Source organism: Bombyx mori, chromosome 14, assembly GCF_030269925.1.
Source record: "Bombyx mori chromosome 14, ASM3026992v2".
In the NCBI taxonomy this organism is placed as follows: domain Eukaryota; kingdom Metazoa; phylum Arthropoda; class Insecta; order Lepidoptera; family Bombycidae; genus Bombyx; species Bombyx mori.
This window is the reverse complement of record NC_085120.1, coordinates 1,984,622-2,106,517: the sequence shown is the minus strand read 5'-3', so window position 1 is coordinate 2,106,517 and position 121,896 is coordinate 1,984,622. Positions and strand designations below refer to the sequence as shown.

General features: G+C 39.8%; 2 protein-coding genes and 1 long non-coding RNA gene across 3 annotated transcripts; 1 reads left to right on the top strand and 2 right to left on the bottom strand.

Moving 5' to 3' along the window:
* Window positions 1-2,615: 2,615 nt before the first annotated feature.
* Window positions 2,616-84,013, bottom strand: NGR-A27 (neuropeptide receptor A27). The gene is given in 7 exon segments (NM_001134253.1): window positions 2,616-3,120; window positions 3,967-4,150; window positions 9,478-9,590; window positions 19,591-19,738; window positions 28,024-28,223; window positions 53,907-53,997; window positions 83,265-84,013. Coding segments are annotated over 7 exon segments (1,353 nt in total). The 5' UTR covers window positions 83,560-84,013; the 3' UTR covers window positions 2,616-2,798.
* Window positions 84,014-85,453: 1,440 nt separating this feature from the next.
* LOC119629482 (uncharacterized) lies at window positions 85,454-86,673 on the bottom strand. The gene is made up of 2 exons (XR_005245460.2): window positions 86,510-86,673; window positions 85,454-86,199 (listed from the first exon to the last, which is right to left on the bottom strand). It is a non-coding gene; the product is annotated as an uncharacterized LOC119629482 (long non-coding RNA).
* Window positions 86,674-92,806: 6,133 nt separating this feature from the next.
* Window positions 92,807-99,173, top strand: LOC105842437 (uncharacterized). Its single transcript, XM_062671997.1, has one exon. The coding sequence runs from the start codon at window positions 94,454-94,456 to the stop codon at window positions 98,978-98,980; it is 4,527 nt and encodes a 1,508-aa protein (XP_062527981.1). The 5' UTR covers window positions 92,807-94,453; the 3' UTR covers window positions 98,981-99,173.
* The last annotated feature ends 22,723 nt before the right edge of the window (window positions 99,174-121,896 follow it).

Here is a 121,896-nt window from a genome sequence, read left to right as displayed (position 1 = left end):
GATATAATATATCTTACAAGCTACGAATTATTAAGAGCCTACAATTTCAACTTTGTACATAAAATAATTTATTTATACATTTTCAACTATTGTTCATTGCCAACGAGTGGTTCTGTTATTAGTTCACTTTTCTACTTCGTGGTAGAAATAGGCGACAGTAATAGAAATAGGCGCCTATTTCTACCGCGTAATAGAAATCGGGTTCTGATTCAAAATATAGGAGGCTATTACGGGCAAGCCGGCTGTGATTTCGTCTGGCTATATAAACAAATCCAATAATCATGTGTTCGACTTGTGGTTACAGCATAGAATCATCATCATCATCATTCTTTCCTATTATCCTCTGCTGGGGTGTAGGGCTCGAATCAAATTTTCCATTTATATCGGTCTTGGGCAGTCTGTTCTAGCTCCTCCCACGTCATGCCCAAGACCCCTAGCTCCTGCTCCACCGAGCGACGCCAAGTTGTTCTGGGGCGGCCTCTATTCCTTTTGCCAGACACTTCCAAACTCGAATCAAAACAAACCGGACTGATAAAACAGCATAGAATAGAAAAAAAAAAGTTGTTTACGTAGCTTATTGATCTGCAATAGGCACACGCCTATGGAGCAACACACAGTAAAATTTAAAGTTTAAAATAAATAAAAAACTTTAATTTTCGCTTAACTCCAGACTAGCGTTAAATCGAAAATTGTTTTTACACAACTTTACACACTCGACTTATTTTTGTTCTATTCAACAGAACTATCGCCATAATTTTTCATAACTTACTTATTTTAATGTAGACGTAATTATGTTTAGAAGTTTATTAATATAGAAATACCATTGAGTAGCCGGTTTCTACTGTGGCGGGTAGTCAACAACACAAGATAAGTTGGCAGATGCCTGAATCTCGCTTACGACATTTTCAAGATAACCTTACATATACACAAGTTCCGAACAACATTCGCGATGCAGTTACTCTTGAGTTGTTAGGTCTCCTTCGGGGGCGCTCGGGCAGCTGTTAGCAAACCCCACCCTTCCTGGCTGAGCCTTTGCTCGCCCACCTGTCCTGGTGAAACTGGAAAGGCCTCCGGGCCACCAGTAACCCTTCAACCATAAAAAAAACATTCGGACTGTCGGTCTACCGAGCAATATCACCGGGAACATCTTCCCTTTGTCGTATACCTCCAAACTACATTGTAACAAACGCGCCAATTCGATTTATTGACATGTACATTCAGTTGTAAGAATTCATTACTGGTGGTAGAACCTCTTGTGAGTCCGCACGGGTAGGTACCACCGCCCCGCCTATTTCTGTCGTGAAGCAGTAATGCGTTTCGGTTTGAAGGGTGGGGCAGCCGTTGGGACTATACTGAGACCTTATAACTATATCTCAAGGTGTGTGGCGCATTTACGTTGTAGATGTCTATGGGCTCCAGTAACCACTTAACACCAGGTGGGCTGTGAGCTCGTCCATACATCTAAGCAATAAAAAAAAAGTCATTCGGTTCAAAACATGTATAAGTACGGTGTCTATAAACTTATGTTCCTGAATTCAGACCAGACCCTCTAGTATACAAGTGCCACTCAGGAAACTTTGTATATATTATATACAAAGTTTCCAGATACTATATTAGATAGATACTAGTTAAAATACTATGTAATAAATTATATTTGCCATAAACCCGTTTGATTAAAGCATTCATATGAGAGATCTTGTGAGTCCGCACGGTTAAGTACCATCACAGTGCCTATTTCTGCCGTGAAGTAGTAATGCGTTTCGGTTTGAAGGGTGGGGTAGCCGTTCTTACTTTTTTTTTTTTTTATTGCCCTTGTAGACATACGAGCATACGGCCCACCTGATGGTGAGTGGTTACCGTCGCCCATGGACTTCAGCAATGCCAGGGGCAGAGCCAAGCCGCTGCCTACCGCTTAATACTCTCCACAAGCCTCGTTTGAAGAAGGACATGTCATAGCGCTCGGAAAACACCGTCGAGGGGAGCTCATTCCAAAGCCGGATGGTACGTGGCAAAAAATATCTCTGGAAACGCACTGTGGATGACCGCAGTGGCAGGTAGTATGGATGAACTCTACTCCGGTGGCGGGCGGTGCGATGGTAAAAACGAAATGCCGGTATCATCTCGAACAATTCCTCAGAGCACTCCCCATGGAACATACGGTACAAAATACAGAGGGATCCGAAGTCCCTCCGCAGACCCAGAGGTTCCAAACGCATTTACGTCATAGATGTCTATGGTCTCCAGTAACCACTTAACACCAGGTGGGCTCTGAGCTCGTCCACTCATCTAAGCAATAAAAAAAAATATCTCCTTTAGATCTACGGCTACACATAGTCATTTTGTATTTAGAAGTTTATGATCTCTTCATACGACCGTTGAGAAAACTCCGATCTGAATGCATTGTAGTAAAACAATCATGAATTAAGAACTCAAATAGTGTTAAAATTTATTATTTTTCGACGAACTCAACTCAGCATCTTCTGACCTAAAATAATATTTAAATAAATAAATATTAACTAACAATCACGCCACGTTAGCTGGTCCCGTGAGAAGTTCGTAAAGAACTTGTGTTACAGGTACCAGATAACGGAAATAAATGTAAGATTTTTATTATGCACATACATAATATATTTAATATACATCGATAACCCTGGGAAAGACATTTTATATTTATCATACAAATATCTTCCCTTGGCGGGATTCGAACCCGCGACCCCCTTGTGTAGTAACCAATATTTTTTTAAGATCGCAACCCTACACTGGTGACATTAATCTTACTTCCCTCCCCAAAATAATACTTAAGTGTCATCGTTCTCCTCTCCAGGCATATATCCAAACATGAGTTGACTAGCTTCATTTTCACTGCACAATTCCGAGCCGGACCTTTCCTTGTACAAAACATGCATCTTCTTCTGCTGGTAGAAGTCTTTCTTCCACTCGCTGCAAAGGCTGGTTTCGGTGACGTAATAACTGCAGTTTTTCCGCTCGTTCCGGCATTTCGATCTGGTCCTCCTACCGTTGTGCACCACTGTCTCCCTGGTACTGGACTGTTCGATGTATTTGCTCCTTATCCGAGTTGCTTTCTTGCAGAAGAGAGTCTCTTTGAAGGCTATTCGGTATCTGAAACAGAGGGGTGATGTTCAGTTATGGGCTTTTTGATTTTACTGTGCATTACTGGTGGTAGGACCTCTTATGAGTCCGCACGGGTAAGTACGGCCTATTTCTGCAGTGAAACAGCAATGCGTTTCGGTTAGAAGGGTGGGGCAGCCGTTGTAACTATACTTGAGACCTTAGAACTTATATCTCAAGATGAATGGCACATTTACGTTGTAGTTGTCTGTGGGCTCCAGTAACCACTTAACACCAGGTGGGCTGTGAGCTCGTCCACTCATCTAAGCAATAAAAAAAATATGTAGATTATGTGCCAATGGAAAAGACGTGGAAAACTGTAAAAAAAAACACATTGAAACTCACATGTGAAATACAGATACGAAATGATTTAAACAAATTCACATAGCAAAACTAATAGAATATTCAACGATACCTACATAAATAAACAATTCCTTGAAAATGTGCGGATTGTGAAGCAGTAACTATATCAAATATTTATTTCAGTTGGGCTTTTCTTTGGAATCACAGTGATTTATTGACACGACTCTAAAAAAGTTAATGTGTCTGTGGCGCAGGCATAATATAATAGCGTATAGTATATAGTATATAGCTCATAGCACAACAATATCGCGCACCATACATTATTATGGGCCCGTTATGCGTATGGTTTGAAGGGTAGGGCAGCCGTTGTAACTATACTGAGATCTTAAAACTTATATCTCAAAGTGGGTGGCGCATTTACATTGTAGATGTCTATGGGCTCCAGTAACCACTTAACACCAGGTGGGCTGTGAGCTCGTCCAACAATCTAAGCAATAAAAAAAAAACTTAGCAAACAATTTCCCGTAAACTCACCTATGGCTCATCACGTTGTATAGAATAGGATTGACGGTAGCAGAGACGTAATAAAAAGCACCGGCCACGTAAAACAGGTATTCGTTGATGATGTGGTAATGAGAAGCGCCGGTGCCGTAGATGTAGAACAGCCTCTGGAAATGGAACGGAGCCCAGCAGACGAAGAACGCGATCACCACTGCCGCTAGGGAAATGAAGAGGACTTAAATAGTGATGATTTTTATCTTATCTTATACCTTTAAACGAGCAATTCTTGTATATATATAATCTGAATCGCGGAAACGGCTCCAACGATTTTCATAAAATTTAGTATACAGGGGATTTCAGGAGCGATAAATCGATTTAGCTACGATGTATTTTCAGAAAATGTTGTTTTATTCGTGTTTTCAATAATCAACCCTTCCCGACATCTATTGACGAATAATAATACTATTTTTCTTAATTGAGGACAACTAACCGCTTTAAAGACACAACAAGATGGCTTATCAAAAAAAAACCGAGCAAAGCTCAATCATCATCTAGTAAGTCTTAAACAGCTGTTTCTATTGGGCCGGCTCGGAATCCGGTTATTCGACACTCGAGGTTGGATGGCGATCCTTACTAATTGTTGGGCATGTAGTGAGCTAGCACAGGCGAATACCATTACCTTGCCTATTTTAAAAGTTTTATGTATTCATTTTGGGCATTTTTTTTTTTTCGTTTATTACAGATTTTGCATCCATATTACAATTATTAACATTTCATATTATAGTATAACAGAATTAAATAAAAACAATAACTACAATCTCGGAATAAAACAAAAACTTAATATTAACATCAAAACTACCTTAACCTAAAAGGTTTCAGGATCCAGAGTGCTCAACATGCACACGTTTTTTTTAATTTTTTTTTATTCCATAGATGAGTGGACGAGCTCACAGCCCACCTGGTGTTAAGTGGTTACTGGAGCCCATAGACATCTACAACGTAAATGCACCACACACCTTGAGATATAAGTTCTAAGATCTCAGTATAGTTACAACGGCTGCCCCGCCCTTAAAACCGAAACGCATTACTGCTTCACGGCAGAAATAGGCGGAACGATGGTACCTACCCGTGCGCACTCACGAGGGGTCCTACCACCAGTAAACACGTATCCAGTTCATATCCATCCATTATTGGGCAGTCCAGATCTATCCGCGAGGTAAACAGCCGCCGGTAACTATTGCGACTGACCCGCACGCGGCGAACCAGGGAAGCAATTCGTTAACGAATGATTGCTGCGAAGCTATCTATTCGCGCATTCGCAAACATCCCCGACACACGAATTTGTCGAGACTTGAGTTGACAAAGCTAGTGGCCTTTCATAAGTTTGCTGAGTAGAGTGGTTTAAATTTGTTGACATCATAGCGATATCTATGGAAATTGACGGTATGGAAATTTATATCACCAAGCTTAGAACACAGAAATCACAATATGATATCGCCAGTCACCTAGAGATATGGGTTGTAGTCTAATTATATAATATAGCGGTTGTCTCATTCTCTAAGCCGGAAAGCGTGACTTTTTCGTGACAGATATAGGTTCTTCTTCTTTTTCTCCACCTCATCCCGCTAGGTGGGGTCGGTACAGCTGATTTTTCTCTTCCATTCTCTTCTATCAGCCGTCATCTCAACACTCACCCCTCACTCTCTCATATCGTCATTCACACACTCCATCCATTTCTTCTTCGGTCGACCTCATCCTCCTCTACCTTGCACTACCATTTCCATACATCTCCTAGTCACATGCATCTTCTCTCTGCGCATCACATGTCCATACCACGCTAACCGTCCGATCTTTAATTTGTTGCTTACCGGGGCTACTTTCACACTTCCTCTAATATACGGTTATAGATTAGGATTAGAATACGCATAAATTTGCGACTGCGATTTGAATTATTAGGCCCGTTGAGTTTCTCACCGGACCTTCTCAGTGGATCACGATTCCGATCCGGCGAGATTCTGTGAAGCACTGGTCTTGCTAGGGATAGAGTTACCAAATTGGTTAGAGCCCCGTGAGCACACTTACGTGAGCTCTTTTTTCTGATCCTAATAACAATCTCTAAAGCGTTAGACAATTAAACCCACAAGATAAGAGCTTTCTGAGAGAACATACAAAGAGATTGTTTACAATGCCTTATCTCGACAACACAAAATATATAATTTGACCCTTCCGCCGTATGACCGCGATGTTATTCCACAAATGGATAATCCTTATGGGGGGTGGTATTCGTATTGTCAAGTTGGGGTGTGTTTCGGAAGCAGAGACATCAAACAGTCCTCTTAATTAAGAGGATTCTAGGGTTGCTACTTGTGCCTTTTTATGTACTAAAGAGGTAAGATTTATGTTCGTCTTTTTTTGTCTACTTAGAATTAAGGCGCAGTTTATCTCGATTTAAAATGAGGTTTATCCCCGCTCACCGCAGTATCAAGTTGAAAGTCGCTTCTGATATTTAACGCTGCGTGGTGGTAAGAATAATAATTGAAAGATTAAGGAATATTAATTTAAAATAATAAATAGAAATTTTATAAAAAAAAAAGTTGTCATTCAAATTTCAGAATAGATATTTCGTCTTTTTAATTAATGTGAAATAGGAAATGACACACGGACAACTGTTGCAGTGGATCGACGTTTCGAATTGTCTTATTCAGAACTTAAAAATTAAGTGTAATAATATCTATGTATTCGGAACAATATAATCAAAAGTTTTTTTGTACTATTCCAATTTTTAACGGATTCCTCATCCTATGATAATAATTAACATAGATAGTATTTTTTTAACAAGTGGATGACACTGGCGATTTTGTTTCATTTTAGTATTTATTAGTTACCTATTCTATGTATAGTATTTTTTGTATTTGATATCGTAATCAAGACCAGGCATCACAATGTCCTGTGTGGTGGAATTTGTATGGATGAGTTAATTTTTGGGTTTGACAGCTTAGGTAAGGTAACCTACAGTTACTCTGGGGGTACTTTTTGCCCTTTCCAAGTTCTGTCTCTGGGAGGATCAGGTATATACTACTCCACAGATCCAGCACTGGGTAATATATGAGTGGCTATTCATTCTGGGTTGGTACTTCCGGAGAGACGTGCCTCGGTTCTATCTGTATTTTGTGCCGTGTAAAGCTTCCTTCGACTCTCGATGTCAAACATCTTCACTACATTCTACCTGATATCTTACGGCTTGAATTTATTTATTGTGTTTGGGTACAACTGTCACGTGTTAGAAACGCCAGAAGTAATATATATATCTTTTTTTTTATTGCTTAGATAGGTGGACGAGCTCACAGCCCTCCTGGAATTAAGTGGTTACTAGAACCCGTAGACATCCACAACGTAAATGCGCAACCCACCTTGAGATATAAGTTCTAAGGTCTCAAGTAAAGTTACAATATATATCTATATGACGGCGTTAACGATATTTATGTTATATAGCACGTGCAATAGGAGTGACTCACACAAGCCAGGTGCGCCGGCCGTGTCGTTCCACTCGTAAACAACAGCTGCAACAGAAGTGACTCATAAGCCAGCTGCGCCGGCTAGTATAAAAAGGCGGAACGTGCCTTGAAATGAACATCTTTTCGATATCGAGTCGAGGGAACCCGCTCCTCCCCACGACCTCTCACAGCTGGAGTCCCGCAAGGCTCTGTCCTCTCACCCCTCCTATTTAGCTTATTCGTCAACGATATTCCCCGGTCGCCGCCGACCCATTTAGCTTTATTCGCCGACGACACGACTGTTTACTATTCTAGTAGAAATAAGTCCCTAATCGCGAAGAAGCTTCAGAGCGCAGCCCTAGCCCTAGGACAGTGGTTCCGAAAATGGCGCATAGACATCAACCCAGCGAAAAGTACTGCGGTGCTATTTCAGAGGGGAAGCTCCACACGGATTTCCTCCCGGATTAGGAGGAGGAATCTCACACCCCCGATTACTCTCTTTAGACAACCCATACCCTGGGCCAGGAAGGTCAAGTACCTGGGCGTTACCCTGGATGCATCGATGACATTCCGCCCGCATATAAAATCAGTCCGTGACCGTGCCGCGTTTATTCTCGGTAGACTCTACCCCATGATCTGTAAGCGGAGTAAAATGTCCCTTCGGAACAAGGTGACACTTTACAAAACTTGCATAAGGCCCGTCATGACTTACGCGAGTATGGTGTTCGCTCACGCGGCCCGCACACACATAGACACCCTCCAATCCCTACAATCCCGCTTTTGCAGGTTAGCTGTCGGGGCTCCGTGGTTCGTGAGGAACGTTGACCTACACGACGACCTGGGCCTCGAATCAATTCGGAAATACATGAAGTCAGCGTCGGAACGATACTTCGATAAGGCTATGCGTCATGATAATCGCCTTATCGTTGCCGCCGCTGACTACTCCCCGAATCCTGATCATGCAGGAGCCAGTCACCGTCGACGCCCTAGACACGTCCTTACGGATCCATCAGATCCAATAACCTTTGCATTAGATGCCTTCAGCTCTAATACTAGGGGCAGGCTTAGGGACCCCGGTAACCGTACTCGTCGAACTCGACAAAGAGGTCGACGTGCAACCTAACCCATGCATCAGCCCGCTGAGTTTCTCGCCGGATCTTCTCAGCGGGTCGCGATTCCGATCCGGTAGTAGATTCATTCGCGAAACAATTGCTCTTGAGTTGTTAGGTCTCCTTCGGAGGCGCTCGGGCAGTTGTTAGCAAATCCCACCCCTCTTGGCTGAGCCTTTGCTCGCCCACCTGTCCTGGTGAAACTGGAAAGGCCTTCGGGCCACCAGTAAACTTTCAATCATAAAAAAAAAAAAAAAAAAAAAAAAAAAAAAAAAAAAAAAAAAAAAAAAAAAAAAAAAAAAAAAAAAAAAAAAAAAAAAAAATGAACATTCGTTGGACTGCGCTTGCCTGGTGCACTTACTATATATATCCTTGTTACGTTGTGTGATTCAGTGACTGTTGTACGTACTGGTTAAAGTTGGACAAGTGTTAATGTGAATTGTTAAGATAACATATTGTTGATTAACTCAGGAACCAAAAAGTGACATCGTTTTACTTGGTGTTCAACAAGATAATGTCTACCCTCAAGCTTACATATATATATTTTTATTGCCCTTGTAGGCAGACGAGCATACGGCCCACCTGATGGTAGGTGGTTACCGTCGCCCATGGACTTCAGCAATGATAGGGGCGGAGTCAAGCCGCTTCCTACCGCTTATAATGGCATTAAATACGAGAAATTCAATCCTAAAAGTAGTTTCAATTGTGGCACATAAAAATTCAATGCTGATTGCTGTAAGGGAATCAATTAAGAAGGGCTACTTTAGCATTGTTCTTAAACCTTCTGAATAGTCTGAATAGAATAGTCAGGTAATTGGCCGGGAAAGAAACACTTGTATTCGCAAACGAATTCATTGAAATTTGGGCAAATAAACGCTTTTTTGTTCTGTAAAAGGTCTATTCAACTGTTTAAGAATAATAGAGCTAATTATTTTGCTTACCCAACATTCTGATGATGGTTTTCTTGGACTGCGCTTGACTTGCTTCTCCATGGACACTGCCGTTGACACCGTTCAAAGTGCCTGGGCTGCCCGGCTTACTGGTATGAGTGGACCTGGGAACAATTTCACATCATCGACTAAGGACAAGAGCCGATCGTAATTATGAAGAATAAGTAGGTCTCGCTCTACTAGATGCTAAAAAATGTTACACCGGTAAGAGTAACGCCATCTATCGCCGAATAGCCAAAACGAATATCAAATGATCTAGTAACATCTAGAATGCTCGAGATGTACAACGCTATCTATTGTCAGATAGCGGAAACACACATTGCAAATACTCGACTTGTGGGGAATGTTCTCGATGATTCTAGAGATGTCGTACCGACTATAAAAGCGTTGCAGAGATGACACGCAGTCAGTTAGTAATCGGGACTACTCGAAGCGAATAAGCGAACGGATACTCTGAAGCGAAGCGGAAGAAGTTAATTAAGAATTTAAAGTGTTCTGTGAGTGTTCTAAGTGCTAATACAGTTTTAATTTATACTTCGGTAGGTACCACCATCCTGCCTATTTCTGCCGTGAAGCAGTAATGCGTTTCGGTTCGAAGGGTGGGGCAGCCGTTGTAACTATACTGAGACCTTAAAACTCATATCTCAAGGTCGGTGGCGGCATTTACGTTGTCTATGGACTCCAATAACCACTAGGCGGGCCGTGAGCTCTTCCATCCATCTAATCAATAAAAAAAAAGTAGATAGACTTTAAGCGTTCGTGGCTTAACTGGGAACACACACCTTATTATAGCTTTAAGTTACTCGACCACGCCGATATTTAAACTCTACGTCAAGTACCAATATTTCAAAGTAAATACGAACTACTACTTCTACAACGAAGGAATCGTATAAGAAGAAAATAGAAATTTTTATTTGTCGTGGCCTAAAGGATAAGACGTCCGGTGCATTCGTATGTAGCGATGCAACGGTGTTCGAATCCAACAAGCGGGTACCAATTTTTCTAATGAAATACGTACACACTTATGAGATCTTCACGATTGATTTCCCACGGTGAAGGAATAACATCGTGTAATAAAAATCAAACCCGTAAAATTATAATTTGCCCCTGGCATTGCTGAAGTCCATGGGCGACGGTAACCACTCACCATCAGGTGGGCCGTATACTCGTCTGCCTACCAGGACAATAAAAATATCATAATAAAAAAAAGAAATGTCCGAAGAAAGCTACCATCCTGTAGACGGTACTGTTCAAAACAGACGCTGCTTGAAGTGTTCATTCAAAACCCAGTCCACGAGACCCGGAGCATTCTTCTCCGGCACCACATCTCTAGAGCGAAACTAGCGAATGCCATCTCTTCGCAGTAGTTAAGGACCGCATCATCCAAGATTGTGCCCGCCTCGGAACACTAAGAACACGAAATCCGCTGTCGCTTTTAAACTAGACGCCGTTTCGTCGCTCACGCGGGATTTTTAAAACGAATCCATTTTGCAAAAACATTCCTTTCTCATGCAGAGGCACGTCCGTTTGGATAGATTTAAAATAGGCCGTATTTTTTTTTCATGTTTTAATGAGTACGTAATCGGAGTCATCAAATAAGATTCGTTCAGACAAAATTCTCTTCTAAAAGAATGAGACTAAATGAAACTGTTGAAGTTTTAAATTTAAAATTCTAAAGGAGATTTTTTATGATTTTAAAGATTCTAAAATTTTTACTTACTACGTCTGCAATTTACTACGTACAACTTTATATGGAGTCAGCATTTCGACGTATTTTATATAGCAGCACATCAGAGATCCCTTACATCATTCCCGAAGACAAATACAATGATGGTATTCATAATATATTTTTTGAAGTCGCGTCTACAAAATAGGCAATTTTTAGTTTAATTCTCTTTATAGAATTTTGATTCTCAATTGTCTTTGGTTGATTGATCGGTCGCATAGATATTTAGTGGTGGTCAAGTGTCATGTGAGCCCACACGGGTAGGTACCAACACCCTACTTATTTTTAACGTAATGCATTACGGGTTGAAGAGTGAAGGAGCCGTTGTTTTGTAAAAATCAGACTTAGAGATCATGTTTTAAGGTGGTGGGCATTTACGTTATCGACGTCTATGGTTTCTAGTAACCACTTAAGACCGGAAGGGCCGTGAGCTCGTTCAACCATCTAAGAATAAAAGTAGAAAGTTTTAATTTGGGACGATTGTAAGCGTCGCAGTTTTTAGTAATTACTAGCTGACCCGGTAGACTTCGCAGTGCTTCAATCGATAAATAAAAGATTTAAACTTTTAAATAAAACAAACAAAAGAAACCCGTCCGACGGGGGACGCATCAAAGGAAAAACAAAATCGTTATTTTTATTTAATTCCGTGCATTTTCATATTTTTCTACCTTTTAAACCTTCTCTGGACTTCGACAAGTAATTCAAGACCAAAATTAACCAAATCGGTCCAGCCGTTCTCGAGTTTTAGCGAGACTAACGAACAGCAATTCATTTTTATATACAGAGAAGAAGAAGATTATTTTTCATTTTAAAATTAAAAAAGACAGCGATTTTAATACAATAATTGAAAAATCGATTGAATTAATTTCAGTCAATGAACAGTACTAGTACTAAGTAGTACTACGCTATAGTACTTTGTAATTTTTATTGTTTAGATGGGTGGACGAGCTCACAGCCCACCTGGTGTTAAGTGGTTACTGGAGCCCATAGACATCTACAACGTAAATGCGCCACCCACCTTGAGATATAAGTTCTAAGTATAGTTACAACGGCTGCGCCACCCTTCAAACCGAAACGCATTACTGCTTCACGGCAGAAATAGGCAGGGCGGTGGTTCCTACCCGCGCGGACTCACAACAGGTCCTACCACCAGTAAATTAATAATAAAAATAAAATTTATTGTACACAAAGAACTCTCAGAAATCAGAATATGAATCCAATAATGTGTATATACACGAGTTACAACTTGCGAAGTCATTCGTTCGTGACAAACATATTTCGTCGGTAAGTACTAGTTCTTTAGTACCTAACAACTCAATATATGTATGTTTGCAATGTGTAATCTTACGTTTATTGGGGATATTATGTATCTAAAATGATAGGTTTTTATCTACGAGACTAAATAATTGTCTTTAAAGCCAGACCTCTATCCAAAATAGAAATCTGAAAGTAAGATAAGACTCGCACTGCAATTTACTGGACTTTACTGGTGGTAAGACGTCTTTTTTTTTTATTGCTTTGATGGGTGGACGAGCTCACAGCCCACCTGATATTAAGTGGTTACTGGAGCCCATAGACATCTAGAACGTAAATGCGCCTTAGAACCGCGACCTTAGAACTTATATTTCAAGGTCGGTACCTTGAGATATAAGTTCTAAGGTCTCAGTATAGTTGCAACGGCTGCCCCACCCTTCAAACCGAAACGTATTACTGCTTCACGGCAGAAATGGGCAGGGTGGTGGTACCTACCCGCGCGGACTCACAAGAGGTCCTACCACCAGTAAACGGGGTGGGTACCTACATTGAATGCCACTTGAGCCGATGTCCTCAAAAAGTGTTGCTTACATTTGTTTCAGTTTGTTTGTGAGTCCGCACGGGTAGGTACCACCACCCTGCCTATTTCGGCTGTGAAGCAGTAATGCATTTCGGTTTGAAAGGTAAGGCAGCCGTTGTACTGTTAAAACTGAGACCTTAAGAACTCATGTCGGCATGACGAGAGCCCGCTCCGGACAGATGGTCGATCATAATACCGTCAGACAAATTATTTTTAATAGTATTTACTGCACAGACAAAAAAGAAATTTTGTATTTACAGCAGGCCAGCGATTTTGCAACGGATTTGAACCCGCTTACTCATTGTATCTCTCTCAATCATCTCTTATGGTTGTATAATTTCAATGTCATCTAATTATTCGAATCGAAATGCATTACTGCTTCGTGACAGAAGCAGGCAGGATCCCGGGACTCAGCCGGGCAGGCCCGCAACAAACCCTTCAACCAGATATTACGCTGACTTCGAAGTTTTGCGGTTTCAATTTTGATTAAACGAGGTTAAATAAATAATTGAACAACCTACGTGAAACTGCCGGAAATAAGCAAGCTTTTTAGCTTTTTAATTAACGTGATGAAGGTATTTTACCCTGAACAAAGTATTTTAGACCCAAAAATTATACTTAATTACGAACAGGGCTCACATTGAAGATATTAAGGGATTAGAGAAAAAGCTCCTTGGGAGTACTAGATTGTAAAAAAATAATTTTTATGCTTTTTTTTATTGCTTTGCTGGGTGGACGAGCTCACAGCCCACCTGGTGTTAAGTGGTTACTGGAGCCCACGGACATCGCCACCCACCTTGAGATATAAGTTCTAAGATCTCAGTATAGTTACAACGGCTGCCCCGCCCTTCAAACCGAAACGCATTACTGCTTCACGGCAGAAATAGGCAGGGCGGTGGTACCTACCCGCGCGGACTCACAAGAGGTCCTAACACCAGTAATTACGCAAATTATAATTTTGCGGGTTTCACTATTATTACACGATGTTATTCCTTCACCGTGGAAGTCAATCGTGAACATTTGTTGAGTACGTATTTCATTAGAAAAATTGGTACCCGCCTGGGATTCGAATACAGGTGCATCGCTCAACACAAATGCACCGGACGTCTTATCCGTTAGGCCACGACGACTTCAAATGTCAAAATAAACTGAAAAAAGTTAAACTGTAAAACGCCCAAGATAGCAGATTTCCGCGTAAGCTTACATTACGTCCTACTGTACATAAAATTAGGAGGTAATCAGATTCAGAAAGTTAGAATAGTTTGAGCAGGAGATATCAAAGGGAGCATAGTGTAACTATGATTGAGTTAGCGGATAGTTCGAAGCAGCTTGAAATTGTTGGAGTGGCGTGTCCGGACCCTTTGATGCTAGATCTTACTACTTACTAATATTACTGGTGGTAGGACCTTTTGTGAGTCTGCCGTGAAGCAGTAATGCGTTTCGGTCTGAAAGGTAGGGCAGCCGTTGTAACTATACTGAGATTTTAGAACTTATATCTCAAGGTGGGTGGCGCATTTACGTTGTAGATGTCTATGGGCTCCAGTAACAACTTAACACCAGGTGTGCTGTGAGCTCGTCCAACCATCTAAGCAACAAAAAAAAAAAAAGATCTAGGCTAGATCCAAGCTAGATTTTTTTGCTAACCGGAAGGTAGGCTATGTCTATATCCACAAATATTTAAAATTCAAATGTCAATTATTGATTTATGTTCACGTATTTGTGGGTGGGTAAGCACTTATACAATGGAATTGAGACTTCAATTTAATTTTTATGTCTCAATGTGGTTGTTCTCGTGATGTGGGTGCGACACAAATGATATGAAAAAAACTAGATGTACTTGCTATATTTGTCTACTTGATGTGTCCGTTGTATTGTGTAACAGTTATCATTTTGTCGCAGGATTAGTTTCGAGTGGTGGTACCTATGCTAGCAGGCCCATTCTAGTATAGCACTGTTGTATTGTACTGGTGGTAGGACGTCTTATGAGTTCGCACCGGTAGGTACTACCGCCCCGCCTATTTCTGCCGTGAAGCAGTAATGGGTTTCGGTTTGAAGGGTGGGGCAGCCGTTGTAACTATACTGAGACCTAAGAACACATATCTCAAGGTGGGTGGCGCTTTTACGTTGTAGATGTCTATGGGCTCCGGTAACCACTTCAAACCAGGTGGACTGTGAGCTCGCCCACCCGTCTAACCAAAAAAATTTTTTTTATTGCTTACATGGGTTGACGAACTCACAGCCCACCCACCTGGTGTTAAGTGATTACATTGGTAAAGTGGTTAGTGATTACCAAAAAAAATTACGTTGTAGATGTCTATGGGGTTCGGTAACCACTTACATATGCAGTACAAAAAAAAACTAGTCTTTGGGTGATGTTGCATTTTTTTCGCTTTTTTTTTATATTTTATTTTTATTGCCCTTGTAGGCAGACGAGCATACGGCCCACCTGATGGTGAGTGGTTACCGTCGCTCATGGACTTCAGCAATGCCAGGGGCAGAGCCAAGCCGCTGCCTACCGCTTAATACTCTCCATAAGCCTCGTTTGAAGAAGGACATGTAATAGCGCTCGGGAAACATCGTTTAAAATTTCGTTTCATTGCACCTACCACTATTCACTCTGCACTACCTTTGGTTGACTGGTAGAGAATGCCTTAGGCATTAAGTCCGCCAATGTAAATTTTATATAAAGTGTAATAAATAAATAAATAAATAAAATATTAAGAACAGAAAAAAAGCAAATGATAAATAAAACAAATGGTACCGCAATAAAGAAAAATACAGAATTATTACAAGAGCAATATTTAACTAAACAAAAGATAAAACTTTGAAAATATCAACAACAAAAAAATTACGGCGTACGCCCTCAATTCTAGTTTTTGTGTATCTTTTTATTCATTTCTAGATGTTAAATTGACTGTTAAAGTGATGTTTTCTTTTCGACTTGTTTTATCTTATCAAATTTTTTGTTATGAGCTCACTCGTGCAGTCCTCAAGTCATCAATCAACGGTCAAAACTACAAGATATATAAAGCTATTTCAGAATATGTACAATTTACAAGACATGTATAAGAAATTGAGGTTATGGAATGAGCTCCCCTCCACGGTGTTTCCCGAGCGCTATGACATGTCCTTCTTCAAACGAGGCTTGTGGAGAGTATTAAGCGGTAGGCAGCGGCTTGGCTCTGCCCCTGGCATTGCTGAAGTCCATGGGCGACGGTAACCACTCACCATCAGGTGGGCCGTATGCTCGTATGACTACAAGGGCAATAAAAATAAAATAAAACATTGAAAAGTTTATCAACGCTTCGTCTGTGCGACTGCGGTGAAGCTATTATAAATACACACAATTGCTATTGACACTTCAGGATCACATCTATAATCTATACGTATAAATAAAATTGGAGTGTCCGTTTGTAATAATGAAATAACCGCTTTTTACTACATGCATATGAATATATATATATACGGTTCATACACCAAAATTATTACATTGTGCACCAAGGGAGAAAAGTAGGACATTTCCTTCCGCGTGCAAAATTGCCACCCTCGCCTTCGGCTCAACACGCGGGATGCGATGTCCTACTTTTTTCCCGCGATGCACATACTATTTTTTCTCCTATCAGGCCGACAGTTCGTGGAGTACCGAGCCGGGGTCCAAGGGCGAAGTCCTGGCGGGGGGGAGCAGGGCGGCAGGAAATTTTATTGCCTTTGGTTTATTTCACTTTTACACTAAACACAATATTGCAAATTACTTGAGCACAACAATGGCGGACAATTTTAGGTGCGTGAGAGCAGACGTAGACACTAACGCGCATGCGTAGGTACTTGTCAGTACCCAGGGAGAAAAAGTTACACTTTCTTCCCTGTACAGCGGGAGGAAAACCGAACTTTCGGCGTAGGTAGGGGAAAAAACATTTTGTACAATTTTTGTCCGTCTGTCTGTCTGTCAGTTTGTTCCGGCTAATCTCTGGAAAGGCTGGACCGATTTTAACGGGACTTTCACTGATAGGTAGCTGATGATATAAGGAGTAACTTAAGCTACTTTTTTAGACTAGCTTCACCCCGCGGCATCACCCGCGGTACGACAATAACCGCGGGTAACATCGCGGGACTCAGCTAGTTGTTAATGTAAATATAAATAGTTGGAAACAAATCACGCACGGTCATCGGATCCCGAATTAGGGTTCCCGTTGTGTTATGGATACCAGAGACTGACATACATACTTATGTAGTTTATATACACGGCCCACCTGGCCACCTGGTGTTAAGTGGTTACCGGAGCCCATAGACATCTACAACGTAGATGCCGCCACCCACGTCGAGACATGAGTTCTTAAGGTCTCAATTTTGACAGTACAACGGCTGCCCCACCCTTCAAACCGAAACGCATTACTGCCTCACGGATAAAATTGGCAGCACGGTGGTACCTACCCGTGCGGACTCACAAGACGTCCTACCACCAGTAAAAGGCTAAATACTTATAATAATATTGGCATTTATAGCGTACTTTAATGGTAGATATTGTATATGTTATCTGATAATAAACTTAACCTAAGTGATAAAACCACGAAAACACAGAATCCTCAAATAAATTACTTTTAAAAATAAAAGCTGGTAAGTGTGTGTTGCGTTTTTAAGAATGTCATTAAAAATTTTATAACGGCGCCGAAGCAACAAAATCCCACAAAAGCTCCCACACGTTTCGCGCGTTTTAAACTTTGATTAACTTTTCATAAGCGAATAGTTCGTAAACAATTTTATAACAATTAGATAATTACGTTTATTTTAAATGAAAAATGATATTTTGTTCGCTTAAATTACAAGTGTCTAGTGCACACTCAAATTAAAATCTAAAAGTTTCAATAAGTCTCTATAGTGCTTCAGAGGATTTTTAATCATTCTCTTTGTTTTTAACTATAGATGCCTAACTATAAAATCGTAGTCCCAACTAATTTAAGCGGTAGGCAGCGGCTTGGCTCTGCCCTTGGCATTGCTGAAGTCCATGGGCGACGGTAACCACTCACCATCAGGTGGGCCGTATGCTCGTCTGCCTATAAAGGCAATAAAAAAAAATAAAAAATTTTTTTTTTTGTATAATTAATAAAAAAATATACTTGTCTCATTTAACACATACATGAATCATTAGTTGTTCGGGTCGTGTCACTTACCATGATAAAGAAGTATCCTAGATTGAGCAAGTCTATTAAATATGTTTGTTTTTTTGTTTTTTTTTTATTGCCCTTGTAGGCAGACGGCCCACCGGATGGTGAGTGGTTACCGTCGCCCATGGACTTCAGTAATGCCAGGGGCAGAGCCAAGCTGCTGCCTACCATTAAGTACTCTCCACAAGCCTCATTTGAAGAAGGACATGTCATAGCGCTCGGGAAACACCGTGGTGGGGAGCTCATTCCATAGCCGGATGGTACGTGGCTAAAAGACCTCTGGAAACGCACTGTGGATGGATTGTATGAAACTTCATTAAAATCCTTTGCTTGTTTAAGTAACACGAAATGTCGCTACCCACTGCGCAGAGAACAGGAAACAGTGGAGGAACATAGACTGAATAAAAGGTCATGACCCTCAGGACTGAGGCACACGATGCTATTGACGTGAATTTGACGTTCAACAAGGATGTACTTTCATTTATGTTAAATAATTTTTTTTTGATTTGATTTGATTCAATGAGGAGGAAGACAAAAAGACATTCAAACATATACGTTTTTATACATATTATTATAAATTTACATAGGCACAACAAACGCTCCTTATTTTTATTTTTTTATTGCCCTTATTGGCAGACGAGCATACGGCCGACCTGATGATAAGTGGTTACCGTCACCCATGGACGTCAGCAATCCCACGGGCAGAGCCAAGCCTCTGCCTACCGTTAAGTACTTACCTCATAACTTTTTTGCGTTTCCTACATTCGCGATTTCAGTAATCGCGGATTAAAAAAATGCAACCCAATTCTTATATTCGCAGCTAAAGATTTATTTACTCGCGAATCTAATCGGAAAATCGGTACATATAAATTGATAAAAACGATTCACATAGTGGAATCTGGAATCTGGAAAATCTGGAATGGAATCAAGTATCCAACTTTTTTTATTTATTTTTATTGCTTAGATGAATGGCGAGCTCACAGCCCACCTGGTGTTAAGTGGTTGCTGGAGCCCATAGACATCTACAACGTAAATGTGCCACTCACCTCGAGATATAAGTTCTAAGATCTCAGTATAGTTACAACGGCTACCCCACCCTTCGAACCGAAACGCATTACTGCTTCACGGCGGAAATAGGCGGGGTGGTGGTACCTACCCGTGCGGACTCCCAAGAGGTCCTACCACCAGTGACTGAATATCCTTTGTAAACGCGATTTTCCATATGCTCCTGTATTCGCGGCATATTTACGGAACATCTAACCCGCGAATAAACCGCCGTTACTGTAATTATAAACTAGAAACAAAGAATTATTACCCATTAATGTAGAAATAGGTAGAGAAGTAGAGGTAGGTAGAAGATAGATACGTACCCCATAACATACCTGATCCGGAGTCCCATCCTGACGTAAAGACAGAGTATTATCAGCCCAGGGAGGATGAAGAACAGGAGGCTGCTCAGCTCGTAGAGGTACCACGAGGGTACTTCCAGCATCGCGCAGAATGCTGACTCTAGAGAAGCGTTTCCGGAACCTGAAAAAAAAAGTTTTTTTTATTACTCTTACACGGGCTCTTTTTTGGTATAGTACAGTCTCGAATGGTGAATTTCTTCGGACACGTTTCGCGACGAGATGGCCGGTCCATAGAACGCCTCGTTGTACAGGGAAGTGTTGATGGTACAAGACCGCGCGGGAGGCCACCAATGCGGTGGACCGACCAAATTAAAACTGCACTGGGAGGTCCCTTAAATGAGTGCAGTAGAATGGCCTCGAGCAGGGAGAGATGGCGCGACATCGTGAGACGCATCAAGTCTGCCCCTTCCAACACTACATGACGATCACGACCACTCTGTCAAGAGTGACACGACTGAGAAGAAGAAGACACGGGCTTAGTGACCACCTGATGATAAACTGTTATATGTACCCCAGCGTGAACCTGATGCAGAGATGCGCTCTGTTTTGAGAAAAGGTGATGATATTTTATTAGTATTTTAGCTTTGGAGGCAGACGAGCGTACAGCTCGGATGGTAAGTGGTCACTGTCGTTCACGGCCATCAGCGCTCATAAAAGAACTTCCTTCAATCTGAGTCCACGATGCTCTTACGGCTAAATGTTGCGTTTTTAATTGTATTTTTTTATTGCCTTTGTAGGCAGACGAGCATACGGCCCACCTGATGGTAAGTGGTCACCGTCGCTCATGGGCGTCAGCAATGCCAGGGGCAGAGCCAAGTCACTGCTTACCATATTATATTATAACGATGATGCCGGCCTGATCTGCAGCGATGTTATGGAGCAAACGCAAGATAAGGTGAAGGGGAGACAACTTGTGAGGGACCTGTATACCTGTGGCACCCTAGGACGACTACTATACTTCTACTATATTATTTCCAACTGCTAGCATAGTTTACAGTGTCCGTTCTCGCTTAGATACGACTTAAGATACTAGATTTTCAATAAAAAAGACAGTGCGTATCACAATATCCAAGCGTCGTATAACACTGAACAAGAGAGAGAGAGTGTTCTTTATTGTACACCAGAAAAAAATAGACAATGCGAAACATTTAATACAAAAAAGTAAAATTGGCGGTCTTATCGCTAAGAACGATCTCTTCCACACAACCATCAGTCGCCGTCGAAACCCCACACAAGAAAGGCACACCTAGCCAGTGCCATAACTGCCAATTATACGGGCATTCTTCCCGTAACTGTCACGCGCGCCCCCGATGCGTCAAGTGTTTAGGAGATCACGCCACGGCCCTCTGCACTCGCGATCAAAAAACCGCGACGGAACCGCCTAGCTGCGTCCTGTGTCGTACACAGGGTCACCCCGCAAATTACCGCGGATGCCCCCGAGCCCCGAAAATAAATCGCCGCGTCGCCCGCCAAAACCGCCTCCGAGCTTCCGGCCCCGACATCAAAGCCTCGGCACCCTCTGTGTCGCAGGCTAAGCCAGCGTTCGATCCGGCGCCGGTGCCCAGTGTCTCGGCTTGGGCGAAACCGCTGCCGTACACGAACACGGTTACAACTCCCTCCTCCGCGATTCGTCCCGCCCCCGCAACTCGTCCCTCTCCCGCGACTTGCCCTCCGACCGCGTCCGACAATCTCGCTTTAGCGATCGACTTCTTTCAGTCGATCAACTTTGAGCGCGTTAACGCTTTGGGCGACGCCATTCGCGCTGCCTCCACTGCACAACACTTTATCGCCGTTGTGCAGGAATACGCCGACGTATACGCGTCATTAAATACGTACGTCCTCCCCTCACTCCGCCGGTAATCAATGGCGTATATAAGTAGAATAAAGCCCCTATCCGTGACGATAGGATTTTTTAACGCTTACGGTCTCGCAAATCAACGTGATCAGGTTTCTGACTTTTTGCGTGACCATCAAATTGATATCTTTTTAGTGCAGGAGACCCTACTTAAGCCCGCGCGCCGTGACCCTAAAATCGCGAACTATAACATGGTCAGGAACGACAGGCTCTCTGCTCGTGGTGGTGGTACCGTCATTTACTATAGAAGAGCCCTGCATTGCGTCCCGCTCGATCCTCCCGCGCTCGCTAATATCGAAGCATCAGTGTGCCGAATCTCACTGACGGGACACGCGCCGATCGTTATCGCGTCCGTTTATCTTTCACCGGATAAGATCGTTCTAAGCAGTGATATCGAGGCGCTGCTCGGCATGGGGAGCTCTGTCATTCTGGCGGGCGACCTAAATTGTAAACACATCAGGTGGAACTCACACACCACAACCCCGAATGGCAGGCGGCTTGACGCGTTAGTCGATGATCTCGCCTTCGATATCGTCGCTCCGCTAACACCGACTCACTACCCGCTAAATATCGCGCATCGCCCGGATATACTCGACATAGCGTTATTAAAAAACGTAACTCTGAGCTTACACACGATCGAAGTAGTTTCAGAGTTAGATTCAGAGTTAGATAGGCGCTCGGGCAGTTGTTAGCAAATCCCACCCCTCTTGGCTGAGCCTTTGCTCGCCCACCCGTCCTGGTGAAACTGGAAAGGCCTTCGGGCCACCAGTAAACTATCAATCATAAAAAAAAAAAAACAACCATCAGGTGGACAAGAATCATTTGGGAACGAATTACACGCGGTGTACCAATCCAGTGAAATATATATACACATACATACATATAATAATAATAATAAAGCCATTTAATCCAAATAATACATACATATATATGCACATAAATATACATAAATAAATAAATAATAAATAAATAAATATTTACTAACAATTACGCCACGGCGACTGGTCTCGTGATACGTTCGTAAAGAACTAATGTTACAGGTACCAGATAACGGAAATAAATGTAAGATTTTTTATTATACACATACACATATTTAATATACATCCATAACCCCGGAACAGACATTTATATTTATCATACAAATATCTTCCCTTGGCGGGATTCGAACCCGCGACCCCCTTGTGTAGTGACCATGTCACTTACCACTACACCAGACAACCGTTACATATACATACATAAATACCATACATATATATATAGTGTTATATATATAGCATTGAGAAGCGAGATTAAATTGTAAAGCTAGTTTTGATGATGTCTACGACTTGCCAATACCAAATAGAGTATTATCGCTATGTAAAATTTCGATTTCAGTCTCATTTCTCAAAGTAATGATGTCTATTGGGTCTCGTGTCTAGAGATATTAGATGGGCCGTGAGCCCGCCTATCTCGACAAAACTTCTTATTAAGGAAAACTTCTTATTTAATGTTGGCTTAGGCCGACAAGCTCCGCGGATTTCTTCGACAGCTGAAGGGATATACCGACTCATCCGCAGAACAAAGTCCGATGTGATCATAGAGCAAAAACGAGTTATATAGCTAGGCGAAATAAGGGATACGAACTCTACGGACGTGTGTTTTTGGAATTTTTGTATCTCATTTAGTTTCGGAAATATATAATTGAATAACGTTCTATCTGTCGTTAGCTCCGCATAAAAACGTACGGAGTGATCAAGCGCCGGCCCGCACGGAGCGGCCGCACTGTTCGTTCGTCAGTCCGGCCGCTGTTCGTTGGACTTGTTGGAGAGAGGGCGTCTTTGTGTCAAGCGCTTAGGTTTTTACTGTTTGATTTTAAATTAATAATGTAACACGTATTTTGCTCGATAAAAGATATTTTTAGACATGTCGCGATCACGGAAAATGTTGAATATGCTTAAGGCTGATACAGAAGACCCTGACCTTAGTTCATCATTTTCTAATGTAGCCGCTGTTCATATGGAGAAAAATGTTAATAATATTAATTTGCCAACTTTTCAGTTGTATTATTTCATAATTTCACACGCTATTAAGTTCTATATAAAAAAATATTATCTATATTGCTTTTTTGTTTCAATAAGTGCTTGTAGTCGATCGATGTTTTTATAAGACGTTTTTTGACGAATAGGTAATGAAACGCATTTTTAATGCAAAAACACAATTGGCGTAATGCATATTCACAGGAGTAATCAATCTTTCTATAATAATTAACTGTTAAAAATAAAAGCGTTATGAAATATTAGGACGATATTTTACGAACACTATTGAACCTCTAAGCGTTCTATGTGAATATGGGACATTTTTTTACGAACTCTGTGACGCGATTTGTTGGTTCGTTAGTAAGATGAGACGTTGTTACTGGGATAATGAAATCAGTTAGGACGTTAATCGTGCAAAAAAGTTGTAAAATATAACGATTTTTTATTTAAATTTTGTTAAATTATTTCTGTATAATTAAATTGTTTTGCAAAACACATAAATATAAATAGTATTTTATAAATTGTCATAAAAATATGAGTTTTTTTAAATTTTCATTTGTAAATGATGATGATACCTGTAAGACATACAAACGTCACCTTTGCCTCCTGGACCAGTAGAAATCAGTCAGGAACTAGCTGATGTATTGGAAAAATGCTACATGAAGATAGTGGGACCAAGGAAATTACCTGCGACAGCTCAGTACCTAATCTCGTGCCTGATGTATCTGCCTTGGATGCTTACAGCAACCAACCTAGTATATTTTCTTTGAAAGTGCCTTTAAGTTACGAAAATTTACCACATATACAGCTTGAAGATTTAGAAGATCACCACAGATGTACTCCGCTCAATTTGGAACTGTCAGTACCAGCACTCATGCAATCTCCTACTAATATCCATTCGATCTGCAACACCGTATTCTGCCCTAATCATGTATCATGACCCTGAAAAATACAGCACTAAAGCCATAAAAGAACGCCAGTATCGTGACATTGTCAACTCAAACTTCAATCTAGGTTTTCATACCCCTAGGTTTTCAAACCCCAAAAAGGATTAGTGCGAGGAATGTCACGTTTTTCGATTGAATAAAAATCCAACTGACCAAGAGAAAGAAGCTCTTCAATAACACCAGACAAATAAGAAGGCAAGGCATTTAAAAAGCCTAGATAAAAAAGATGCTGAGGAGTCAAACGGAAACATGGTTACTGCTGTTTGATTTTGAAAAGTTTTACAGTGTCCTCTAAGCAATATAAATATATTTTACTATAACAGAAAGCTATCTTCTTTTAACTTTACGGTTTTTGATATAGGTAAAAAGAAGGCCATTTGCTATTTGTGGGATGAATCTGTGGAAAAACGTGGAGCAAACGAGGTAAGCAGTTGCCTCTTAAACTTTATACAGACTAATGTTGAACAAGGGACCAAGGAGTTCCGCTTTTGGTCAGACAATTGTGCTGGCCAAAATTGTAATCGCTTTGTATATTCATTATAAATTTATGCCGCAAAAAGTTCAACATATACATTCAACATATACACACCGGTTTTTACAGAAAGGGCATACCCAAAATGAGGGGGACAGTATCCACTCTGTCATCAAGAGAGCTTTTCAAACCAAAACTATATATACCCCTCATTAATGGCGTTTATTAGTAAGATGGGCCAAGAATGAAGGAGAACCCTATGTTGTTCGAAACGTAACCCAGGATGACGTATTCGACTTTAAAAGTCTTGTTAATAATAAGGTTTGGATCAAAGACATTAAGTGCAAGAAGATTAACTGGAATAACATCCCAACAAATTTGTTTTTTAAATATGATCTAACTCAACCTGATTATGATATTTTAGTAATTCGTAGTAATACGAGGAACTCGGTACAAGCTGAACTAAAAGCTGCATTTTCTGGACCTGTTATGATTCCTGCTGCGAAGTATAAAGATTTAATGGATATGTGCCGCTCAGAACTTATTCCCTTAGAGGAACTCCATACTTTAACTCTTTGCCACATCACATAACTGTTACTCTTTCTGAAGAATCGGATGATAATCTATCGGAATAATTTTATCTAGTGTCTGCTTCCTCTTTTTAGAGCTGAATTCTTCCTACTAATTTAGCGAAGCAATGTTAATTATAATATTTAATGTTTGTCTACATGCCATTTCATTGCTATTAAGTATGTGCACCAGTTATAAGTCTAGGTTACTATGTAAGACTGATTGATTAATTATGAAGGCTGATTATTATAGATTAGTGATTAGTAGATTAGTTCTACGATTAGTGAGTAGATAGTTTACTGGTGGTAGGACCTCTTGTGAGTCCGCACGGGTAGGTACCACCACCCCGCCTATTTCTGTCGTGAAGCAGTAATGCGTTTCGGTTTGAAGGGTGGGGCAGCCGTTGTAACTATACTGAGATCTTAGAACTTATATCTCAAGGTGGGTGGCGCATTTACGTTGTAGATGTCTATGGGCTCCAGTAATCACTTAACACCAGGTGGGCTGTGAGCTCGTCCACCCATCTAAGCAATAAAAAAAAACTTTGAGACTGCTGATTTTAATGTTGTTATTATAAAAAAAATAAGTTTTATTATCTTCGTCCGCGTCTGCGTCCTGCAATGTTCTAATTGACACATGAACCTGTAAGTTTTTTGTAATTTTTAGTGTTATGATTGCTGTTTATGATGATTCTTTATACCAGTTTTGAGATTTTTTCACTTAATAAACGATTTTAAATAATTACTATCTTTTTTATTTAGTTATATAGGAGGGCAGTGATGATATGAGGAACGTTATGTTTAAATATTTCAAGGTTGTTATTTACGTAGGACTCATTAGTAGTTAGTGATTCCAAAGAAAACCGACTCATGTTAATATAGAACGTCATTTAATTTACATGTGTCCATAAAACAACGTGTAACGTTCACTAAGGACCCTCGCTGTTTTGCCGTAAAACGTCTTATGTTAATATAGAACTCACTATCTCCAGAAATAAAAGAATAACAGTTATAAACTACACAGTATTTAACAAAGCTGAGACGTAGTAACAACATACCAAAAAATTTAAACAACAAGTCGCACCGTTTAAAAGTTACACAAGTCAACAACTTCTTTAACCTCTACTGAAAACTATCAATCTTACAGATAGGACTATATTCTGCGGATGAGTCGATATGTACCTACATTAAAATTAAGTAAGGGCTTTATTGAAAGTCCGCATTTAAAGTGGTCCAAAATATCACAATTAAAGTGGCTGGTTGTACTATTTATTGCTTAGATGGGTGGATGGTGGTTACTGGAGCCCATAGACATCTACAACGTAAATGCGCCACATACCTTGAGATAAGTTCGAAGGTCTCAGTATAGTTACAACGGCTGCCCCACCCTTCAAATCCGAAACGGGTTACTGCTTCACGGCAGAAATAGGCAGGGTGGTGGTACCTACCCGCGCGGACTCACAAGAGATCCACCACCAGTAACTAGCGTTCAGCCACTTGCAATTCGGGCGGAAGATCAACATTGGCGAGGTTTTATTTTCTTGTATTAATCAGGGTCAATTTTACAAAGCACACTGAATGAATATAAACACAACGCAACAAGTAATTGACAATAATACGGGCTGGTACGAAACGTCAAGTTTTTGATTATGAAGAATGGATTACTGGTAGCTCGAAGGCCTTTCCAGTTTTACCAGGACAGGTGGGCGAGCAAAGACTCAGCCCAAAGGGGTGGGATTTGCTAACAGCTGCCCGAGCGCCTCCAAAGGACACCTAACAGCTCAAGAGCAGCTATTTCGCGAATGAATCTGAAACGTCAGGTGAGATGATATAGGTGGCACATGATGTAGAGCTGCGTTTAATCGTGTGAGAGTACTTGTCTACTCGCTACAAAATATTATTATATTTTACAAAAAAAAAAACGAGGCCAAATGTCAGCCTATTAATTGTTTGTAAGTCTTGGATGAAAAGTTCGATGGGGATAGAGCTAATAGCAACGTTAATTATTTTGGAACGAAGTTCCTTATGGGACGATGCGGAGGGATACCCTAACCGGGAAAAAACGTCCGTAACGTAAGATTTTTTTTAGGAATGCACACAGTGTTGTCCGACCCCCCTCGGCAGGGTATCCCTAAAGACTAGGATTCCCCATCGATACCAAAAAAAAAAAAAAGAAAAAAAAAAAAAAAAAAAAAAAAAGGAATGCACACAGTGTACGACTTAACTTTGTAATAACGTACAAAAAATAACTTTTTTTTATCATTCATTTACCACGATCTCAGAGAGTTCGTTTGCGCAATACACTAACCACTACACACTAAACAACCGTGAATGAAGTGCAGCACAATAAGTTCGCACGTTACCGAATGACCGTGGGTTGTTGCGAAACCTCCAGTTTTATTTTCGTTATACCTCGAATAGAACTTAAAATTAATATTTTTATAATAAAGAACTTCGTTCCTATCCGGTGTCCCACGACACCACACATCTTTTTTGATTACGACACAATTTTCAGCGCTCGTTGTAATTAGCTTTGGTTTGCTCGTACCTGGAGGGTAATCGTGGTAGCTGACCGTGGTATACGACGCGAACGGAGCTGCCGCGACAAAGGACAGCAGCCACAGGGCGGCCACCACCCTGAGGGCGCGGCGCAGTCCAGCCATCGCGTACAAGTGGAGCGGGTGGCAGATAGCTAGGTAGCGCTCCAGGGAGAACGCGACGATGGTCAGCACCGAACCGTACGAGGCTCTGCAATAAATATTTCACTTACAATGTTTCTATATTGTTGTGAAGGTCGAACCAGAAGGAAGGTCCACTCTCAACACTTCAGTCCACGTTGATATCCACACAGCCGAGGATAGGCAGGAGTGGCGCATAATAATCCAGTAGTAGTCGTCGTGGCCCAAAGGATAAGACGTCCGGTGCATTTGTATCTAGCGATGCAACGGTGTTCGAATCCCCCAGGCGGGTACCAATTTTTCTAATGAAATACGTAATTAACAAATGTTCACGATTGACTTCCACGGTGAAGGAATAACATCGTGTAATAAAAATCAAACCCTTAAAATTTACGTAATTACTGGTGGTAGGACCTCTTGTGAGTCCGCACGGGTAGGTACCACCACCCCGTCTATTTCTGCCGTGAAGCAGTACGGCGTTTCGGCTTGAAGGGAGGGGCAGCCGTTGTAACTATACTGAGACCTTAGAACTTATCACAAGCTGGGTGGCGCTTTTACGTTGTATATATCTGTGGGCTCCAGTAACTGTTTAACAGAAGATGGGCTGTGAGCTCGTCCACACATCTAAACAACAAAAAAAATCAAGAGAAAGTTATCAGAGGAGGCCACGACTCTCAGCATTGAGGATTATCGACGCAAGGAGAAGTGAATGAGCATTATAATCCATCAAAATTTTAATAAAATTTACGAAAAATATGTTTCCTTTATTGCGTAGCAGGATTTACGAGCCGCCTCTAGTTACAGAAATCGCGCGCCCCCACCTCCAGACGAAGGACGAGCTCTCGACTCCATTGTACGACGTCTATCAATGCTGACGGGCAATCCGTGCTGTTAAAATCCTCGAAGGCTTTTTAGCGAGGGAATACTGTCAGCTGTACCGAATCATGCCACGGTTCAAGTTACGCAAGGCATCTTTATTACTTCTTGTAATATGTACCCTAACCACGTAGACATAAAATCGTGCTATAAAAACTAAACCAACCAATTTTGTCTGACTCGGTGGTGGAGAAATTAGAGGTCCCGACTTTTGCCCCAAGGGTTCGATTCCCGCGTCGAGCAAAACATACTTGTGATGAACAGGTCTGTTTGCTCTTTGTCTGGGTGTTTATTATCTACTAGAGGTCCCGTAGTAGTCGAAATTCGACTATAATTAATTGGAATTGTAAGTTTGTACTCTATTATGATTGTATATTATACTTCTATAATCACAAATTTTGCCAAGACTACACTATAAAAAAATATTAATAAAGATAAACAATATTTAATCTATTCTCAGTTTGACCACAGACGTCAAGAACAAAAGTTTGACAATAAAGAAATAGTATGTATGCGTGTGTGCGTCAAATACACGGTATGTGGTGTGTAATGTTTTCTTTATTGATTTAATGTATCTTTTATGCATTATTTTAAAAAAATATTAGCATTGTGCAGTTCTTCTCTATATTCTCTATAAGTGTGGAAAATTTCATACTCCTCCGTCCGCGCAATTTTCGTAAAAAGGGATACAAAGATTTTGATTCACGTATTAATATATAGATGTATGTAAGTCTCTGGTACTCACATCACAAGAAATTTTACTTTGGAGCCGAATGACAGTGTGTGATACCGTGACACGTGTTCCGGTTTGAAGAGTGGGATTTTCCTTTTTTTTTTGCACAGGAGAAAATCGCCAGATCCCCACCCGCACGGCGGGCGGGGTATGTGGGACTTCAACTTCACTAAAAACTCCTGCCGCTCACAACCGGCGCCCTACCCCGGACCGGGCCGAAGCCCAATCGGAGCTACTGAGACGGCGAGACAGGGCTTACGCAGAGCATATTACATCCATCCCGCCGTCCCCCAGACGCCGGACCGGATGCCGGACCGCCAGTTCCCTCGGTCGACGGACCAGGAGCCCGCTTGAAGAGTGGGATAACTGATTTGCAATAAATAATAATAAATAATAAATAAAAATCTTTTATTTCGAGACATCATAGTCTCATAGTGTGTTAGTTAACATTACAAATAACTATGTTAGTATTTAAGTAAATAATATATCAACTTCATTCAATCCTGCTAATATCCTCAAGACGTGGTTGGTGCTTCGTCCTACTCTACGCATAGTGGATGCCACTTTTTGCGCATTATCGCGATATAGTCATCAGGATGTGTATCGGCGAACATGCCTGATTCACTACAATAGGTTGGAAGTGTCAACAACGCCCTAAAGGTAGAAGGTATATAAAGACTGAGACTTCCACAGTATGACATGTCCTTCTTCAAACGAGGCTTGTGGAGAGTATTAAGCGGTAGGCAGCGGCTTGGCTCTGCCCCTGGCATTGCTGAAGTCCATGGGCGACGGTAGCCACTCACCATCAGGTGGGCCGTATGCTCGACAGCCTACAAGGGCAATAAAAAAAAAAAAAATGAGGGTCGACAATCTGGTGGTAGGACCTCTTGTGAGTCCGCACGGGTAAGTACCACCACCATGCCTATTTCTGCCGTAAAGCAGTAATGCGTTTCGGTCTGAAGGGTGGGGTAGCCGTTGTAACTATATTGAGACCTTATATCTCAAGGTGGGTGGCGCATTTACGTTGTAGTTGTGTATGGGCTCCAGTGACCATTTAACACCAGGTGGGCTGTGAGCTCGTCCACCCATCTAAACAAAAAAAAAGCTGCAAGTTGGGTGAAGCATAACGGTCGCATACCGAAATAAATTCCAATGAAACATTTCTCGTATAAGAGAATGTAGACAAAACAAAAACACCTAGAAACACGTATAGACTATATTGTTCGCTTTTTTTAGCTTTCGGCGTTAAAATATCCATAATAATGTAGAGCCCCAAAGGATTTTCGAACGCCTTAAACGCAATGCTAAGGAGTACAAAACAAGGGTTATATATCAGAACAATATACGATCACTTGGGAACGCACGAATTCGGTGGGTTACGCCCCCTGAAATACCTCACATAACTAACGGTTCGAATTCGTGTGAGACTGTAATGCGATTTTTAATTATATCAGATATTGTGAAACCGAATATGTCTTTGATGTGTATACTACTATATTCTTATTACCTATTCGCGTGAGTGGGAACGTTTTCAATTATTAAGGAACAAAAACAATGCCTTTTAGTATTGGTCGGGTATATTTTGAGCCCACGCGGACACGTAACATGATCCTGCCTATGTTTGGGGCCAAGCAGTCACCCTTTTTTTTTATTGCCCTTGTAGGCAGACGAGCATACGGCCCACCTGATGGCGAGTGGTTACCGTCGCCCATGGACTTCGGCAATGCCAGGGGCAGAGCCAAGCCGCTGCCTACCGTTAAGTACTCTCCACAAGCCTCGTTTGAAAAAGGAAATGTCATAGTGTTTCGTTTGATAGTCGCAATTTAATGAAGTTACAAGTTGACCTTGTTTCTAATGGAGGGTGGTGGCATTCACATTGTGCCATATACATTTCTGGATAACTAACTTTTTTTTTGCTTTGGTTGGTGGACGAGCTCAGAGCCCACCTGGTGTTAAGTGGTTACCGGAGCCCATAGACATTTACAACGTAAAAGCCGCCACCTACCCTGAGATATGAGTTCTAAGGTCTCAGTTTTAACAGTACATCGGCTGCCCTATCTTTCGAACCGAAACGCATTACTGCTTCACGGCAGAAATAGGCAGGGCGGAGGTACCTACTCGTGGGGACTCACTTTACGTCCTACCACCAGTAATTACGCAAATTATAATTTTGCGGGTTTGATTTAAGACCAACAGAATAAATTCAAAGATCATCTGACGTTAAATGATAATAGGAAGCGAGCAATACGGTATAATATGGCAAAATTGGCTGTATAAAATAAATGACTGGATAATCTGCGCGTGCTACAAATACATTAAATAAAAAACTTTAACCATTCAGTTTACTACACTGTAAAAATTAGCGGGGTTAATGAATATGGCATTGAGTGAAAATGGAGTGAATGTGGAATGAAAATGTAGTGGATGATGTACAAATACTGATTTAGTCCTTCGATTTAATCGCTTTAATCCCTCCACTATGCAATCAATGGAAGCTCGTTAACATTCAAAACGTCAGTGAATTATCTTCGACCGCCCTGCGACCACTAGTCTGAATAAAAGGATAATAATAAATAAAAAAGTATTTACTGGATATCATAGCTAAAGCTTAACTGGGAGCCCAGTCTTCGAGTTTAATTCAATACTGAAAATTTATTTGTAATTATAATTGAAATTTTTTGTAAAACAGATTTTTCTTAATTTAGATCTATACTAATATTATAAAGCTGAAGAGTTTGTTTGTTTGAACGCGCTAATCTCAGGAACTACTGGTGCGATTTGAAAAATTCGTTCATGTTAGATAGCCCATTTATCGAGGAAGGCTATAGGCTATATAGGATCATGCTAAGACCAATACAAGCGAAGCACCAATAATTAATGTTTCAAAATGGTTTGAGAACTTCCGCTGCGTGCGCTGCGGAAACGGTTAAAGTTTCGTTAAAATAATGTATGAGAGAATTGTTCCCCTTTTAAAGATTTATATTTTAATTATACATAAAAAAGTCCGCGACAGCATATGCCTATATGTTAAGGTTGGCTCACTATAACCTTTTTTTATGCTAACCAAATTTGTTCTAAAATAAACCATTATTTGTGAACTATTCCACGCGGACGAAGTCGCGGCCAAAAGCTAGTTTATAATAAAACGAAATAACTAATATAATTTTATTTCTTGTCCTAGAAACCTTACCCGAACTGCTAATATGAAAAATTTACATTATATTGTTTGGGCATCGGTCGAATGTATAGCAGACGAACAAATATTGCTGTTGACCATGTGAGACAGTGAATACTTAACAGATGCGACCTGCAATTCCAATTAAAATATACATATCTATATATTAAATACGTGAAGCAAAAACCTTGTACCCCTTTTTACGAATATTGCGCGGACGGCGGACTATGAAATTTTCCAAATTTAAAGAGATTATAGAAAGGGAGCGCAGAATACTACTTTTTTTTTATTATACATAAAAAAAATAGATTAAATCAATTAAAAAAACATTACACATACTACCATGTATTTGACACACGCACATCATACGATTATATACTCTTTGTTTGTGATTAAGCTTTTGTTAATGTTTAAAGTCTGTGGTCAAATTGAGGATAGATTAATATTTTTTGTTTGTTTGTTTTTCGTCTATAGTGTACCCTTGGCGAAATCTGAGATTATATAATAGAAGTATAATAGTCTTTGACAGTAGAACAATAATAATGTTCAAACTTATACTTGTAATTTCAATTAATTATAGTCGAATATCGACTACCGGGGGACCATTAGTATTTGTTAGTTTTGTGTAGAGTTCATTCATAAACTGAAAACGTCATATTCCTCTATATTATTATAAATTGGTTAGCCATTTAGATTGGAATTACACTTAAAATTTTAATGTTTCTGCAAACTGATAGATAACTGTAAGGTTTATTGTAAAATAATTAAAACAAAAATAATAAAATGTATCATGTTAAACTTAAGGCAATTATCGGATTGTTAAATAGCAACACTGTTAGTGGGAGCAATGGCAGTAGTGGGGACGTGACATAATAAAAAAGGCGGTAGTCTGAAAAAACGACACAGAAATCAATGTATTGAGTAGTGAGCAGATATCTAAGATTGTACAAGTGGAGTTACAAATAAAGAAGTATTAAGTGAACTATTGCAACCTGTGTATTTATTTACTGGCTCTGGAATATGAGCCTACATAACTAAGCAGAGGCATTCTTGTCCTTATCCAATAGCGCCGCTGTATAACCTCTTGTGGCGATAGCCATCATTAAACGCAAGATATTTGACACATGCCTGAGTCTTGCTTACCACATTTTCAAGACAAGGTTGCATATATACAAGTTCCGAACAACAACATAAGGACCGTCGGTCTACCGAGCAAATATCACCCGCTCGGCGGAAGATCTTTCCCTCCGTCGTTTAAGCCTTCCCACACTGTTATCACGCTGCCTAGGGATTTCGCATAAGTTTTACTACCGGCCTACGTCAGCCCTCCTTGAGTTATATCTTCGGTATAGATTTTCAGTCACTTTTTTATTTTATTTTTATTGCATGTTCATTTTGACGAGCTCACAGCCCACCGGGTGTGAAGTGGTTACCGAAGTCCATGGACATCTACAATGTAAATGCCGCTACCCACCTCGAGATATGAGTTCTAATGCCTCAGTATAGTTACAACGGCTGCCCCACCTTTCAAAGCGAAACGCATTACTGCTTTACGGCTGAAATAGGCAGGGTGGTCGTACTTACCCGTACGGACTCACAAGAGGTCCTACCACCAGTAATTACACAATTTATAATTTTGCGGGTTTGATTATGAACGGGTTTATTACACGATGTTATTCCTTCGCCGTGGAAGTCAATCGAGAACATTTGTTAAGTACGTATTTCATTAGAAAAATGGGTACCCGCCTGTGGGATTCGAACATTGTTGCATCGTTCGATACGAATGCATCGGACGTCTTATCCTTTAGGCCACGACGACTTCAAAACTCTCAAATTTACAAGCTCAAACAGCAAAAGATAAAGAAAGATATCAATTTTTAAGCTATTGTTTAGATTTTATCGCGGGCCTTGAGCGCGGCTTGAGAGCGGAATTGTGAAATTCCGTAACGAAAAAAACCTTCCACCCCTCACTGCGCCTACTTTTTTTTTTTTTTTATGATTGAAAGTTTACTGGTGGCCCGAAGACCTTTCCAGTTTCACCAGGACAGGTGGGCGAGCAAAGGCTCAGCCAAGAGGGGTGGGATTTGCTAACAACTGCCCGAGCGCCTCCGAAGGAGACCTAACAACTCAAGAGCAATTGTTTCGCGAATGAATCTACTACCGGATCGGAATCGCGACCCGCTGAGAAGATCCGGCGAGAAACTCAGCGGGCTGATGCATGGGTTAGGTTGCACGTCGACCTCTTTGTCGAGTTCGACGAGTACGGTTACCGGGGTCCCTAAGCCTGCCCCTAGTATTAGAGCTGAAGGCATCTAATGCAAAGGTTATTGGATCTGATGGATCCGTAAGGACGTGTCTAGGGCGTCGACGGTGACTGGCTCCTGCATGATCAGGATTCGGGGAGTAGTCAGCGGCGGCAACGATAAGGCGATTATCATGACGCATAGCCTTATCGAAGTATCGTTCCGAAATGTAGGTCGCGTTCAACACATTCACACGTTGCGCTTGTGTAGTGTTTAAAGTAAGAAGTCTAAACACCAACTTATGTACTATCAAAATTTGTGATATAATTTCATGGATAACACAACGATAGCGCGATTCAGCTTTTGCGTCAAGCGCCATCTATCGGCGACAAACGGAATTGTAAAATAGAAAATTATATCACATTACAATGCGTTGGGCGCGCCATTTTCTATCGCTTAGTAGAAGAATTTTATTACTACTCCTACTACTCATTCAGTGATTGGAGTGGCATTAAAAATAAACTAGCTAAACCGTTGATTCTGGGCGAATGAGAGTTAGAACTAGCATCCAAAGGCGTGTCTCTATCCCATGTAGCGCCCTCTAGTGAGTGCGCGGTCAAAATGGAAAACTCACAATGTAGCAGATTCATTGAAAGTTAGACCACTGATTTTTTGGCGGATGTTTTAATATTAAATTATTATTGTCCATTTATAATTGCATAAGTTGATAAAAAATGCTATGCAATAGCTTTACCGCGGCAGTCTCCGAGTGCCACACGTCTTTTATTTTATTTTTTCTGTATTTCCTTATGAAGTTTTCTGATTAACGTATGATAAAAACATTCGAGCACACTTAAGTAGGCACTTCGTTTCAATACAATCTGCTATTCATTGAGATTTCTAAAAGTCCCTGTCTAATTCGTCAAGTATTGGTTAGAAAGCTGTAAATTAAACTGATGATGCCTCCCATAAGAAACTTTCAACGAGTTTTCGTTGGAGCTTTATCGTTATAACTCAAATAGTATTTCTTTGTCGGTTATCTCAGGGAAGGGAGTAAGTAACCGTAAATAGTCCGCCTCTCCGGAGCGGCTATCAATTCTTGTTCAAGCCCATTTTCGTTCAAAATTGATTAGGTTATAATATATATATATATCGGACTTTGGTTAAAAGTTGGATAGACACAATAACATGAATTTTTAAGCTACAATTAAATTTACTTTTTTATTTATGAACGAAGTCACGTGCCAGCTGATGTTAAGTGGTTTTTTTTTCTATTGCCCTTGTATGCAGACGAGCATACGGCCCACCTGATGGTGAGTGGTTACCGTCGCCCATGGACTTCAGCAATGCCAGGGGCAGAGCCAAGCCGCTGCCTACCGCTTAATACTCTCCACAAGCCTCGTTTGAAGAAGGACATTTCATGGCGCTCGGGAAGCACCGTGGAGGGGAGCTCATTCCATAGCCGGATGGTACGTGGCAAAAAATACCTCTGGAAACGCACTGTGGATACCGCAGTGGCTCCAGGTAGTATGGATGAACTCTACTCCGATGGCGGGCAGTGCGATGGTAAAAACGAGATGCCGGTATCATCTCGAACTCAGTCTCGATCCGGCGAGAAACTCAGTGGGCTGTGTCTATGGGTTAATTTACTCTTCGAGCCCTTCGTCGCAAGCGATGGGTTCGGCGAGGACGGTGACCTGTGCTTGCGGTCCGTTAGCCGTTAGTCCGAAAAGCCCTGTTAATGAATCGGGAGGATCCGTAATGACGTGTTTAGGGCGTAATGGATCGTCACGTTATCGAAACTCAAAAAGTATACTAATAATCGAGAGCACGACAATTGTTTTTACGTACGGTAACGTAAATCTCGAAGGCTGGCTACGGAGTACCTACTACCATCTAATGTAATGATCCGTTTTCGTATGGAGGACTCGATACATTTACATTACATTTTGCCTATCTCTGCCGTGAAGCAGTAATGCGTTTCGGTTTGAAGGGTGGAGCAGCCGTTGTAACTATACTTGAGTGAGACCTTAGAGCTTATATCTCAAGGTGGGTGGCGCATTTACGTTGTAGATGTCTATGGCCTCCAGTAACCACTTAACACCAGGTGGGCTGTGAGCTCGTCGTCCACCAATCTAAGCAATAAAAAAAAAAAAAGATGAATTTGATAGATTTTCGTTTTTGACGTGTCTGTACGTCCGGACCGTATTGAACAATTAGACTGAAGCTCAGAAGAATATGTGTTTCAACGAACGGAAATAATTCTGTCAGTTTTGTGTACCCAGCTTCTATCTATCGTTTCCAGACCTTAAGTGTCATAAGCTATTATCAGTTTTTATTTTGTACACGGAATTTTTAATCAAAGTCCCTTCGCAAGGAGTCTTCGCTTGATATGAAATGAGGCTCTTAATTATTGTGCGTCATTCCAACGTCTTAGCCGTCCGGGACCGTTACAACTGATTCATAACGTCAGCTATAATAAAATTAACTTAATAAACCCGAGATCAAAGCGTAAAAGTACTTTTCATTACGTTTATTAGTCAGGAATATTCCATAGAAATTACATACCTGGTCCAATTATAATTTTTTATTAACAACGGTTTTTAGAATGGCCTTCGATTCATTCAGCACGATCTAAGCGAATCAGCGACAGACAGAAATAAAAATAATTTCATATGGCACTGAAAAATTTACAAACATTTGTTATTCAGTTAACTCGAGTCTGCTTCTACGAGATAGACGGCTCTATAACAAATAGTGCATTTAAAATTATATATCTCGTTAGATTCATGGGCAGTTTTGTTAGCAGTTAGTCTGCATTTTTTTATTTTTGAGCCCGATTAATTAATTAGATAGTCATACCTATGTAATAGTAAAAACACACATAGATGCAGATAAACACAAATGCACAATACAAACATGCATGCGCGCACACACTCACACACGCAATGACCTACTTAAATGATAGCACCTAATGATCTCTCAACACTTGTCCGCAGCATCTGTTCACGACTTAGCCTAACCTAATCTATTTCTTAAGAAGGAGGGAGCCTGGAAAACACTAATACAGGTCTTTGAACCTACCCATGGTCATTTTAATAGGTAAAATTTGGCAATTTATCACAATTCAAGGGCGTAACCTTGTAACAGCGTGCAAAATAATATGTTTTCATGATTTATAGATTTAAGGTACTTCGGACACGTGGCCCGACAAAATCCTGAGAACTTGGAAAAATTAATAGTTGTAGGTCACGTGGAAGGAAAGAGAAGTCGAGGAAGATTGCCAACCAGGTCGACGGACATTATCAAGGAGGCCACAAACACCAGCGTCCCGGGCGCCATTAAGCAGGCCGAATGCAGGCAGCATTGGAGGAAGCTGGTGCAAAAACTGGACCAAGCTGGTCATGACCCTCAGTAATGAGGAAACGACAAAGAAGAAGAAGAAGATTTAAAATATTACTCAAAGCAAGATATCAAGATTGTTCTCTAGATAGCAGGGCATGTGAGGCTCGCTCCTGCCCGGATATGACACAATGAAAATTAGATTTCCATCAGCTAAGACGGTCGATGTGATCATGATCTGACCTCGGGACATTAGATCACCATCGCTGTTCGCTTCGCGGCAAAAAGACCGAACTGACAACAGTTCGCGTACGTACCACATATGTATGCCTTATATGAACTAAATTTAACAACTTACCTTCGGATTTAACTACCACTAAAATAATTCAAAGAATGAACCCATTTGCCTTGCGCGTAGGCCTAAAACCACGATAATAAATCAGAATGTACACACTCCTAAATTTATGTTGTCTGTTTCTGTCGTAAAGCGGTCGCCTTTCTGATTTGAAGAGCGGAATAAGTTATCTTTATTATAATAGAAACTTCTATATAATGGCTCAAGGCTAGTATTAGCATCCACGCTGTTAGGGACTCTAAGATTCATAGCCGTTCTCGGAACTTTGGAAAGCGCCCTGTAGTCGGGATGAACTTCGCGCCAGCAGCGTCGAAGCTCTCGATTAGTAGGTAAATATTCGTGCGTTGACCTAACTAAGCTATTATATCTCAATTGTTATAGTCCGAAAACAAACAGCAAATTCAAATTGTTTACCGATGCGGGAGCCGTCTGACCTCCATTCGTAATAAACAGTTTACTTAACGAAGCTTAATCTATTCTTATCTCTAGACATAATATAATACATACCGTTTCAGCATTTAAATAAGAACCTTATTTATATCCTGCCTAAAAAGTAAGCAGGTTTTAGAAACGAAGGTCCCATTTTACCAGCGGTCTGCTATAGGAGCGGAACTAAAATATATTGTTACGTCGGTAAGAGTAACACCATCAATCGCCGAATAGCCGAACGAATATAGAAGGATCTAGAATGCTCGAGAATTATAACGCCATCTATTGTCAGATAGCGGAAACGACTACTAGAGAAGTGTGGAATATTCTCGATAATTCTAGGGATAAGATATCGGCTATAAAAGCGTTGTAGGGATGGCACGCAGTCAGTCAGTAATCGGAACTACTCGAAGCAAAACAGCGAACGGATCACCTGAAGCGAAGCGGAACAAGTGAATTCAGAGTTTTAAAGTGTTTGTTAAGTGTTGAATACAGTTTTTAAGTTGTACTTTGGTGAAATTTTATTTATCCCGAACCCCAGCGCGTAACAATATCATCGCATAAGAAAAGCCTTATTAAAAGCCCCTTCCCTGTGATTCTCTTTCTATATTTTTTTATTATTACATATATAGGAATTATGGGCTATGAGATATATGGGAACTATGGGCATCATGTTGAAAGACAAAGAAGCATAAGGCCCATTTATGATGGGAGAATAATGTTGCTTCTTCTCTGAGCGCAATGACATGTCTTTCCTCAAACGAGGTCCGTCTTCAACACAGTCCTCGACTATAGACTGCTGCTTCCTTTTGAATTTGAGCTTCCTGATACCCATGGGCGACAGAAACAACCCACCATCAAGTCGATCGTGATCTGCCTACTAATGCGGTTAAGAAAAAGAAATAATTGCATCTAAAAATAGCTGGTCTATTATGTTAATAATTACTCTTAAAGATTCGTCTAATCAGTTTGTAAGTCTTTGGGGAAGCAGAATTAACGTTGATATTTCAAAACATGCGGAGCGCTGTTTAGTTTAATCCTCCTATATTTTCCCCAGAGATTGTGCCCTTTATAAGATCAGTTTAATTGGGTGTAATTGAAACTTCCTATGCTCTGAAAATGATAATGCGTTCGAGGCCTAGCTGTGTCATGCCTTCATCTTGGTCAAAGGTCTACTGAATTCAAAATTTGAAGTTGAAAATATTTTCATGATACAAGTTTTAATTAAACATGAAAATTTTTTACTGGTGGTAGGACCTCTTGTGAGTCCGCGCGGGTAGGTAGGTACCACCGCACTGCCCTGCCTATTTCCGCCGTGAAGCAGTAATGCGTTTCGGTGCTGCGTGTCTATGCGCTCCAGTAACCACTTAACACCAGGTTGGGCTGTGAGCTCGTTCACCATTCTAAACAAAAAAAAACAAACATCATTTTCAGTCAATTTATATTTTTAGTGGCGTATAGGCAGACGAGCATACAGCCCACCTAATTGTGAGTGGTTACCGTCGCTCATGGACGTCAGCAATGCCAGGGACAGAGCCAAGCCGCTGACTAAAAAGACGCAATAACTCTACAAAGCGCAGAGTTATTGGGCCTTACTAGACATGTTTAATAATAGTCTATGCAGCTATTACCCAGAAGAATTGAGATAGATACATAGAGCTACAATTATAACAGCTACAACTTGGCATAATTTTTTTAAATAGATTTAGAACCGATTTAGGACTATCGTGATTTTTTTTCGGACAAACCCTAAATAAGGACCACCCTAATATATAATATATATCCAGTGATGGATTTCGGCGTGATGCTACCCCAGGCCCTGTTTATCGCCCGCCCTTAATACGCTGATTTTACTACAATACAGCCTATTATGATCTAAACGGTATTAATTTGTGAAGTTTCTCAAAAATCTGCCCATTAGTATTTCCGTGAAAGAACAACAGTCCAGATCCATCGTCACAAATATTCGCACTTATGATTTTAGTGGGGTTTGTTGGCTTTGTTGACAGCTGGCGACAGTAGTGGCAACTGCGTATTCTTAACTAATGTTTTATGTGTTGGTCGGACTCAAATACCAAACGTCGAATGTGATCCGGCAAAAACACTCATCGGACGAACGACAACTAAAAGGCCTTTTGTTTTTGTTTTCTAGAATAGCACCACTAAGTATAGTCTATTCCCGTGGATCTTGCAAAAAGTGATTAATGGCTACGGAGAAAGTCGTTTTCCTACCTATTTCTGCTACGGAATAGTTTATTTTTAATTCCTATTCGCTGGTAGCGAAGGGGCTACTCCACAGCCATTGAGAAGTCAGAATTACTTAACGGACGAGGCAGCGGTTACATACAATTGAAAAGTCATACTGTTATGTCAGTCGACTTCGGTGACCACTTTATATTAGGTAGACCATTAACTCGTTTACATATCTTCTTCTTTTCAAATCAAATCAAATCAAATCAAATCAAAAAAGTTTTATTCAACATAAATGAAAGTACATACTTATTGAACGTCAAAAGAATTACCGCCGCGAAATTAATTTCGCTTCGGTTTCCTCAATACTGAGGGTTGTGACCACCTCCTCGCAACAAGAGTTCATACCGCATCATTCCACGCCATTTGCTCATTATCTACCGTCGAGTGTAGAGCATCGTGAATTGTGGTGTCGAGAGTAGTGCGGATCTAGTCAGTCCATAGTATCGGGCCTCTACCTTGTGGTCTTCATCCGTCCACAGCAATAACAAAACAAGAGTGATATCGCAACCCGTGGATTCTTCTATTTGCGTTAGGAATGGATATTTTTCACATTTCTTACACGAATATTTCACAAATAAAGAGAAATTTTTGAGAGATTTTACTGGTGGTAAGACCTCTTGTGAGTCCGCACGGATAGGGACCACCACCCCGCCTATTTTTGCAGTGAAGCAATAATGCGTTTCGGTTTGAAAGGTGGGGAAGCCGTTATAACTATACTGAGACCTTAGAACTTATATCTCAAGGGGGATGGCGCATTTGTGTTGTAGATGTCTATGGGTTCCAGTAACCACTTAACACCAGGTGGGCTGTGAACTCGTGCACCCATCTAATCAATAAAAAATAAAAGTCGGTTGTCTGTAAAGTCGGTGTACTGACGATAGTTGAACGTGATAACGTCATAAGAAAATACTGATGGAATGGTTTCATTTTTCAATTATCGCAATTAACGTTGCTATAAACAATTGACACCACATTCACTGAACTTCATATTTGACGAAAACATGTAAATGTATTATTGTATAGCAGCTGTCCACGCGGATGCATCGGTCACTCAGGTAGGAGAGAGACAGATGTCGAACGCTGCCGAATGCGGAGGCCGATTGTGCCTCTTTGTCGCTCGTTGCGCACTCTCGCTTGCACTTTAAGCCTTAAATGGAACGCCTCAGAGCGAGATAACGCCGCATAAGTCATGTTTTTTCGTGCGCTCAGCCGGCTCCATCGAATTATAAAACGTTGTCACGTCAAAAGCATGTAAGCCGAGTTGAAAGTGTTTCAGCGTGTGTCGAGACTGTCATGTTTCTTTGAAGCTAGAGTTTACACTGAATAATTTAATATACAACAAACGTAAGGTTGTCATCTCAGTTGTAAAAGATCTGATATCATTACTGAAATTCCTTATTCAAGTAATGAAATTTGCAAAATTATTATGTGTATAAATAATTTTGCATGTAGGTTTTAACCGCCCTTAATGACCACTTTTGGAACATTTGTACCATGAAGTTTTCCGTTCAAGTGAATACGTATAATGATACACTCATGTATGGATACATAAACAGAAACTTTTAACAAGTCTTATGTTTATATTCAAAATTAATTGGTAGGTTATTATAAATCCCAAATGAAAAATAAAAACGGACTATTTTAAAATTTACATTTTAAATTATAGAGCGCTTTGTGACGATTAAAAAGAGCTGACAAGAACTTTTGTCCGTTAGATCTCATCAAAAAATATTTAAAAAAAGTGATGATATCACAATCATTGTAACCGCAACTAAGGGCCTTTTGTTCAAAGGGACGGAGCCCACGCAAAGCTACGATTCAATTATACGATTTCGGATAGCGTATTGTTGCGTATCAATGTAATGTGGTCCGTATTATAGCGGGAACGTGAGCGGGAGCGTTTAGCGATTATGTCAAATGCGATTATATTAATTTTTAATTGCATATTTCGGAGTATATGGTGATATTAAATAACAGAGAGAGATTTTAATTCAACAATTAATCCAAAGTTTTGATATATCGTTTTTGGGAGTAAAGACAAAGAAAACACATTTCTTCCACCGAGCCATTTTTGCCAAATTGCTCCAAATTGCTCGGTAGACCGACGGTCTAAATATTGTTGTTCGGAACTTGCATATATGTAAGCTCATCTTGAAGACGTCGTTAGCGAGATTCAGACCTCTGTCAAATCTTGTGCACAATTGTGGCTACCCACCACACATTAAGTTAATAGCATTCATTAATTCTTTTTGGAGTTTACTCCTTTAGAATCGATTTACATATATAGGCCCGGGGTATGAAAATTATGGGGACCAAAATCGTACTAGCATGTCACACGAAATGCGTTATGCGTAACGCGCGGCCGCGTTATTGCAGGTGACGCCGGGCTGCTGCGCCGGCAGTCCGCCACAAAGCTTCGTACTGATCGCGCGTTTCTCTCATTATTGTATTTTCATATATTTGTTAGTCGTTTGTTTTGTGTCTCGTTAATTTGTTAATAATCTGTAGTGTATCGTGTTGTCGTAATATAGAACTATTTCTCGTATTGTTTCGTTTAATTTTTTATATCCAGTAAACTCCAGTCGTGCGTCAATGCGGACACACACACTTTTTTACAATTTATTAGTTAAGGTAGGTACGTAATTTATTAGTTAAGTCCAATTAATTCTGTGTTTTTTATTGTCTTTGTAGGCAGACGACTATACGGTCCCCCTGGTGGTGAATTTACACTATCGCTTATGGACATCAACAATACCAGAGGCACAACCAAGCCACTACCCACTGCTATTTTAATAACGTAAACGGTTCATAAGTAATGTACAAATTATCAACTTAAATGACAAGTTATTTGACGAGCACGCTACAAGTGGGGCTCCACCCTCGCCCCGCAAACAAAGGCGTCACAGTCATTACTGTGGTTAGTGCAACTCCCGGAATTGCCGATAAGTGTTCAACATTCCGTCACTGCTATATTCCAATAAAGTAACATATTCTGTCTAGTTCGATTGCAAGAACAGAAAAAGGATTCAATTTTGAAAACAGATTGACAAAATCCACTGCTCCTTTCATCATATCTGATGTCTTCAGTTTACTACATTGGTGTAGGACCTCTTGTGAGTCCGCACGGGTAGGTACCACCGTTTAAAGGATGGGGTAGTCGTTGGAACTATACTGAGACCTTAGAACTCATATCTCAAGGTGGGTGGTCGCATTTGCGTTGTAGATGTCTATGGGTTCCAGTAACCACTTAACACCGGGTGGGCTGTGAGCCCGTCCGCCCATGTAAGCAATAAAAAAAAGCCCAGTAGCGTGTCAACGGCGCTGAAATAAATGTATCCTCGCACGTGGTCGAAGCGAAACCTTCAAAAATTTTAGCTTCAAGATAATGAGATGAATGTAAAATTTCGGGAAGACGATAATTGTTGTTTTTTTTTTTTATTGCTTAGGTGGATGGACGAGCTCACAGCCCACCTGGTGTTAAGTGGTTACTGGAGCCCATAGACACCTACAACATAAATGCGCCACCCACCTCGAGATATAAGTTCTAAGGTCTCAGTACAGTTACAACGGCTACCCCACCCTTCGAACCGAAACGCATTACTGCTTCACGGCGGAAATAGACAGGGCGGTGGTACCCACCCGCGCGGACTCACAAGAGGTCCTACCACCAAAAATAATTATTTTACATTTTATGTATACATTCTTCTTCTTCTCAGTCGTGTCACTCTTGACAGAGTGGTCGTGATCGTCATGTAGTGTTGGAAGGGGCAGACTTGATGCGTCTCAGGATGTCGCGCCATCTCTCCCTGCTCGAAGCCGTTCTACTGCACTCATTTAGGGGACCTCCCACTGCAGTTTTAATTTGGTCGGTCCACCGCATTGGTGTATATTATATATATTTATTCAGAATGTATTAAGTACGAATATTAGGTATGAAGCAGAGCATAAATGGAACAACGAATATAAGAAACACTGTATAATGCTTCCTATCTCATTTTCTCCCACGTAAAATCTTATGAATTTATGTGTCTGTCTCTTTTTACTGTCGCTTTTTCGTTTCATCAACTTTCGAATCACAACGATGCTAAAGAAGTTTTCACTTCAAAAATCTTATTACATATTTTAGTTTCGTTTTTTTTTTAATTGCTAGATGAGTGGACGAGCTCACAGCCCAGCTGGTGTTAAGTGGTAACTGGAGCCCATAGACATTTACAACGTAAATGCGCCATCCACCTTGTGATATAAGTTCTAAGGTCTCAAGTATAGGTACAACGGCTGCCCCACCCTTCAAACCGAAACGCATTACTGCTTCACGGCAGAAATAGGCAGGGTGGTGGTACGCACCCACGCGGACTCACAAGAGATCCTACCACTAGTAATTACGCAAATTATAATTATGCGGGTTTCATTTTTATTACACGATGTTATTCCTTCACCGTAGAAGTCAATCGTGAGCATTTGTTGAGTACGTATTTCATTAGAAAAATTGGTACCCGCCTGAGATTCGAACACCGGCGCGTCGCTCAACACGAATGCATCGGACGTCTTATCCGTTAGTCCACGACGACTTCAAAACAGTTGGGCATATGTTACAGAATCACCTCTGAATCTCTGCCAAGGAAAGAAACTGCTAACCTAATTACTCACGAATAAGGTTTCAGAATTTCCCAAGGCAACGTGGCCACAAAAAACGAATAACGCTTAACGAACCAATAGTTCTTATTTATTACCGCAATAAAGGCTAATATTTTTTCTAGAAATTGCCTATTCGATTATGTCACGTAACTCTGGTCGTTGAGAAAGTTCACCTTCTATCTGACAATCGTTAGCTGGCCGATAAGAAATTTTGCTAATACATATATTTTCCTTTAGCGCTTTTAGCGATGTAAAATATATTTGTTGTTAAGATAAAATATTCAATATTGAAGTCCAAGTAAAGCCAGAAGAACGTCTTATTTACAATATGGCATTCATTAAAAACCTACATATTTAAAAAAAAAAATGTTGGACCTGATTATTATCATTAAAACTTCATCTTCTTTACTTTATCCCACATTGTACGGGGGCAGTGTAGTATTTTTTATTTATTTATTTGGGAAACAAACAGTAAAATATAAACATATAGTATTTTTAAAAATATAGCTAAAACAATAACCAAATATGTTTCCACAATCAAATGACCTCTTGATTCTCCTCTTCCTCCAAATATGACCTCTTATCACAGGGATTAGGCATGAGTCTTCTCTGATCCGGATAGCTATAAGTTCATGAATCTTTCTTCTCTAATCCGGATCTTACTCTTATCCCGAACGCATTATAGTTGCACGTCATATATAAGTAAATTATTTCACGTCCCCCTCGGTGTTAGAGACAATACAGCGAGGTGGCACTCCTCATGTTGGAGTATGAGGTTAAAAATCCCTCGGTTGTTTAGCAGTAAAACTAAGAATACAAAACTAATTCTTAGCAATAATTGGTAGGGCGGTGATATCTGCACGTGTTACTCTTAACGCATACCTTGTATTAAAGTTAACGTGAAAATATTCTTTAAATATGTGGAGCTTGTCCATGATTGCCTGATCTCAAGGCACTACACATTCCTTTCGATATTACATAAGTATTTAGGTCATATGTAAATAACAGTACAAAGGAATGAAACAAATGAATTCTAATATATAGACTTCGAGTAGTGGACTGCGAGCGTATTCTATACATGCGAATTTATAGCATTTCTAGCTTATTGGTAAAGCGATTTATGAGCCTAGCCGGATAGTACCTTATTATTGGCTTAAAGCAAACAAACGTTCTGATTTGAAAGTTTATTTGAATTGAGAATTCGAATTTATGTCTTGAGATGGGACAGTCGCTAGGACGGTGATGATTAAATGTTGAAAGAGCTAAACTGGTGGCTAAACTGGTTTTTTACTGGTGGTAAGACCTTATGTGAGTCCGCGCGGGTAGGTACCACCACCCTGCCTGTTTCTGCGAAGCAATAATGCGTTTCGGTTTGAAGGGTGGGACAGCCGTTGTAACTATACTTGAGACCTTAGAACTTATATCTCAAGGTGGGTGGCGCATTTACGTTGTAGATGTCTATGGGCTCCAGTAACCACTTAACACCAGGTGGGCTGTGAGCTCGTCCACCCATCTAAGCAATAAAAAAAAAACAATTTTACTGGTTGGGTGTTTTTAACCCTAGCTATTCGCTGGAAACTTAAGAGGTTATTCAAGCAACGCTGTGACCGGTAGCTGAGCTCACGGGGCTCAACTTGAGAGAATGCGCTAACACTGGCCCTAGCAAGAGCAGTGCTTCACAGAGTTTCTCGTCGGATCTTCTCAGTGGGTCGCGGTTCCGATTCGATGGTAGATTCTCCAAAGCACTGCTCTTGTTAGGACTAATGTTAGCAAGGTTCTCAGGTTAGAACCCTGTGAGCTCACCTACTCGCCCGGCTACGCTGGTATAGCCCCCTAGATTACCATTGGGTATATAAAAAAGTACTCTTCGTCGTTTTGAACGAGTTAGATAAGGACGTTGATCGGTGCTTGAAGAGCCTAAAAGCACAGAGAGTGGACCTGGGGGATTCGACTAGAAAATGTATCAAGTGACAACGGCTTTGCTTTTCCCCGTCGCCTGGGTAGGGTGTAAAGTCTGTACTGGTAGGTATTATTGTATCATATTTCTGTCCCGATATCTAGCAGGCTTAAGGATGGGACAATAGTTAAATAAGGCAATTGACACCTGAAGAATATATGGCAATTTAATCAGTTGCTTGAAAAAAAAAAAAAGAACCAGCCTTAATAAAAATCCATGCTCGCTCCAACTAATCACGAGGTTTTTTTTTTTTTTTCATCGAAGCTTAAAGTTTAAACACACCATGTTTAAATCAAGTTATGTTTTTTAAAACACTCCATTCGGTGTGGTTTCCTATAATTTTTCCGTACAACGAACAATTTTAACTTTTCAGAGTAACTTTTTAGCAATGCTTTTGTAAATGAAAATTTTAATAATTTGGTCGTAGTGGAATAAAAATTGGGAAACATGTTGACTTTATGATGATGAGAGAAGCCGAGGATCGTGCAATTGGAAAGGCTTATGTCCAGCAGCGGACTGCTATAGGCTGATGATGATGATGATGATGATGATGATTGGCTTTATGTTTTTTAGCGTAATTTGGCAGTTGCGTTCGCCATCCACTTAGTTGCATGTAGTAGAAGTCTTAGTTTCATTACAGTAATCGATTTCACTTTAAACTAGAAGGCTTCGCAGCTGAAAGAGGGAGAATGGTGGAACAAACCCGGGCGTTCACACTTTTCACTCTACTATCACTCAATGAAAACACCGGATAGCTTAGAAAGACTATTCGTGACAGGGAAGATCGAGGGAAAGAGACCGCGCGGGCGCAGTCCGACAAGGTGGTTCGACCAAATCCGCACCACACTAGAGATCCCATTCCACGACGCCCTTCATGCGGCCAATGATCGGAGGCGCTGGCGGGACATCACAAGGAGTAAAATCATGTCGAATTATAATGGTCACGACCCTCAGCAGTGAGGAAACGACGCGAGGAGGAGGAGGATCACTCAATGTATGTACAATCAAAATTGGGTCATCTTATATTCGACTCAGCTTCTCGTATAAAAAAAGATTTTAAAGAATAAACGAAATTTAAATTCAAAATTAGTGATAGCTAATAAATATAAAGATATAATAACCGGACAAATGGGAATTATCCCCGAAGATTTCACACGACATTCTCATATCTTAATGGAACAACCACAAACACGTCTTAGCGCACCAAAACAGATTAAACAGATAAGATGTAAATAGAACCCGGATATTACTTATTTCCTTTCAGTGAGGAGATCAAATTATCTCTACGCGTTAAGTTAACGGAATGAGCTTCCTGGATCACGAAAAAATATGACGAAGTGGGAACAAAATAAGTGTGTTTAATAATTTGTTTGGGCTTCTGCAAGATATTAGAATAAAAGGAATGACGGCTTTGCGATTTGTGTAGGCTGACAAATATTTTATCCCTATCTAATCGTTGGTAACTTAACCTATTCCTACTATAACTACGCATGGTAGGTGAACTCACGGAGCTCAACCTGAGAGGACTGGCTAATACTAACCCTGAATAGAACAAACGCGTGGTAGGCCATTTTTGTTACCGACCCATCCACCAATAACTTCGAGTGGTTATTCTGGCTGTACCATGACTGGTGCACGGGACACATCCGGAGATAATTTGTTAACATCTGTCCTAGTAATAACAATGTATCGCCGAATCTATCACCATATTACTAACAATAATTATGCAAATGTAAGATTATTTCTGAAAAAAAGGTATGATTTAATAGAAGAATTGATATCTTCCTTTGGGCTTTAAGCGGACTCTTAACGGACACAGGGCGATCTATTTAGTAGTCCATCGGAATTTGCGATTGCTTAATTTGGTCTAAATTGTTAAGATCATATCTGTAAATAATTTAATCAGCTTTTAGTAACCCCCAAAAATCAATTTACAAATTTTATAATACTAGTGGTCCCGCAGTAGTCGAAATTCGACTATAATTAATTGAAAATAATAGGTTTCAACATTATTATTGTCCTATTGTTACAGATTTCGCTAGGACTACACTATAGACAAATACTCGTAATATTAAAGACAAACAATACTAACCTATTCTTAATTTGACTACAGACTTTATGCAATAACAAAAGCTTGACAATAAACAAAGAGTATATGTGTGTGTGTCAAATACATGGTAGTGTGTGTAATGTTTTCTTTATTGATTTAATGTATCTTTTATGCATTATTTAAACAAAATATTAGCATTGTGCACTTCTTCTCTATATTCTCTATAAGTGTGGAAAATTTCATACTCCTCCGTTCGCGCAATTTTCGTAAAAAGGGATACAAAGTTTTTGCTTCACGTATTAATATATATATATATATATATATATATATATATATATATATATATATATATATATATATATATATATATATAATAGACGTGAGGTGTTTTCAATCAAACGATAAAACCTTTATATTATACAATAACAACAAATATCGTCGAAGCATGATATTCGTTTAATTAAGTCTTATTACGTCAAACCCTTCACGTTTGTACAGGTTTGTTTATTTTCATCAAATAATATTTCACTCGTGGCGGATCAGAAAATAATCCGGCTTCAACGAGGTGCCCAAAATCGGTTTTGGATATTGCCAATTTGTAAATAGACATGCTTTAACAAAAACCGACTTCAAATCGAAAAAAAAAAAGATATTCCAAAACAAATGAATATACACTAAAAACAATAATCATCGAAATCGGTTGGCGTGATATTGAGTTATTGAGTTATTCATCTATTTATGACGCACGTACTTAACGCAAATTTAAGAATTATATGGTTTTCTCATGGATACCATTATAAGAACTGGACTAAAATGGGACCACACGGGAAGTGTTGGCTTTCTAATAAAAAAAGAATCATCAAAATCGATTCACCCAGTCAAAAGTTATGAGGATACTAGCATAAAAGACATACAGTTGAATTGAGAATCTCCTCCTTTTTTGAAGAGCAGTTATTAAAACGAAAGAATGTGTTTGTCTTTAAAAAATATTGAGAATCTTTCACGACGTTCTATAAGCTCTTTTGGTATGCAGTGGCAGACAATAGCATCAGAATCTGTCGATGTACGTGAACTTCGCTTACATTTGTAAGGTTTTTTTATGAAACAACTATAATATAAAATATAAAATGTTAAAATTAAAAAAAAAATTGGATTGATATGTGGCAACATTACTTATTCGTGGGAGCAATGACGGTAGTGGCGACAAGGGAAATTAAAAAAAAACGGAGAACAAAGTTAAGCGGGTATCGGCGGAAAAACGTGAACGGATCTATGTGCTGATTGCGGGTTCCGGTCACCGTCGACGGACGGGCGACGAGCGACGGGTTCGATTCGCTCGTCGAGCGAATTAACCCACAGACACAGCCCACTGAGTTTCTCGCCGGATCTTCTCAGTGAGTCGCGTTTCCGATCCGGTGGTAGATTCTGCGAAGCACTGCTCTTGCTAGGGTCAGTGTTAGCAACTCTCCGGTTTGAGCCCCGTGCGCTCACCTACAAACGTTAGGGCGAAGCTGAAATAGCCTCTCAAGGCTATCAGCATAGGTAGGAAAAAAAAGTGCGGGTTTTTTAACGTACTCCATAGCGTAAAAGCTCAGCGCTCCATACAAATTTGAGTTAACTTTTACGCTATCGAGAACGTTAAAAGCACACTGTACTTTATAGTGAGCACGCATCTAAAAATTTGTAAAAGTGGAAAGACAAATAAATCAATACAGATGAAGTAAACTACTGCAACCTATGTAATATTTCCTGTCTGGTAGAAGTGTAGCTTATACATTAAGTGCGAAAAAGATTTTTTTTATAGCTTAAATTATATGATTATATGATGAGGAACTGCAGAGAGTGACCAGTTTTAAGTATCTGGGCCACATTGTAACGGATGATTTGTCCGATGACGCAGATTTGGAGCGGGAGTGCAGGGCATTGGCGGTCCGAGGAAACATGATTGCCCGTACACATACATATCCTTATTATTATTTTACTCTTCATTATGAAATGTGTATGATTTTCTTTTTATTTTATTTTTTCTCCAAATTAATTGACTGATTGACATAATGATAGCTAATATTGACATAGAGTGGTTACTACTGTATTGATATAATTATGTGTTTCTAATTCATTTCCTTTGTATATTTAATTAATTGAATTAGTATATTGTTCATTTTCTATTTGTATTGTTGAACTGTTTGTGTGCTGACTATTGTATTATTATTATTTTATGGATTTTTTCTGAAATAAATGTTTTATTATTATTATTATTATTATTAAATGGGTGGACGAGCTCACAGACCACCTGGTGTTAAGTGGTTACTGGTGTTTACAGCATCTACAAGGTAAATGTGCCGCCCACCTTGAGACATGAGTTCTAAGGTCTCAGTATAGTTACAACGGCTGGCCCGCCCTTTAAACCGAAACGCATGACTGCTTCACGGCTGAAATAGGCAGGGCGGTGGTACCTAGACGTGCGGACTCACAAGAGGTCCTACCACCAGTATTTCATTTTGACGTAACTAAATCTTTTTCTACTTGTACTGATTGTAGTCGAAGTACAAAATCTGTATGGTATGGTATAGGTACATCTATGTATTTACGCATACTTGCTATGACGGACTCAGCGGTGAACTTGATAGACCCTTTTTTCCCTACCTAAGCTAGTCTTGAGAGGCTATGTCAGCGTAACCTAGCGAGTAGCTGAACTCTCGGGGCTCAAACCTGGGGGCGCTGCTAACACTAGCCCTAGCAAGAGCAGTGCTTCGCAGAATCTACCACCGGATCGGAAACGCGACCCACTGAGAAGATCCGGCGAGAAGCTTAGTGGGCTATTGGACCTGAAAACATCTGGTACACTATCGTCATCAAACAAACAGCGCTTCGCAATTTAGAACTTAGCAAACTTACGGAAACATTCTAAATGATTAGGTTAGTTAATATCTAAGTAAGTAATTTATTCTGAGGCCTTGATATTAATTTTTTAATCTATACTAATATTATAAAGAGGAAATATTTGTTTGTTTGTTTGTACTGAATAGGCTCCGAAACTACTGAATCGATTTGAAAATTTATTTCACTGTTTTGAAGCTACACTATTCCCGAGTGGCATAGGCTACAATCCTTTTTGAAAAAAATTAGAGATCCTGACGAAAGCTCCAATAATTTAACCTAAAGTATCAAAAAATTACATAAAATATTCTTTATATCGCGTGCCCTGCGAAAACTATTGATGATTGAATAAAATAATGTACTATGACTTTGTAGAACACATTATTATTTACAAAAAGTGTCGCAACAGCATAATAATATGTCTAACTATTATAGTTATGCCGCAATAAGTGTTCTTATATTTAAACAAATAAAACAACGTCAAATACCGTTGAAATTTTTGTTAAAGACCCGTGCGGAGCCGGAGCGTGCCGTTAGTTTTTAATAAAGCTAACATCATTTTTGTAATTACGATTTCTCTACGAAAATATACTCAACCCGGTTGATGGGTTCTCCAACTACGAGTAACCGGGAAAAGAGTTACTTTGAGCGGTGCTCAAACAAGAAAAAAAAGGTTAAGAAAAAAATATAATAAATGCGGATGCAGTTATTAGATTGATAACAAAGATTCTTATTATTATTTTTCTTTAAAATCTGCGATAATTTTTTACAGTCGTACCAGATTTATTAAAAATATAAAATCAAATATACATATTATGTACTTACGCTTCAGATATGAGGGCACGAAGCTTACAGAACACAATGCCAAGACTGTACGGGTATTGATGCCAGGAGACGGAAAGATCGTTGGGCAAACCTGTCGAAAAAAGAAACAAATCCATTAATTATATATTAAAGTTAGCTTATAGGGTACTTCGTCGGCGTGGAATAGTTTTTTTTTTTTTTTTTATTGCTTAGATGGGTGGACGAGCTCACAGCCCACCTGGTGTTAAGTGGTTACTGGAGCCCATAGACATCTACAACGTAAACGCGCTACCCACCTTGAGATATAAGTTCTAAGGTCTCAGTATAGTTATAACGGATGCCCCACCCTTCAAACAGAAACGCATTATTGCTTCACGGCAGAAACAGGCGGGGTGGTGGTACCTACCCGCACGGGCTCACAAGAGGTCCTACCACCAGTAAATAGATAATTAGTATAGATTTGTGAGGTGCGCAAACGGTTTGTCGCGGCTATCTCATGTGTAACGACGCTTGCAGCTGAAAGTAAGTATTGTACTTTTTGACGAAGCATGTTGCTGATTGGATTGGGAGAGGCCTATGTCCAGCAGTGGACGACTGTGGGCTGTTGATGATGATGATGATGATGATGATGTTGCTGATAACTTTATTTCTGTAATCTGACGTAGCGTGTTGCGGATAATAACATGTACTTTTAGGTTAGGAATATTGTGTTCTTTTTTTTTAATAATTGAATAAATAAATTTAATTTTATATTTGAAAAAAAAAAAAAAATTTGTAACGTGTATTATTACCACGTGGGACCTACTCTGTGTTCACGATCCGTACCGACTGAGCTTTTACTGACTCCATTTCTGTTGTTAGCGAAAGCTCATTTTAGACCTTAATTTTCTGAAGCTTTTAGGGGCTCGCTATCTACAATTGTAGCCTCTCTAATGTATTGAGATTAAGTTCGTTACAGGGTTAAGGAGACATTAGCGAAATATTAGTTCGCCGGTATGAACCTCAATGCTCAAAACATTATAACGCGCAGGCTGCAATAATTCTTATATGATCAGGAGTTAGAGTGTTGGAAGAGGTTACATTAGTAAAAAAAAAGTACCTATGAATATACTCGTAAGACTTCATCATTGTCTGGAAAGAATGGATTTTTAATTTTACAAGTACTGAATACTAATCTGAGTTTTTTATTAGATTCTGTAAACAGCGCATCGGAGTTTCACTTTTGCAAATGCTTCATTAAAGTTCAGATTTGTGTAAATCGTTTAAGCTTAAATCAATAGCCAGGGGAATAATGTATTATCATCACGTGAGAACTTCCATCACCCAATCTTTGTGGCAAGCAGCGGTAAGGAGCATCGTCTCAAAAATATTATAGTAAGTTTTTTTTTAGATTATCCAGTACGAAAATTACGCAGAGGCTATGAAATTAAATATATTTTTTTTAGGACTGAAGGATTACTGGTGACCCGGAGGCCTTTCCAGATTTACTAGGACAGGTGGGCGAGCAAAGGCTCAGCCAGGAGGGGTGGGACTTACTAACAGCCGCCCGAGCGCCTTCAAAGGAGACAAAAAACTCAAGAGCAGCTGCTTCGCGAATGAATCTACTACCGGATCAGAATCGCGACCCGCTGAGAAGATCCGGCGAGAAACTCAGCGAGCAATTAAATATATCATACATTAAAAACTTCGTAAACTCGACTTAGGCCCCAAATATGATATAGCTTCACGAATTTCTACCAACAAAGTTTCCAAGCAACGTGTTCAGGCGAAACTGTGATCTAACTCCCCCGCTATACGACTGTTATTGCCATGAGACTCAAATGCCGTTACAGGGCAAATTCAGCTTCACACGACTATGTAATTTAATTACGTAGAGATCGGGGGATGCACTCAGAGAACCGCTGTTCTAGAAACAAGAAATTAATAACCTAAATACATTTTTAATTTATATTAGTAGTTAATTTTTTAATTAAACCTTTTCAAAAACATATTCTTATATATATTTAACTATTGAACAGTATTTAAAAGAAACGATGAGAATCCATAATAAGACCCCGGAAGTATCTATGAGCTTAAAGCTAAAGGGAACATAAAATTTTAAGTTTAACTCCATTTTCATTTCAACTTAGTTTCGCGTTTTAGAGTCCTGGGCGGTTAGGAGTGCATTCGAGTCTGACTCTGGAATCAAACGTAGCTCAGAAAACGGAGTTAATACTTTTAACCACTCTGTAATCCTCTTGCGCACAGTTCTGTGACATCTCCCTTGAATGGATATAAAAATGCCTAATGAAACATAATATATCTATATATCTACATATATATATAAAAATGAATTGCTGTTCGTTAGTCTCGCTAAAACTTGAGAACGGCTAAACCGATTTGGCTAATTTTGGTCTTGTATTTGTGGATGTCCAGAGAAAGTTTAAAAAGTAGATGAATATGAAAATGCTCGGAATTAAATAAAAATAACAATTTTGTTTTCTCTTTGATGTGTCTCCCGTCGGACGGATTCCTTTTATTTGTTTTAAGTTTATTTTATACAAAAGTTTAGGTATTTTATTAATCGATTGAGGCACCAAGAAGTCTGCCGGGTCAGCTAGTTCAATATAAATAACGTAGACATATTGTATCATTAGTCAAATTTACAGTTTCGTTTTTTTACAAGAGCTTATCGTTACGCAAAATTCCAAACGTAACTTATTACGGAGTGCATTAAGAACGACTTCAGTATTCTGTTGTTTTTAGTATAAAGATATAAAATACTAGCCGTACTCGCTCGCTTCGCTGGGCATTTAAAGTTAACATTATTATTTATTGTCATTATTATTAGGGAGTCCAACACTCATATAAATATTAGCCCATCCATTAATTACATGTAATTTCTACATGAATACCAAGTTTCAAGTCAATCGGATGCATGGTTCAGTAGTTATAACGGAACATCCGTAAAAATCACTGTAGATTTATATATTAGTATAGATTCAAAACACTGGAGGGTCCTATTTAATTTATCAAGCAAAACCGTCCGCTGCTTGTATCGGTTGCATCATCATCAGTCTGTATCTCTCCATTGCTGGATGTAGGCGTTTCTCATAGTCCGCCACAATGAGCGATTTTCCGCCTTCCGCATCCAATCTTCTTTAGCATATCGCCGCAAGTAATTGGTCCACCGGGCAGAGGGACGCCCAACGCTGCGCTCGCCTCCGTCGTCGATGTAATATTTCAAATAGAACATAATTAGCCTCAATAGAACATAATTGTAGGACCTCTTGTGAGTCCGCACGGGTAGGTACCGCCGCCCTGCCTATTTCAACCGTGAAGCAATAATGCGGTTTGAAGGAAGGAACAGCCGTTGTAACTATACTGAGACCTTAGAACTTATATCTCAAGGTGGGTGGCGCATTTACATTGTAGATGTCTATGGGCTCCAGTAACCACTTAACACCGGGTGGACTGTGAGTTCGTCCACCCATCTAAGCAATAAAAAAAAGCTTATAATAATTTTAAATTAATTTAGAAATACGGCCCTGTAGTATGATCGCGACATTTTTCTACGGAATTTCTGAAAATGGTGACGGAAGAATATTTTTTCATCTTTAAGCCCACAGACTTCCACCGCTGGATATATCGTCTTCTCGCATTAAAAGTGTACTAGTGGTCCCCCGGTAGTCGAAATTCGACTATAATTAACTGGAATTGTTTTTTTTTTTTTTTTTTTTTTTATTTTATGATTGAAGGATTACTGGTGGCCCGGAGGCCTTTCCAGTTTCACCAGGACAGGTGGGCGAGCAAAGGCTCAGCCAGGAGGGGTGGGAATTGCTAACAGCTACCCGAGCGCCTCCGAAGGAGACCTAACAGCTCAAGAGCAGCTGCTTCGCGAATGAATCTACTACCGGATCGGAATCGCGACCCGCTGAGAAGATCCGGCGAGAAACTCAGCGAGCTGATTCATGGGTTAGGTTGCACGGCGAACTCTTTGTCGAGTTCGACGAGTACGGTTACCGAGGTCCCTAAGCCTGCTCCTAGAGCTGAAGGCGTCTAGTGCGAAGGTTATTGGATCTGATGGATCCGTAAGGACGTGTCTAGGGCGTCGACGGTGACTGGCTCCTGCATGATCAGGATTCGGGGAGTAGTCAGCGGCGGCTACGATAAGGCGATTATCATGACGCATAGCCTTATCGAAGTACCGTTCCGACGCTGACTTCATGTATTTCTGTATAGATTCGAGGCCCAGGTCGTCGTGTAGGTCAACGTTCCTCACGAACCACGGAGCTCCGACGGCTAACCTGCAAAAGCGGGATTGTAGAGATTGAAGGGTGTCTATTTGCGTGCGGGCCGCGTGAGCGAACACCACACTCGCGTAAGTCATGACGGGCCTTATGCAAGTTTTGTAAAGTGTCACCTTGTTCCGAAGGGACATTTTACTCCGCTTACAAATCATGGGGTAGAGTCTACCGAGAATAAACGCGGCACGGTCACGGACTGATTTTATATGCGGGCGGAATGTCATCGATGCATCCAGGGTAACGCCCAGGTACTTGACCTTCCTGGCCCAGGGTATGGATTGACTAAAGAGAGTAATCGGGGGTGTGAGATTCCTCCTCCTAATACGGGAGGAAATCCGTGTGGAGCTTCCCCTCTGAAAGAGCACCGCAGTACTTTTCGCTGGGTTGATGTCTATGCGCCATTTTCGGAACCACTGTCCTAGGGCTAGGGCTGCGCTCTGAAGCTTCTTCGCGATTAGGGACTTGTTTCTACTGGAATAGTAAACAGTCGTGTCGTCTGCGAATAAAGCTAAATGGGTCGGCGGCGACCGGGGAATATCGTTAACGAATAAGCTAAATAGGAGGGGTGAGAGGACAGAGCCTTGCGGGACTCCAGCTGTGAGAGGTCGTGGGGAGGAGCGGGTTCCCTCGACTCGATATCGAAAAGAGCGGTTCGACAAGAAGTCCCGTATGATGAGCACGAGACTATCCGGCACACCCATGTTGAATAGTTTGAAAATCAAACCGTTGTGCCAGACTTTGTCGAACGCTTTTGCGACGTCGAAGAAGAGAGCTCCCGTGTATAACGGTTTTGGTCGATTAAGCCCCACAAGAATGTGCTCCGTGAGGCGGTGCACCTGTTGAACGCATGAGTGATTTGTACGGAATCCGAATTGTTCATCGATGAGAATGCCCTTGGATGAGACGAAGTCTCTGAGGCGTTTATAGAGCAGACGCTCATACAGTTTGCCTAGAGACATGAGGAGGCTAATCGGGCGGTAGCTCGTCGGATGATTTTTTGGTTTACCGGGTTTATGTATGCCGATAACGTCCGCTTCTTTCCACACCGCGGGAAAGATACAGTTCGCCATAGCGGCATTGAAAATAGATGCCAACATCACGATGAGTTGGACGGGTAGAAGTTTAATAACGCGGTTGGATATACCGTCGGAACCGGGAGCCTTGCGAGGACGTAGGTCTTTGATCAAGTCTTTAACTTCCATCGGGGTGACGGGTGGTAACACATCAGAGGGTGGCAAGGAGGCTCTGCGTTCTACCTCACTGTCTACTAATTCTACATGCACAGGGTCCACGGATTGAGTGCTGGGCGTGCACTGGGTTTGCAATGTATCGGCCAGCAGCTCTGCTTTTTCGTCATCATCGAACGCCGTGAGTCGGCCTGAGGGGCCTACGAGGGGGGGCATAGTTACTACCGTATCCGATTTGAGAGTACGAGCTAAGCGGTAGTAAGACCTTTGGGAGGGCGCGAGTCCTTCTAAGAAATCAGACCATCTGGCATCTCGGACTTCGGCGATGCGAGACTTTACGTCGCGTTGTAGGGCACGCATTCGAATACGATTTTCCGCGGTAGGATACCTGTCGTAGGCGCGTATCGAGGCGTTCTTAGCTCTAAGGAGTTCCCTAATATCGTCGGACAATTTGAAGCGGTGAAGGAAGTCCTCCGCTACAACTTGTTTCGATGACCTATCTAATGTCGAGGTGATGTGTGACGTTAAGATGTCTATGGCTTCAGCGGTATCCTGAGAAGACGGGGTAGAGTCCGGGCTAAACGGTAGCGATGGTGGATCAGATTCAGCCAGGCTGATGCCCAGCGTGTGCCAATCCACCACAGTCCTCGTGACGGGAACGGAATCGGGAGCGCGACCGAGCTTCATAACGACGGGACGGTGGTCTGAATCTAACTCTGAAACTACTTCGATCGAGTGTAAGCGCAGAGTTACGTTTTTTAATAACGCTATGTCGAGTATATCCGGGCGATGCGCGATATTTAGCGGGTAGTGAGTCGGGATTAGCGGAGCGACGATATCGAAGGCGAGATTATCGACTAACGCGTCAAGCCGCCTGCCATTCGGGGTTGTGGTGTGTGAGTTCCACCTAATGTGTTTACAATTTAGGTCGCCCGCCAGAATGACAGAGCTCCCCATGCCGAGCAGCGCCTCGATATCACTGCTTAGAACGATCTTATCCGGTGGAAGATAAACGGACGCGATAACGATCGGCGCGTGTCCCGTCAGTGAGATTCGGCACACTGATGCTTCGATATTAGCGAGCGCGGGAGGATCGAGTGGGACGCAATGCAGGGCTCTTCTATAGTAAATGACGGTACCACCACCACGAGCAGAGAGCCTGTCGTTCCTGACCATGTTATAGTTCGCGATTTTAGGGTCACGGCGCGCGGGCTTAAGTAGGGTCTCCTGCACTAAAAAGATATCAATTTGATGGTCACGCAAAAAGTCAGAAACCTGATCACGCTGATTTGCGAGACCGTAAGCGTTAAAAAATCCTATCGTTACGGATAGGGGCTTTATTCTACTTATATACGCCATTGATTACCGGCGGAGTGAGGGGAGGACGTACGTATTTAATGACGCGTATACGTCGGCGTATTCTTGCACAACGGCGATAAAGTGTTGTGCAGTGGAGGCAGAGCGAATGGCGTCGCCCAAAGCGTTAACGCGCTCAAAGTTGATCGACTGAAAGAAGTCGATCGCTAAAGCGAGATTGTCGGACGCGGTCGGAGGGCAAGTCGCGGGAGAGGGACGAGTCGCGGGGGCGGGACGAATCGCGGAGGAGGGAGTTGTAGCCGTGTTCATGTACGGCAGCGGTTTCGCCCAGGCCGAGACACTGGGCACCGGCGCCGGAACGAACGCTGGCTTAGCCTGCGACACAGAGGGTGCCGAGGCTTTGATGTCTGGGCCGGAAGCTCGGAGGCGGTTTTGGCGGGCGACGCGGCGATTTATTTTCGGGGCTCGGGGGCATCCGCGGTAATTTGCGGGGTGACCCTGTGTTCGACACAGGACGCAGCTAGGCGGTTCTGTCGCGGTTTTTTGATCGCGAGTGCATAGGGCCGTGGCGTGATCGCCTAAGCACTTGACGCATCGGGGGCGCGCGTGACAGTTACGGGAAGAATGCCCGTATAATTGGCAGTTATGGCACTGGCTAGGTGTGCCTTTCTTGTGTGGGGTTTCGACTGCGATTCCGGAAAGGCTACAGACCGTTCGGATGTTGAATATTTGCTTACCCTCGGGGGTAGGCTGGAGGGCGACGAGAACCATATTATATGGCTCCCTTCCGCGGCCTGTGTGCATGCGGTGTACGGAGTTAACCGGTAGGCCTTGTTCGAGAAGGTCGGCCTTGACGAGCTCGGCATCCAACTCTTTAGGGATGCCACGTATAACGGCACGGAGTTCGCGCTCCTCCTGGAGCGTATATGTGTGGAAACTTATACGCTCCTTACGGAGGTAAGAAGAGAGGGCCCTATGGTCGTCGGATGTTCGAACCTTAATTTGAATGCCGTTCGCGAGGTTACGGGCATTCGTAAAATTGATATTTTTGGCCTTAAGGGCCAGGGAAACTCGTTCCCAAGCTGCCTTCTCTTGAAGGATTACCGGGGGAGGGGTCTGGGCTTTATTTTGTGCCACCGGACGCGGCGACGGAGTGGCACGGGCTGGAGGCGCAACGGGAGTCTGAGGGCGGGGGCGCGACGCGTTCGCGGCTTTGCTAATTTTAGCGGCCGCGGGAGCTCGAGACTCCGCGGCACGCTTCTTACCCTTTTGCACCAGGGTGAATCCATCCGTCGATGAGGCGGGAGCGAGGTCGACCTCCATCTCCGAGTCAGAGTCGGAGGACGAGGAGGCGGGCGCAGGTGACCTACGAGTAGGTGTTTTGGACGGCGCGACGGAGGCCGCGGATGATCGCGCTGCTGGAACGGTGACCACGGCGGACGACGCAGCAGTTTTACTCGCCAGTATAGGCGACGCGGGAACGGCAGGCACGACGGAGGCTGCGGTGCTCGATGCAGAAGCTTTGCACGCAGGTACAGGCGACGCAGGAGCAGCGAGCTCGGTGGAGTCCACGAGAGGGCTCGCAGTGTGATCGGCCTTGAAGGCCTGAAACTCGGAAGTGAGCTTTGGGTAGCGAAGCCGGAGAAATTCCGCAAATACAGCGTCCATGATGTCTACGTGCCCAGGTGGGGCTACCCTGGGTCTTAGAAAACACTCGCCTTGCGGCGAGGCCCCAACTTCTCGGACCTGAGCGGTTCTATTGAACACAGGTGGCGATGCGGCACGATTACTGCAGGACAAAGAAAAATCACAACAAAACGGAAATAACAAAAAGAAACAAAACAATTAAACACTTCCAGGAAGACAGTTTGTCGGCAGATGTACCACGAACACAGAAATAACAAAAGGAAACAAAACAAATAAAAACTTCCAGGAAGAGCACTTAGTCGGCAGATGTACCACGAACACAGGCCGCGCGAACAATGGCCGGGCTAACAAAAGCCGGGCGAACAAAGGCCGGGCGATCGAGTGGTCGATGAGCACGTCCGCGCGTGACGGGTGCCTCTATCGGAATGAACTGGAATTGTAAGTTTGTATGTACACTATCATGATTCTATTGTCAAAGACTATTTATACTTCTTCATAAATTTCACCAAGGCTACACTTTCACAAGACTATACTGGGATTTTAGAAGGTACCTTGAGATATTATTATTGATGGCATTTACGTTATATATCTCTATAGGCTCCGGTGACTACTTGACACCAGGTGGGCTGAGTTCGTCTATCAATAGCAATTTAAAAAAATGTGCACACTGCTCTGTCAAGAAAATACCGAGAAAAGATCACTAATACACAAAATGTTAGTTATTCATCCAAAATTTATTTAATAACCTCAAAGTGTGCTCCTTCAGAAACGATACACTTTCGCCAACGAATAATCTAATCATCAAAACATTTCTTAAACGCTTTCTCGAATTGAGTTAAGTTCTCGCCGTGAATTTTCTATTGTCTTTTACCGAATGAAAACGAGTGCCGCGAAGTGGTAATTTGAGATAAAAAAAAAAGAAAGAAGTCGACTGGAAATATATCTGGTGAACGCGGTGCTAGCCCGATGGTATTTATTGAGTTTTTGGTCAAAAATTCGTTCACAATGACGACCATACATTCCCGATCCTGCGGACAGAATGGAAAGCAGTCGACGTCGCCCCAAACACGTCATTTCGGATCCCCCCGATCCGCTAACGGTGCTTTTAGGTACTTTTAGGTACTCAAAGCACCGGTCGTCGTTCTCGTCGAACCCGTCGCTTGCGACGAAGGGCTCAACGAGTAAATTAACCCTCAGACACAGCCCATTGAGTTTCTCGCCGGATCTTCTCAGTGGGTCGCGTTTTCGATCCGGTGGTAGATTCTGCGAAGCACGGCTCTTGCTAGGGTTCGTGTTAGCAACGACGTCAGGTTTGAGCCCGGTGAGCTCACCTACTAGTTAAGATTACGCTGAAATAGCCTCTCAAGGCTCTCAACTAGGTAGAAAAAAAATCGGTTGTCTGTAAAGTCTGCTTACTGACGATAGGTGAACGTGACAACGTCATAAGAAAATACTAATGGAATGGTTTCATTTTTCAAAAGAAAATTTTAATTTTATGTGTTTGATAGATATTTTGTATGGACAATTGACACCACATTCACTTTTCACTGAACTTCATACTTGACTTGGAGAGAGACAGATGTCGAACGCTGCCGAATGCGGAGGCCTCTTGTGTTGATTGTGCCTCTTTGTCGCTCGTTGCGCACTCTCGCTTGCACTTCAAGTCTTAAATGGAACGCCTCAGAGCGAGGTAACGCCGTATGAGTCATGTTTTTTCGTGCGTGCAGCCGGCTCCATCGAATTATAAGACGTTGTCACGTCAAAAAAAAGATGACCTTGTGCGAAGGCGCATTATCGTGGTGCAAAATGCAGAAAATTTATTTCCACAACTTTGGGAGTTTTCATTGGATTTGCTCTATTAAACGCCGCGTAACAACTCAACTAACATTATTTATTTACCATTTGACCTTCCGACAATAATTCCTAATGCACACCATCGCGATAGTCAAACGAAACACTTTGACATTGGCTTTTATATCTGAATCCCTGACTTCGAAAACGAAATTCGATTAGTGATGCAAAATATAAGCCAATGTAACTGTCGATGTTTTTGTAATGAAGATGAAAAACCTAGAAATGATTTTATAGAAAAATATAAGGTAGCACAATATTCAAATATCGACATACACACCTTAGTTACTTGAAGTCGTCGTGACCTAGGCGTCCGGTGCATTTGTGTCGAGCGATGCACCGGTGTTCGAATCCCAGGCGGGTACCAATTTTTCTAATGAATTACGTACTCAACAAATGTTCACGATTGACTTCCACGGTGAAGAAATAACATCGTGTAATAAAAATGAAACCCGCAAAATTATAATTTGCGTAATTACTGGTGGTTTGACCTCTTTTCAGTCCGCGCGGGTAGGTACCACCGCCCTGCCTATTTCTGCAGTAATGCGTTTCGGTTTGAAGGGTGGGGTAGCCGTTGTAACTATACTGAGATCTTAGAACTTATATCTCTAGATGGGTAGCGCATTTTACGTAGTAGATGTCTATGGGCTCCAGTAACCACTTAACACCAGGTGGGATGTGAGCTCATCCATCCATCTAAGCAATAAAAAAAAATCGTCACCTGAAAAACTGTACAGTATTCGGAACGTCGGAAATGACAATTATGATCCCGGATCCTGATCACGCAGGGGCCGGTCACCGTCCTCGCCCTAGACACGCCCTTACGGATCCATCAGATCCAATAACCCTAGCATTAGACGCCTTCCGCTCTAACACTAGAAGTAGGGACCCCGGTAACCGTACTTGTCGAAGTCGCCAAAGAATTCGACGTGCAACCTAACCTAAACATCAACCCGCTGAGTTTCTCGCCGGATCTTCTCAGCGGGTCCCGATTCCGATCCGGTAGTAGTTTCATTCGCGAAGCAACTACTCTTGACTTGTTAGGTCTTCCTTGGGGGCGCTCGGGTAGCTGTTAAATTAATTAGCAAATCCTGCAGCACCTGTCCTTGTGAAACTGGAAAGGCCTACGAGCCAACAGTATGCGCTTAATCTTAAAAAAAAAAGAAACAATTAGGATGACCATAAAAAGTTCAAGATTCAACCTTAGAAGTAGTTTAATCATGTCTACGTCTCGTGAAAACACAAAATGCGCATTAAAATATAATGTAAAAACCACTCAACACTACAATATATTAACCACAACAGTAAAATATCATAGTCACAAGTCGAGAACAAGATAACGCAAGATGTTCAATAGAATTACTTTTCAATTCGTTCGACGATATTGCACGGGTCATGGTGGCACTTTTATGACATCCCGCTAAATTGATATTCAATTATAGGTTACTGTGAGGAGACCCTGAATTAATTGTAGTCTGCGCGTAAGCCTTCAAAGAATAGGCCATATTGAATTATGTTTGGTGCTATCGACCTTAATTTTTCACTTAGCGGTTGTGTGAGAGCTGTGATTGGTGAACTTTTGCGGCTTTATTTAGTGTTTATTTAATCATTAAGGCGCTTTATCAAAAGATTAAACTTTCACCTAATTTTAAGGTTAAAGAAAATTTGAGAAATAAATTCAATTTAAAATAAATGTTGTTTTGATTGAACTCTGTGATTTTATTTTATTTAGAAAATTTCTATAGTGAAATCGAAAGCATCCAATTCCATCTCAATTTTCCACATTAAGCATTTTTTTATTTTATTTTATGAATTAGGTTCTTATGTCTGCGTTCCCAAATTTCACAAAATTCTTTACAAAAAACAGGCTATTCGTCAAGCTGACACACTGAAATTACTTTGAAAGCGGTATTTTTCATGCTTTAGGCTTAATGATGGAATCACTTAGCGCCGATTCTATAGTTCGAAGAATCACTGATTTAATTCGGTACTGCCACAAATAAACCGTAAAATATTTAAGAAAACGTACGTAAAAGAATACGAAGAACCATGTCTCCATGTATCATTATATCATTCATCGCCATAGTCGAGTTTTCCATTTTTATTAGGGTTCACTTACCTCAATTATCCTTCAGACCACCAAATAATGGTGATGATAATAAAAAAAAATATTTATAGCTAGCAGACTCGGCAAACCTCGTAGTGCCTCAATCGATAAACGAAAGACCTAAACTTATGTATAAAATAAACTTAAAACAAACAAAAGGAATCCGTCCGACGGGGGGGACATCAAAGGGAAAACAAAATTGTTATTTTTATTTAATTCCGAGCATTTTTATATTTATCTACTTTTTAAACCTTCTCTGGACTTCCACGAATAATTTAAGATCAAAAGTGGCCAAATCGGTCCAGCGGTTCTTGAGTTTTAGCGAGACTAACGAACAGCAATTCATTTTTTATATAAATAGATTATTGTCGTAAGATCATACGTGTGACAATTGTGTAATGAATAATTTCGGCAGGCACTTTCATGCCGTTACTGTTTCTTTTTCCCCCTACCTATTCGCTGGTAGCCTAAGGGGCTATTTCAACTACGCCCAGACGGGAGGTGGGTTCACGGGCTCAACCTGAGAGAATTTGCTAACACTAGCCCTAGCAAGAGCAGTGTTTCGCTGTATCTACCACCGGATCGGAATCGCGACCTACTAAGAAGATCCGGCGAGAAACTCGATGGGCCTACTGGTTTTTTTTTCTAACTAGAATATTGTACGGTACGCAATGGCATTGTTGGGGTGCTCACATTTCAGTGGGGCCACTTGCTGATACGAATACCAAGGCCGTGCTCGTGGCCTAAAGGATAAGACGTCCGGTGCATTCGTATGTAGCGATGCACCGGTGTTCGAATCCCGCAGGCGGGTACCAATTTTTCTAATGAAATACGTACTTAACAAAATGTTCACGATTGACATTCACGGTGAAGGAATAACATCGTGTAATAAAAATCAAAACCCGCAAAATTATAATTTGCGTAATTACTGGTGGTAGGACCTCTTTTGAGTCCGCACGGGTAGGTACCACCGCCCCGCCTATTTCTGCCGTGAAGCAATAATGCGTTTCGGTTTGAAGGGTGGGGCAGCCGTTGTAACTATACTGAGATCTTAGAACTTATATATCAAGGTGTGTGGCGCATTTACGCTGTAGATATCTATGGGCTCCAGTAACCACTTAACACCAGGTGGGCTGTGAGTTCGTCCACACACCTAAGCAATAAAAAAAAAAAAACATTTTGATGTGTTCACTTAAAAAATCCCACTAGAACTCAAGTCGATGCTATAGATCAGTTGCAATTCTCGAAATACCGAACACAAATGAGTTGAGTTCTGTAATTAAATTGCAGTGTAATGTGACGAATCGCATTAGGCAATACCTAGATATTAAATTTTCGTCTGTTTTCGTTCGTGGACGGAATTGGTGGATCGGTTTGTTTTATTAGCTAAGCTAAACAAATGATCTCATGTTGATAGGTGACTCGTCTAGTCTTAATGGGATGCTAAAACTAGAAAAGACGTTCTTTGTGTATTTTACCGTTACCATCAAGGCGATGAGGAGCTTTGATGATATTTCGGCAGAGTTTACGCTTATCATCACACAACAGCTTCATTTAAAAGTATGCTTTTGCCACATACCCTACGACTCTGTCATGAATTCTCCCCCACGATTTTCAGGAGTGCTATGACTGTTCCTCTTCAATCGACCCTTACAAAAAATATTCAGTAGACAGTCCCCCAGTTGGTTATGTTTAGAAAGTCGAATATCCTTTCTACCTCGAATTTAAAACTCGTAAATATGAATAATCGACCGAAAAGCTTTGGTGATTTGACTGTCTGAGAGCTTTTGTGCAGAGTTGAACGAATTAGTTAGTGACGACTTTAAGCATACTCGCATGCATATTCTTTTTCTAAAAAATACAAGGCCCTCAGTGGACGAGCTTCTCTTTATGGTTCCCCATAGTGAAATATATAATATATAGAGTGATGATATCATAGTCACCGCTGTTAAAGAATGTATGAAACGAACTAAGGACTATGAAAGAATAAGCTGGAGGAGGCCTGTATTCAAATAGGGGTTCCTATCGAAGAAAAAGTTTGATGTAGGCAAATCAATCAACAACACTAAAGAAAAAATCTAATATATAAAAAGGTGTAAAATAATAAATACATCCAAATGTAAAAGTCATATATAAGAATATTTACATGTAATACTTAGGTGATGGGAAATAACCGCCCTGCCTATTTTTGCCGTGAAGCAGTAATGCGTTTCGGTTTGAAGGGTGGGGCAGCCGTTGTAACTGTGGCGGGTAGCTATCATACACCGCAAGATAATTGACAGATGCCTGAATCTCGCTTACGACATTTTCAAAATAAAGCGCATATATACAAGTTCCGAACAACAACATTCGGACCGTCGGTCTACCGAGCAATAGCACCCGCTCGGTGGAGGATCTTCCTTTCGTCGTATATTCCCCAAAAAACTATACTGAGATCTTAGAACTTATATCTCAAGGTGGGTGGCGCAATTACGTTGTAGATGTCCATGGGCTCCAGTAACCACTTAACACCAGGTGGGCTGTGAGCTCGTCCACCCATCTAAGCAATAAAAAAAAAAAATGCGAAATTTATTATTATTATCCTGCACGAAATTTTTATTCTCGAATTTTTATGAATTTCGCTAAACACTAAAAAACCACAGACCTACGCCAAGTGCACTTCATTTTCAGTTTTGGTTTCGTCTGACGTTTCGTCCTGGAAAAACTTCCAAACAATCCGGCACGTATTTTAAATTGTGGCTTTTTGCATGGTAAAAAATATATTTTTGGGTAAATCTAATAGCTTCATGGAGTGGTGAAGGTGCTTTGGTATGACTCCAGTGCTGGAAAGCACCAGTGGCACATATACTTTATTCATTTTCCAAAGTCTAGTAATCTCTTCCTTTAATTATATATATTTATGTATTTTTTCAGTTATTGTTTTCTGTATACTATGGGTGTTAGGAGCTGCTATGTCTATTAAATGCACTACTTTATTTGTTTTATCAATTAGAGTTATATCTGGCCTATTTATTTGTATAGTTTTGTCAGTTAGTATGGCTCTGTCGAAGTACATCTTGTGCGTGGCGTCCTCCATTACCTATATATTAATACGTGAAGCAAAAACTTTGTACCCCTTTTTACGAAAATTGCGCGGACGGAGGAGTATGAAATTTTCGACACTTATAGAGAATACAGAGAAGAAGTGCACAATGCTAATATTTTTTTTAAATAATGCATAAAAGATACATTAAATCAATAAAGAAAACATTACACACACTACATACCATGTGTTTGACGCACACACGCATGCATACTATTTATTGTAAAATTTTTTTTCTTGACGTCTGTGATCAAATTGAGAAAAGATTAAATATTGTTTGTCTTTATTGAATTTTTTTTATAGTGTAGCCTTGCGAAATTTGTGATTATAGTATGTGTACAAACTTACAATTGCAATTAATTATAGTCGAATTTCGACTACTGTGTGACCTCTAGTTATTATTATTTATTATGTTACAAAAAGGACAACATACACATACAAGTTAACGAATATTGTTTATTGTCATTCTACGTATAATCACCGTATCTAGTAAGTTCAAAATTATATAAAATAACACCTTAATAAAATTTGAAAGGAAAATTAAGCCTACACAGTCAGTAAGCCGTGGAATATTAGGCAATTCCTTTTTCGCGAGCTAACTATACCATAATTTTTTTTTTGCTTCGTTCGCTCCCGGACCCTGCGTATTCTCGAGTTTTCCATTTATCTTTTGAATAGCCTTAAGTAAGATCTGGAAGATCCTCAAAAGGCAGTAATTAAGAAAATTGTGATTCAAGATTTTTTTATTATAAAATTAGAGAGTAAATGTTGAATTAGTATTGTACATTTGCTCTGGTGTAAACAGACGTATGGAGCTCACCTCACTGATAAATATTGGAGCTTAAACTATGACGAAAATACTAGTCGCATTAGCGATGCGTGCGTGTTTAATATTTATGTATATCACATATGTTTACCAATTTTTTTTAAGGGATTTTATGATCTTGTAACTAAGACCTTTAAGTCATGTCTTATTTTGATTAATTAGGCTCACAATACACATTACAAGCTAAAAAGATACATAAAAAACACAAGTAAAAAGAAACACGAGGCCAATGATAGCAGCCGATGGAAAACAATCGCACAAGAGAAATTGATGCAGCGTGGGAGTCACGACCCTCAATGATGAAGAAAAGACAACGCCCTTAAGCCTGCCATGAGATGTAAACCTTAAATAAATTACACTTGGAAAAAAAAGGTTAACTCTATCCTCAAAACTGAAAATTAGTATCTATTCAAGATACGAATAGAAGGAAAAGGTGAATAGGAACATTTGGCATATGATTACCATTGGCATATGAAAAACCAGGCTCGTATGAGTGAGTCTGATGAATTACTGGGTGAATAGTCGTCGTGGCCTAAAAGATAACACGTCCGGTGCATTCGTGTTGAAGCGATGCACCGGTGTTCGAATCCCGCAGGCGGGTACCAATTTTTCTAATGAAATACGTACTCAACAAATGTTTTGATTGACTTCCACGGTGAAGGAATAACATCGTGTTATAAAAATCAAACCCGCAAAATTATAAATTGCGTAATTACTGGAGGACCTCTTGTGAGTCCGCGCGGGTGAATACCACCACCCTGCCTACTTCTGCCGTGAAGCAGTAATGCGTTTCGGTTTGAAGGATGGGGCAGCCGTTGTAACTATACTTGAGACCCTAGAACTTATATCTCAAGGTGGGTGGCGCATTTACGTTCTAGATGTCTATGGGCTCCAGTAACCACTTAACACCAGGTGGGCTGTGAGCTCGTCCACACATCTAAGCAATAAAAAATAAAAAAAACTATACCAGTTCATGATAGAATATATATAGTTTCTGGGGCCCTCGTGCATCGTGTTCAATGTCCATTGTATTGTAGCACAGTGATCTCACACTTCAAACCATAACGCGTAACTGTTTGGTGTTGAGGAGTTATTTGAGATGATCATCTCGTTTTTACCATCTTACTGCCCGCCACTGGAATAGAGTTCATCGCACTACCTAGAACTATTGCATTCATCCACAGCCCGTTTCCAGAGACCTTTTTTAACCACGTACTATCCTGCTTTTGAACGAGCTCTCCTCTACGGTGTTTTAGGAGCGTTATGAAATGTCCTTCTTCAAACAAAGCTTGTGGAGAGTACTTAACGGCAGGCAGTGCCTTAGCTCACTAACCTCACTAGCCACACTAACCACACCTAGCTCACTAACCACTCAACACCAGGTTGGCCGTATGCAAACAAGGGCAATATAATAAAAAAAATACAGAAAAAACCATAGTGCCAATGCCTACCTCAGATATTTTACAAATCACTCGGCCAGAAAAATCCCATTTCATTAAAAAAAAGACAATATGGCTTGGCTTCTCAGTACGCCGAATACGGTCCCTAGGTCTCACAGATACTTGAAAGCTTTTAACTAATTACATTTTTAGAAATGTTGTAAATGGTCGACTTTTTTTTTTTATATAGTGCAATGAAAAATTCTCACAGCTCCACTTTAAGTACCACAGGCACCGGTCACCGTCCTCGTCGAACCCGTCGCTTGCGACGAAGGGCTCGGCGAGTAAATTAACCCATAGACACAGCCCACTGAGTTTCTCGCCGGATCTTCTCAGTGGGTCGCGTTTTCGATCCGGTCGTAGATTCTGCGAAGCACTGCTCTTGCTAGGGTCAGTGTTAGCATCACTCCGGTTTGAGCCCCGTGAGCTCACCTACTAGTTAAGGTTACGCTGAAATAGCCTCTCAAGGCTCTCAGCTTAGGTAGGAAAAACGGCTGCAGATGATTGAGCTTAACGACAGCCTTTCGCCGTCTGTTTGGGAGCAAACTTATGAAGAGTCCCAAATGTTCCCTTTGTTAAAATACGATTCATGAATATAAGTTCGGTTCTTAGACAATATCAATATATTATGATATAACATAGAATAGAATAGAAGTGACCATTTATATTCGAACTGACTTTTTTATTTTGTTTTTATTTTTTTATTGCATGGCGGTTACTGGAGCCCATATATATCTACAACGTAAATGCCGTCACCCACCTTGATATATGAGTTCTAAGGTCTCAGTATAGTTACAACAGCTGTCCTAGTGTACCCGCTGGTACATAGAGCTCTCAAAAGTTGTCTCCACTTGATCCAGTATTGCGCTTACTCCTGGTCCAGATCATGCCGGCAGTCCTCATCTTGCTCATACAGGGTAACCAGGTCTTCTCTTACCACGCGGCTGCCATTTAAAAACTTGCCCATTACTAATTTTAATATAAATCGACGTATCTAAACAAGACCACTGTTTTAATGGTCTAAATAATCCAATTATCATTTCCAAGCTTAACGAATCATAATTTGAAGCGGTTCTAATCGCGTGCGTCGCGTTATTTAAATTTATAGCATTCTCACTCCTTTGTCTATGTTACCGCGACCGCTACAAAGGTCTCGTAAGTTATTTAATATCATCAATAATAATCGTGAAAGCCTAAGACGGCTGATACTGTTAATAAGCGTGCCTCCTCATAATTGTATTTCAGTTTACAATAATGATCGTGTTTTAATTGACATATTCAGTTCGAAATTAATGTCTTTTAAGTTTAAAATGTCACAAATAACATCTATATATTAATACGTGAAGCAAAAACTTTGTATCCCTTTTTACGAAAATTGCGCGGACGGAGGAGTATGAAATTTTCCACACTTATAGAGAATATTTGCTGTACGACCGACTAGTTCGCGGGAAACACTGTTTGAAATTGCCACCAACTAAATCAACGATCTTGAAAAATTTTTGTACTACAGACCAAACAAATTTTATGTAATAAGGCGAACTTATTCATGCTTAGTCGATTTTTAAAGTACTTCAGAACGAGAACTCTAGTAAAAATATGTAACAGCCCATAATAGTGGAAGTCCGCTGAGCGGACGCGGCACTGTGGCCGCCACTGGCCTTCTGTGGGAAGTCCTTTGAGCGGACGGGTCACTGTTGATAGATAAATGTGATTTGACATTTCACGTATCTGTGGAGTCCGCTCAGAGGACACCGAACTGTGGAGAGGATATAGAGAAGGAGTGCACAATGCTAATATTTTTTTTTAAATAATGCATAAAACATACATTAAATCAATAAATAAAACATTACACACACTACATACCATGTATTTGACGCACACACGCATGCATACTTTTTATTGTCAAACTTTTGTTCTTGACTTCTGTTGTCAAATTGAGATTAAATATTGTTTGTCTTTGTTAATATTTTTTATAGTATAGTCTTGCCGAAATTTGTGATTATAGAAGTATAAAATACAATCATAATAGTGTACAAACTTACAATTCCAATTAATTATAGTCGAATTTCGACTACTGCGGGACCTCTAGTTCTTAATAATTCAACTCGTAGGTACACGTGATGCCAAAAACGTACTATAATGCATAATAACGTCACTATTCAATGAATAACGTCACTATTCATTTACCATACAAATTCTATTGGTATACAATTTTGATAATCGGATTTCGTAATCTGGTCTTGAGAGATTTTTTGAAGTCGTCGTGGCCTAAGCGATAAGACGTCTGGTGCATTCATGTTGGGTGATACACCGGTGTTCCAATCTCAGTCGCGTACCAATTTTTCTAATGAAATACGTACTCAACAAATGTTCACGATTGACTTCCACGTTGAAGGAATAACATCGTGTAATAAAAATCAAACCCGCAAAAATTATAATTTGCGTAATTACTGGTGGTAGGACCTCTTGTGAGTCCGCGCGAGTGGGTACCACCACCTTGCCTATTTCTGCCGTGAAGCAGTAATGCGTTTCGGTTTGAAGGGCGGGGCAGCCTTTGTAACTATACCTGAGACCTTAGAACTTATATCTCAAGGTGGGTGGCGCATTTACGTTGTGGATGTCTATGGGCTCCAGTAACCACTTAACACCAGGTGGGCTGTGAGCTCGTCCAACCATCCAAGCAATCATTTTTTATTTTTTATTAGAGTGACTATTTACTGTTAGTGTTGTTGTTTTGTTATAATACTAGTTACTGATGTTACACCATATTTTATCCTATGGGTAGGTACCACCAAATCTATTATTGCCTTCCAGTTGGAAGGGTAGTGTAGTAGAAATATATTCTCTAAACAAGTCATGGATAAAATCAATACATGTCAAAGTGGCTTAGAGATCAATACATGTTGAATATATTATAAGGAATATGGACAAAATAAGACACACAATAAGAGACATCACTAAAGTTAAAAACGCTGTGACCTTTGCCCTAAAACTGAAATGGCATTGGGCTGGACATGTAGCGAGAATGTCTGACAGAAGGTGGACCACACGAGTGACCAAGTGGGAAGGACCACAAGGCAAGAGAGAGAAAGGGAGTCCCTTAGCCCGCTGGGAAGAGGATCTGAAAAGATCAGTCGGCATAAAGTGGCACTTTGTATTATGGCACAAGACAGACAAAAAAGGGGCATCTTTGGAGGAGGCCTTTACCCAAACCGGGATTTCCTGTTCATTTATAATAATTATTTTAATACACGTACTTATATTACTAACATAACTTATCGGTAGGCAGCGGCTTGGCTCTGCCCTTGGCATTGCTGAAGTCCATGGGCGACGGTAACCACTCACCATCAGGTGGGCCGTAAGCTCGTCTGCCTACAAGGGCAATAAAAAAATAATAACTTAAGCTTACTAATAAAATTCAAATTTGTTGTTTGATATAATATAGTACATCCGCCTAAGATTGTAAAACAAGAAATAAAAAAGGCTTATTATTATTATTATTGTATTTCCTTGGAAATTAAACCCTAAGCCAGCATTTACTTCGATCTCACTGTAATAAACACGATAGCTTGTGGTCGGAAACTTTTATAGTTAGACACTGTTAATATCACCTCTGACATTGACAAATAAGACAATCATAAAGCAAGTTCTTTACTGCTGTTATTAGGCGAAGAAACCAACCTTGTATTAAGTAGTCAGTCAATATAAATCACAAGGTTTACGCCAGTACAAATCTCGAGGCGTGGGGTTTGATGTGTCACTTGTTTAGTGTTCCCACCCCACCCCACAACCTGGAACGCATCACTGCTCACCGCCAAAAATAAATAGGGTGGTGGAACTTACTCGTATGCGGTCAGAAGACGATCCATCAGCAGTAAAACTATGTCCAGTACTATGTGCCTATTTGACTTTGAGCATAATATACCGCATCGGTAACATTCGAGAACAGACGCCAGCATTTGGAAGTCGTCGTGGCCTAAAGGATAAGACGTCCGGTGCATTAATTGTGCTTTAATGATGTAACAATCATTGTGCAGTTACTGCAACAATACAGTTGAGACATTGAAAATTATTCTTAAAACAACACGTTGTAGAGCTACCGACGAAAAATCATCAGACAGTGACATGAAGTCGTCGTGGCCTAAAGGATAAGACGTTCGGTGCATTCGTATCAAGCGATGCAACGATATTCGAATCCCGCAGGCGGGTACTAATTTTTCTAATGAAATACGTACTTAACAAACGTTCACGATTGACTTCCACGGTGAAGGAATATCGTAGGAATATCGTGTAATAAACATCAAACCCGCAAAATTATAATTTGCGTAAGTACTGCTGTTAGGGCGCGTTGTGATTTCGCACAGGTAAGTACCACCACCCTGCCTACTTCAGCCGTGAAGCGGTAATGCGTTTCGGTTTGATGGGTGGAGCAGCCGTTGTAACTATACTGAGACCTTAGCATATCTCAAGGTGGGTGGCTGCATTTACGTTGTAGATATCTATGGGCTCTAGTAACTACCTTACTGGAAAAAATGCCCACTACGATAAATGCAATACATTTGGAGCCATTGTTATAGCTTAGCTGTTAGTTCGTAACCCATTTGCGTAGCAAGTTCCCCAATAAAAAAAAACAAATGTCTATGATCAGTTCCATTTTGAGTTAACATCGCATTTACTTAAAAGCTTCTGTCTAATTTTTCTACTCTAAATAATATTATTATTCAACTTAGAATTTGAAACTGTTTGAAATTCTAGACGGCTAATTTACATAAAATATAACTCTTACACAAAATTTTCATGTAAAGTATATACTATAGTTATAAATCTGAGTCTATGTTTCAACTAAATATTGGAAATGAATCTCATTCATTTATTTATAACGGGCACTGCATATACAATACCAAAATTCTCGAAATATTTGATGTAGAGCTAATCTCAAAAGCAACAGTTCACCAGCTGGTCCACAAAAATGTTCGTGGAAACAACACACACACGCACACACACACACGCACGCACGCACGCACGCACGCACGCACACACACATACTTTATGAGCAGGACGATGCTATAAACGCTTAGAGGCTCACAACACACCGTTTATTTAGAATGGAGGTCGAGCCTCCATACGAGGTTCCCGGGTTGCGAGGTTGCGGTATATGTGGGACTCGACGAGAGATGGTAAACGCAGGCCAAATACTGTAATTAGGCCCATCCACTAAACAACTCCCCTGTACTCTTGTTCAACGCTCGATCCCCACCCGACAGAACCGGGGTAAAATAGGTATTTACCGCGGTTAACAGTACAACCAGACCCGTAGTTCACCCCGAGGATCTAGCCGGCAGAGTCTTCGAGGCGATAATCGATGACACTACGTCAGTTGTCATGATACGGCAACACGTCAGGCTGCTCTAGGCGGTCCGGTGTCCCGGAATACCCCGCTGGACCAGAACCAACCTGCTAGGCTGGAAGCGCGACACACTACCAATCGATTGGTCTTTCGCAACAGTTCCGTAGAACTACAGTCCGATGGAAAGTCACAACACACCCTGCGAACGAAAATGCGGCTTGTGGCAATACTTGTTACCCCTAGAGATCGCGTCTACCCGGTGCTGCCATCACGTCTCTATCTGAATCTCATCAATCATCAAAACTTGAACAAAAAATAGGTATCTGTCATCGAGCCGTCGAGTTCCAGTGGTAAAAACCGGACGAAAAAGAAGATTGACAAATTTGTCTGCCTCTAGCACCCATAGATGATATACTTAATATTCACGCTACCCGCGGTCTTTTTTTTTCGGGGCGGCCTCCTACGAGGTCTCCGCGCCTAGGGGGCTCGCGGCGTATGTGGGACATGACGATCTGCACATGTTGAGAGCAGATCGCGGGCCCAACGAGTTTTAGGGCCCTACCGCACTAAATAACTTCCCTGCGCTCTTACACCCGACGTCCGGTTTCTGTCCGAGGTCAGAACCCGGTTAAAGTAGGGGGTTCCAGCGGTCAACACTACAACCAGACTCGCGGCGCAATCTTAAGTCAAACCGTGGTCATGATGCTTGGAACACGCTGAAACATCAGGATTCCATTGCCTATAAAGAATGTGGTTAGAACCCGTCACATAACAGTGTCTATAACATGCTTATCTATCTAAACAGAACCGTTTGTCCTGTGTGCATTTCTAAGCAGTTAAATTGTTATTGTGATTAAACTTAAAATGGTTGTTGTTGGCACTACAGGGAAGCTGTCTGTTGTAGCACTATCAACTGATCAGAGGTGGCGCGTGTATAGTCTTAGCAATTGAATGTAATTCATAGATTTGACGACAGCATAGCGTATTAGGGATTGAATCTTCTTCTATCTTCTATATATATAAAAATGAATTGCTGTTCGTTAGCCTCGTTAAAACTCAAGAACGGCTGGATCGATTTGGCTAATTTAATTGAATTATTTGTGGAAGTTCAGAGAAGGTTTAAAAGGTAGATAAATATGAAAATGCTCGAAATTAAATAAAAAATACAATTTTGTTTTTCCTTTGATGTGTCCCCCGTCGAACGGATTCCTTTTGTTTGTTTTAAGTTTATTTTATACAAAATTTTAGGTCTCATATTTACCGATTGAGGCACTACGAAGTCTGCCGGGTCAGCTAGTAATGACATAAAAATTATGTTGGTGTAAGGGAAATACAACAGTACGTTCCGGTTTCCGAGTTGAAATTATTTAATTCAATTTAAATGTTATAAAAATACTGGTTTTTCATTTCAAAAAAAGGCTTGATACTGAGGAGAGCCGTTGAAACAAACTCAGCGGCTAATGTTTTTTTTTTAATTAGCAAAACTCAATTTCTCTTCATAAAACCTTCTTGCAGTTTAATTATTAAAAAGAAAATTTTCTATTGCCTTTGTAGGCAGACGGGCATACGGCCCACCTGATGGTGAGTGGTTACCGTCACCCATACGGTAACCACTTGAGAGATTTTTTATTTATTAGAGTCACTATTTACTGTTACTAATTACGGGCAGAGCCTACCATAAAAGTAGATTTATAGAAAACTTTTTGGAGCGTTAATTGACACGGTTATTTTTATATTACTTATAGGATGAGCATACGTCCTGTCCCGCCATGTGATTAAGACTAGTCTTTGTGTATTGAGGGACCAGAATCCGCATTGTGTAATCTATCGGTAACCACTTAACACCGCATGGGCCGTGCAAAGGATCATCTGGCTCAACTATTTTACGCGTAAACTATATTCTAGGAAAAGTACCATTTCAGCTATTAGGTAGATTGAAAACGCCCTATTTACATAGGTCCAATGTAATTTAATAACCATAAAATTAGATGATTACAGTGTCTGCGGTTTGAGGTTCGAAGACCGGTGTGACCCAATTTGCTTACGGTTTCTTTGAAATACGCTTTTGAAAAAGCTAGATTAACATGCGACTGAATTACATTAGATGACATTTCATTAACAATGTCAACACGCAGCCGACAGAGTACAGAGCTAAACACCAATTTAGGAACAACATTGCCCAAACTGCTAAATTTTAATTAGAAGTAAAAATCAGCTTTATTTTATTTATATACTAGCGACCCGCCCTCGCTTCGCTTAGGGAACTGTAATTTATTATTTATAACAGTATTTCTCCACTATTTAATGGATGTTATTATACATATAAACCTTCCTTTTCAATCACTCTATCTATTAAAAAAAACCGCATCAAAATCCGTTGCGTAGTTTTAAAGATTTAAGCATACATAGGGATATAGGGACAGAGAAAGCGACTTTGTTTTATACTATGTAGTGATTAATAATTTTAATTATATATAAATAATTTATTATATTTATATTAGTTTAATTTTGTATGAGGTCAACGTAAAGAAGAGGATATAAGTTTTATACCAAATAAATCCTCGGCAAAATTTGTAAGATATTTATTCATACACCTAGCTGAGCTTCAGGGTATGAATGATGGTGACAGTAAAAACTTAGCTAAGCCAATAGAGTAAGTCTTAATAAACATTTCGGCTTCAATGGGTATCAAAACTTAAAAAATTACCCAATTACATTTATAATTGAATTATTTGTGAGTAATCTATCTAATATATAAAATTCTCGTGTCACAGTTTTCCTTCCCATACTCCTCCGAAACGGCTTGACCGATTCTCATGAAATTTTTTATGCATATTCAGTAAGCCTGAGAATCGGCTACTATCTATTTTTCATACCCCTAAGTGATTAGGGTTGTCCACCCCTAACATATTTTTTTTATTTGGACTTTTTTTTTGTTATAATGAGGTATTATGTGGTTGAATGAGGTTTTGTTTATATTCCCTCATCGTTCACAGCACTACATACCTCTTTCACTCATTTCGCACATCCTTACACACTTACAATAAGTTAGTTTTTTTTTCTACACTAGAAATTCCCTAGAAAACTTATATATGGCAAAACAATGTTTGCCGGGTCAGCTAGTATTAATATATAAGTCTAGAGTGGTTTTTACGGATGTTCCGTTATAATTACTAAACCATGCATCCGATTGACTTGAAACTTTGTATCCATGTAGAAAATACATGTACTTAATGGATAGGCTAATATTTATATGAGTGTTGGACTCCCTAATAATAATGACAATAAATAATAATGTTAATTTCCAAAGCCCAGCGAAGCGGGCGAGTACGGCTTATTAATTTATGAAAATGTAGGATATGTAAGAACGGAACGTATGAAAAGAGTGTGGAACGGAGCGTTAAGAAGTTAGTGAGAGAAAACGGCAAGAAAGAGAAAAGAGAAAGACAGAGAAAAGGAAGATGGCGATGACGGTTAAATGAGCAAAGAGTAAAAAAGGTGTCAATTAATTTTTAATTAATACAATAAAGAAAATTTTGGAAAAGAAACGTAAAAGTGCAACAGTAGAATAATTTTATTTTATGCGCCACGATCTCAATTCTATTATAATAGTCGCACAATATAAAATTAGAAAAAAAACTGTTTGGTCCGAGGTCAAATTTTCATCTGCAATGTGGCCGACTATCAAAATATTTTCCCACCCCTGGTCTAGACGGAGCCTCTATGTAGACGAAGATTCCATTACACACGAATAAAAAATACATTATAATTTCCCTCCTACTGGACTTCGTGAAAGAAGTCCAAAAGACTGTGTGGTATTAATGAATGTCACCTGATATAAGTTATCATCATTAACACTTTGACTGCTGGACTATTTTTAAGGGAGTTTCAGTCGGTGCGTATGAGGACTTTTCGAGGCAAGATTGGACTTCGTTGCAGTGCGTCTGAGACTGGATAGACGTCAGAAAGGACCGTTATTGGATATACCCATTCCCATAGAAATGTGGATATAATTGTCTCCCGTAACGAGCGAAAGAACGCGTCGCACTAGTAGACAGTCGCGTTTGGGGTTTTTTAAACTTCAAAACGCAGTCAACGTGTTAACACGCCTTACCAGCTTGGGACGATTGTATCTTTGTTTGTAATGTAATCTAATCTTTAAGCGCCGTTTTCACAGACTTGAAGACGTCCGATTAACTTCAAAACCTCGATCGTGGCAAAATATAGATACGTAGGAGAGAGATCCTTCATCCTGTATCATTTGTTAAATATGTTTTCTTTCAACATATTTAACAATTATTAGTTAATATTTTTGTGAATCAGCTTTATCCTGCTTGAAACAAATAAAGAATAAACACCGTTCTCCCTTTTTTTTTATTGCCCTTGTAGGCAGACGAGCCTACGGCCCACCTGATGGTGAGTGGTTACTGTCGCCCATGGACTTCAGCAATTCAAGGGGCAGAGCCAAGCCGCTGCCTACCTCCCTTGAGAGACGAATATAAATTGGATTCTTTAAGGCAATTTCCAAATACCAACCTGATTTTACAAACTAAGGTAAGATGCTCAGACGTAATACTCACACTAAGAAGTAGTTACTTAGATTAAATTTCAGTCCTATGTTAATGTTTTTAATAAAAAAAAAATACTATGATGCTTATTTGTATATTGAACTACATTCTTTCATTAAATTTCAAGAAATGTCATGTCATCGCACCGGGCTTCGTCAGTAAACAGCAGATCTTGGTTCTAATCAAGTTGGTCACCCCTGCTGTATATAACATCATCATCAGACATAGGCCTCTCGCAATCCACACCATATACCTATATATTATATTAATATTGTCTGTTCTGTTACTAAGCGCGTGGACTGCCTAACTTTGCCTTCTTTTGTTTTTAATGTAGAAATTCGAAATTAGAAATAGATTCATTCTCAGTATCTTCGGATTCGTCTTTCCCAGAGTCAACTAGATATTCCGGTTCCTTAATAAGAAGATACAAGAGAGAAATCGACATAATGACTTCAGTGCGCGCGTAGGGCACCGGTTACCTTTTTTGTTGTTGCTTAGATGGGTGGACGAGTTACTGGAGCCCATAGACATTTACAGCGAAAATGCGCCACCCACCTTGAGATATAAGTTCTAAGGTTTCAGTATTGTTACAACGGCTGCCCCACCCTTCAAGCCGAAACGCATTACTGCTTCACGGCAGGAATAGACGGGGTGGTGGTACCTACCCGTGCAGACCCACAAAAGGTCCTACCACCAATAAGAAACTAATCGAAACTACGCAAACCAATAATTACGCAAATTATAATTTTGCGGGTTTGATTTTTATTACATTACCTAAATGGTGGTCAATGTGTTAATACAATAATTTTATTACTTTGGCATAATATCCTAACCAAAATCACTAAAATAAAAGAAGGATTATTTTAAAAAGTTGGCAATAAGTGGCATACTTCGTTCACTGATATTGACAGTGCCAGAAATACAGATCAGTTGCTTTCTAACACTGTCGCACGTAAACACATATAAACTTCAGATTTATTTAGAAAAGTTTCGTCCTGCGTTGGGATAGAACTTTGGGAAAGTCGCGCGTCTACAAGTAAACTTTCCTGTTAGCCGCCCTTCGATATCTATACTTCTATACTAATATGATAAAGCTGAAGAGTTTGTTTGTTTGAACGCGCTAATTTCAGAAATGACTGGTTCGATTTGAAAATTTCTTTCAGTGTTAGATAGCCCATTAATCGAGGAAGGCTATTGGCTATATAACATCACGCTAAGACCAATGCAGGCGGAACACCAATAAATAATGCTTCAAAATCGGAGTTTTTTCCCTTTTGAGAGCTTCCACTGCGTGCGCTGCGGAAACGGTCAAAGTTTCGCTAAAATAATGTATGAGAGAATTATTCCCCTTTAAAAGATCTAAAAAAAATTCTGCGACAGCATATATCTAAATATAAAGGTTGGCTCACTATAACGTTTTTTTATATTAAACAAATTTGTCCTAAAATAAAGCATTATTTGTGAACTATTCCACGCTAGTTTTACTATATTTCTTTAAGATTTTCCGGTTTCAAGGGTGGAGCCGCCGATAAGACTTGGATTAGTGAGGGCAAAGCTGATTTTTACATCGTTTCTTTTAGTATTGTTGAGTCTATAACTATTAGCTCTACACGCCGTGATCAATAATAATGGCGAAATTTGAATTCAAGTCTCATTTTATTTGCTAGTAATATAAAAAAAACACCTAGAGACAATTACTTCAATTACTTAAGATTAACTTACCAAATAATAGAAGCAACAAGTCACTGAGCGCCAGACTGAAAAGATAATAATTGGTGGCGGTATGCATCGTGGGGTGTCGTACTATGACCACGCAGACGGTCAGATTTCCCACCACTCCCGTTACGAATATGACCAAGAGCAGTACCGATATGGGCACGATTTTCTGCAGGGGAAGCCTTCGTGGTCCCATCATCACCCACAGCATCGCGTCTTCGGTGCAGTCGAAGTGTGAGATATTCGTGCAGCGCGATATTAGTTCAGACACAGTTTCATTTTCTCGTGTGAATTCAACCATTTTTATAGTAAAAAGTCCGGTTTTTTTTTTAATTATATTACATTGATTTGTTCTCGATAGGGTTTCGAAAAAAAAAAAACGCTTTACACTCAATTTACGTACTTAAACAGATAAGCTTAAAACTTAATTTCACATGAAAGTAAAATTTTGATATTTTAATTTAAATTTCACTCTTTTTACATTTTAAATACTTTACAAAACAAACGTCGTCGAAAATGAAACACTATGTATAAACATTATTTAAATCGAACCACAAGTTTTTAATATTTATTTTCGATGACTTTTTTTAATTAAAATGAGATGCTAGTAAAATAAAATACATATTACTTTTCTTTATTTAAACTAAGACTTAGTCGTAGCATCACGGAATTGGGAAATTACAATGTACGTAGCTTCGTAGCGCGGAGCAGACGACGGGTCTACGTGCGTAGCTCGCGGAGACCGAACGCTGACTGCTGACTTATATTTAAATACTGTTGAATGTAGCACTCGGTTACAAAAACCGGTCTTATCCGATTTTTAATGCATTTTACACTGATGTCAGCGTTCGACATTGCCAATAATATTGACACAATTACTTATGGTCGTTTTTTATTATTTTTTATTGCCTAGATGGGTGGACGAGCTCACAGCCCACCTGGTGTTATGTGATTATTAGAGCCCATAGACATCTACAACGTAAATGCGCAACCCACCTTGAAATATAAGTTCTAAGGTCTCAGTATAGTTACAACGGCTGCCTCACCCTTCAAACCGAAACGCATTACTGCTTCACGGCAGAAATAGGCGGGGTGGTGGTACCTACCCGTGCGGACTCACAAGAGGTCTAATTGTTTACGGTCATGATAGGGGGTGAGGTAGAAATCTTCAGCAGTATCTTGCCATCAAAAGCGGTGTTAGCGCATTCTTCTCGGGACCAGGTTAGCCGTCTTCATTACCACTGCCACAGTACGCCGCCAGGTCTACTTGGTCCGGCCTGCTCCTACTCGCTCTGGAAGATTCACTTTAAATTAAATATAGTAATTGTGCAGTAACTAGTCGTAATATTAACGGCTCTAAGAACTTATGTCTTTTTTTATTGCCCTTGTAGGCAGACGAGCATACGGCCCACCTGATGGTGAGTGGTTACCATCGCCCGTGGGCTTCAGCAATGCTAGGGGCAGAGCCAAGTCGCTGCCTACCGCTTAATACTCTCCAAAAGCCTCGTTTGAAGAAGGACATGTCATAGCGCTCGGGAAACACCGTGGCGGGGAGCTCGTTCCATAGCCGGATGGTGCGAGGCAAAAATGACCTCTGGAAACGCACTGTGGATGAACGCAGTGGTTCCAGGTAGTATGGGTGAACTCTACTCCGGTGGATAGCGGTGCGATGGTAAAAACGAGATGATAGTATCATCTTAAATAATTCTTCAGAGCGCTTATGTTATGTTGAGCCGTCGTTTCTCTCTGCTTTGAACTCCGTAAACCGCTTATCAACAGTTAGACCGTCCATTCATCCATCTCGCTTAATGAAAAATGAAAATAATTCAGTTCTATCGCAAAAACAGCAAAAAAAGGACAAATTTAAGAGAATATTATTATTCATTTGAATAATTTTTTTTTGTAATAAATTAAAAACCTTTTCAAACATTTATAATCCTTATTACCATTGAATTTTCATTTAGAAAATTTATACATCGATGTTCAATAAAACGTGAAACCAATTAAATTGATCAAAGCAACACAATTAATGTGTGTCTTTCACCAAAACAGTACGGCGCGGATGTAAAAACAATTCGTCCAGGGTAATTGTAGCATTTGTGTCTTAATGTTTCTGTCAAATACGTACATCATTTAGGGGAAAGTGGGGGATATACGAACACCTAAGGGAAAACTTAAATAAAACAATGGAATTTAATCACAGATTTTTGAATTTTTTTTTATAATAAAGTTTACTTATCTGTCTAACTTATTCACTAATCATCATTTATATTTTTTTAATAAATTGCAACAATATGAAAGAAAAACAAAACCCTTAGTGTTCGGCTTTGCCCGACATCAGTCGGGTAAATACGAACACCAAGTGGGGTGATTACGAACCAACATTATTAACGACATAGATCACATTTAAAACCCAACGATGTTGACTGTCCGTCAGTACAACTCTCGTGAGCCCATTTTTGGCACACATAGCACACAATCTAGTCTTCAACGGGAGGGTCAATATATTTATCTCTACAAAAAATACAAAAGTAGTCTTTATTTTCTTTTTCGCCTTTTTCTTTTTTTTTCGTATTTTGACTAGAGTCACTAAAGTCTTTTTTTATATTGTTCAAATTCTTTAATAATATTTCATACTTCTTGTTTGAAGGTGTTCTCTCATTACATTTCAGTCTTTTTATTTGGGTTCCTTTTTTGCCATCTTTCCGTTTTCTTCTTGATTTCTTACGTTTCCTGATCGTCTGTAAATAAAGGTTTTCATCCAACCATGGCTGTATTAACACTTCCTTCATTAGATGGTCAAAATTAGTGGTTTTTGGAACATTATATGTTTCTGCTGCTTTACGCGGGGAGAGTTTTTGGTTTTAACATCGTCTATAGCCTTTTTGAGATCTTCTAAACTATACTTCAGTTCGGTCTTTCTTTTGTAAGTACAAGGCATCTGTAATAATATTTAAAAAAAAGTTGAACGGGGTACTAATAAACGGGAGTGGGGTAACGGCGAATGTTCGAGATTGCCCGACATGGAGTGTTCGTCTTTACCCCGCGGAATCGAAAATAATTAAAGGTCAAAAAACAATTTTGGTTAAATTTATTTTGCCTACTACATTATTATCATTTAGCTGAGTAATATGTGATTATTCCACTATGTAAAAGCTGATTTATTATTGTATATAGAAATAAAGTTACATCAACTTGAATTTACCAAAAAAATTACATCTAAAACATACAAAATATTGAAAAATGCATACCTTTTTAAGTACGTGTGTCCGCGTCTCCCGTGTTATTGACTGGCATCAGTGGTGGCGCGATCTCCGAAATGGCGGCAAATAAAATTAGGATATATCTTTCTAACATATTAGAACCATTGAATTCGGCATTACCCAGCGTTCGCGTTTCCCCCACTTTCCCCTACGTAATATTTACATTAAGTATTTAACAACAAAATTAATCTTAAAACACTTTATTCTTGTAATTTTGGGTGGGGCAGCCGTATACTGAGACCTTAGAACTTATATCTCAAGGTGCGTGGCGCATTTACGTTGTAGATGTCTATGGGTACCAGTAACCACTTATCATCAGGTGGGCTGTGAGCTCGTCCACACATCTAAGCAATAAAAAAAAATCGTATATGATAGAACCATTTTGATACATAAAAGATCAAAAAATAGTTTTTGACAAATGTTTTCGTGACTTCAGACCGGTTTTTATTGTTGTCTACGTAACAGTACAACAATAACTTGCTTTCCGTCTGGTCGTGTCGTAAAATCTTAATAAAACCTGCTAAATTAGGCGTTTTGAGTTATTTTTTACAGCTCCTGTAGGGACGAGAGGGCGACCTGACGAGCCCAACTCTACGAAGTTTTTCTGTTTTTCCTTCACTTTCTTCTTATTTGAGTACTAGCGACCCGCCCTCGCTTCGCTTCGGAAGCATTAAAACACACATGAAACCAAAAAAAAAAAAAAGTTTTTTTTTTTTTAAAAAGTAGCCTATGTTCATCAGGGACAATGTCGGCTTCTAATGGAAAAATAATTTTTCAAATCGGTCCAGTAGTTTCGGAGCCTATTCGAAACAAACAAACAAACAAATCTTTCCTCTTTATAATATTAGTATAGATGGCGTGCATTATCGAACACACAGCAAATAGTCACAATGGACATCGAAATGTCTACTACGGACTCAGAAACAATGCTGACTGTACCAATTCGCTTAGTGGACAATACTGAGTCCTATTATATTACAAACGGTTTGTTAAATAGAAGGGCTATTGACATAAAAAGTTTAGAAGGTTTAACGGGGAATTCACAATAGTCAAGCTCTCAAATTAATATATGCTGGTACGTGACCTATCTCCAGCAACTAGGTCATTGTCTTTTTTTTTATTGCTTAGATGGGTGGACGAGCTCACAGCCCACCTGGTGTTAAGTGGTTACTGGAGACCATAGACACCTATGAATGCACCGGACGTCTTATCCTTTAGGCCACGACGACTTCAAAAGGTACCACCACCCCGCCTATTTCTGCCGTGAAACAGTAATGCGTTTCGGTTCGAAGGGTGGGGTAGCCGTTGTAACTACTACTTAGAACTTATATCTCGAGGTGGGTGGCGCATTTACGTTGTAGATGTCTATGGGCTCCAGTAACCACTTAACATCAGGTGGGCTGTAAGCTCGTCCATTCATCTAAGCAATAAAAAAAAAATAAAAAAACCCACCCGTGCGCACTCACAAGAGGTCCTACCACCAGTAATGTAATGTCTGATGACTTGTCGTCGGTAGCTCTACAGCGTGTTGTTTTAAGAATAATGTTCAATGTCTCAACTGTATTGCACAACGATTGTTACATCATTAAAGTAGAAACGATATACACCCTGTATATATCCGTGATCACTCACGATATAGGCTGAACTGGTGAACTTGCAACACCGATACTTCCTCCAACGTTCAAAGCATCCGTGAACGTGACTCGCATAACTGTTTAGAAAAACATATCCCTATCAGATTTTGAGATCCGGGGATTTTATGACCTGGTAACTAAGACCTTTAGGTCAAGTCTTATTTGAATTTTAATGAAAAGTGCACTAAAATTTTTTTATATATGAAAAATGATAATATGAAGTGAAATGAAATGAGATGAGATGTATGGGATGAGATATATTCTCAGTAAAATAGTGGTTAATTACGGAGACTTTTTCAGTGGACTTTTTGTAGGATCTCGAGAAGCTTTGACTGGTGGTAGGACCTCTTGTGAGTCCGCGCGGGTAGGTACCACCACCCTGCCTATTTCTGCCGTGAAGCAGTAATGCGTTTCGGTTTGAAGGGTAGGGCAGCCGTTGTAAGTATACTTGAGACCTTAGAACTTATATCTCAAGTTGGGTGGCGCATTTACTTTGTAGATATCTATGGGGTCCAGTAACCACTTAACACCAGGTGGGCTGTGAGCTCGTCCGCATATCTAAGCAATAAAAAAAAAGCTACGTCCAGTGGTTTTTTTTCCCACATTTTTGTACTTTCACAGATACTAAACAGTTAATAAGCTACCGTTATTACACATTTAAACCTGAAGAAACACCAAATAGACAAAATAAAACAAATCACGCAACTTCACTCCTCGAATTCCCACCAAAAAGGTCTCTGAGATCCGGCGTAGCAGTATCAGTCGATAAAGCTACAACCGGAGTCTGAATCACGAGCCACGACTACTTCAAACTTTTTTATTACCAAAGACAATTAAAAATATAATCATGACTGAGATACTTAAAAACCGTGGAGCATCGAGTTATACTGTTGTAATGTTTGTACCACAAAAACTCCAGTAAATCGAATAAATAAATAAATATAAATATTTACTAACAATCACGCCACGTTAACTGGTCCCGTGCTAAGTTCGTAAAGAACTTGTGTTACATGTACCAGATAACGGAAATAAATGTAGGATTTTTATTATACACATACATATATTATTTAATATACATCCATAACCCTGGAAAAAACATTTTATATTTATCATACAAAATATCTTCCCTTGGCGGGATTCGAGCCCGCGACCCCCTTGTGTAGTGACCATGTCACTTACCACTACACCAGACTGCCATCGAACCATCATTTTAAAAATCATCTGTAAACATAGCATTAATTTTTCTGTCTCGAAACCTTTTTTTAGTTCCGTGAGTTTCATACAATTTTGCTAATTACTTCCATTCGAGATACGGGTCGAGCCCCTACCTCTGGACTTATTTAAGCAGAAATACTGGTAAAAAAATAAAACAGCTTCCCGAATAAAGAGCGCGGTTAATAAATAAACGTAATACATATTGTTACAGTCTTTTATTAGATTGGTACGTATGTATGTTTTTTGTAAATTTTTTTTATTGCTTATATGGGTGGACGAGCTCACAGCCCACCTGGTGTTAAGTGGTTACTGGAGCCCATAGACATCCACAACGTAAATGCGCCACCCACCTTGAGATATAAGTTCTAAGGTCTCAGGTATAGTTACAACGGCTGCTCCACCCTTCAAACCGAAACGCATTACTGCTTCACGGCAGAAATAGGCAGGGCAGTGGTACCTACCCGCGCGGACTCACAAGAGGTCCTACCACCAGTAATTACGCAAATTAAAATTTTGCGGGTTTGATTTTTATTGCACGATGTTATTCCTTCACCGTGGAAGTCAATCGTGAACATTTGTTGAGTACGTATTTCATTACAAAAATTGGTACCCGCCAGCGAGATTCGAACACCGGTGCATCGCTCGATACGAATGCACCGGACGTCTTATCCTTTAGGCCACGACGACTTTTAAACTTTTCTTGTTTGTATGTGATGAAATCTTTGAATGTCATTTACATATATTTCAATATGAAATTGTAAATTTGCACACACATCATCGGACCGATAAAAATACAATAATTTTAAAACCTTGATCTAATATCCCGACAGGATCAACAGGAAAGACGCGAAGTTAGTTGTTAGTTTGGTTCGTTATTCAAACTACATAATCGTTATTTAGATCAGAGATATTGTTTTTTTTTTTAAGAGATTTTATGACCTGGTAACTAAGACCTTTAAGACATGTCTTATTTTACTTTATATTCTTAATTTTATGAAAAATGATAATATGGAGTGAAATGAAATGAAGATGATTAATTTGAGACATTAATCAACTGGGATGAAATTTAATGAAATGAGATGATATGGGATGAAATATAATCGCAGTAAAATAGTGGTCATTTACTGAGATTTTTTCAGTGGACTTTTTGGAGGAACCCGAGAAGTTACGTCCAGCAGCTTTGTTTCATTTTCCCACATTTGTGCACTTTCACAGATATTAAACAGTTAATAAACCACCGTTATTACACATTTAAACCTGAAGAAACATTAAATAGACTGTCTATGCGCACAAAAACTACCAAAAAAAAGAAATCGGTCAACGAGCACTAATGCAACCGCACCGTCACTTCTCTCGCAGCAACCTTACGCACAACACCTATGTACCTGTATATTGTCACGGCCGTTATTTCAAATATAATTTAGAAGGAAAAATAAAACATTCATTTCGTCTGTACACCACTGCTTGCCTCCTCTTCCTCGCCAACATAGACAAAATAAAACAAATCACACAACTTCACTCCTCGCGTTCCCGCCAAAAAGTCCCAGAGATATTGTGGCGGGCAGCCATCACAGAACACAAGGTATTTGACAGATGATTGAATATCGCTTATGACATTTTCGTAAATCAACAGAGAACCTGTCATCAAACATTCTTAGCTACCATAGACCTATATAGTAGGGACACGACATATTGTTCTATACGTACAATTGCTTATATAAATAGCACCCATTTTGAAGGCACATACATAAACATATATCTATCTCGTTCTTACTCAGCACTTTAACTCGCAGGAAAACAATATAACAGTATTTCAGTGCGTACATAAAATGAAACATGAATATACGTAAATATCTCCGTCTCCGTCTAATGAGGCCGAAAATCCGCCATGTTTAGCGCGCCAAATGTCATTGTCACGTCAGTTCGGCCGTCTGTTTTGGGTTGTACATTATTTATTGACTTTGATATCGATTTAATATGATTGATTATATAAAATTTCATAATTTATCATGCTTAAAACATACAAAAATAATAATTAAAACGTATTTTATAGGATCGCAAGAAAGTCGATGCCCTAAAACTATTATCTATATGTATTTAAATTCATTATGGAGCCCTCATCCGAAAAATCCATTTTTCGGTCGGAATCTATTGATCATGACACTAATCATAAATACCACTTTAAAATATGTCATCAAAACATATTTAGACATTCTGTTTAGATATTTCGGGAAAAAGGCTACCGACAAAATCTCTTCGGAACTATTTAAATAAAATAATTTTATTCCGCAGTGAGTAAAACACTATTGTAAATTTGTTAAAAATTTAATTAAGTGATTTTAGAGAGGAAGTCACAAGGAATGACGTTTGTAATTAACGAATAAATGTTCTGTAGGTGTTTTTTTTATCAGGCGGTCCCTTGATAAGTTTAAAATTTGAATCACTCTCAAGTGAGAGTGATTCAAATGGTGCGGTGCACCTTCCTTGAGGTGCACTGCGGTAGTCTGTTACGGACTTTAGAGTCAGCAAAACAATTAAAATAGATTGTAATAGTCTAAGAAAAACACGTACTCAAAATACGACAACATTCAGCATGCTAGAAATGGGCTGATGGCACTGTACTATGCCATATCTTTATGTTTTGCAGCAAACGACAACTTTATAAAATCAGTGTAGCAAATTTTAAAAATCGTCATATCGTTAACTTGGAAAATTTGAAGCACGAACTCGTCTTAGATTTCACATAATATCTAAATCACATCATCTTTGCACATAACAATATATTTAATTCCTATTAAAGTATAAATTCTACAAATACATTCATACTCAACAATATTTAAAATAAAATAGGCCAAGAACGTTTATCGATAAAACCTACTAATATTAAAATCTTCTGGGCAGCACTAAAACCGCCATGTTTTGTGGCCAGATGACGTCACAGTGGCACGAATTTTTTGTTGACGTTTCATTTCCATAGGTTTCCTACTTCAGTGTTAGCTACTCACTTAATTCTTAATGACTATCTGTGACCTTGCTCGTTCACGAAGCCTGCTATAGAAAGCAGAGTATTATATACCCTTGACATTGGCGAAATCTAAAAGGAAACGCCATTAGCCTAAGAGATAGATAGATATGACATTTTTAAGCTAAGCTTGCGTACATACAAGTTCCGAACAACAACATTCGGACTGACGGTCTAACAAACAATTACACACGCTCCGTGGAAAATCTTCCCTTTGTCGTATACCTACAACACGCTATGATTGTTAATAGTAAACTAGAGGTCCCGCAGTAGTCGAAATTCGACCATAAATAATTGGAATTGTAAGTTTGTACACTATTATGATTGTATTTTATACTTCTATAATCACAAATTTCGCCAAGACTACACGATAAAAAAATATTAACAAAGACAAACAATATTTAATCTATTCTCAATTTGACAACAGACGTCAAGAACACAAGTTTGACAATAAATATGCATGCGTGTGTGCTTCAAATACATGGTATATAGTGTGTGTAATATTTTCTTTATTGATTTAATGTATCTTTTATGCATTATTTTAAAAAAATATTAGCATTGTGCACTTCTTCTCTATATTCTCTATAAGTGTGGGTGTTTGAATTCGGAATGTCAAAGGTGTCAACGAGCGACGTCCGCTATGACGCCTTACCCCTTTCCATTTCCAGCCGTCATGGGCGACACATCTGTTTCTTATTTTTTATAGTCATTAATTTTAATTCTTTATTTTGTCACTTATAGATAAATAAAAGTAAACTAATAATACAGTCCACTCTTATTCATAACGCAACATATGGTCCTTCTCCCGTGAAACAATCGGATCGACGACCTGCGGAAAATACAATTTGAAAACCGACGCTTAACCGCCATCTTAAAATCGTCGGAGCTTCATCGGCTGGACAAAATTTAGCTATTCAACAAAGATTGCTGAAGATATCGTCAACAAGCAAGTTCAACATTCAATACAATTTGGAAGCCTTGGACATCACAGGAACCAATTCTGATGATACATTCAAGCAGATTGCACCATCCACTGTGAGTCCGTTCCAATCATCTCATACATTCCCTTCATATTTTTTTTAATTCTAATATAAATCTTGAAAATTTTCATTCTATTGCAATTATTACTTCATATTAATGTGTTTTTATCAAAAAAGTGCATAATTTGTTCGAACGTTTTGAACACGTTGCTATTTGGTCATACATTTATAACTAGGTACAGTCATTTTTTATATTCATCTCTAAAAAATAAAAACTATTTCAAAACTACAGCATTAATACAAACGTATTGTATTTTTATAAAATTTGCAAATAATACATTATTATATTTTATAACATTTGAAATTCTATTTCGATTCAATTTTTTTAAATTTGTCATCTGTCATCTTATAATTTTCATTTCTTGTCCACATAATCTTATTGGCTTACATAAAAAATGGCAGACATGAAAAGTCTAATTAAAAAACGAGCTTCAATTAAAGCAAAACTAACACAATTTTCATCATATATCAACATTTCTAAATCGTGCCTAAAACTAAGTGATAGATAGAAATCGAATATCGACTTCAAAAATTCGAGTCATTATATCAGAAATATGATGCATTACAGAACGATTTGGAGTCTGTAGTGGATGATCCCAACGAGCAATATGCGGAGCGTGAGGAATTCGAGAAGCAATATTACGGCTTAGTAGCTTCTTCACGTCAGCTGATCAGTGCAGCGCGCAAGCTTCTACAGAGTGAAGCAGTCTCCGAGGTGGGCTCTTGTGGTGCACATACACACAAACACAACTCAATAAGATTGCCTAAAATAGACCTTCCAAAATTCAATGGTGCTTATCATGATTGGCTGGAATTTAGAGACACTTTTATTTCAATTATTCATATAAACAACAACATTGATAACATTAATAAGTTACACTACCTGCGTGCTTCTTTGAAGGGAAGTGCAGCACTTGTAATTAATAATTTAGATTTTACATCTACCAACTATGATATTGCCTGGAAGTTACTCTGTGACAGGTATGACAATAACCGTCTGCTGGTCAATAACCATGTTCAAATGCTTTTCAATGTAGAACCAATTAATAAGGAAGCAAGCAAAGCATTGCGTTACATCATTGATATTACGAATAAGAATCTTAGGGCTTTATCAACATTAGGTCAACCGGTTCAACACTGGGACACTCTCATTATTCATTTAATGACGAGTAAGTTAGACCAAGTCACAAACCGTCAGTGGGAAGAGTATAGAAACTCATTATGTGATTCACCTACATTCTCTACATTCATCACATTCCTTAATAATAGAGCTGACTTATTGGAAACGATTGAACAGACAAAGTTGGTAAAATTACAGAGCGATTTATCGAAAAACAGTAACATTAAAACAAAAAGTTTAATTGTTTCTGAAAACAAATTAAAACCAATTTCATGTCCTATGTGTAAGCAGTCACATTTCTTATTCCTTTGTCCAGAATTTAGAGAATTATCAGTTCAGACACGTTTGGAAAAAGTACAACAGTTTGGAGTATGTAGCAATTGTCTTAGAGTGGGTCACAATTCAAAAATTTGTAGGTTAGGTCCTTGTACATATTGTACTGTTAAACATAATACCTTGTTGCATGTTCATAATGAACCTAATTCAAATAGTACAACCATTGCTCTCTCAGCGGAACATTCAACTGAAAATAGTAAGTTATTGTCAAATTGTAACAATACAACTAGTCTTGCTTTCTCAGCTAAGCACACTACTGATAGTCGTCTAACATTACTTTCGACGGCCCTTGTTCAAGTGGAGGATTTCAAGGGAAATCAGTACACTGCACGAGTGTTGTTGGATAATGGAAGTACAGCAAACTTCATATCCAAAGACTTAGTCAAAAGGCTAAATTTATCCACTTATAAAATAAAATCAAAAGTAATGGGCATTAATGCAAAAATTTCAAACTGCGACGAAGCATGTGAAATTTCATTTACATCAAAAAATCAAGTATTTAGAGCTAGCATACAATGTTTTGTACTACCTAAAATATCATTATGCATACCTCAAATATCATTATGCATACCTCAAATTTACATAAATACAAAGGCTATTCCTATACCTTCGGACATTCGTCTTGCCGACCCCAACTTCAATACTCCGTCTTCCATAGACATTCTTCTTGGAGCTGAAGTCTTTTGGGACGTCATAGGCTCGGATCGTATCCACATGGGTAGGAATTTGCCCTTGTTATGTGATTCGAAATTAGGATGGTTAATTTCTGGGTCAATACCTCAGAACAGCCACCCACAACAAACATGTATGTTAATCAATAGCATACATGAAGATTTAACTCGTTTCTGGGAGTTAGATTCTATTGCTACAAAACATACATTAACAGCAGATGAAAGAGCCTGTGAACAAATATTTATCAATACTACATCCCGTAACAAAAACGGACGTTTTGTAGTCAACATTCCTTTAAAGGAAACGCCTAGTGTACTAGGTGATTCTTATACATTAGCTAAACGTCGATTTTTTTCCTTAGAAAATCGTTTAAGCCGAAACGAAAACTTCAAACAACAATATGTAGAATTCATGAAGGATTACATTAAATTAGGACACATGTCAGAAAATACCAATTTCAAGCAATCTGAACTGTCGAGCTCCTCTTATTTTTTACCACATCATGGTGTAATACGAGAATCAAGCACTACTACGAAATTAAGAGTAGTTTTTGACGGTTCCGCTAAGACATCATCAGGTAAATCATTTAATGACATCCAAATGGTAGGGCCCATTCTTCAAAATGATTTACTGTCAATTTTGCTTAGATTTAGACAACACAAATATGTAGTTTGTGCAGATATAGAAAAGATGTATCGTCAAATACTCGTTAATGATTCACACTGTAATTATCAACAGATAATTTGGAGAGAACATCCTACACATGCTCTCAAAACATACACATTAAATACAGTTACTTATGGAATGTCTTCATCACCATATCTAGCTACTAGATGTCTCATGCAATTAGCTCAGGAGCATCCTGATCCATCCATTCAGTATACTATAGCAAATGACTTTTACATGGATGATTACATATCAGGAAATGCTACTATTGATACAACAATTAGTCAATGTCAAAGTGTAATTTCTGCTTTTCAAGCTGCTCAATTCAACCTTAGGAAATGGAAATCAAATTCAACAGAAATTACACAAGCTTTATTAAGTAATCATAATCCATCTGACATCATTAACCTGAGTGAGAATGAGTTATCAAAAACGTTAGGTTTAAATTGGCATTGTACTGCTGATGTATTTTCTTTCAACATTAATTTATACCCCATTGTTAAGGTGACAAAACGTCATATTTTGTCAACAATTTCTCAGATCTTTGATCCTATTGGTCTCGTGGTACCATGTATTGTGAAAGCAAAGATCATAATGCAACAATTGTGGATCGCAAAATGTTCTTGGGATGACCCAGTCCCAACAGACATCCATGATCTCTGGACTGAATTTCAAACAACATTACCTCTTTTAAACAGTTTAGAGATTCCCCGATGGATAACTTGTGATTTACCAGTCAAATTACAATTGCATGTCTTCTCAGATGCATCAGAGAAAGCATATGGTACATGCATCTATGTTCGTTCCATCACTTCTACGGGTGATGTGCATGTTCACCTTTTAACTGCTAAAAGCAAGATAGCCCCGATAAAGGCTACCACTATCCCACGGTTAGAACTATGCGCAGCTCTGTTAGGATCTCGCTTACATAAAAAAGTATGTCAATCCCTTACATTAAATTTTCAAAAATCTATCTTTTGGTGCGACTCAACTATTGTTTTGGGTTGGCTATCCTCGGCACCAAATTTACTAAAACCATTTGTTAGGCATCGTATTTCTGAAATACAAGATAATGCAGGTGGATCATGGAGGTATGTTCCGTCTTCAGAAAATCCCGCAGATCTCGTCTCACGAGGATTGAGTGCAGACAGAATCAATAAGTTCTCACTATGGTGGTCAGGGCCTCAATTCTTGTTAAATTGTGAAGAGAATTGGCCAACATTTCCTCAAATATTTTCAAATTTACCAGATATAGTTTGTTCCAATCAAGTGGACATAACTGAAAACACACATTGTTTAGCAAAAATTACAGAAAAATGTTCCTCTTTCTGTAAATTACAACGTATAGTAGCATATGTTATTAAGTTTATAAATAAATGTCAAAAGAAACCTACTAAGCAGAGCTCTGAATTAGAGCAATCATTGAACAAATTATTAAAATTTAGTCAGCAAGAAACATTCTTTGAAGAATACAATTTACTAAGTACAGGCAAAACATTACCTGTAAAAAAAACACTATTAAAACTATCACCATTTCTTGACTCAAACGAATTGATAAGAGTAGGAGGCAGGCTCAACAACTCATTTTATGACTATAATGTTAAGCATCCTATCCTTTTATCAAGTTCACATAAGATAACTCATCTAATTTTCAACATGTTTCATATAACATTAAAGCATGTAGGCCCTTTGCTTTTGTTAGCTAGCATTCGTCATCACTACTGGCCCATTGGCGGTAGAAATTTAGCAAAAAAAACATGTCATCAGTGCATAAAATGCTGTCGAATAAAGGCAAATACACTTCAACCTGTGATGGGTAATCTTCCAGAACAACGTTTACATCTTGAATTTCCATTCTTAGACACTGGAATTGACTATGCCGGGCCAATCATGATAGCTGACCGAAAAGTCAGGGGATGTAAACTTGTAAAATCATTTATATGTGTATGTGTGTGTCTCGCTACGAGAGCTGTTCATCTTGAACTTGTTTCAGACATGACAAAAGAAGCATTTCTAGCTGCTCTTAGCCGTTTTATTGCTCGGAGGGGAAAACCACGCAACATTTTCTCAGACAACGGCACAACCTTTGTAGGAGCCTTTAACGAGTTGGCTCGATTTCTGTCACAAGATTTAGAACTTAGGAATTTCGATTCAAGTATTAAATTTTCATTTATCCCTGCTTATACTCCGCATTTCGGAGGTATTTGGGAGTCTGCAGTAAAATCAACAAAATATCATTTAAAGCGCACATTAGGTCTAACAAATTTAACTTTTGAAGAAATGGCAACATGTTTAACACAAATAGAAGCAATTCTAAATTCAAGACCTTTAACTCCTCTATCGGATGACCCATCCGATCTCACTCCATTAACCCCAGCTCATTTCCTTATCGGACGATCAGTGATATTTGCGCCACATCCTCAAGTACCAGATAGTACCAATATCACTAGTCTGCAGAGGTTTCGCAGAATAGAATATCTCAAGCAACACTTTTGGAAAAGATTCTCTCAAGAATACATCTCTTGGTTGCAACAAAAATCTAAATGGTGTAAAACATCTGCAGAGCCTTTGAAAGTGGGTGATCTAGTCATCGTAAAGGAACCATCATCATCTCCGCTACTGTGGCCACTTGGACGCATACTTCAGCTGTACAGTGGTAGCGACGATATTGGAAGAGTTGCAGACATCTACACACGACGAGGTGTCATTCGCCGCGCTTTCAACACTATCTGCCCACTTCCCATCAATTATTGAAGACACTTCAACCGGGGAGTATGTTTGAATTCGGAATGTCAAAGGTGTCAACGAGCGACGTCCGCTATGACGCCTTACCCCTTTCCATTTCCAGCCGTCATGGGCGACACATCTGTTTCTTATTTTTTATAGTCATTAATTTTAATTCTTTATTTTGTCACTTATAGATAAATAAAAGTAAACTAATAATACAGTCCACTCTTATTCATAACGCAACAGTGGGAAATTTCATACTCCTCCGTCCGCGCAATTTTCGTAAAAAGGGATACAAAGTTTTTGCTTCACTTATTAATATATAGATTATTATTTGCTGTTGTAAAAATACGGTAGGTATTATCGAACAAGATATTTGACAGATTCCTGAATCTCGCTAACGACAATTTCAATATAAGGTTGCACTAATACAAGTTTCAAACATCAATATTCTGGCCGTGTATGGCTACCGAGATATCTCACCCGCTGGGCGGAAGATCCTGCCGAAGCGGCTTCCTTGCCGAATGTTGGAATACGCAAGTCCCAAGAATCTGATGTTTGAAGTAAAGTTAATCAGTTACTTAGCTAAGTTCCGGGGGGTAAGTAGATTAAATAGTCTTGATTGCGTTAAGGCGGACCTCCAATCAGTATCCTTGTAATTGATATCGGCATTCAAATTGCTGTATTGGACTGTATATGTAGTTTTCTTTTCGGTATTTTTGTTTTTTGCTTAGATTGGTGGACGAGCTCACAGCCCACCTAGTGTTAAGTGGTTACTGGAGCCTATAGACATATACAACATAAATGCGCCACCCACCTTGAGATATAAATTCTAAGGGTCTCAGTATAGTTACAACGGCTGCCCCACCCTTCAAACCGAAACGCATTACTGCTTCACGGCAGAAATAGGCAGGGCGGTGGTACCTACCCGTGCGGAAAAACAATAATATTGTCTGTATAACGCGTCTTAGCCATTCACGTCAAATGTAATCCGTTTTATCTACGTGAACATGAAAAGTACACTCGACGAATCCTGGGTAAAGACGAATTAGATTATCTTGTTGCTTAATTTGATTCTCTATGAATAGCCTCGTGTAACTTCTGTGCGGCATTATTACTTGTAAACTGACTGAATGAGCTAATCCCTACATTTATTTGTAGGGATTAGCTCATTTTTGGCGTCACGACGAAAATATATAGTAATGTAAAGTTCAAAAGAAAGAATTATTAATTTTCAATTTTGCTTGCTTAATTAATTAACTAGATGATGATTTTTTTTGATAACGCCATCTTGCTGTGTCTTTAAAGCGGTTAGTTGCCCTCAATTAAGAAAAATAGTATTATTATTCGCCAATAGATGTCGGGAAGAGTTGATTATTGAAAACACATTGAGTAAAACAACATTTTCTGAAAATAAATCGTAGCTAGATCGATTTATCGCCCCCGAAATCCCCTGTATACTACATTTTATGAAAATCGTTGGAGCCGTTTCCGAGATTCAGATTATATATATATATATATATACATACAAGACTTGCTCGTTTAAAGGTATAACATTCTGATTCTTATTATTTAATCAGAAGGCAGCTACCTCTTCTGCTAACGCTATTCGGTGACTGACCCTTCAAAATATGAGCATTGACATTGTCAACAAGTCATTGTTTTTGTAATAATGCGTTTGAAGAAAAACCCGAGTACGTTTTATGTAACCAGAGCTTCGCGAGTTCAAATCGTTTATGAAACACAGAGACGAATTAAGGATCACAATATAATAAATTTTTTACTGCTTCGGTAGGTTGACACAGCCCACCTGGTGTTAAGTGGTTACTGGAGCCCATAGACATCTACGACGTAAATGCGCCACCCACCTTGAGATATAAGTTCTAAGGTCTCAAGTATAGTTTCAACGGCTGCCCCACCCTTCGAAACGCATTACTGCTTCACGGCTGAAATAGACAGGGTGCTGGTACCTACCCGCGCGGACTCACAAGAGGTCCTACCACCAGTAAATACGATATTAACATATTTATACCATTAACACTGTTAATTGACTTCATACGGGCCAGCGTTAGGCACTGTTAGCGGGCTTGGCATCCCGAAGTCAGAATTCGAACGTTGTGTATTTTTGTGTGAACCATTTTGTATCGATAATCTCAGAGTACTTTTTTTACGTGTGTGTTTTAGCTGCTCCTATCTAACATGAAAGAATATCTTGAATTATATTTACTTAAATACATTTCATCATCATCAACAGCCCACAGTCGTCCACTGCTGGACATAGGCCTCTCCCAATCTACACCACTGAGCCCGGTCTGCTGCTTTCCTCATCCACTTCTTGACGGCCACCGTGCGGAGGTCATCGCACCATCTAGCCAGGGGGCGTCCCACGTTACGTCTTCCGCTGCGCGGTCTCCACTCGAGAATTACATTTACTTAATACAAATTGCATTTTCAAATAATTTCGTTTATTTATGATTGACATAGTGAAGAATTTCGCTTCGATTGTCGACGTTAACGTGTTAATGTTTTGTGTTTGCTTGCTTTTGTGGGGTACGGTAGTCAAACGCTACGACCATATCGGCGTTCAAATCTCGCAGGCATGTACCGAATCTATTAATCAAATACTTAACGCGTCTCTCAAGCGACCCTCATGATAAATGAATAACATTGTGTATTAAAAAATGGTAGTGGAAGTTAGAAAAGAGGAAGAGGTCAACCGAAGAAGACATGGATGGAGTGTGCGAATAACGATATGAGAGAGAGAGGAGTGAGTGTTGAGATGACGGCTGATAGAAGAGAATGGAAGAGAAAAATTAGCTGTGCCGACTCCACCTAGTGAGATAAGGTGGAGACACTATACAGGTGTAACTATACTTGAGACCTTAGAACTTATATCTCAAGGTGGGTGGCGCATTTACGTTGTATACGTCTATGGGCTTCAGTAACCACTTAACACCAGGAGGTCTGTAAGCCCGTCCACTCATCTAAGCAATAAACAAAAAAAGAAGGAAGAAGATTGCGTATTAAAAATCGAAACACGAAGCATTTTAAAAGTTTCGTATCTACTGGTAGGTTGTATTTTGCCACGGAACAAACATTCCTTAAAGTTAGACGATTACTATAAAACTAAAACATAACACCATACTCACAGATTCTGTTTTAGACTCCATCTCTGTACCAGTAATGAATATGAAGACTTAATGAACGCCAGCAAGACAACATTCAGAGGAACCCGGTCGTTAACTGTTGAAGGTGCTTATTTCTGTTCTATTTGACACTGTATTTCAGGATAAAATGAGAATGTGTAATGACTGAGGAGTACAAAAGACTTTCGTAATTATTTCCGAGATGTGAACTCAACTTAGAAATGGTGTACGCTTTTCAAGAAACAAATTTAATTATTCGGAAAAAGAAAGCCTTTAATATAATCGCTTCAGCTAATTAAGGTGATAAAACTATTAATTTTAGTAAAATTATTGTCAAAGGCCGTCGTGATGTGTGCAAATTTTCAAGAACATCGTACATTTTGCCGTGTGTGCCACCCAGCCTAACCACGGACTTATTGCCAATAAAAAATAAAAAAAACAAAATTTCAAAGATCAAAAAGATTAAAAAAGCTTTTAATCTTAAATGATGTACAAAACATCCAATCACGCACCCCGATTTAATGGAACAGTAAGCTCCTAGAAAAATCGATTGGAAAATCGTTTCGTACGAAGCTCTGGGCGGTGTTCTGCGGTCCCTTTGCTGTGGTACGCGGAGCTTTCGATTTAAGCTCTGTCTCTACAAACGAACTGAATTTGATGACCGCCGATTTTAAGCCTCGTAAATCACGCAAAAGCTTTTTAATTGGTCCATCTTATTGAATTTGGTGTTTGTGGAGAGAGAGGAAACTCTCTTGAATTTGTGATTTAATTAAACAGTTCATTTCTGCCATAGCTTTTAGTATCATAGATAGGCGAATGGTTGCCGGAGCCTGAGATATTATTTTTTATAATGAAACTTTTATTACATCGTCTCAAACTTTTTCTTCTGTGTGTTGCATGTCGCGTGACGGTCGACCGCGGAGTAGGGATAAAGTGAAAAGCGCTCGTCAGAGCAGCCAAAGCCAATATGGCGGCGCCTATAGTTCGCAGCAGCTGACCAGGTAGTGTATAGACTATTACTCATTGTTTCACTTTTAGCGTGGTTTCATAAAACCACATTCTTCTTCTTCGTCGCTTTCTTCATTGCTGAAGGTCGTGTCCCTGAAACTTGACCGTTGCCTGTCTCGTGAGCTGTTTCCATCTCGTCCGGTCCTCAGCTGCTCGAATGGCGGTTACGACTGGCAACCCAGTTAGAGCGGTTACTTGATCACACCAGCGGCTAGGTAATCGGCCGCGGGGTCTCTTTCCTTCTACTTTGCCCGTCATAATCACTTTGTCCAAGTTATCTGACTGTCGGCGGGCAATATGACCGAAGTAGCTGAGGATCCTCTGGTAACAGATTGTTGAGAGCTTGACTCGGATGCGAAGCTGATCCAGGATAGATTTATTTGTCCTCTTGGCCGTCCACGGAATTCGGAGCATTCGTCTCCAGCACCACATTTCAAATGCATTTATTTTCTTGCGCTCGGATGCCTTAATTGTCCAGGACTCTCAATCTTTCTCTACGGGGCAGAGTCCTGGACAATAAAACCACATAATCCTTTCTTTTTTTTGCCCTTTTAGGCAGATGAGCCCACCTGATGGTGAGTGGTGAGTAAGTGAGTGAGTGACATGATTGTGTTTGCGATATAAGATGCCTGTTAAATTGGTATCGAGCGACGCGACGGCATCGGTGTTCGAATCTCACAGCCGGATACCAATTTTTCAAATTTTTTCTTTTTTTATTGCCTAGGTGTGTGGACGAGCTCACAGCCCACCTGGTGTTAAGTGGTTACTGGAACCCATAGACATCTACAATGTAAATGCGCCACAAACCTTGAGATATAAGTTCCAAGGTCTCAGTATAGTTACAACGGCTGCCCCACCCTTCAAACCGAAACGCATTACTGCTTCACGGTATAAATGAGCAGTATTGTAGTACCTACCCGTGCGGACTCACAAGAGACCCTACCACCAGCTCACAGGCAAATCATAATTTTGTGGGTTTGTTTTTTATGAGACGATGCTATTCTTTCACCGCGGAAGTAATTCCTGAGCAAATGTGAAGTTCGTATTTCAGTGGTAAAATCGCTTCGCTTGATACTCATACACCGGGCATCTTATCTTTTAGGCCACGACGATTTCATCAATGGGTCAATGGATTCCTATCACCATATAACACCAGATACGCCAAGAGCTCGATCACAAATCTAAGACAGAGACCCAATCAATGGCATGTCGATACTATAGTTCATGGACATCAACGATACCATTGTTAGAACTTCTTCTTTGTCTCCTCCTTATCCCACTAGGTGGGGTCGGCATATTGAATTTTTCTATTCCATTCTCTTCCATCAGCCGTTATCTCAACACTCACTCCTCTCTGTCTCTCCATATTCACACACTCACTCCTCTCTATCTCTCCATATTCACACACTCCATCCATGTCCTATTCGATCAAATTCTTCCTCCTCTATTGGGGGAATACTATACGCTATTGTTTTTTTTTTTTATTGCCCATGTAGGCAGACGAGCATACGGCCCACCTGATGGTGAGTGGTTACCGTCGCCCATGGACTTGTTAAAGAACATTATCTATAGAGACATCTCACAAGCTCATTAATGAAATGTAATATGACTAATACTACACATATCGATATTAAATTATCTGGCCCTTATACTAAGAAGTTATAAGTCGCGATGCAACTAGGAAAATCAATTCAATTTTGAAGGCATTAAGGGTGAATTTTGTTGCGTTCAAAACTGCGTCAAGCAATGTTCTAGAACACGTTTCTAGATTGTTTTGATTAGGTGTTCATTTTGAACGTATCCTATATTGAATCTGCACAAGTTGTTACCAATAATCTAGGTGTGAGTTTGTATTTACCGCCCATAGAGACAGCATGAACCTGTCATCCACCTCTACTAACAAGTCAACGGCTTTACGTCTATGAGCTCTGGAAACAATTACATACCAGGTTGCCCGGGATCACGTCTGCGGAATACAAAGAAAAAAACAACAAAATTAAGCAGTTTCCATAATTTATGTTATACTTAACATGTTGATATAAACTAGTGGTCGAAATTCGACTATAAATAATTGAAATTAAAAGCTTAAACATTATTATGGTTCTATTGTCAAACGCTATTATACTTCTATAATATAATTACAGATATTAATATATTCTATATAATACAGATTTCGCCAAGATTAAACTATAGATAAATAATATTAAAGACAAACAATATTAATCTATTCTCAATTTGATTACAGACTTTAAAGATTAACAAAAGTTTCACGATTGACAATCCACAAAGAATATATTTATACAAATGTGTTGTGTCAAATACATGGTAGTGTGTGTAATGTTTTCTTTAATGATTTAAATGTATCTTTTATGCATTATTTAAAAAAAAATTAACATTGTGCACTTCTTCTCTATATTCTTTATAAGTTTGGAAAATTTCATACTCCTCCGTCCGCGCAATTTTCGTAAAAAGGGGTACAAAGTTTTTGCTTCACGTATTAATATATAGATGAATACGAAAATTCGGATGATTCCGTTGAAACTTCTTACAAAAATAAGTTCTAGCGTGGATTAAATTTTCACATGATCCAAGCAACATCGGGTGTGTTCATTTATTTGTGGGTTTTCATGTCATTGGATCTAAATCGACTCATAGTTCATCAACTAGAGGGGGTGACTCAAGCGACGTTTTGTGCCGGGAAAATGGAAGTTGCTTTGTAGGGATACGACGAAGACCAGATCACGTCGGGGTCACCAGTTTGTAGGGACGAAAGGAAGATCTTCCACCGAGCGGATGATATTGCTTGGTAGACTGACGCGATGGTAAGAATTTTTTTTCCTACCTAAGCTGATAGCCTTGAGAGGCTATGTCAGCGTAACCGGGCGAATAGATGAGCTCATGGGGCTCAAGCCTGACGTTGTTGCTAACACGAACCCTAGCAAGAGCCGTGTTTCGTAGAATCTACCACCGTTGTTATTCGGAACTTGTATATACACAAGCTTATCTTGAAAATCTTGTAAACGAGATTCAGGAATTTGTCAAATATCTTGTGTTGTATGATTGCTACCGCCAGCCACAGCTTCATTCTTTGCATACCGTCTTCGCGGTAAGATTTAAATGTGACATACGCGAATCATTTCCACTATTAGACTCATCCAATAACAGTTCGTAACATCATCGCGTCCACATGCGTATGCAGTACAAAGGAGAGCCAAGAAACAGCTAAACATTTAGAAATAAACCCAATAAACTCAACGGCTGTGGGAGAAATTAGTTAACCTAAAATATTCGCGAAATAAACAAAAGTCTATTAAGTCCAGTCAATAGTACTCGCTGGAACCCTTGCGTGGAAGTCCTAGGTGCGTACGTGCGTTTACCTATTTTTTTAATCCTAAACGTATATCACGGGCCTAGGATACCTTGCTGGACAAATCTCATACCCACCCCCAGTCGGACATCGATTGGTTTATCAAAACTTGACGCGTTTACCACTAAATTAACAAGATATTCTAACTTTACCGTCCTAGAAAGAAAACTTTCACCCAAATTTTCTGTATTACTAATTCCACGCTTCTGAAACTGAGGGGCACGTCTATTACTGAATTAACGCAGGATTGAGCCATAAAAATACGTAAACGCTCATAGACCTCATAAAGCCTAACAAAATACCGCATTAACCATTTCTCTAGAATCTTGGCATGTCGAACTTTGAAAGGCTTACCATACCTGATATAGGATTATCCTCGTAGTGAATGGGCTCTCCAGCCGACCCTCACACGATCGTATTGAAATCAAATGCCGATTTAAAAGGGTTGCAGGGTTAAATAACTGATTCGGAGAGGTTGTTAGGCGCTGCGCAGTTCGTGTTGCAATCCATCAGCCAAAAGATCTAACAGTACCCAACAATAAATATTGCACATCGACCTTTGAAAAGATATAATCGGCTGATTTCGGCTTAGTTTAACGTTATCTTTTTTTTCCTACCTACTCTAGTAACCTCGAGGGGTTATTCTAGATTCGCCGAGCTAGTAGGTGATCTCACGGGGCCCAAACCTGACGACGTTGCTAACAGGAACCTTAGCAAGAGCCAAGAGATGCCGACTGTTTACCATTTGGTCTGCAGGATCGGCTATTTAGTTCAAGAGCCAAGAGACGTCTACTGTTTACCATTTGGTCTGCAGGATCGGCTATGTAATTTCTGGCGGCCACGATGAGAGGATTCTCGTGTCGTGCCGCGCTATCGTGGGGCTAACGATATCACTGGTACACGAAACACTGACCATCCACGGCTAGGACCGCAAACCTGTTTTTTTTATGATTGAAGGATTACTGGTGGTTCAGAGCCCTTTCCAGTTTCACCAGGACAGGTGGGCGAGCAAAGCCTCAGCCAGGAGGTGTGGGATTAGCTAACAGCTGCCCGAGTGCCTCCAAAGGAAACCTACTGCTTCGCGAATGGGACCACAAGCTACCGTGGTTGAATAGCGATTGACATAAGTCATGTAGATAGTGGGTGACAAATATAACGCCGTAATCTATGTATATTATCTATTTACTGGTGATAACGGCCGTCTGTAGTGGTAAGTGACATGGTCACTACATACGGGGGTAGCGGGTTCGAATCCCGCCAAGGGAAGGTATTTGTATGATAAATATAAAATGTATTTTCCAGGGTTATGGATGTATATTACATATATGTATGTGTATAATAAAAATCTTACATTTATTTCCATTATCTGGTACCTGTAACACAAGTTCTTTACGAACTTATCACGGGACCAGTTAACGTGGCGTGATTGTTAGTAAATATTCATTTTATTCATTATTCATTCACTGGTGATAGGTCCTCTTGTGAGTCCGCACGGGTAGATACCACCACCCTGCCTATTTCTGCCGTAAAGCAGTAATGCGTTTCGGTTTGAAGGGCGGGGCAGCCGTTGTAACTATACTGAGACCTTAGAACTTATATCTCGAGGTGGGTGGCGCATTTACGTTATAGATGTCTATGGGCCCCAGTAACCACTTAACAGCAGGTGAGCTATGAGCTCGTCCACCCATTTAAGCAAAAAAAATATGGCCGTGTTGAGCTAAAAATTTGTCAGCTTAAGCTTTGATAGCAAAAAGATCCTCAAACGGCCCTATTCTTTCTAAATTTATGCGGTTTTGGAGGAATATACGACAAAGGGAAGATCTTCCACCGAGCGGGTGATATTTGCTCGGTAGACCGACGGTCCGAATGTTGTTGTTCGGAACTTGTATATATGCGCTTTATCTTGAAAATGTCGTAAGCGAGATTCAGGCCTCTGTCAATTATCTTGTGTTGTATGTTGGCTAACCGCCACACCGTTATCATAAAATGTTTAATTTAATTCCATTCAAAACCTTGTTTGAATACAAAAATCAAATGTACATCATAAAATACATAGTTCCAAACGTAAAAACAGTTTTCAATTTCGAAAACTTATATTTTATAGGAAAATAATTGCATGTCATAGAAATAAATAATGTTACGCGATTGAAAATCGGACCTAAAACGAATAGAAACTCATTCAGAACGAGTAAGGCTCTTAGTGAATTCAAAGGAAGTATTTATTTACGTTTTGAAAACTAGTTCCGTCGTGTGTGAATAGTTATAGTTAGTTATACTGTTTCATAAAACGATATTGAATCTTGCTAATTAAGAAACTAACTTCAAACATATTTATATATATATATATATATATAGCTTTTTTAAGGACCTTAAAAAAACTTTTTGAGGCCTCGGGAGACCAGAAGGCCGGTACGTATTTTGCACAAAGAATTAGCATTGCTATCCAGCGTGGAAATGCTGCCAGCCTTCTGGGAACTCTGCCAACCGGCGGTGAGCTAACGCAGATTTTCTATTTATAAGTAAAATAAATAAATAATTATTAGCTTTATTCATTTATTAATTTGTTTGTGTATACATTACTCTACGTTAAATTGCCACAAATATACTTATCATTGTAATTGAATATTGTATTGATAAATAATAATAAAAATAAAGCTTTATTTAAAAAAAAAACTCCAAACATATATATTTTTAAGCATTTGCAATTTATATAACCTAGTGCGTGTGAATAGTTTTATATGCCATTCAAAATGGAACGCAATAGCAAGTCGCGACAGAAATAAGAAGGCGGGCCTACTTTTTTTTTTCCTTCTACCTATACTGATAGCCTTGAGAGGCTATTTCAGCTTCACCCTAACGTGTGTAGGTGAGCTCACGGGGCTCAAACCGAAGTGTTGCTAACACTGACCCCAGCAAGAGTAGTGCTTCGCAGAATCTACCACCGGATCGGAAACGCGACCCACTGAGAAGATCCGGCGAGAAACTCAGTGGGCTCGACCAAGGGTCCACAAGACGTCCTACGCTACTAGTATTATTATTTTTATTACTTAGTTGTGTGGACGAGCTCACAGCCTATCTGGTGTTAAGTGGTTACTGTAGCCCATAGACATTTACAACGTAAACACACCACCCACCTTGAAATATAAGTTCTAAGGTCTCAGTATAGTTACAACGGCTGCCCCGCCCTTCTTACCGAAACTTATTACTGCTTCACAGCAGAAATAAGCGGACGGTGGTACCTACCCGTGCGGATTCACAAGAGGTCCTACCACCAGTAATAAATTGAGAAAATTTAATTTTTTTTTGGGTTTAACTTTTGCTACACGGTGTTATTCTTTTATCGCGGTAGTCATTCATGAACAAATGTGAAGTACATATTTCAGTAAAAAAAAATATACCTGTCTGCGGGATTTGAACACCGGTACAATAACTTCGCTTTATATTAGTTCACCGGGTCTCTTATTCTGTAGGCCACGCTGACTTCAAGTTTTGAATGGTAGTGGCCGGGCCGGCTAGAAGAAGAAGAAGAAGGCCGGGATCAGTGGTGTGGATTGGGAGAAGCCTATGTCCAGCAGTGGACGACTGTGGACTGTTGATGATGATGATGATGAATTCGAGCTTATAAAATAACTAGCTGTTACCTACGGCTTCGCTCATGTGGTCAAGGAAAACTATAATATCAGTGTACTTCTCGTAGGAAATAGGTCACTTTCCGTATAAAAGGTAGCGTACGTGACTCCCCGCTCCCCTTATGTCAATCCATTGCTTGGATTCAGGACAAAAAAAAACACGCAAACAAACATACGTTCAAAATGTAAAGTTTAGTAGGTTGTTGTTATTGAGTCCTAGGGTACCACACTGATACAGAGGGCCTTCACAAGTTATCTCCATTTGACCATGTCTTGCGCTTGATCCTGAACATCCCTCCAGGTCTTGCCGGCAGTCCTAGTCTCGCTATCCACGATACGTCGCCAAGTATGCACAGGACGACCAAGTCTTCTCCTGCTACGTGATTGCAACTCAAACGCGATTGATGCTGTCCTATCCAACGCCATTTGCAATGGGCATTGTCTTGCGCGAAGGAATTTGGTCACATTTAGTCCAAAGATCTTTATAAGAGACTGGCCAGAATATGCCCTCCTGCTACGTTAAATGCGATTGATGCTGCGTTAACTCCGTTACGCCATAGAGTGTGTCCTATCCAACGCCATTTCCGACGGACATTGTCTTGCGCGAAGGGATTTGATCACATTTAGTCCAAAGATCCTTATTAGAGATAGTGACTGGCCAGAATATGCGGAGTATTAACCTCAAGCACTTTATTTACAAACACCTGCAGTTGGTTCGTGAAATTAAGTAGGTATTTGGATTAACTTAAACTAGATATAGAACAGAGACATATTTATTAAATTACTAGCTGCACCCGTCCGCTTCGCTGGGCATTTAAAATTAACATTATTATTTCTCACCCCCACAATTATTCTCATCATTAACGCCCCCGCAACTGGTGTAGGGAGTCCAACACTCATATAGATATTAGCCTATCCATTAAGTACATGCATTTTCTACATGGATACCAAGTTTCAAGTCAATCGGATGCATGGTTCAGTGGTTATAACGGAACATCCGTAAAAACCACTGTAGATTTATATATTAGTATAGATTATACATTCAAGTTGTAACAATTACTATGTATACTTAGAAAAATACACAGTATCTATTTAAGTGACTACTATAATAGGACCCCTGAATTCTGCGCCAATCTCGAGAGCTGAAACGGAAGTTTCAAGTGTGTTCGTCAAACCGGAAGGACGGTGAAACTTATCCGGAAAGCTCATAACACTAATTACGGAAACTACGTAATTAATATTGTGGCTTAGATTAAATTTCACATTGAAACATTACACATCACATATCCATATAATACATCGCATAGGTACCTACCTGTACCTAGGTACCTAGTACCTAGATAATCTCTACAGATTACAGTACAGTACAGATTACAGACGTCGGTTCCAAAAACCGTTTACCTCCGCGACTTTATGTCCACGTGTAGATTTAAGCACGCGTATCGATATAGATATAAATAAACGATTGGACACACATACACATGTAGGCGTGAGCATAATCGAAATGCCCTCGGTCCATTAGCCTTTGTAACGTGAAGGTGGGCGTTTATATTCCGATGTAATTTCTCGGAAAACACAAGACCTTTTCGGTATTTTAATGAGAAATTCGTAAGTTTTTTTTTTTAATTCGCCGATAACATACATATTTACATTTAAATGTTGCCTTCTGTTGACTTTTTTTTTTCCTACCTAAGCTGATAGCCTTGAGAGGCTATATAAGCGTCGTCTTAACTAGTAGGTGAGCTCACGGGGCTCAAACCTGTTGACGTTGCTAACACGAACCCTAGCAAGAGCAGTGCTTCGCAGAATCTACCACCGGATCGGAAACGCGACCCACTGAGAAGATCCGGCGAGAAACTCAGTGGGCTGTGTCTGAGGATCCGGACTTCTGATAGAGCGTGTTCAGAATTTGCAGATAAACTATGTAATGAAGTTGTGGAGGGTTTTTTAATCGATTGGATGAAAAAATACTTTTTGATCTTCTCCCAATCAACAGGTCCGAGGATCTTACGTAAGACAGGATCGTTGTTAAACATCAGAGTTCGATTGCCCATTTGATTCATTGAATGCGTTCATAGCGGTCAATCTATATTAATAGAAAATCTTAGATATATTATTCATTTTATTATTCATCTTTTTACTAAAAAAATCATACGACAGAAAGGTCTGGGTTTTAGCACATCAAAAGGAAAATACGGATAAACTGTATTATTTATTTATTTATTTATAACTTCTTATACTATAAAGTATAAAGGCGGACTTAATGCCATAGACATTCTCTAACAGTCTACCTTAGGGGAGTGCAGAGATGAAGCTTGGTAGGTGTAGTATGAAGGTGATATTACTGAAACATAATAATATGTGTATATATAACATACATAATATTTATAGATACAAATACTCGTACTTAAATAAGTACATATACATAAATATATAGATATACGTATCATAAATATATACATATAAAAACACATATAGACGTTGTTACGCGCACAAATAAAATATAGTTTATCTATCTTTGTAATGTCTGGTATTGTCTGTGATCGCCTAACGGTCAAAATGAGGGACACGTACGTGTACCGGCCTACCGGACGCAACGCGCTGTTCAATTTGTTCTTTTTTTTTATTGCTTAGATGGATGGACGAGCTCACAGCCCACCTGGTCTTAAGTGGTTACTGGAGCCCATAGACATCTACGACGTAAATGCGCCACCCATCTCGAGATATAAGTTCTAAAGTCTCAAGTATAGTTACGACGGCTGCCCCGCCCTTCGAACCGAAACGCATTACTGCTGCACGGCATTCATTGTGATTTCTCATTAAAATATACGCCTTTTTCTTGTTTCCTCGATTGCTGAACCACCTCAATAACTAACAGGCCGTTGTTTCGTACTTGAAGAGTTAAAACACAAGACATAGACCTCTCCTGGCTGAGGCTTTGCTCGCCCACCTGTCCTGGTGAAACTGAAAAGGGCTCCGGGCCACCGGTAATACTTCAGTCATAAAAGAAAAACAAGCTTGCGGTCCTATCCGTGGATTGTCAGTGTTTCGTGTGACAGTGATAACGTTAAACTAATGCGAAATTAGCCGATTATATCTTTTTAAAGGTCGGTGTGCAATATTTATTGTTGGGTACTGTTAATATCATAAATAAATAAAAAATTATTCAACATAAATGAAAGTATATGTAGGTTCTGAACATCTTGTGGGATTTTGTTGTACAGGCGCACAGACAAACACCCGAATTAATTTCGTATCTTATGTAACCTACTCATCGGCAAAACAAGCTTGTGTTTGTTCCTAGTATTTCTATTATGTATGTCAGACTTTTTAGGAAACTCCTCAATATGTTTATGAACATACATCAAATTTTCAAAAATGTACCTACTGGGATGGCATAGTCAGAAATTTAATTTCTTTAAATTTTTCCCTTAGGGATTCCCTTGAGTGCGTATAGGACATAATGCCAACAATACCAGATGACAAAATCATTTCGAAATATCACTCGTATTTTTTTTGCTATTAATAACAGAGATTTTCAACTATCGATTTAAACTTACGGAATTGAAAAGAACGCTCAAACGTCAGCAGAGAAATTTCAGGACAAAATAAAAGTTTACTCGTTATTATTTCAACTGAAATTTAGTTTTTAATTGCAATTAACTTCGTGTAGACAGTTACGTGCGCGCGGAGTCAGCAGTTACCAAATTTTCGACGACTTCACACAGTTGTTACCGGTGCACTGAAAATACATTGTTGAGTTAGTTATTATTACACGAACTATACGCCCTAAACGTATCGATTGCGAATGTAAGGAAACCTTATTCTCACAAGGGTCTTTTTTTTCATTATTGCATAGATAAGCGGACGAGCTCACGGGCCACCTGATGTTAGGTGGTTACCGGAGCCCATAGACATCTATAACGTAAATGCCGCCACCTAGCTTGAGATAATAGTTAGAAGGTCTCATTTTTTACAGTACAACGGCTGCCCCACCCTTGAAACTAAAATGCATTACTGCTTCACGGCAGAAATAGGCAGGGTGGTGGTACCTACCCGTGCGGGTTCACAAGTCGTCCTACCACTAGTAATTACGCAAATTATATTTTTGGGGGCTTATTACACGATGTTATTCCTTCACCGTGGAAGACAATCGTGAACATTTGATAAGTACGTATTTCATTAGAAAAATTGGTACCCGCCTGCGGGATTCGAAGACCGTTGCATCGCTAGATACGAATGCACCGGACGTCTTATCTTTTAGGCCACAACGACTTTTTATTGTTTTTTCTATTGTTATACATTCTATTATTATATTGTTATATCGGTTGTATTGTTTTTTCGTCGTGACGTTTTATGATATCGTGTATCTGTGTATGACAATGTGTAAGGACTCATGTTGAGTAACAAAATAAAAGAATGGCCACTGGTAAGCTCAGTGGGTTCATTAACGATAAGCTGATATCTCATTTACTTACTTACCTACGAAATTTACGAGAGATCAAACATCATAAAAAAATATATTTGAGCGTAAACCAGCTAGGAAATTCTCCTGTTCATAATAGAGTACATTACTCAGTATGTGCTTTTTATGATCCCGAAAATCCGCTGGATGCGGGAATAGCAGGACCGATCGATGTAACGAGCCTTCAGGAGGCACATACGTCTATAGATGAGGAAAATGTCTATGGGCTGTTGAGGATGAAGCCGATAAAACAATAGCAACTCACCCAAGACCTACAGGAGACACCTGTGCACTGTGAAATATACATTCAAATCAAATTATTTGTTTTAAAAACAATATATATAGATAACATTTTAACCAATCAAGCGTTTCAAAAATCGCTAAATAACAAGATATATGGCTCTTTCTCTCTTTTTAGTAGGCAGCAGCTTGGCTCTGCCTCTAACTTTGCTGACATCCATGAGTGAGAGTAACCACTTACCATCAGGTAGGCAGTATGCTCGTCTGCTTACAAAGGCAATAAAAAAAAACGAATCGGAAAGGGGACCCACGGTGACCACATATCAAATTGTAGACTGCAATTTCTCTGAGGTCATAAGTATATCCATACCTCACGTTACATTTACGGTTACCTCTGCCTATCTCAATGCGTATCTCAGAAGTTACAGCCTTTCTACAATACCGTATTTCTTTTTACTAATTTTATAGTAATAGATGGAATGGTAGGAGATATCACGTTGTGAGATATCAAACTAATTCCTAAACGCATTCGACGCCTGTCATTCTAAAATGTAGCTATCTCCCTCTTTACTCAACTTCCTTCTTCTTCAACGTCCAGTTTTTTTTTATTTATTGTTTAGATGGGTGGACGAGTTCACAGCCCACCTGGTGTTAAGTGGTTACTGGAGTCCATAGACATCTACGACGTAAATGCGCCACCCACCTTGAAATATCAGTTCTAAGATCTCAATACAGCGGCTGCCCCACCTTTCAAACCGAAACGCATTACTGCTTCACGGCAGAAATAGGCGGGGTGGTGGTACCTACCCGGGCGGACTCACAAGAGGGCCTACCACCAGTAATTACGCAAATTATAATTTTGCGGGTTTCATTTTTATTACACGATGTTATTCCTTCACCATGGAAGTCAATCGTGAACATTTGTTAAGTACGTATTTCATTAGAAAAATTGGTACCCGCCTGCGGGATTCGAACACCGTTGCATCGCTCGATACGAATGCACCGGACGACTTAAGTGCACGGTCATATTAAATAATGCCTATTACTTAATTAAGTGTTTTAATCCATATATGAAACACGTGATATAAGGTCAAAACTTTAATTTGCAGAGCCGAATTGCCTTCCCAAGCGGAACACACAACAAGGCTCTTGCCAACAGCAAAATATGGCTAGGTTGCTAATAGTTCCCGATATTTCGACGCTGTTGTAACGGATAGGACGTCAGGAGCAGACATATCTGTCTACCCTCTCTCTGATCCGTTATTGTTGGTGTAGGGACACAGTTTGTTATGTAAACAAAATTGTTCGTAGTCATAACATACAGCTGCGCCCGCAAGCTCCGTTGCTTTTAACTTTTTAAGTTCAGTCGCGAATAAGCGCTCCGATTAACCAGTTATGTTATTTAATTATCTCACTTCGGACAACGCCCTGAACCATTATTGACCACTACTAAAATAACTCTTAAATTGGTATTACCGTTGGAACTCGAAGACAATATAAACATTTTTTTTTATTGCTTAGATTGGTGGAAAAGCTCACAGCCCACCTGGTGTTAAGTTGTTACAGGCACCCATAGACGTCTACAACGTAAATGCCACCTATGTTGAGACATGAGTCGTAAGGCCTCAATTTTAACAGTACAGTACTTCGGGTATCGACAGTTTTTTCCAAACATTTTGAGGACGATTCTATTTTTTACTTAACCTAACTGGATTAAACTTGTTTCTAACATCAAGTCAGCACTTCGATTGAAGCTTTTCAAGTTAGTTATTTCATTTTTGTTTCTATAACCAATTCTGGTATGCGGTGACGTTAAGTTGACCCGTACCTGTGACTTCTCTGTCCAATTACAAATATGGAAAATGGTGTTTTTGACCGACTTCAAAAAAGGTGAAGGTTCTCGATACGGCTGTATTTTTGTGTGCTATCTCACTCTTTTCTAGGTAAACCGTTTTATCTTATATGGTCTTATTATATGGTCTCATTTAAATTTTATCCAAATTGAACTATAGATTTTCCAGTAGATCCTTCTGTATATTTTACTTTTATATACAGAAGGATAATTTATTTTGTATAAGTCGATTTTATTTAATGTTAACGTCATCAATGCCAGGGGCAGAGCCAAGCCGCTGCCTACCGCTTAATACTCTCCACAAGTCTCGTTTGAAGAAGGACATGTCATAACGCTCAAGAAACACCCTGAAGGGAAGCTCATTCCAAAGCCGTGGCACGTGGTACGTGGCAAAAATGATCTCTGGACAAGAACTGTGAATGACCGCAGTGGCTCCAAGTAGTATGGATGAACTCTATTCCGGTGGCGGGCGGTGCGATGGTAAAAACGGGATGATGGTATCATCTCAAACAATTCCTCAAAGCACTCCCCACGGAACATACTATTACTAACAACCTACTATTATTACTAACAAGTATTACTAACATTATACTTACAATGGCTGAACAATTGTCGCCGTTGCACTGAAATTGTTTTTATTTATTGTTTATTAATTGTCTATCAATGATGTAAAATATATAGTACGGACTCGAATTATAATAGGAATGGAATAAAATAACCTAATCGGCTGACTTGGCGGTGCAGTAGCTAATCCCGCATCGGGCAAACATTCCTGCTATGAACAGGTTTGTTTGAGAGATTACTGGTGGCCCGGAGGCCTTTCCAGTTTTACCAACTCAAGAGTAGCTTCTTCGCGAATGAATCTACTACCGGATCGGAATCGCGACCCGCTTAGAAGGTCCGGCGCGAAACTCAGCGGGCTGATGCTTAGGTTAGGTTGCACGTCGAAGTCTTTGCCGAGTTCGACGAGTACGGGTTACCTTGATCCCTACTCTTAGTGTTAGAGCTAAAGGACCTGATGTCTTAAAATAGACAGCGTAGTAATAAAACTTTAATAATGGCGTAATAAAACAAAACAAAAAGCACTTTGAGTGGGCTGCCCTGAGTTTCGCAGACAAAGCTAGTATGGTGGTATAAATCCGTGCTCGCACCACAACACGCCTAACACTGGTGGTAGGTCCTCTTGTGAGTCCGCGGGGGTAGGTACGACCACCCTGCCTATTTCGTCCGTGAAGCGTTTCGGTTTGAAGGGCGGGGCAGCCGTTGTACTGTCAAATTGGGACCTTAGAACTCATATCGCGGCGGTAGGTGGCGGCATTTTACGTTGTAGATGTCTATGGGCTCCGTTAACCACTGAACACCAGGTTAGCTGCGAGTCCGTCCACCCATCTAAGCAATAAATAAAAAATAAAAACGTCCAGAAGGTTAGGTTGATATTAAAATAAAATACGATTTATATACACGAATACGCCGTTTTTAAATTACCATTCCGCACATCAAAGGCATTTTTCATATTCTGTTTGGCAGTTAGCGTTGTTCGCGATCGTTATCGGAGCAATTTCAACAAACAATAAATATAATAGAAAAAACAAAAAGTCCAGAATTCACGAAATGCGAGCGAAATGATATCGAGGTGTGAAAGGCTATTTATTTATTTTGTTATAGCGATATTTTTGTAACATTACACGAGAGTCATTTAACATGGTAAAAATATCATAACAAAAAACTTCTTCAGCTATTTGAATGAGATAAACTTAATTGAAGTTCAGTTAAAAAAACATCGAATTATTGATACTAGCACCAAACAAAAGGGACTTTTAATTACGAAGATAAATGTTGCTTATTAAATTTAAACCAAATAGCTTCCCGCCCCATCGATATTTATATGTACTTAGTCTGGCCATAAATACTGTTACAATTAAAAATAAACAAAATATTACATTTGAATTTGGAATCTGCCATTTTTATATGATTGCTCATTGAGTTTTCTCATTATGGCGCCAATACATTGTACAATATTTTGCGATATTAAAATGGAGTGGGGTGGTAAAGAGAACCGAATCGCTGTGATTGCATTACACAAAGTAGGTATGGAGCCAAATGCAATTTTTAAAACTCTCCATACGCTTGGTATTAGTAAAATGTTTGTGTACCGGGCTATTGATAGGTGCAATGAGACCTTCTCTGTCTGTGACAGAAAAAGATATGGCCGTCCACGTAGTGTTCGTACGAAAAAGGTGGTCAAAGCAGTAAGGGAAAGAACTCGAAGAAATCCTGTCCGAAAGCAAAAGTTTTTATCTCGGGTGATGAAGATAGCACCTAGAACCAGACATGGTTCTAGGTGCTATCTAGGACTTGCAGCCTATAAGAGACGTACTGGTCATTTCTTAACTGATAATTTAAAAGAGTAATGAATGAATGATTTATTTTATTTCAGACCACAATAAGTCCGTATGTGTACATAGTATCATTGAAACATACTTAAAATTAACAAAGCCAATCAAATAAAAAAGAATAGGGTGGTAAAATCGAAACAACTACTGAAGCGGTACGCAAAGGGAGGTCATAGAAAAATTTTATTTACGGATGAGAAATTTTTTACAATTGAGCAACATTTTAACAAACAAAATGACCGTATTTATGCTCAAAGCTCTAAGGAAGCTTTCCCCGCGATATACAAATATGTTTTCATAATCTCAATGTTCGTGCGTCGTTGGGCTGACCGACTTCTGGTGAGTTTGTCAGTCAGATAACTGGCTTAATATAGCAGTGGAACCTCATTGAAATTTTGAATTGGTATTTAGTTAATTTTGAGATTTCTCAGTGCCGATTTAGTCGTCATGAGCCAACAGAAATCCGATGCTCTAAATGTGGGTTTTCTTCATAATTTTCAACTACATTCGGTTCTGCGCTGCTTGCTTCTGCATGGGCAGAAATAATTGTGCCTCCTCACGATTGTGTTCCGAGGCACCAGCTAACTTATACAAATACCTATACCTATTGCTGTATCCGTATCCGTACCCGTATCTTGACTCTGAACTGTCCGGCTGATTCAGAAGACACGGGATTTTGTATGTTTTCTTTCGTAGCTATATCCATCTCTACGAAGAAGCTCAAGGTTCCTATGACTTAAAGTGGTGTTATTGGTGTATTGCTTGGAGAATCCTGCTGCCGATTCTCCGGTGAATCCCTGAATCGCTTTTCAGGATCTTCATGGCAAGAAAGTGGTGTTATGCCTGCACTATTCCGCCAGAAACCAGTACTTTTTTTTTCCTACCTATGCTGCTCCTGCCAGCTATTATCATTTATGACTGGTAGCTGTAGAAGCCGCATGGGTTGGTCTCTACGAACCTCGTACTGACTATAAATGCCGTAAAGCATTACGTTATTACTGGTGGTAGGACCTCTTGGGACCACGGGTAGGTACCACCACCATGCCTATTTCAGCCGTGAAGCAGTAATGCGTTTCGGTTTGAAGGGTTGGACAGCCATTGACTATTGAAAGTGAGACCTTAGAAATTATATCTCAAGATGGGTAGCGCATTTATGTTTTAGATGTCTACGGACTCCAGAAACCACTTAAAACCAGGTGGGCTGTGAGCTCGTCCACCCAACTAAGCAATAAAAAAAATAAAAAAACCTTTTTGGAGTTTGAAGTCTTCGAACCGGTCTGTTAGTCTAATACAAGACTTCGACTCCACGTTTGAAAAGAAAAAAAACTTACCCCCGCATTGCACATCACACCGGCACACTGAAACATGTTTATATTTACAAAATCTTTTTAAAAGAAAGAAAACGTTTGTTCATTATTTTCCTTCAATCGAATTAGTTAAAAAGGTCTAAAAGGTTAAAAAGGTCTTTCAATTTGATTGAGTTTTCATAGTCGAAGTAAACAAATTTTTCTTGTTTCGTAATGAAGTGATTACCTGCATATTACCTGGATTACATATACATATTACCTGGAGCCACTGCGGTCATCCACAGTGCGTTTCCAGAGGTCTTTTTTGCCACGTACCATCCGGCTATGGAATGAGCTCCCCTCCACGGTGTTTCCCGAGCGCTATGACATGTCCTTCTTTAAACGAGGCTTGTGGAGAGTATTAAGCGTTAGGCAGCGGCTTGGCTCTGCCCCTGGCATTGCTGAAGTCCATGGGCGACGGTAACCACTCACCATAAGGTATGCTCGGCTGCCTACAAGGGCAATAAAAAAATCAAAATAAAAAATATTTTTTTCATAATCACCTCCGCAGTACAATTGATACCTGTGCACTGGAAAGGAAACAAAATCTAAAAAAACATTATTTTCGCAAGGCCAATATTTAATTTAAACTAGCTGAACCGGCAGACTTCGTATTGCCTCAATCGAGAAATAAAAGACCTAAGCTTTTGTATAAAATTAAACTTAAAACAAAAAAAAAGAATCCGTCCGACGGGGGACACGTCTAAGGAAAACACAAAATTGTTATTTTTATTTAATTCCGAGCATTTTCATATTTATCTACCTTTCAAACCTTCTCTGGACTTCCACAAATAATTCAAGAGCAAAATTAGCCAAATCGGTCCAGCCGTTCTCAAGTTTTAGCGAGACTAACGAACAGCAATTCGTTTTTATATATTTAGATGTAACTAGAGGTTCCGCAGTAGTCGGAATTCGACTATAATTAATTCGAATTGTAAGTTTATACACTATTATGATTGTATTTTATACTTCTATAATCACAAATTTCGCCAAGACTACACTATAAAAGATATTAACAAAGACATACAATATTAAATCTATTCTCAATTTGACAACAGACGTCAAGAACTAAAGTTTGACAATAAATAGTATGCATGTGTGCGTATGTGTGCGTGAAATACATGGTATGTAGTGTGTGTAATGTTTTCTTTATTGATTTAATGTATCTTTTATGCATTATTTTAAAAAAATATTAGCATCGTGCACTCCTTCTCTATATTCTCTATAAGTGTGGGAAATTTCATACTCCTCCGTCCGCGCAATTTTCGTAAAAAGGGATACAAAGTTTTTGCTTCACGTATTAATATATAGATAAAAGCATAAAACAACATTTAGTGTTGAATGCCTCGATTTTAATGTTCGCTTGTTAATTAATTATTAATTGAAATTAAAAGTTTGAATATTAGGTTCTATTGTCAAAGACTATTAAACTTCTATAATCACAGATACCGCCAAGGCTACACTAGAGACAAATATTATAAAATTAAAGACGAACAA

Bases quoted from the DNA above. Each gene is read 5' to 3' on its own strand.
- LOC105842437 (XM_062671997.1), top strand. From the start codon at position 94,454: ATGCTTTTCAATGTAGAACCAATTAATAAGGAAGCAAGCAAAGCATTG.